The following is a 144179-nucleotide window of genomic DNA, read 5'->3' on the forward strand; positions in this document are numbered from 1 at the left end:
ATTTTGAAAATGCATAGCTACATGACGTAGCTTAGAGGACTCCGTGAAGCCCTCATCTCCAAACGCCACATTGAATTGTTGGATGAAGGCCAAGACTTTGTCCAAAGCAACAAAGGTGCCATCTTAGGTAAGGAAAGAGATGTTCTTTCCTCCCTTTTTGAACTTTCTGAGCTTGAACAACCTCTTCCACGTGGCATAGGATTTCCTATGGCCTCTTCTTTTAGGTGGTTCAAGAGTTGCACCATCACTTCCTTCAGAAGAGGAAGAGTATGAGGAGGATGGAGAAGAGGGTGACCTCTTTCTCGCCTTTTTCTTACCTTGTTCCTCTTTGTCTGCACCATCACTTTCTTCAGAAGAGGAAGAGGATGAAGAAGATGGAGAAGAGGGTGACCTCTTTCTCGCCTTTTTCTTCTCTTGTTTTCTCTCGTCCCTGTTTGAATTATGGTGTAGAGAAGCGTGCAATGGTCTTCTTTGTTTAGGGGGTGTTGGAGAGCATTTTGCCCGCCGTTTTCATGGAGCCATCTCCACCAAGGTGGCAGGAGAGTCACTTCTTTCTTGTTCTTTTGGTGGGGGCTCTATCGTTGAAACTTGAGTTATCCTTTGGGAAGGAGATGCATCGTCAATAGATCCCCTTCCCTTATCGGAGAGAGCCCTCTTTTGGAAGTTTTACAAGGAGGCTTCCTAGGTACTCTTTCTTCTTGCTGGGGAGTTTGGAGAATCCCATGAGCACGTAGCTATCGTTGCACTTCACCTTGGAGGGATGGATTGCCCATGGCTTGTTGAAGCCTAGTAACAAGGTAATTAACAAGTATAGGGGCATCATTAGTAGCCTGTTCATTAGCAAAATCAAATCTATCAACATTAATTTCACTCTCTTTACTATTGTCACCCATTCTAACAAATTTTAGGTGTAAAAATTTTAAGTGTACTTTGGCACTTCAAGCCCTAGTTGCTACTCCTCTTAACCCTTTAGAAAAGCACTCAAGCCCCTATACCCGTGGATCGAATATCATTTATTGCAAGGAATAAAAGAGAGGCTCTTTCACCACCAAAACAACATCGGCTCCTGTCAAGCTTCTAATAGCTCAATAGTAGTTAAGCCATCGGCAAGCCCCATAGGACTCCACTATTAAGACCATAGCTCTCGATGATGATGCCCTGTTATCTGCACGAAGCAGGTGCACTGCAAGGTTGAAAAATCTCTATTCTACTTACTCAATTGCAATTAATAATACCAACCATTTATAGTCATCTTGAGGACCTCTCTTCTTGAGCAAGAAAAGAGAAACCTTGTGCTCGGATACCAATGTACCATTTAATGGTCTAGTAACTTGTGTGTAGCAGAAAATAACATAGACATAGTGAGCATTTCATTAAGAATAGATTCCTAATGAGCATAGCAAGAGTGCTTGGATGGAGAGAGAAACAAAAGCATAACACCTAGTTAGATAGGCATGAACAATACTTCGATAAGAGAGAGAAATTAAGTTATTAACAATAGTTGAGGATCGGATTTACATGTAACCGGTCCCACCTCCAAAAGGCTTTGTATGATAGGTTTCCCCCATCAAGGGAGACATTTTACAATACAATACTTTGTGTTCCTTCAATAACTTGCTGGTGCGATGAAGATGGAAGCTTCAAGCACCAAGCTTACACTTGAAAAGCACAACATCAATTCCCTCACATCTCAGACCCAAGACCTCACACACCTTCAAAGATGGTGAGAGCTAGCGGGGTATGAGAGTAGATCTAGAGGAAGAAGAAGTATTCTTACGAGAAAGAAGTATTTCTACTAACATAATCACTCTTAATAGCTTAGCATAGCTTAGTAATTAGCATGGTAGAGGAGATGAGCATGCATTGGAGCTTGGCTCTTGGTTGGATTTGCATCACAAAGCCAAGAGTTGTTGGTGTAGGCCTCCCTTCTCACAAGCTTAGAGTAGATGATGAGCTTTCCATTAAAGCTTGAGAAGGAGATAGTGTTCTTTACTTCACACATGAGCTTGTGTGAGTGTGTATGTGATAATGCCTTGCAAAAATCAGCCCCCCCCCCCCCCCCCCCCCCCCCCCCCCCCCCCCCCCCCCCCTCTCTCTCTCTCTCTCTCTCTCTCTCTCTCTCTCTCTCTCTCTCTCTCTCTCTCTCTCTCTCTCTCTCTCTCTCTCTCTCTCTCTCTCTCTCTCTCTCTCTCTCGGTCGACCCCTCTTGCTATTTCCTCATGTTGGCATCCCATTGGCCCCTGTAAAGCTTAGCCCATCATAAATTAGAAGCATAATTGCTAGCCTTGTGACATGTGTCACCCTTTCCCCTTTTGTGAGAGCTTTAGGTATTTAAATAGTTCAATTAATCTCTCATTAGACCTCTTATCTTCTAGCCAATAGGAATTAGGCAAGCCATTGGGCTGTTGAATGCTCATTGGACCCCTTGGGAGACTGTCCAATAGTCTTCTAAAGAGCTTAATTTCTAATGGTTCTTTTATCAAGGGGTTTTAAATGAATTAAACTAAATTTACTCTAGCCTAATTCTCATTGGTCCACCTCTATGGCCATCGAATAGGATTTGAGTGCACTTTGGGGGCATTGGGGCTACGAACTTGACATGTGTCCAGTATGCCCTTTGTGTAAAGGGAAGCCTTGAGTGTGTGTGTGTGTGTGTGTGTGTGTGTGTGTGATCTCTATCTTCTCTCTCTTCCCCTACATTTAGGGCTCGCCCCCTCCCATCTAAGGATATGTGAAGACTTTATGGTCTTCACAAAAGCATCCAATTCTGTTAAGCTTGACCATTTGGACTTTACCTTTGAATTTTGGAACCTTAGCATTTTGGAAGTCTTGATGGGCTAAACCCTAAGGTCTTTGAAGCACCATTCATGCACATTGCTCTTTTGCAAATGCCCCCCCCTTTGGATCCCTATTTTCCCTCCTTTGGATCCTGGTATGTCAACCTTACCAATATTCTAGCTTTTTCTCCCCTAGTACTTCCCCATATTAAATGATCAGTTTAACATGAGAAAATCATTTAGGAGAATTAGATATTAGGTATTATGACATCCCTGTTCATTTAATGATGATCAAAACATTTCTTTTGCCTATCCTTATCCACAAATGCATTTTGCACAGCCAATTGCCTCTCTTCACCTAACCGCTGAAGGATATATAAACATTCAACTAAAGGGTTACCATCCCAACCTTGCTGTGAAGCTACTCAAAGACTAGGAATGACAAACTCCCATGGCATAACTGCTTCTTGGCCATGTACCATCTTGAATGGTGTACAATTAATAGTCACTTTGTACATAGTATGATAAGCCCATAGAGCTGATGTTAGCTTCAAATCCCAATATGTGCAATGAGCCTCTACTGTCTTTGTCGAGATAGAAATTAAAATCTTTTTAGTACTCTTAGCTTGGCCATTTTCTTGTGGTGTGGATAATAAGGTAACAACTTATGGTGGGATATCATAAGGCTTGTTGTGAGTTCCTTTATCACTTCACATACGAAATGAGTGCCATTATCATTCACAATTTCAAAGGGACAACCAAATCGCGTAATAATGTTCTCAAAGAGAAACTTAGCAGTTGACCTTGCATCAGCCTTGCATGTTTCCTTAGCTTCTGCCCACTTTGTCACATAATCAATTGCAACAATAATGTATCGGGATTGGTTGTACGGACTACTGCACTAATTTGGTCTACAAAGTCTAAATGTAATGTAAATGGCCTATGAACTTTGAGAGTAGCGGAATTAGGAAATTAGATAAAGCACTTTTGTGAAATTACTTTGTGAGCATAGAGAGTGAACTTAATTGATGGTAGCAACATAAACATGGTACTTAGTTAACTTGGCATGAACAATACTTTTGCAAGAGAGAGAGTTTAGTGAACATGACAACAGTTGAGGACCGGATTTATGTGGAGTCGGTCCCCCCTCCAATAGGCATTTGTATTATAGTTTCTCCCATCAAGAGAGGCTTGGAACAATACAATCTTTGTGTTCCTTGTGACCTAAGTGATGCAATGAAGATGGAAAGCTTTGTGCATCACGAGTATAACATAAACTTTGCAAAAAGAATTAACTATCCCAAGGCCTCAAACACCTTCAAAGATGGAGAGAGCAAGTGGGGAATAAGGGTAGGGTAGAGGAAGAAGAAACATTCCATAGGAGAAAGAAGTAGTTCCTCACTTGTCATCACTCTTCTTGCTAGCATACATAATAGCATAGTAATGAAGATGGAGAAGATGGCAATCTTAAGCATTGAAGCATGGCTCTTGGTTGTATTTGCATTCCATAGCCAAGAGTGTTGGTGTAGGCTCTCAACCTCTCTACTTTCTTGGAGAAGGAGATGGAGTTCTTTCACTTTGCACTTTACAAAATGCGAGTGTGTGTGAGTGTGTGTAGGAGAGTATATCCCCCAAGCTGGCCCCCTTCTTGCTTTGGTGGACCCCCCCTTGTAGCTCATGATTGAAGCTCATTAGACCCCTCGAAACCTGGCCAATCACATGCAGGGTGCATTACAAACAACAAGGGTAGTCTTGGGACAAGTGTCCCACTTTCCCCTTTGAGAGAGAGGACTTGATAAATGAAAATAAAAATTAATTGAATCTACTTAATTATCATTGGACCCCTTGGGAGGCAAACCAATAGGCTTTTGACACTTCTTGAGGGTAACCTAGCTAGGGGCTTGACATGTGTCCTACTTGCCTCTTGAGCAAGGTGTGCCCTTTGGGATAGAGAGAGAATGGTGAAGAAACCACCCCCCCTACTTGCATGGCTCGCCCCCTCCTTGTAGGGATATGTATTGACTTTTGTGACACCTCAAGCCCCTCAACCTTGGGCCCAGTTCTCACCACAAGCTTGGCCCTTAAGTTCCCATTGCAAGTACAACCCTAGCATCTCAAGCATGAAAAGCACCTCAAGCATCCCAATCATCAAGCACTTCAAGCATCTCAAGCATCTCAGTCATCAGGCAGGACAAGCACCTCAATCTTGGGCCGGGTTCCCACCTCAAGCACAACCCTAGCTTACCTAAGGTCATAGGAATTTTAACACTAACTATTGGAGGTCTTCAATGAAGCTAACCCTAAGGTCTTTAATCTCCATTGGTTAGCCTTTCTCTTTGACAGAAAATCTTTCATCTGGGCCCCTTTACCATTGGCCCCGTGTTGAGATAGATCTATAAGCACATGTCTATATCCTAAACCTTGTTCTTGTTTATTCTCCACATTAAATGATCAGTTTAATATGAGAAAATAATTTGGTTAGATATTAGATTTTATGACATTACCTCTCTCTTGAAATCATAGTCATCCTCTGAGTATAAGGTAGAAGAGATAAAGCCTCAGTCATTAGTCAATGTTGCTTAGCGGGTAGAAGATCCCTTTTTACCCTACGACATCTTTCCAAGATGGATGACTAATCCATTTGGTGCTTGGGAGACATAGTTGTCACAAGCATGTCTGCTCTTTAGTCCATTTCATTCTCCCAAGTAGAGTGACAAATTCTATGTGGTGTCCGAGAGACATCGTCATCACAAACATGATTCTAAGCAAGCATACTATTTAAATATGTGCGCAATAAAAAGAGAACTAGTCTTATAAGACAAAAACATTGGTCATTCAAAAGAAATTTATACATTTGCTTACTCTAATGTAGCATTGTAAGCATTGACAAGGTTCATACTATCCTTAAGTTGTATTCCTTGCATCCATCTAGCATCTTCAATAGGACAATTTTTGAACTTAATAAGATTCGTCGGATAATCTTATCATGTCGTAGGACCTGGTCTTCGATTTGGGGAGGGTCTTCAATAATTGGTTCACTTGGTGGATCTGCTTTGTAGGGCTTAAGTAGGCTCACATGAAAAGCATTATGTATGAGTCAATGGTTGGTCAACCTGAATTAATAAGCCATCTCATTGATGGGCTTTAAAATTTGGAAAGGACCATAGTATCTTTTTTCTAGTTTAGCATAATACTTTTGAAGGCCTGTAGGAATTTTGCCTGTCATTTGCCTCAATTGAGCCTTGGGAAACTTTATTACAACCAAATCATTTTCTTTGAACGTTAAGGCCCTTCTGTGCTTGTCAGCAGCAGCTTTTTGCCTTTGTTGAGATATGGATATAGCGTCCTTAATCTTTTGAGATTCTTGTAGGTCACGGCTTTACTCATCGACAGCGAAGATCTTCCCATGTACCTTAAGTAGCAAGAGACTTTTAGGTCTTCCCTCAATGATTTCAAAAGGTGCTTTACCCGTAGAAGTATGTGCAATATTATTGTAAACATACTCTACAAGAGGTAAGTATTTTTTTCATTGTGAGCGTTAATCTACTTTGGTAACATAGATCTTTAGTAGATCGAGTATCGTAAGATTGGCTATCTCACTTTGGCCATCCGTTTGTGGGTGATAGGCCAAAGAGAAATTCAATCTTGTTCCTAGATTTTCAAAGAGACCTTTCCAAAAATTACTGGTCATCCTAGGATCTCTATCTGAGACAATGGATGTTGGCAATCCATGGTGTTTGAAAATTTGTGATATGAAGAGAGTTTCCATTTGGTGTGCCTTAATAATCCTTATGACAGGAACAAAGTGTACTTGCTTGCTAAACCTGTCGTCTATTGTCCATATTCTTGTATTCCCATGGATAGACTTGGGTAATCCATGGATAGACTTGGGTAATCCATGGATATACTCTCCATGGTGAATTTGGGATAGGCAATGGCTGGAGTAATCCAAGTTGCTTCCCTCTATCATGCTTCGTCTTTTGGCAGACTACACATTTTGAAACATACTCTTGTATATCCACTTTCATGGTAGGCCAATAGAAGTACGTTTCTACTCCTCAGAGAGAAGTTCAAATGCCTCTATTGCCCTCATAGGGAGGAGCATGGGATTCATGCATGAGTTTCTCACGAAGGGAGTGGGTAACACTTAGCCTATTGCCGTGGAGAAGATAACCATCCTGCAAGGTGAATGGTTTCTCTTTCTTCCCCAAAGTAAGGGATGACATTATGTCTTTAAAGTCAGGATCAATAGCATACTCATCCATTATAGAAGATAGATCATTGTGAGTAGCTATAGACACCGCATTAACTTTTGATCGTCGTGAAAGTGCATCGGCCACTTGATTGTGCTTACCAGAAATGTGAGCAATATGAAAATTAAATTGCAAAAGAAAATTCACCCACATTTTTGTTTGTTTAAAAGCTTTGTTTGCGTCATGAAGTACTTGAACTTTCACTGTCTATTCGTAAAATGAATGCAGTCCCCAATAAATAGTGCTTCCATGTGTCTAGGACATGTAGAATAGCTAAAAGCTCTTTCTCATAAATGCCTAAGACCCATTCATCCGTATTGAGCCTTCGGCTCTCATATGCTATGGCATGCCCTTCTTGAAGCAACACTGCTCCAAGGCAATCAGCACAAGCATCACATTGGACCTCAAATGGCTTTGAGAGATCCGGAAGCATGAGGACTGGTTGGGAGGTAAGATTCTCTTTGAGCTTGTCAAAAGCATTTTGCTCCTTAGCAGTCCATAAATACTTAACGTTCTTCTTTGTTAAGTCATGTAATGGTCCTGTTATTTGAGAAAATTTTGCTATGAAGCGTCGATAGTATGCACAAATACCAATAAATCTTCTTAGCTCATGTAGATTCCTTTGATTAGGCCATGCTTTTATTACCTCTAACATTGAAAGATCCATATGGATACCATCTTGAGAGATAGTATGACCTAAGTATTGGATCTCTTGAAGTATAAACTTGCTTTTGTTTTGGTTGAGAAAAAGCTTGTTCTCCCTCAATGCTTGAAAAATCACTTGGAGATGTTCCTTGTGTTCCTCCAAGGACCTTGGAGTAGATGATGATATCATCAAAGAACATTCCAGTGAATTTGTGGTAATGTCTAAAGATTTTCTCCATTAGACGATTGAATGTGGCTGGTACATTAGTCAAGCCAAAAGGCATGACTAGATATTCATAGAGGCCAAACGTTGTACAAAACGTGGTCTTTAGGATATCTTCATCCACTATCCTTATTTGATGATAGCCACTTTTAAGGTCAATCCTACTGAAGTAGGTAGTGCCTTGTAGCTTATCAAACAGAAGTTCTACCGGAGGTATAGGAAATTTTTTTTTGATAGTGATATGCTTTAGTGCTTGATAGTCCACACACATACGGTATGTACCACCTTTCTTTTGCACTAAAGGACTGGAGAACAAAAGGGAGAGGATCTAGGCCTCACCATCCCTTTGTCTACCAATTCTTGTCCTTCCTCATGGTTTCCTCTTGTTGAGCTTGGGAAACTCAATAAGGAGGCTTGCTAGGCGGTGAGCTTCCTAGTAGGAGCTTAATTCAATGGTCATCATTCCCTCGTTTTGGAGGTAATTCCATAGGGATATCATCGATGAACACATCTTGGAATCCTTTTAGAAAATTAGACAAGTCTAACTCTTCTTGATTCTTACCATTTACATTTGATGAAACATTAGGACTTTTTAAGGACTCTTTTAAACAAAAATCATGTATGCAGAAACTAAGCTCTTCATTGATTTATCAAAAGCAGGAGGATGTACAAGTGGTATAATACGACTAGACTCCCTAGCATCTATATACATGTTCTTTTCCCTGTAGATGAAGCAAATTCTCCTTTCAAGGAATTTCATGTTGGTAGCCATGCGGTTGAACCATGGTGCCCCTAGGGTAGCATCTTGATATTGGAGAGGGGAGATAAAGAATTCTTCTTTCTCGACATAGCTTTGGACATGAATCCTCAACTTACCAACTAAGGGATTAACGGAGTCTTGCTATCCCTTCAAAGCAGTGTCGATAGTTACAACATCTCCCATTTTGAAAGCTTGAATGCCCAACTTGGTGGCCAACTCCATTGATATGAAGTTGTGAGTAGAGCCAGGGTAAAAAAAGCATGAAGGCATCATGACCCCTTACCTTTTCCCAAGAATAGGAGAGAGGTGAACCTTTGCAATGAGCATCCTCTTTGGAGCTTCCATGGTGGAAGCTCTAGAGTGTCATTGCGAGCATTTCTATTGGGGCAAGAACTATAGCCATGTCCTTGCTCCCCACACTTAAAACACTTATGGTCCTTGCGAAAAGCTTCAAGCTCTTCAGGAGAGAGTTTTTTTTTACCTTTGTAAAATACCTTCTCCTTGGACCAAATGTTGTTGTTGTTGTTGTTGTTGGAATTGCCTTGGGAAGAATTTTGGGCATTGCTTTTCCCATTTGCATCATTTTTGTCTTTGTTTTCCATGGGCTTGACATTGTGTCTAGCCCCTTGTTGGAAATTGATGTGCACAACAACCATGGTGTGGTGGATAACTTCGTTGATAGAACCTGGCCGTTGAGAGTTGGCATACTTGGCCATCTCTTCAGGTAATCCCGCACAAAAATTGTTGCTTTTGCTTGGCAAAGTCAGTAGACTTGAGATGTAACTCCCAAAACTTGTCTATGTATTTGTGAATAGACTCATGAGAGAGAAGCTTCAAAATGCACCATTCACTAAGCAATTTGTCCTTTGCATCACTTGCAAGGAATTGCTTCATGATGGAAACACGTAGACTATTCCATGTCTTTAAGGCTTTGTCATTGCCACCACGACGGCTAGCCCACCATTGACGAGCCGATTTCTAGAAGTGCATAGCTACATGGTGTAGCTTGGAGGACTTCGTGAAGCCCTCGTCTCCATGGCCGCATCAAATTGTTGGATGAAGGCCAATACTTTATGGTAGCACCAAAGATGCCATCATAGGTGAGAAAAGATATACTCTTTCCTCCCTCTTTGAACTTCTTGAGCTTTTCTGACCTTTGCCATGCAGGGTAAGATTTAGGATGTCCTCCCCTCTTGTATTCTCTAGAAAAATAGCCATAGCTTTCTTTGAAAGAGGATGAAGGTGAAGAAGAAGGAGAAGAGGGTGACCTCTTTCTTTCCCTTTTCTTCCTTTGTTTCCTCTCTTCCCTTTCAGGGTGACAAGGAGAAGGACTATGGGTTGAAAGTTTCCTCTTGGGAGGAGTTGGCGATCGTCTAGAGTGTCTTCTTCGTGGAGCCACATCTTCAGAGGAACTTAAAGTTTCATGACCTTCTTGCTCTTTAAATTCCTCCTATCGTCATATGGGAGAGAGTCTTCTTTTGGGGGTCTCTTCAAGAGGCCTCCTAAGCTCTCTCTCCTCTTGGAGAGGAAGGGAATTCCCATAAGCATGAAGCTGTTGAGTAACTTCGGTTTGCAAAGCAAGGTTGCCCATAGCTTGCTGCAATCTAGTAACAAGATAATTGACAAACATGGGGGCATCATCATTAGCACCTTCATGTGCAAAATCAAAGTTATCAATGTTCATTCTACTCTCTTGGTTATTGTTAGCCATGTTAACAAAATTGTGCGTACTTACTTAGTGTATGCTTTGACAATTCAAAACCTTAGTTGCTACTCTTTCAAAATAGGCACTTAAGTATCTACATCCTCGGCTCGAATTGGTTAATTATAGAGAGTAATGGAGTGGGTCTAATATTGCAAAGTTACCGAGGGCCAGCTTCTTTTGGACTTATTATGGCTTAATAATGGTAAAGCTGTAGGCAAGTCAAAAAAGACTCCATTATTAAGACCAAAGCTCCCGAGGTGTGCACCATATCTTAGATAGTGGGCTCAACAAATCGATAATAGATCCCAGTCCCACTTACCCTAATATAATCAACAAAATCAACCATTAATAGGCTACTTAAGGACCTATCTTCCTAAGCAAGAAAAAAGAAACCAAATGCTCTAATACTAATGTAATGTAAATGGCCTATAAAATTTGAGAGTAGTGGAATCAGGAAATTAGAAAAAATACTTTTGTGAGATTACTTTGTGAGCATAGAGTCTCAACTTACTTGATGGTAGCAAAGGTACTTAGTTAACTTGGCATGAACAATACTTTTGCAAGAGAGAGAGTTTAGAGAACATGACAACAGTTGAGGACCGGATTTATGTGGAGCCGGTCCCCCCTCCAATAGGCATTTGTATTATAGCTTTTCCCATCAAGAGAGACTTAGTACTATACAATCTTTGTTTCCCTTGTGACCTAAGTGATGCAATGAAGATGGAACGCTTCGTACATCACGAGCATAACATAAACTTTTCAAAAAGCATTAACTATCCCAAGGCCTCAAACACCTTCAAAGATGGAGAGAGCTAGTGGGGAATGAGGGTAGGGTAGAGGAAGATGAAACATTCCATTGGAGAAAGAAGTAGTTCCTCACTTGTCATCACTCTTCTTGCTAGCATACATAATAGCATAGTAATGAAGATGGAGAAGATGGCAAGCTTAAGCATTGAAGCATGGCTCTTGGTTGGATTTGCATTCCATAGCCAAGAGTGTTGGTGTAGGCTCTCAACCTCTCGACTTGCTTGGAGAAGGAGATGGAGCTCTTGCACTTTGCACTTTACACAATGAGAGTGTGTGTGAGTGTGTGTGGGAGAGTATAGCCCCCAAGCTATCCCCAAATTTCTTTGGTGGACCCCCCCTTGTAGCTCATGTTGTTAAGTATGGAGCCTGATTTACCCCTTGTAATTTTTGTGGTAAAAACGCACATTTGTAAGGGACCCCCCATTATGGGGAGAAGCCATCGTGGAAAAAATCACTCGCCGAAAACCCAAATTTTCACGGCCACTTGCCAAAATATTCCTTTTTTGCTGGAATATTATGGCCGGACGACGGCCGAAAAGTGCTCGAAAAACAACCGGTCGGTTGGCCGATTGGCCAATGGCCGATAGTCAATGGCCGGTGATTGGAATTCAATGGCCGGTGGGGCTGGTGGCCGAATTCAAAAGTGGACTTGTCTTCTCAAGGGCGGCCACATATGGGCGGATTGGAGGGTCCGATTTGGACTTATCTACACAAGGGCAGCTACATATGGCTGTCTCTCATGAGAGAGAGCACTCATTTTGTCCTATAAAAGGAGGCCATTTCTACACACATTTCATTGTGTGAAGTTGATGCAACAAGGTGGGTGTGAGGTGGTGAGAGTGAAGCAAGGCAGGATCTCTATTAAGGGTATAATCCATTTGTAACCTACTTCTTGTTTGAAGTACTAAAGTCATTAAGTGGCTTCTTTCCCGTGGATGTAGCCCACCTTGGGTGAATTACGTATATCGTGTGTACTCTCTCTCTCTCTCTCTCTCTCTCTCTCTCTCTCTACTCTATAATCTCTTGTGTGTGAAAATTATCTCTCTCTATTAAGTAATCTATTCAATTATCTACTTAGCTATGTCATATTTCCTAACAATTGGTATTAGAGCAAGGTTTGCTCGTAGCTAAATTATCTCAGGGAAAGGTTTCCTTGAATTGAGTGGGAGTAATGGCAGAGGAAGGGAAGCTCAAGATCGAGAAGTTCAACGGTAAAAAACTACCAACATTGGAAGACGCAAATTGAAGACTATCTCTACCAGAAGGACCTTTATTTGCCACTAGACGATCTTGCAAAGAAGCCCTCAACGATGGCAGATGAAGCATGGATTTTCCTTGACCAAAAGGCATTAGGAACAATCCGGTTAAGCTTGGCGTCAACGGTGGCCTTCAATGTTTTGAAGATGAAGACCACGGAGGACTTGATGAAGTCACTTGATGACTTCTACAAGAAACCATCGACATCCAATAAGGTATTTCTCATTAAGAGCTTATTCAATCTAAAGATGGCAGAGAATGGTTTAGTTGCAGAACACCTAAATGACTTTAACACAAACATAAGTCAGCTTCAATTGGTGAAAATCAATTTGGATGGCAAAGTGCGAGCTCTCCTTGTACTATCATCTCTATCGGATAGTTGGGACAGCCTTGTGATGGCTATAAGTAATTCTATCTCTAGCACAGATACTCTTAAGTTTGATGATGTTGTGGGTATTCTCCTAAGCGAGGAAATGCGAAGGAGAAGCACATGAGAATCATCAAGTGCTGCACTGTTAGTGGAAACAAGAGGAAGGCCTAAGGAGAGGTTCAAAAACCAAAAGTGTCGTGATCGCTCAAGACGGAGCAAGTCACACACAAAGTCAGTTCTTGAATGTTGGAACTACGGCAAGAAGGGCCCACACCAAGAAGGATTGTTGGTCCAAGAGAAGAAGGAGTCGGAGTCTCAAGCCAACAAGCCAACATCAATGGCCAATGTGGCAGGTAAAGTAGAGCAAGATGCTCTAATTCTTTCATTAGACAATGTGTCTAATTCATGGATAGTAGATTCTAGGGCTTCATTCCATGCGACACCACACAAGCAACATTTCCAAGATTACATTAAAGGTAATGTTGGGTATGTATACTTGCGAGATGATGAAGCTTGTGAAATTGTTAGCAAAGGTAAAATTTGTGTCAAAACTGCCAACGAAAATGGATGGAAGCTTAAAGATGTTAGGCATTTTCCTTCTCTTTGCAAAAATTTTATCTCTAAGGACAATTGGACGATGAAGGTCACAACATTGCATTCAGAAGCAAACGGTGGAAGATCTCAAAGGGAACTTTGGTGGTTGCCAAGGGAGAAAAGTTCAGTACACTTCACTTGTGTACTGTTAGCACACAATCTTCAACTTGTGCAATAGCTACGGAAGTTGACAATGCGGTGTGGCACTATCGGCTTGGGCATATGAGTGCCAAAGGAATGCAAATCCTTCAAACAAAGAAGCTTCTACCAGGTTTGAAAGAAGTGGACTGAGAGTCCTGTGAAGATCGTGTTTATGGTAAACAAAAGAGGGTAAAGTTTCAAAAATCTAGACATGCCCTAAAAAATAAAAAACTTGAGTTGGTTCATTCTGACGTTTGGGGTCCTGCGAGTACACCATCACTTGGTGGCTCATTGTACTATGTAACATTCATAGACAATGCGACTATGTAATGAAGAATAAATCCGATGTGTTTTCCATATTTCAAAGTTGAAAAGCCTTTGTAGAGAATGAAACAGGTACTAAGATTAAATGCCTTAGATCTGACAATGGAGGCAAATATTGCAGCCAAGCTTTTGAAAACTTTTGTGCTAGCAATGGCATTCAGAGGCAAAGAACAGCCCCAAGGATACGTCAACAAAATGGCATTTCCGAAAGGATGAACAGAAGAATCATGGAGCAAGCACGAAGCATGCGGCTACATACAAGCCTACCGCTTGAGCTTTGGGTGAAAGCTGTAAGTACGTCTGTGTAGTTAATTAATCGGTCACCCTCAACGACATTGGATGGGGGAGTTCCAGAAGAGGCATGGACAAAATAAACCAGTGAATTATGCATTTCTCAAAGTGTTGGACGTGAGGCTTTCATGCACATAGATAGAAGCCTAAGATCAAAGCTAGATGCAAAAGTCCAAAAAGTGTTTCTTCATTGGCTATGGAGAAGGTGACTTTGGGTATCGCCTATGGAATCGTGAAGATGGTGAAATCTTAAGGAGTAGAGATGTAATTTTTAACGAACAAAATATGTACAAAGATTACTTGGAAAGAAAACAAACAAAAGAAACATGTGATGGGTACATGGAGCTTGAGGACGGTGAAGACTCAAGGACTGCAAACGATGACAATGTGCAACAACGTCAACCAAATGAGGAGCCTCAACCTATTCCCCGAACATCTACAAGAGCAAGTAGACCTCCAGAAAGGTTCGTTCCTTCCTTGAACCATCTCTTGATCTCAGATTCTGGATATCCGGAATCATACAAAGAAGCTATGCAACACAAATCCAAAGAAGAATGGATGAAGAGCATGCAAGTGGAGATAGACTCGTTACATCACAACCAAACAAGGGAGTTGGCTGAGTTGCCTAAAGGTAAGTGGGACTTCAAAACAAATGGGTTTATAAGCTGAAGGAAGAAGAAGGTGGGAAGAAAAGGTACAAGTCTAGGCTTGTGGTAAAAGGGTTTTCTCAAAAGGAAGATATTGACTTCAATGAAATATTTTCTCCTATTATAAAATTGAACTCAATTAGGCTTGTCTTAAGCCTTGTGGCTTCTCATGATCTAAATCTTGAGCAAATGGCTGTAAATACGGCATTCCCTCACGGTGACTTAGAGGAGGAAATTTACATGCTTCAACCAAAGGGGTATGAAGTAAAAGGTAAGGAGAAAATGGTTTGCAGATTGAAGATCTTGTATGGTTTAAAGCAAGCATCAAGACAATGGTACTTGAAGTTCGATCGATGGATGTTAGATCATGGATTCAAAAGATGCAACTTAGATCATTGCATCTACATGAAGAATTTGGGAGATGGGACGTTCATCATCCTAATGTTGTATGTTGATGACATGCTAATTGCAAGTGCTAACATGCAGGACATCAAAGACCTAAAAGAAGAACTATCTAAATCTTTTTCAATGAAAGATTTGGGTGCTACAAAGAGGATACTTGGTATGAAGATATCAAGGGAAAGGACGAAGAAGACAATAAAGCTATCTCAAGAGGATTACATCAAGAAGGTACTAGAAAGGTTTGCAATGCAAAATGCAAAAACGATTTCCACACCTTTGGATGGTCATTTTAAACTAACCAAGGATATGTGTCCAAAGACACAAGAGGAGATAGCCTATATGTCTAAAGTTCCATATGTTGCAGTGATAGGTTCTTTTATGTATGCTATGGTCTAGAGAAGGCCAGACATTGCACATGCAGTGGGAGGTGTAAGTAGGTTCATGGACAACCCAAGTAAAGAGCACTAGCAAGCTGTGAAGTGGATACTTAGGTATCTAAAAGGGACAACAACAAATGCTTTGTATTTTGGAGGAACTCTAGAAGGGTATGTTGATGCAGATATGGTGGGTGACAAAGATAGTCAAAGGAGCACTACTGGCTATGTCTTCACGGTTGGAGGCACAGCAGTACACTGCACTTCAAAGCTGCAGAAAGTGGTCTCACTTTCTAACACGGAAGCAGAGTATATAGCAATGACAGAGCCAAGCAAAGAAATTCTGTGGCTTCACAAATTCTTAGAAGAGCTTGGATTCAAACAAGACAATTGTGTCTTGTACAGCGATAGCCAAAGCGCTATCCATCTTGCAAAGAACTCAGCCTTTCATTCAAGGACAATGCACATTGAGATGAGATATCAATTCATACACACTCTTTTGGAAGAGGGACAGCTAAAGCTAGAAAAGGTGCATACAAGTAAAAATACTGCAGACATGTTTACAAAGGTGGCAACAAGGAGAAGTTGAGCTTTTGCTCATCTTCAATCGGCATTCAAGGATAAGAAGCAAGGAAGGAAAGCAGTCACAGGTTTGTTTTGGAGATCAATCTCCAAGTGGGAGATTGTTAAATATAGAGCCTGATTTACCCCTTGTACTTTTTGTGGTAAAAACGCACATTTGTAAGGCCCCCATTATGAGGAGAAGCCATCGTGCGTGAAGAAAAAATCACTCATCGGAAACAAAAATCAACAATTAATTAAATCTACTTAATTATCATTGGACCCCTTGGGAGGCCAACCAATAGGCTTTGGACACTCCTTGAGGGTAGCCTAGCTAGGGGCTTGACATGTGTCCCTTTGGGAGAGAGAGAGAGAGAGAGAGAGAGAGAGAGAGAGAGAGAGAGAGAGAGAGAGAGAGAGAGAGAGAGAGAGAGAGAGTGGTCAAGCAATCACCCCCCCCCCCCCCCCACTTGCATGGCTCGCCCCCTCCTTGTAGGGATATGTATTGACTTTTGTGACACCTCAAGCCCCTCAACCTTGGGCCCAGTTCTCACCACAAGCTCGGCCCTTAAGTTTCCATTTCAAGTACAACCCTAGCATCTGAACCATGACAAGCACCTCAAGCATCTCAATCATCAAGCATCTCAAGCATATCAGACATCAAGCACGACAAGCACCTCAAGCTTGGGTTGGTTTCCCACCTCAAGCACATCCCTAGCTTACCTAAGGTCAAAGGACTTTTAACACCAACTATTGGAGGTCTTCAATGAAGCTAACCCTAAGGTCTTTAAGCTCCATTGGTTAGCCTTGCTCTTTGATAGAACATCTTTCATTTGGGCCCCTTTACCATTGGCCCCGTGTTGAGATAGATCTATAAGCACATGTCTATATCCTAACCCTTGTTCTTGTTTATTCTCCCACATTGAATGATCAGTTTAATATGAGAAAATCATTTGGGTTGGTTAGATATTAGATTTTATGGCAGTACCTCTGTCTTGAAATCATAGTCGTTCTCAACTATGAGGTAGAAGAGATAAAACCTTTGTCATTCGTCAATGTTTCTTAGCGGGTAGAGGATCCCTTTTCACCCTACGAAAATTTTCTAAGATGGATGACTAATCCATTTAGTGCTTGGGAGATATAGCCGCCGCCGCAAGCATGTCTGCTCTTTAATCCATTTCATTCTCCCTAGTAGAGTGACAAATTCTGCGTGGTGTTTGAGAGACATCGTCATCACAAACATGATTCTAACCATGCATACTATTTAAATTTCTGCACAATAAAAAGAGAACTAGTCTTATAAGACAAAAACGTTGGTCATTCAAAAGAAATTTATACATTTTCTTACTCTAATGTAGCATTGTAAGCATTGACAAGGTTCATACTATCCTTAATCTATATTCCTTGCATCCATCTAGCATCTTCAAAAGGATAATTTTTCAACTTAATAAGATACCGTCGGATAATCTTACCATGTTGTAGGACCTTGTCTTCATGCCAAAGAATAGCTTCGGGTTGTAGCACCTCTTCTTGGTCTTTGATTTTGGGAGGGTCTTCAATAGTTGGTTCACTTGGTGGCTCTCCTTTGTAGGGTCCACTATCCTTATTTGATGATAGCCACTTTTAAGGTCAATCCTACTGAAGTAGGTAGAGCCTTGTAGCTTATCAAACAGATCTTCCATCCGAGGTACGGGAAATCCGTTTTTGATAGTGACGGCCGGTTTTCCAAACCATGGCCGTGAGAACCAACCCCACTCACAGGGGGAGCCTAATAATAAGCAACAAAGAAAAAAAAAGTCTTTTTTAGCCTGCCACCCCGCCACCCTTTTCCCTCCCATTCATGCTCCCACAGCAGGCCACCTCTTAGCTTGGCCACACTCTCTCCGTTTCTCCTCCATTATCACCAAAGAACAAGTTCTATCTCTCCTGCTTGGCTTCACCAACCATCTGTCTCTCTCTCTTTCTCCTCGTTCCTGTGTGACCAAGCCCATAGGGTGCAAGATAGTATCTCTCAACCAAGGCGAGCCGCCATGCTTGGGACAAAAGTCTCTCTGTCTCTCTTTCATTATTCACACTCACACACCTTCCTCCCCCATCTCTCTCCTCTCGTCCATACTCTCCCTTTCTCCCTCTTGTTTGTCAACCAAGGCGGGCCGCCATCCATATTTTATTCTCTCACACCACACTCCCTCTCCTTCTTGGCTCCGCCAACTCTCTCTCTCTCTCTCTCTCTCTCTCTCTCTCTCTCTCTCTCTCTCTCTCTCTCTCTCTCTCTCTCTCTCTCTCTCTCTCTCTCTCTCTCTCTCTCTCTCTCTCTCTCTCTCTCTCTTCCAAAACCTCTCTCTCTCTCCCTCGTTCAGCCTGCCACCCTTTCTTTCTCTCCCTCTCATCCATTATTGGTGGAATTCTCTCTCTCTCTCTCTCTCTCTCTCTCTCTCTCTCTCTCTCTCTCTCTCTCTCTCTCTCTCTCTCTCTCTCTCTCTCTCTCTCTCTCTCTCTCTCTCTCTCTCTCTCGTCAAACCCACCCACACACTCCCTCCCCGACTCCTCTCACCCCTTCCCTCCCTCTCTGTCTCTCACTCGCCATCATCTCTCTCTCTCGCTCCCGGTGAAACAGCCCGCAGGTGCAACAGTTTTTCTCTCTCTCTCTCTCTCTCTCTCTATACACACACACATCTACACAGACACACACCCACAGACTCACCCCAACCCCTCTCCCCATCACCCACCCTCTCCTCACTCTCGCCCTTGTTCTCTGTGTCACCATCTCGCAAGCAGCACGTAAGAACATTATAAAAATATATAATAAATATATGTTTTTTCTCTCTTGTTCCCACACACACACACTACCTACTCTTGCCAACACACACACACACACGCACACACACACACACACACACACACAACCCCATAGCACATACACACTCGCACACTTACAAGCACACACAAACGATAACATACACACTCATGCGCACGAAGCACATGCCTACGTGCACGCACACATTCAATGGAACACACGCACTCTGTACGCACACACAAGAAAGGAAAAAGCAAGAAGAATCTCAACATCAACGAAGAAGGAGGGCCAAAGCATGTAGTGGCAACACCAAATCAAGAAGTGACGCTGAAGGCATGCTGTGGCCGGCCCCAAAACTGGCGAACGCCCTACACTGATGCACCAGCGAGGCTCGCCATTCACCGGCATCTCGTCCACGACGCATCTTTGCAGTAACATCCGTAGGGTATTATTATTTTCCAATTTGAAGCCAAAAATATTGTATAAAAACCCATTGTATATTGCCACCTCTCTCTAGGTGATGGTCACAAAGGCCCACCTGGGAGATATCATTTTAAACATTCTCCTAAGACAAAGAAAGGGTCAACCATCTGGGACTCAACTCCTTGCTTTGTCTCTCCTAATTAGGGCCCTAACCTAATCAGATTAACCTAAACTAATGCAGCCTGCACCTATAAAAGGGCACTGAGAGGTCACTATCAAGGGGGGATTTTGGGAGAGCACTGTGGGAGATTGGTGTAGCATTTTGGGGGGCGGCACTTGAGCACTGGGGCTTCGGAAGTTAGCACTATGAGAAGGAAGGTATGCACACGCCCTGACTCCAAGGGTCGCCACACACAAAGAGTAGAACCTCTTTGTATATAGTGTGTTTTCTTCTAGAAAACACTCTATAGGCTCTCTATCTCTCTCTATCACCACGGTCGCCATCTCTCCATAGCTAAGGTTTCTGTAAATATTGCTTTGAATCAAGTTGTGTGTCCCTCACATCCCGAGGGGTTTTCATCACCTACATGTGTGTGTGTGTGTGTGTGTGTGTGTGCGCAGTATTTGCTACTATTTTAAATTACCATTGTCTACATCTTAGCCGCTCAAAGCTAGGTGGTGTCTCCTTTTTATTTCTCGTGACGAGCTTGACGTGCACAGTCCTAGAGTAGAGGCCGTCGGGGTCCGTTTTGCGCTTTGCGTCTGTCATTTGGTGCTCCCACTAAGGAGGGCTTCTCAGAAACCTCCAATTTACAATGTTGAAAACAACGCACATCATCGACCATGGATGAATGGCTGCAAGGATTCTCCAATTGAAGAACGGAGGAGGAGGAGATTGAAGAAACACTGATCGCCTTCATTGAAATACTACTGCCAGGCTATAGCGTCATCAATATCCAAGAGGTAAGCTCCCCATCTTGCATTGCTCGTGCTAACCGCAAATCAAGAGCATCAAGTGGGAGGGCTACAAAATGCCATCACTGTTGTCGACCAAAGCACACAATCAATGAATGCCAGCAACGAAGGTAACGGAGAGGCAGAAATCATCTACATCGACGTCCACCTCAAGGAGGTCATCCATAGAAAGGGAGGAAAAAGATTGGTAAGGCCTCTCTTTCCTAAGGAATCTGCAAGTAAAGGTGTAGCCTCTCCTCCTAAGTGGCCAAAAGGGGTTGCTCGAGCCAAAGGAAAGGAAGGGCTAGGCCAGTCCTGAAACACATGACCCCAAGGGAAGAAGCACCTGGCCACACGAGTGCTTCAAGTTTGGGAAGCAGAATCATGCCTAGTTTGCCAAAAAGAAGGTGATTTAAGGCAAAGCGGCGGAAGGTCGCCTATCGATTCGTGCGGCGCATGCGAGTGCTGCCAATCCACTTCGACAACCCCGAAGCAAAAGTGGTAAGAAGGTTCCCATGCCCTAAAAATGAGTGGTTTGGCTACTGTCCTCGCTGCTTTGGAGGGCGAGTATATGGTCTTCCTCCTCTCCCCATATAGCTCATCCTAAAGAAACTGTCCACCACGGGTGAAACCCAGTGGGTTGGAGACGAGTTACAGCTAAATGGAGTGGAGTTCATGCAACGAGCCAACTACGATAATTACTTGTAGCTGCTGCTAGCTAAAAGGCTAGGAGTGGTCAAGCGTGTTCCCATCACTCCATACATGTTGAGCGATGAAGGGAAGGTGGAGCCTATGAAGGGCAATGACCTCCTGTGGATGTGCCGACTTGTCAACACCGGCATGGTAAGAGTGTAAGTAAGTGCTCTACACTCTATGCATCATGGATAACGGACCAACTACCTTTCTGTTTAGGTTGCTACAACACATGCATGTGAATATATACGTAGATAGAAAAATCTTCTATCAACAGAAGATTGTGTATCTGTTTGGTGCTGTGGTGCTAGGAGCAATCCTTAGATCCCCAAACCCTATTATCCTCCCCATGTTGGATTACCACCACTCTTTCAATGTGTCCATTTTTATCATGTTTTAAATCTCTCCACCCAACCCTGTAAGAAAGCCACTATGAGCCGCTGATTCATTTGTGATATTAAAAAAAAAAGGTTCGTAATTTCCTGCTCATTGATTTACCACCATGGCAAGTGTCTCTTTTCCCACATTCAGTGGAAAAAAGGGAAAAGACATCACCACCGATTTTCCGGATGACTTTGAAATCGCTCGTGTGGTTTCCAACAAGGATGACGATGCCTCACGGCTACGAATATTTCCTCTACTGATGAAAGTAGAGGCCAAGTTTTGGTACAATGCTTTGCCCCAAGCTACCAAGAATGCATGGGATGTATGACGTGCTGCCTTTGTGAAGAGGTTTGGTGGAGGCACAATCTCAGAAAATTTATGGCAGCTGTGCTGACAAAGTTAAAGCAGGGAGGTCTGCTAGAGTATGCCACTTACGAATCCAATTTTGTGTATTTATGGGAGCGATGGGTTGCCTCACTGGAGGAAGGTGAAGGAGCGCCTAATTTCTTGAAGAAGGACCGTTTCATTGCTGGCATGTGGTTGCCGCTTAAAGAGAAGGTGAAATGGAGATTCCCTGCAACGTATGAGTTGGCAGTGGAAGTAGCCCGACTTAAAGACAAGAAGTTGTGCATTCAAGCAAGAGTCAACGAGTCATAAGAATTGAGCTTAGTCTGACTAACCCCAGTGACTACAACAGCCACTCAAAGAACCCAACCACAAGAGGCATTAGAAGAGCAGCAAGACCTGTTGAGTCGCATCACTACTCAGCTTGAAAGTATATCCGTGCATCTGGTGCAGCAAGGGCATGCACCTGTCAGAAATCCAGAGCAAGGGAGAGGACAATGAAGGCAAAACCAAGAATATTATTGATACAATTGTGGGGAGGACGTCCATGGCATGTATTACTGCCCACATCCAAGAAGGTAGAACTTCAATAGAGGAGGAAGACAGAATCAGATCTCTCCACCAAGGGCAAGACCACCACCGCCCAGGCAACTAGGTCCCATTCTACCGGTCCAAATCCTTCGACCACCTGTACAACCTCTCATTCCATCACTACCTCCACCACTTGTTGGAAACCAAGCAGTGAGTGTCATTAGCCTGGAAGCTAAAGGGAAGGCAAAGGTAGAAGAGCCGGTCCAAGAGAATAACTAAGGAAAAGGAAAGGTAGAAGAAGTGGATGCCATGGGAGTGAAGCGTGCTAGGCACAAAGAAGCCTCTCAAAGGGAGGAGAAGATGAAAGGAAAAGGCGAGTGTAGCGAGCAAGCATCTAAGCCTCGGTGGAAGATCGACATTGTGGATTTTTCACTGGGTGAGTATGCTAAACCATATGACCTAGTTCAGGATGTATTGATGCAGGGTCCAAAGATAACCTGGCCCCAATTACTCCATCTTGCACCAAGGATGAGGAGACAATGGACAAAGATGGTAAGTACTAGAAAGTCAAGACCAAGGATAGTTGGAGCTATCTCTGGGAGGAATCTTGACGACATCCTACCTATCATGGATGCCCACATCAAGGGGCAACGTATCTCAAACGTGTACATAGATGGTGGCACACAGATATGCATCATGAGTGAGAAAATGATGCACCATCTAGGCCTAGAGGTAAGTAGGCCGGCACCCTATCCAGCTAAAATGGCAAGTAACGTCAGAGTGAAGTGCATAGGCATTGTGAATGCAGTCAAAGTGAAGGCATTCAACACAGAAGTGGAGGTAGGAATTTTTGTCATGCCACACAAAGGGGAGGGCTACCCTATCATTCTTGGAAGACCATGGCTCATGGCTATGGAGGCCAAGCAAGACTGGAGTACCGGAATGATCCAAATGAAGGATGCAAAAGGGAAGTCCATATTCTATGACATGAAGATTGGAAAGCAACACAACATGATCTTGGAGGCATCGGAAGATGAGTTCACTAGTGACTCTTTGACCACCTCAAGAGAAGAGACGACAACAACTCAAGAGAGCGACATTAGCATTGAAGTGATGGGAATCATCCTCAAAGACCCAAAAAGATTGACACAATTTGAAACACCACCAGAGAACCAAGGGGACCATAAGGTACGCAACCCTTGGTAGATACAAGGAGGTTACATCGGATTCTCTCCAATGACTTAACTGGTGAAGAGAGAAAATAACATGTCTTTATACTAGGTAACTTCACCAAATTGTTCATTGATGGTTATGACAAGATCACAGGCATCACAATGGTACAACATCGCATAAGACTCAAGGAAGGAAGTAAGCCTGTAGTGCAAAAGCTCAGAATGCTTGGGGTAATTCAACAAGAGGCATTGCTCAAAGAGGTAAGGAATTTGCTACAGGCAGGTTTCATTTACCCCATCGAGGACTCATGGTAGGTCTCTCCAGTGGTAGTCACACCGAAGAAGAATGGTAAGTGGAGGGTTTATGTAGAGTACAAACATCTCAATGCAGCAACAAAGAGGGATCATTTTCCCCTCCCATTCCAAGATGAAATTCTCAATGAGGTAGCAGGTCATGAGCACTACACAATATGTGATGGCTACTCATGCTACTTTCAGATTAGCATTGCAGAAGAAGACCAAAAAAAGACAACTTTCATAACACCATGGGGATGTTTTGCTTACAGGGTGATGCCTTTTGGCCTCACCAACGCTCCGGCCACATTCCAATGCTATGTAACTTTTGTCTTCCAGCCATACTTCGGTAAGTCAATATGAGTTTTCATAGATGATTTTTGCATCTATAGTTCTCGCTCCCTCCATTTGAGCAAGGTCTATGATGGCCTAGCTAGGTTGCAAACCTTGGGGGCCAGCTTAACGTAGATAAATGTCACATTGGTGAAAGCAAGGTCACTCTTCTTGGCCATGTAATTTCAGCAAAAGGAATTGAGGCTGACCCTAGCAAGCTTCAAGCTTTAGTATCTATGTCATCACCCACCACAATTAAGCAATTGGTCTCTTTCCTTCAGAAGGTAAGGTATTTGAGTAGGTTCATTCACTTGCTCTCTCAAGTGGTTCTCCCTCTACAACAAATTACCCAGAAAGATGTCTTCCTATGGAGTGAAGAAAATGAGCAACAGTTTACCGAAGTGAAACAGATCCTGACTACACTTCCCACCATTGCACCCCTAGATGGGACGAGCCATTTTATGTTAATCCCAGTGTAGGAAGTGATACACTTGGAGCCGTACTAATGCAAAAGGACCCTCAAACCTCTTTTATGCGTCCTATCTACTTCTCTAGTCACGTCATGACCCCATCAAAAAAAGGATTCACCACGGTAGAGCACATGGTACTAGCATTGATGTTTGCCACTACAAAGTTTTGTTCTTATCTATTGCCTAGACCCTTTGTAATTCTGACAATGGAAGAGGTCCTTCCGTATGTGATGCAACACATGGATGTCTCATCTAGAATCTCTAAGTGGCTTGTTAGATTACAAGAGTTTGATTACACCATGCGGATAGAAAACTCCACCATGGCTAGTTTAGCAGGTATTCTTACTCATCGTCACTATGAGAAGAAGCTAAGGGCCAACATAGAAGGTAAAGAAGTGACACCAATGGTAGAAATTCCTAAGCTAGAAAGATCTCATTCTCTTTTCTTTGATGGAGCATACAAAAGAACAGTGGACCAGTCTGCAGCTGACGTCATCATTTTCAATGAGCAAAAGAAAAAGGTATTCTCTATTGGGCGGCTACTACACTCCCACTCCAACAACAAAGAAGAGTACGCGGATTTAATTCTTGGACTAGAACAATGTGTTTTGCAAGGGGTTCAATGCCTAAATGTGTTTGGCAATGTCATGCTTTTGATAAAGCAGAGAAATGGCACTTGGATTTGTAAATATCAGGTTTTTCTTGGCCAATTATGCCAAGTTAAGAATCTTTTAAGAAAGTTTGAAGCGGTGCAATTATTTCATGTCCCTAGGGTAGAAAATCAAAAGGCAGATACTCTAGCAAGGAAAGAATACAAGATGTTCCCATAGGAGCAATCAAACTGAAACTACCCCTCTTTTAAGGTAGCAATGTTATGCCTGATATCATCAGCTTATTAGATACAAGAGAATGTCCTGAAGAGTACACCAAGGGCCAAACAATGGCTTGTCCGAAAGGCAACAAGCTACCCCCTTGTAAATAGAAACTTATATTGCATGGTCAAAGACCAGATTCTCAGGCGAGTACCAATCTCCAGTGAAATCACGAAGGTAATCTCAAGTTGCCATCATGGTGTCTGTGGCGGCCATTTTGCTCTAGATATTACCATTAGGAAGATTCTACAAGCAGGATTCTCGTGGCCTAGTCTGAACAGGAATGTGCATCATTGGTGTAAAACATGCAAAGCTTGTTGCAATTGGCCCTTTACCAAGCCCAATCAGGTAAACTTTACATTCTAGTTGGTGTAGACTACATGACCCGATGGGCGGAAGCAGCATCCACCACGCGCATTACAGTCCAAGAAGTGGCGAAGTTCATATTTGAGCACATTTGTTGCCGTTTTGGCACACCGCTGGAGATAATATCTGATAGAGGGCCAAGTTTTAGAGGCGATTTGGTGGGAGAAATGATAAAGAAGTTAGGCATTACATGCCGACACTCCACCCCATACTATCCACAGTGCAACGGTCTAGTGGAAAAGGTAAACGGCATGATCTATAAGATCATCATAAAGCAGGTGAATAACCACACAAGTGATTGGGATAAGCATCTCATGGACGCTCTTTGGGCCTACCGCACGACATTCCGAACATCACTAGGTTTCACCCCTTTCCATCTGGTATATGGAAAGGAGGCTATTCTACCCATCGAGGTATAGATAGCCAGCTTGTGAGTCATGGCTAGTCAGTTACAGCACCCAATTGCCCATCTCTGCAACCATATCTTGGATCTAAAAAGGCTTCAGCTAGAGACGGAAGATGCAATCAACCACTATGTAGCGCAAGCAAAGCGATGCTGACTCACATTCAATCAAGGGCTTAAGGAAAAGGGTCTAGAAAAAGGCATGTTAGTGTCGAGATACGACAACAGATTTGACACTAGGAAAGATAAGAAGTTTCAGCCCAGATGGGAAGGGCCATTCGTTGTCAAAAATTGATACGCCAATGGCAACTACAAATTGATGGAAGCAGATGGTCAAATTCACAAGACCAGAGTCAATGGATGGAGGCTCAAAAGGTACTTCTTAAGATTTGATCCAGAGTTCATGCTAGATATTCCAGAGGAGGGAGAACCCTCCAACTCCACTGCTAGAGAATCAAAAGCAGAGCTAGAAGCATAAATGCCTCTAGCTAGAAGGGAGGGCTAATGACGGCCGGTTTTCGAAACCATGGCTGTGAAAAACGTTTTTTTAGCCTGCCACCCCACCACCTTTTTCCCTCCCATGCATGCGCCCAAAGCGGGCCACCTCTTAGCTTGGCCACACTCTCTCCATTTCTCCACCATTATCACCAAAGGACAAGCTCTATCTCTCCTGCTTGGCTCCGCCAACCATCTCTCTCTCTCTCTCTCTCTCCCCTTCTCCTCGTTCCTGTGTCACCAAGCCCATGGGGTGCAAGATAGTATCTGTCAACCAAGGCGGGCCGCCATGCTTGGGACAAGAGTCTCTCTCTCTCTCTCTCTCTCTCTCTCTCTCTCTCTCTCTCTCTCTCTCTCTCTCTCTCTTTCATTATTCACACACACACACCCACACACCTTCCTCCCTCATCTCTCCCCTCTCGTCCATACTCTCCCTTTCTCCCTCTTGTTTGTCAACCAAGGTGGGCTGCCATGCATACTTAGTCTCTCACACCACACTCCCTTTCCTGCTTGGCTCCGCCAACCCTCTCTCTCTCTCTCTCTCTCTCTCTCTCTCTCTCTCTCTCTCTCTCTCTCTCATCCAAAACCTCTCTCTCTCCCTCGTTCAGCCCACCATCCTTTCTTTCTCTCCCTTTCATCCATTATTGGTGGAATTCTCTCTCTCTCTCTCTCTCTCTCTCTCTCTCTCTCTCTCTCTCTCTCTCTCTCTCTCTCTCTCTCTCTCTCTCTCTCTCTCTCTCTCTCTCTCGTCACACCCACCCATACACCCACACACTCCCTCCCCGACTCCTCTCACCCCTTCCCTCCCTCTCTGTCTCTCACTCGCCATCATCTCTCTCTCTCGCTCCCGGCGAAACAGCCCGTAGGCGTAGCAGTTTTCCTCTCTCTCTCTCTCTCTATACACACACACACACACACACATTCACCCCAACCCCTCTCCCCATCACCCGCCCTCTCCTCACTCACGCTCTCATTCTCTGTGTCGCCATCTCGCAAACAGCATGTAAGAACATTATAAAAATATATAATAAATATATGTTTTTTCTCTCTCGTTCCTACACACATACACTACCTACTCTTGCCGACACACACACACACAATTACACACACACACAACCCCATAGCACATACACACTCGCACACTTACAAGCACACACAAACGATAACATACGCACTCACGAGCACGGAACACACACCTACGCGCACACACACATTCAACGCACACGCCTACGTGCACGCACACATTCAACGGAACACACACAACACCATACGCACACACAAGAAACAGAAAAGAAAGAAGAAGCTCGACATCAATGAAGAAGGACGGCCAAAGCACGCAGTGGCAACACCAAATCAAGAAGTGACGTTGAAGGCATACACCGGACGGCCCCGAAACTGCTGGCGAACGTGCTACATCGACACACCAGCGAGGCCCGCCATTCATCGGTATCTCGTCCACGACGCATCTCTGCAGTAACATCCGTAGGGTATTATTATTTTCCGGTTTCAAGCCAAAAATCTTGTATAAAAACCCATTGTATATTGCCACCTCTCTCTAGGTGATGGTCACAAAGGCCCACCTAGGAGATATCATTTTTAAAAATTCTCCTAAGACAAAGCAAGGGTCAACCATCTGGGACCCAACTCCTTGATTTGTCTCTCCTGATTAGGGCCCTAACCTAATCAGATCAACATAAACTAATGCAACTTGCACCTATAAAAGGGCACTAAGAGGTCACTATCAAGGGGGGGATTTTGGGAGAGCACTCTGGGAGAGTGGTGTAGCATTTTGGGGGGCGGCACTTGAGCACTGGGGCTTGGGAAGTTAGCACTATGAAAAGGAAGCTATGCACACACCCTAACCCAAGGGTCGCCACACACAAAGAGTAGAACCTTCATATATATGGAATTTTCTCTAGAGAACGCACTATAGGCTCTCTATCTCTCACTATCTCTCTCTATCACCACAGTCCCCATCTCGCCGTATCTAGGGTTTTTGTAAATATCGCTTTGAATCAAGTTTCCCTCACATACCAAGGGGTTTTCATCACCTACATCTGTGTGTGTGTGTGTGTGTGTGTGTGTGTGTGTGTGTGTGTGTGCAGTATTTCTTGATATTTTAAATTACCGTTGTCCGCATCCTAGCCGCTTAAATCTAGGTGGTGCCCCCTTTTCATTTCCTGTGTGACGAGCTCGGCGTGCACGGTCCTCGCATAGAGGCCATCGGGGTCCGTTTTGCACTTTGCACCTGTCAATAGTGATATGGTTTAGTGCTCGATAGGCCACACACATACGGTTTGTACCATCTTTCTTTTGCACTAAAAGGACTGGAGAACAAAGGGAGAGAAGCTAGGCCTTCCCATCCCTTTGTCTACCAATTCTTGTACTTGGCTCATGATCTCCTCTTATTCACCTTGGGAAACTTGACAAGGAGGCTGGTTAGGCGGTGAGCTTCCTGGTAGGAGCTCAATTTGATGGTCATCATTCCCTCGTTTTGAAGGTAACTCCATACGGATATCATCGATGAACACATCTTGGAATCCTTTTAGAAAATTAGAGAGGTATAACTCTTCTTGATTCCTACCATTTACATTTGATGAAACATTAGGACTTTTTAAGGACTCTTTGAAAAAAATCATGTACGCAAAAACTAAGTTCTTCGTTGATTTATCAAAAGCAGGAGGATTTATAAGTGGTATAGTACGACCAGACTCCCTAGCATCTATATACACATTCTTTTCCCTGTGGATGAAGTAAATTCTCCTTTCAAGGAATTTCATGTTGGCAGCCATGCGGTTGAACAAGGGTGCCCCTAGGATAGCATCCTAATGTTGGAGAGGAGAGATAAATAAGTCTTCTTTGTCGACATAGATTTGGACATGAAGCCTCAACTTACCAACTAACGAAGGCTTGCTATCCCTTGAAAGCAGTTTCGGTAGTTACAGCATCTCCCATTTCGAAAGCTTGAATGCCCAACTTGGTGGCCAACTCCGTTGATATGAGTTGAGTAGAGCCAGGTTCAAAAAAACATGAAGGCATCATGCTCTCTTACCTTTCCCTAAGCATAGGAGAGAGCTAAACCTTTGCAATGAGCATCCTCTTTGGAGCTTCCATGGTGGAGGCTCTAGGAGTCTCATTGCGAGCATTTCTATTGGGGCAAGAACTATAGCCATGTCCTTGCTCCCCACACTTAAAACACTTATGGTCCTTGCGAAAAGCTTCAAGAACTTCAGGAGAGAGTTTTTTAACCTTTGTAAACTCCCTTCTCCTTGGACCGATTGTTGTTGTGTTCGTTGTTGCAACTGCCTTGGGCAGAGTTTTGGGCATTGGTTTTCCCATGTGCGTCATTTTTGTCTTTGTTTTCAATTGGCTTGACATTGCGTCTAACCCCTTGTTGGAAATTGATGCACAAAGGAACCATGGTGTGGTGGATTACTTTGGTGATAGAACCTGGCCGTTGAGAGTTGACACACTCAGCCATCTCTTCAGATAATCCCGCACAAAACTATTGCTTTTGCTCGGCAAAGTCAGTAGACTTGAGATGTAAGTCCCAAAACTTGTCTATGTATTTGTGGATAGACTCATGAGAGAGAAGCTTCAAACTGTGCCATTTGGTAATCACTTTGTCCTTTGCATCACTTGCAAGTAATTGCTTCATAATGAAAACTCATAGAGTTTTCCATGTCTTTGGGGCTTCGCCGTTGCCATGAAGGCTAGCCCACCATTGACGAGCCAATTTTTGGAAGTACATAGCTACGTGGTGTAGCTTGGAGGACTCCGTAAATTTGGATTACAATGAGAATTCAAATGCTTCCAAGCGACTAATAAAGTTTCTCGAACTGACTCCCCTTCCTCTCATTGGGCTTTCTAGAGCTGAGATGCTACACCCCAAAGCACTCCTTCTCATATATACTCCTTTAGGAACAATCTTCAAAGAGTAGGGTAAATTGTTTTCTCTTCCATCCTTAAGGTCATATACCAATCCCCAGCCTTCCCACTCAAAGTCAGGCTTAAAACATTGTTCTTATGTAGTTCGTTGTGTTCTCCTAGGAAATCACATATTTGTTCAAATACTTCGATATGATTTCTAGCATCCTCGTCTCCACTGTATTTTTGTGTGAGCTTGGCCACTTGTAATGCCTTACTTCTAGGCTCTCTATCAGGCATGTTACGCATATTTTCAAGAATAGATCGATCTGTAGCTTGGACAAATGTTGCCAAGTCACCCAAGTGAGTAGGTATAGAGGGGACATGCGCTCTCGGGAATGCAAGTGGAATGGGAGTTGGCATCGGGTTAGGCATGCGGGTGATCCTCGGGTCCCAATCTGGGTACGATGTTGTTCCATGTGGTGGCCCAAAGTTCATATGTGTGGCCCTAGGCATAGCGGACATAGGATATGACATGTTAATACTAGCTAGTATGGCCCCACTAGAATGAGTACTTGGATAGGGTGGTTGTGGAGTGTAGGCTGTCAAGACAATCGGGGGTGTAGGAGCTACATGGGTATGAGGGCCCATAGGTACATATGATTGAGGTACACTTGTAGGTATTTTTGTGGGCATTGTGCTACTATGTAGCGGTGCTTTACTCACGAGTGAGGTCCAAGGTGTACTTTTTGGTGGGACATGCATAGTAGCCGTAGATTCTTCGAGGGAAATATGAGCTAAATTTGGGAATGTAAAACTATTTCTTGTGGGTTCAGAGGGTATTGAGACTCCAGGCGAAACAACATATGAAGGATAAATGGCACTCACTGAGGGAGTCTCCATTTGTATAGGGTTGGTCATTTGGCCTTTCCCATATCCAAGAATCTCATAGGGCCCATTGAAGGAATGTTAAATCCGTGGTTTTGTCTCCCTAATTGGATGGCACCATGGTTGACATAACAGATCATCCGTTTGCTGCTCCTTTAAACTTGTGGCCCCAAATGTGGATTGTACCACCTCTAACCACCCCACAGGGTATGTGCAACCTATGTACAGGTCGGTCAATGTCTCAATTTGTAGGTCATACTCCCAATTTTTTGTAAGAAATATACCCTATAAGCTTGGCATGTTGGAGGTTTCCCTTGAAGTGGAAGCATTATGGCTCCCCATCACATGACCCTCCGTGACTGCTATCTTCGGAGCACTGGGTTGCTTGACTCACATGGTTGTTGTCATAGGGGTCTTTGCTTTCATGGCTTGCCTTTGTTCTAGCATTCGTAGGTTCTCAATTTTCCTCTCCCTTGTTGTGTGCATATATCGTTCACTCTCTTGCACTTTGGCAAGACTCTTACCATCGGGTAGTAGAACCTCAGGGGGTGATGAGTCGGTAGGGTCTTTAATGAGCGGAGTGGGTAGGATGTCAACATGGGAACCCTCGGGGAGTACAAGGTCTACATGAGAAGTGAAAGGAAAATCTCCCTCCCCATTGCCCTTGTTCACTTCACTAGTTGTGGGCTCCAAATGGGTGGCTTGACTAAAGGTCTTAATTAAGCGGCTAAACATGCTGGACCCGTGCTATGGGGCAAAGACATGCATGTTTTGACTTGACATTTCAGCAGGATATCCCTCCATTATGTCGTAGTCAGAGGAAGAGTCACAAGATGCGATGTGAGGGTCTTGAGTTGCACTACCTTTGGTTCTAGTCGAAGGCCCAGAACCTGACGTGGGTGGATAATGGATTCCTGTGCAATTCGCGGCACTCTCTAATAGATCCGTACTCTATCACTCGTCCAGAGCGCAAATACATGTGAAGCGCGTATCCCAAAAGTGTTGAGTGACAAGTACTCTAAGAGGTCTCGCCACTAGACATTTTGGTCCTTTTACTTGGTTTTTTGTAATTTTTTTATTTAATTTGTTTTAAACCCCTTTTTATGTGCGTGAGACGGAATAGGTCATGTGATAGCTTGAAACAAGCGTATCATTCAGAGGAATTTGTCGTGCTTTATAGCACACAAGTCGGCTACCAAAAACTCTCGTGACCCCCAAAATGGTCGCATTCTAGTTGGGCGTGTAGGAGAAAAGGGAAAAGTCCAATGAAGCTGGTGGAAGGAAAGGGTGAAGCCTAAATCCCACGTGCATCCTTTTGACCTTTAGACTTGGGGTATATATATAGTATGAGGTACTCTATTCCTTTGTGGAGCTTGGCAGGGAAACGGACAGAGTCGCGTATAGACATGGCGAAGAGAGAGAGAGAGAGAGAGAGAGAGAGAGAGAGAGAGAGAGAGAGAGAGAGACAAAACTGTACAATGTAAAGAGAGTTTTCATTATATTTTGATGAGCCTTATAAAGGCATTTACAAGAGTTCACACCCAAGTGACCGCCCAAGTTGGGCTGACCCCAACAATCGCCCCCTTCAACCAACCTTTGACATAAGCTTATTCACAACATCCCCTAGAACTAGACTCGCCACTCTCATGACACATAGAGTTTTAGGTTTACTCTCAACCAAGGGTTTTAGGTGTACCCATAACCGGACGCTACCAAGAGAGCCTCCCCGTCTCCTAGGTGGAGGTAGTCGTAGCCGTCAAAACACGGAGTTTTTTATTTACTCCCAAACCCTAGAGTTTTTGGATAACTCTAGCTAACCTTGGGTTTAGGTTTACCCAGTAATCTCATGAGAGCGTGGTTTTACAAAATGGGGCTAGACAAGGGAAGGTCTTACCGCCACTGACACATACGTGGCAGTGTTTAATCTCGTTAGTAAAGAATCTAAGTGATATACGTCTTGAGAAAAAAATATCATCATACTCATGAATACGGATATAGGGTTCAATGCCAGGGGTTCAATTGACATATACATCAATATGGTTTGGAATACATCGCTTCATCATTTGTGCTTCAGCATTGTGGTCGTTAAATGTTGCTTTGTGTAAACAATCTCTTAAATAAAAGGTCATTTTGATGAAAAATAATAGTAATATAAAAAAGTTTTGTGATAATGCGTGAGAAATATAATTCGCTGGCAAAGCAACAATTTGTCAATGCCTTCGTCATCACTGATGTGTGTATGTGCCTCATCGCTACCGTCTGCACGCATGCCGCAGTTTCTACCTGTTGCTGTCGTGGCTCTTGCACCACATCAACATCCTGTGCATCTGCTCACCGCTTAGCTCCCTCATCGATGCCATCTGCCGATGGGTCCAGCTTTAACTTCTTTAACAAGTGTTTGTGTGTGGGCACAGGGCATCGCTGCCGTCTGCAGCTCGTAGCTTGTAGGCTCCATCTCCTTGCCCTTGGAGGGCTCAGTGACCCTAGCACGACTCTTTTTGCCCAAGCACGGAGCCCCCCTTCTGACACCATGCGAGCTCACTGTAGAGCTCCCTCTTGCCTGTCGGTCGGCCACCACCTCTCAGTTGGTTACCCGAGGTGGGACGCCTGCGAGCTCGGTTCCTGCAGAGCTCCTTTGAGGCTTAAGTGACTGCCGGTCTGGTTCAAACCCCCGTGAAGCTCACCAGCAAGGCGACCCGTGTTGGCCACTACTCGCCCCTCTGCAGTGCTCTCAAAGCCCTCACTCATCGCGTGCTGCTGCTGTCCCTCTCTATCACTGGATCCGGGCCTGAGCCTCATGCCTCCAATTCGCCATCTCTGGTTTTGCCTGCTCAGCCCCCGGGCTGTTTCCCTCGTCTGCCACTACCTGCTCGTTTCTCTGCTATAGCCAAGGTTGATTATGCGCCCCCGCCCCCGCGCCCCGCCCCCCCGTATTCTCACGGGCCTTTGGCCGATCGAGCTCCCGACTGAGGCTACGTTGCTGGCTGCCTCTACACCAAGCTTTGCACCGACTCTCGCCTTCTGCAAGCATCTCTTCAAACCTTTACAACCATTTCTCTATTGCAATCTCCTTGGGATGAGGCCTTTGCTCTGATACCACTTGTGGAGCTTGGGACGGAAGCAGACAGAGTTGCATATAGACATGGCGAGAGAGAGAGAGAGAGAGAGAGAGAGAGAGAGAGAAAACTGTACTATGTAAAGAGAGTTTTCATTAGATTTTGATGAGCCTTATAAAAGCATTAACAAGAGTTTACACCCTGACCGCCCAAGTTGGGCTGACCCCAACATCCTTCACTTGAAAAGAAGCTATGGAGGTCTCCTCTTCCTATATATATATATATATCAAAGACCGAGATCGAGGCCGAGGCCGGGGTCGAGAGAATGATCCCGATCATTCTTTTAGTGAACGGTTTATCTCTATAGATATATATATTAACTTCAAAAACTATCTGAAGAAGAAGCCGCCGTGCCGCCACTCATCCTTCTTTGTGTCGTCATGCTTGCCGATGCTCGGTCTCTCTCTCTCTCTCTCTCTCTCTCTCTCTCTCTCTCTCACACACACACACACACACACACACACACACACACACACACACACAAGAAGAGGTGAAGCAAGAGCAAAGCCTACACGTTGAGAATGTTTGAAAACCCTAGTTTACAGCCTTATCTAGGGCTTGCCGTCTTTTTCACATATGAACACCCATATTTTGTCAATCACTTCTAAATGGGTCTAGTGTGTCTTTCATCGATGATCACTAGCCTTTTACTATAAAGCTCTTAGACTGACAAGCCAAGCCCATGACTAAACATATGCACTAAAGAATGATGGTGGCATCATGGGTTAACAGAAGTGAAGCAAACTTTCATAAGAGTTGATCAGTGTTCAAGGAATCTCTACTACTTAATGTTTGGAACCAAGTCAACGCCGTTCCTTCCAATGTTAAACCAAATCCCTCGTATTGTGTTAAAAAATCCGCTACTTGTTTAGCACCTATTAAGACTTGCTTAAAAATGGAAACATGTGGGTATGGATCTCCCAATCCACTGTACTTCTTTGGCAGGCACTTAGCCACTTGAGAAGGTTGCATTCTTCAAGTCTTTGCTAGGTTCTCCTACCATTATATGTCTCGTCTCGTATCCACTAACACATGCTCTGGAAGGAGTGTGGTCAATCGCTCTTCCTTCGGGTATTATGTCTCTACTTTTGGTTCTGATATCCGGCACCCCCTTGTTGAAAGTTGTGTCTAGGATATGACTACCACAATATGTAGACATAGGAACCCAAGAATCTAGGGATCCCATTGGTTTCAGCTCAAAACAATGTGGTCTACTAAATGAATCTTTCACATGATATTTCAGAGGACTCACTCTTAACACCATATCAGATAGTTTGAGACTTTAGAGCCACTTTGGGAATCACCAATGTCTTAAAAGTTTGGCCATTTGGATAAATCTCAAACTATTTTTTTAAGACCAAAGCCTTCAAGGTAGTACTTGAAAAAATCTTTCGAGCCATTCTCTCAAAACTTTGGCTGAGATTTGACCGTGGTCAAATCTTAAGCTCTTTCTAAAAGTAGGAATTGGCGAATTCATAAATTTACTATTATGGTGTTTCTTATAGTTTTTGGTCGTGTTGTTTCTGTGACTGTAGGTTTGTGCATGCTAGGGGTAACATAGTACTGATGGAGTGGTCTCCCAAAGTAAGTATATCCCTCAAGCTCATTACCTCTCAGTAATGAATACTTCCAACCATACTTGTCTAGCATGATTATGTGTGTATATCTCTCAACTTCAAACGTAAATACGTACAAGCATTCCTGCTCCGTTAGCTCCCTCACATTGGGCTCCTCACACCTGTATTATCATACTCATATAAGCCCACATGCGTGTTTTCAATGTTGACACATGTAGCCACATTTACTTGTCTAAGCTTGGCATTAGGAATGTGTAGCTTCGGTGGCTTCTCCTTAGGCTCTACATCAGCCTTTTCTTTCATGCATGTTAATCCCTACTTGTCTACAATAAAAGGATTAAGCACAACTATATACATGTTATCCTCTTTATCAAAATATTGATCGCCGCTGTAATCTACGGGCACTACGAGTTTAAGCTCACTAGGCCTCTCATCAATTTTAACACAGTAACAATCCATACCGTCTTTATAGATTTGAGCACCATGCTCATTTTCAAACTGATATTGCATGTGCAAAAGTTTTAGGTTTGGTGTAGGTTGAGATGATCTCGCTCCCATTTTGGTTTCTTCTTTGAAACTCACACTTTTGAATCCAACTTTTGACACAAACTCCTATCTTGCTTTCAAAATCACAATCCAACTCCAAATTGAATTTTGAAAACACCATTATGCTCGCAAGGACTAGTGCTAACCCTGGTATCAATCTGGGTAGTTTCTGTGACCCATGTACACCAGTGTCAGAATCACTTGCTTGCCTGTCTTTGAGAGGTGGGACTTCTTCCCGTTGGTTGCTAGATGAGGATGCAATTTTCCACTTCAGGTGCAGGAGATGTTTTCTTGTCATTACCCAGTGATGGATCATATACCTATAACATGTGCAATATGTTCCTTAGCTAAGACAAAGTTTGATCTTAGTGAGATAGTTAGCAGATTGTGAATGTCAAATACTGCTTACAGAGTGGTCTTTCCAGATGCATTGCAGATCACTAGTGATTGCCAAGGGATCTCAGAGTGGCTTGATATATTCTATGCATGTATCAGAGGCACAAGATGGCATAGCCTTGATTTTATTGTTGGCATGTGATAAGCGAGAGATGAGACGTGTCTGCTTTGCTAGTGAGCTCCACCATGCTCATGAGATGGAGCATGTAGTTGTGGGAAACATGTCAAAAGATTCTATAGAGACAAAGGTAGTATGACAATGCTCTTGTGAGACATAGTACGTGTCATTGGAGTCTATGCAGATAGAGGTAGAGCGGGTCTACTCCTAGAGACAAAGGTAGAGATGATAGACATGGATTTCTTTTATATGCTCATGCTAGAGGCTGATGAGTTGATGCAAGACACCTATGGATGAGAGGGATGCAGCCATCCCAGTGTCAATAAAGACACATCCATACGTGGTGAGTAGTCTTGATGATGTAAGGAAGGCAGATAGCATTGAGGAGGCTAGAACAACCAATTTTGTGCATCTTTCAGTAGCATTTGCGAATCTCATGTATGACCTACTAGTGTTGAAGCCCAACCTAGCGGCTATAGTTGGAGAATTTGCAGCAGTGATTGTCAATCACATGATGATTAACACTAGCATGATGCAATGTGGAGCTATGTAGACCATACATAGATTTTTGCAAGATTTTCACTCAGGATCTAGCATGGATATGCACGCTTGTCTATCACTAGAGTCAATACAATATCATGTAGATCGAGTGAGCGATCCAGTGGGCATAGATTGACAGTCTCTCACCTATTTTCTTGTACATACTAGTAGTTTATCTAATAGGACCCACTTGCCAGCACATTGGAAGCATGTGTCTTGCCTTAGGGCAGACGTCCACCAATGTTCGCCGCCCACTGACCTCACTAACCCACTCACTTATTCTTTATGTACATAGAAGAAAGGAGTAAGTACTACTTTAGGCCACTCTACTCCACCCCACTCTGTGCTCTCTCTCTCTCTCTCTCTCTCTCTCTCTCTCTCTCTCTCTCATCCACTCAATTATTATTTATGTACATAGAAGCATAAGGATTGAGTGTTGCTTTAGGCCACTCTACTCCACCCCACTCTGTGTTCTCTCTCTCTCTCTCTCTCTCTCTCTCTCTCTCTCTCTCTCTCTCTCTCTCTCTCTCTCTCTCTCTCTCTCTCTGCAAACACATTGCATTCGCGCATGCCTTGACCTACACATGGGATTTATAGAGTCTTAGTTGGAAGGTGGCTGGTGCTATGCTACTTGGCATCATGGAATTTGCATTCAATGTGATAAAATTGTTCAAGAAACCAATAAAATCGTATGAGGATCTCATTCAAGATAGTCATGACTACCGTTTCAAAAAACTGGTTAAAATACAAAACCAATTGTTGTTGATTTACTTAGAAATTCCACATAACACAAAAGGACCTTAGCTTCAAGTGTATCTTGATGCAAGAGCAACAACCTTGCCCCATATGTCTATAGCATCTCAGTGTTTCTAATGCATAGATGAATTTGGCAAGCCCATAACCTTGGATCTCAATTCTTATCATCGTATTCTTCCCATCTCATTCTTACTTCCCTCTACTTTGAGTTAGAAATAGGGGAAATCAAGAAGAGATAAATAGTGGTTACTTGCACCTACCTTGACTATTCTCAACCCCCTTTTTTAGAAGGTTTGGTGGACATTGGGTATCCCTTTTTGATATCTTGAGTAGTGTTGGAATTAAGGTTGCAAGGACGCACACATAGCTTGGAGAAGATGAAGAAGCTCAAGGCACACAACAGAGAGTGTATTGCTTAGTGCACAAATAGAAAGATGATTTAGCCATAGAGTGATGGGGTATATACAATGCATTGGGGGAAAAACCTTTTAGTGAGGGAAAAAATGCCTCAACATTCCTAAGTGTGCTCACACACATCACTACCACGTATATGATAACGAAATCCCCCTTGGAGTGATGCGGTAAATGAGAGCTGTCACATAGTGTATAGGGAAGTGACATCCCTAAGGACATGATCAATCCACAAAGGGAAGCAAGCCCAAATCTTTGCACAATGCTTCAAACTTCTCATGAGGCAATGCCTTTGTGAGCAAATCTACAAGGTTGCCTCGTGTTGGCACATAAGCCTAGCTGATCTCTCATGTTAAGAGTCTCTCCCTGACATAGGGATAATGAACCTCAATGTGCTTTGTGTGAGCATGCAATTTTGGGTTCCTCGCAACCGATAATGCGCTATGATTGTTAGTGTAGATGATGTTGGCCAGTGTCTTGTCAAACACCCAAATCATCCATTAGGCATCTAAGCAATACACACTCAACCATAACTATGAAGACTGCCCTATACTCAGCCTCACAACTAGAAGTGGCCAAAGTAGGTTGCTTCTTGCTCAACCATGATATGCATGAAGTGCCAAGTATGAAACAAAAACCACTTGTGGACACTCATGTGTCATAACAACCAGCCAAATTTGAATAAGAAAGAGCATGCAAATCTAGTAGCAATGATCCCCACTTAGGATAAAACGACCCAAGATGTAAAGTTCCACTCAAGTCATGAAAGATCCTTTTAATAGCATGCTAGGCTATGCATTCATCTGATGACTTGTGAGACTACAAATAGAACATCCCGTCTTGTATTGCATAAATAAATAAGGCATCTAACAGAATTCTGGAAGTCTGATAAAGAATGACATCCGCAAGATCTTCAGCATCATGAAGACTCAATTTCAAACCTATTCCATCGATTTACATAGTAGCATCTTTATGTATCTTGCTTAACACAAAGGAATACCTCCACCATATTACTTAAATTGTATGCCCAAGTAACAATGCAAAAGCCCGAAGTCTTTCATCTTAAATGTAGCATTCAATTCAACAATGTATGTCTCATTTGGGCTAGTAGTTAGCAAATCATCTACATACAAAATGACACTGAGATATAGATCACCCTCAAGTCTAGCATACAAAATGCTTTTAGTTGGATTGTTATGAAAGTCTTGTTTAACCAAATGAGTGTTACTTTCTCATACCAAGCATGAGGAGAATGCTGCAACCCATATAAAGCTTTCTTGCATTTGCACACTTTCTTCTCTTGTCCTTTCTTGACAAAGCTGTGAGATTGTGTTACATATAATTCCTCAAATATATCACCATTCAAGAAAGCTATAACAACTTTTGATTGATGCACATTCCATTCAAAGTGAACTACCAATGCACATAGAAAATGAACAGTAGTCATATGACAAGTGGGAGCAAAAGTCTCTTCAAAGTCAATGCCTCTTTGTTGTGCATAACCTTTTGCAACAAGTCTAGCCTTGTAGGCGATCAAACTCACCATTCACCTTACAATCCTTTTTTCCAACTCCTCACATATACATGTTGCCCATGACATCAAAAGGCTTGTATGATAATTTTTTAAACAATGGACTTGAAAGGCTCAGGCTATGAAGACTAATAAAAGGGTATCTACAAATTACCACTTAGAAATTTAATGATGTTCCATTTGTATTAACTTTACTCAATAGTGGGCACTAGCTCCCTGAGGGGGACTAGTGCCCCCTCAGAGCCACCTATATTACACCTAGGGGGCCTAGGGCCCCCTCAGAGCCACCTAGTGCTCCATAAGGGGGCCTAGTACCCCTCAAGAGACACCTATATTACACCTAGTGTAGGAAGGATGGAGGGCAATATCACACACATAATGACTGTATGAGAGATGCCTAGCTAAGAAAATGGATTAACCCTCTCACTAGCCTTAGGATCTCACACCTAGGGATACATCTTGGGGGGGGGGGGGGGGAATTGTAAGCGTGGATTATGCTAAATGGCTCATCATGAATAAAGATGTTTTTTTGAGGCAATTATGCATATGTAAGGGACTAAGCTAAAATTTTGTCCAAACCTCACAACGACATGGCATGTCACATGGATAAAAATGTCCCACCACTTGTATAGGAATATGGTGGGTTCTTTTTACACATCACTACGAGTGAATCACCCCCACAACCCCCACTCCTCTAACAAAAACAGTCGCCTACCTCCCCATACCTAGCTTGCACGATTTGGACCCACCCATAATATACTGCTTAAAGGTGTGTGTGTGTGTGTGTGTGGAATACATAGAGCCTACAAGTAGAAGATTTGCTACTTGACTCTTACTTCTCCAACATGAGCAATCCAAATATGGCTAATCAGGTTCCTCTATTCCCATAATCTAAGCTATGTTGACATCGATGACAACAAGTTTTACGAAACCCTGAGCAAACTTTTTTGAGCAAACAAAATACTGAGTGATCCATACATCTAATTAAGGAAAAAAATGAGTTAAAAACATGACTTTCCCACATTTTTACAAAAGGAAGATGGTGTATAGAACACAATTTCAATTAATGCTCATATTGCCATTGAAGAGATGTTGCAGGTTCATGACATGAAACCTAATTATCTAGCACCATGACATGACACAGAGCTCATGCACCATGGCTACACAATGAGAACTTCCCCTCTCTCTCGGCACTCTCCCTCTCGCCGCCGCTCGCCACACACTCTCGCTCTCTCTCCTCTCACCCGCCTTGCGTGCCTGTCGATGCCCTTGTGTTGCTGATCCACTGCTATAACACGCCCCTCACTACAGTCTACTACCATGGCACCCAACTCCATCTCTCCCTCTCTACCAGTTGTTGTCACCGTCGACTACCACCAACGTCACCAATTATAGCGATGCCAACGATCGTCGTTCGTCGCCTGCTAGATGTCGCTGCCAACACTGCCACTACTTGCCACCGCCACCGTCATCGCCACCTTTGCCAATACTTCCCTCTCTCTTCTGTGTATCCATAGAGAACTAATTAATGCAAAAGCTTCAAAGTGCTAAGCTAAACTAAGGGTTCTTCATGTGTGTGCGCAACAAGGAGTTTTTCCAAGGAGATTTATCCACAAGCAAAGTTCGGCTATGAAATACACAACGACATAGCAATACAAAGAAGAAGCTCTTGGCAGGCCGAATCCCACACTGGATACTACGACACATCGTCGCTCTAAAAAAAGGAGGGTGACTATTTTCCCCATTGCTCATTACTTAGCGTTTCTTTGCAAATCTCCATTGTTTTGTTTTTCTCCCACACTTAATTTGCTATAAAATAAAATAAAAAAATGTATGCCCATCGTAATGTATCCCTACCACCCTCTAGTTCTATGGGTTGCGGGCTTAACCTTGACCGAGTTGTCATGCCATCGATGCTAGGTTCTCTCTCGTTTAGAAGTGTGCTCGCTAGTGACCCACAAATGCCCTCCAATGTTCATAGGCCCCGCCCTTGGACTCGGCGCGCCTATAGAGGCCGCCAACCCGAATGAGCCTCCTCTGTGGACGATGACCCACACTTTATGGAGATCGACATCGCTCAGGGGGATGATGATGATGAGAACTATGACCTAGCTGACCCCAACATCCTGATAGAGGCAGAGTTCTCTAGTGGGATGTTAATTTTAACACAAAATTGACCACCTAGAGAAGGTCCACCTAGAGAAGGTCCACCTAGAGAAGGTCTACACTGATGTAGTCATGTTGTTACACAGCATATCCATGCGCCTAGATGCATTGATAACTGCTTTGGTAGGCTCTCCTATTCCTCATAGTAGGAGGACTCTCGTGGCGTGAGTGAGGGTAGACTTGTCCATAGTCACGGGAGTCTAGAGGCCGACTTGCCTACGGGGCCGTCCACAGAGACATCCTCGTTCATACTCAAGGACTTCAAATTGCTTAGCTTTGGAGGTGATGAAAGAGAGCGGAACAAAGATTTAGCGAATATGTTCCTAGGGAATGATCGGACATTCATGCGCTACAAAAACAAGTAGGGGCTAGCCTCTTGTTGACTAGAAAGGCATACAAGTTGTGGATGAATTTGACTACTCATCCTACCACTTGGGCGGAGTTCAAAATGATGTTTTGAAAGGAATTCTTCCGAGGCAACAAAGAAGAGAGAAATTGTGAGTATGGGATAAGTTCTCAATGGAGAACAAGTCCCTAACTCAGCACATCTCAGACTATAGAGAGATAATACTCAAGTTGAAAGGGATCGATGCATTCTAGATGCTGCGAGGCTTCAAAAGAGGCCTCACAAATGTTTAAATTGAGTACTTTGAGCCTCTTCAGCTGAAAGACTTATCCAAGGCAATCAAATATGTACAAATTTATGATGACATAAAGTGCCGTGGTGCGCAAGATGGGTAGGTAGGGCTAGAGATAAAGAGAAAAAGGGATTGAGGTTTAAAGTAAAGGGTTCCGTCGTGAGAGGCAAGGAGAGAGGATGGACTGAGGGATTCAGGGTGGTCGTTGGACTAAAAAACCACAACCATTTAAAAAGAAAAGAGAGTCTGAAATCCATAAAAAAGAGAACTATGTTAAAGCGAGAAAGGAAAACCGTTCCTTTAGCTATTATGAGGTAGGGCACACCAAGAGTGAGTGTCTTAAACTTAAAGCTAGTACTAGTGACAATGAGCCCAAGAGAGATGGCATATCCTCTAGGAAATTTCATATGGTGCAGAGACTTCCTCTCAGTTTTGAATAGTTCATGGAGGTGACTGTGTGCCATTGTCATGAGCGTCATGCTTTCTCGGTGACACCAGCTAAGCAGCAGCTTAGTGTGGGCTCTCATGACATGGTGCACATGTATGGCACCGTAGGTGGTAGTAGAGTCACTATTTTCATAGACAATGGAGTTAGCCATTTAAAAAGAAAAGAGAGTCTGAAATCCATAAAAAAGATAATTATGTTAAAGCGAGAAAGAAAAATCATTGCTTTAGCTGCAATGAGGTAGGGCACACCAAGAATGAGTATCCAATACTTTGAGCTACTACTAGTGGCAATGAGCCCAAGAGAGATGGTACATCCTATAGGCAATTGCATATGGTGCAGAGGCTTCCTCACAGTTTTGACTAGTTCATGGAGATGACTATGTGCCACTGTCATGAGTGTCATGCTTGTTCGGTGGCATTAGCTTATGCAGAGCCTAACGTAGGCTCTCATGCATGGTGTGCATGTATGGCACTGTAGGTGGTAGTAGAGTCATTATTTTCGTAGACGATGGAGTTAGCCATAACTTCTTGAATTACTTGTTAGTTAAGAAGTTAAGGTTGATTGAGACCGTGAGCGATCATGAGTATATCATTGGGTTGGCCAATGGTTATGATAAGACGGTATGGTATACCGTAGTCTTGGGAGTTCCATTAGCCATGCAGGATTATGAGGCTTCGCTCGACTTTCTCGTCATGCACTTGGCTAGAGAAAATGTATACCTATGTAGGGAGTGACTGTACAGCCTAGGTCCCAATCTAGTTTGGAGTTATTTGTGGAACATGCTATAGTTTGAATAGGATGGTAGGGTCATCACCCTAGAGGGTGACCGTAGTGTCCCCTCTACCTCTCTCACTTCTTTCGTGGAGCCACATAGAGCAGTCCGCAGAGGCCATCTAGCAAAGATATTTTCTTGTTACCTTCTTTTAACTTCTGCTATTGAAAATAAAAGTAATAAATTTTGTAGTTAAAACTTTAGGTAATGTTTGTATAGACAAGCACAGTAAAAAAGATAGGCTTGAACGAAACCCAATGTTTGAGAACCTTGTGTGGCATGCGTGCGATTCTAAGACGAAAAAATCCAAGGCAAAAGAGACCCTTAAGAAAAAGTATGTAGATGCTTTAATGAATTTATTAGAGGGGTCTCAAGATGTATTTCCTGGTGATTTACTGAATGACTTGCCGCCATCTCAGAAAGCATACCATGGCGTCGATTTTATGCCAAGTATGAAACCTATAAGTAAACTTGCTTATAGATTATGCCACTCCAAGGCACCAGAAGCGGAAAAACATTTAATGGAATACTTGAACAATGGCTTTATGAGGCCTAGTTCTAGTTTGTGGGCATCATCTATTCTTCTGGTAAAGAAGAAGGATGGATCTATGCGAATGTGCGTAGATTATAGAGCTCTTAATCAAATAACAATTAAGAACAAATATCCAATGCCGTGTATGGATAAGTTGTCTGATCAACTCTTTGGGCCAAATTATTTTTCAAAGATAGACATGAGATCCAATTATCATCACCTTAAATTAGACTAGAAGATGTTGCGAAGGCAACATTCAAGACACGTTTTGGACAATTTGCATTTTTTATTGTGCCATTTGGGCTAACCAATGCACCAAGCATTTATGATGATTATGGACAGTATTTTGCGTCCATACTTATAAAAATTTGTAGTAGTTTTCCTAGATAACATACTAGTCTACATCAAATCTCAAAAAGAACACTTAGATCATTTAGTGTTTGAATTATTGAGAAAAAATAAACTATTTCAAAGGAAGGCAAATGTGATTTTTTTGAGAATGAGATTCATTATCTTGGTCACATTATATCTGCTGTAGAGAGAACGCGGGATGGAGCTTGAAAGAGTAGAAGCTATTCTGAGGTCGCCAGCACCAAGAAATCTCGAAGAACTGCAAATTTTTCTTGTATTTTGGGGTTCTATGGACATTATGTGAAGGAGTACATGAAGATTGTAGCCCTGTTGACGGACTAGTTGAGATAAAAAAGTCCCGAGGGATTCATTCTATATACAAAACGGGACGCCACCTGCGAGCGGACAAATTTGATAAAACCCCTATATACGAATCATTTTAGGGAATATGACCCCCCTTTCTACGCTTATACGACAATCAATTAAGAAAACTATCATACCCCTATCTTACATATAAAATTTAGGTCTCACATTATCTAACTGAGTAAAAATAGTCAAAGAGTGTATAGCATAGTGACTGGAAACGTACTAAGGAACCACTTCTATTGATAACTAGATGTACCCTCAATGTGTCTTAGTTTAAATTTCAAACTATGTGCAATTAGCCTACACTCTGGCTACTCATCCAATTTTGACTCATGCAAAGCTAGTGTAAATCAATGCTTGAACTGCTCCAAATCAGCCCTTATCTATGACCGGATTGATGCAAAATTTGATGTGTGTCCTGATAAAAACACTTTCCCAAAATTTCTCCGAGTTCTATTTTACACCGGTGACCAATCATTACAAGTAATCAACTCGGGTCAGGCCCCCCCCCCCCCCCCCCCCCCCCCCCCCCCCCCAACCCCCCCATAAATATGATACCCCCTCCCTTATTTTTAAGCTTGGGAGATAAATTATTAGGGGCCTATCCCTAACTTATACGCTTATGCAACTTGTAAATAAACCCCCCTCCCCTGCACTTACGTGGTGCGGTAAGTTTTCCATGGTGAATCCCGCGAGAAAAAAGTAAAACTATAAGTTGTGGGAAGCCCAATAGAAAATCTTTGAGAAGCTTTATGTGGCTATAGCAGTTGCACCTACACTGACTATAGTTGATTTGAATGAGGCGTTTGTCTTGGAGACAGACACAAGTAATGAAGACATTGGATTTGCACTTCTGCAAAGGGGACACAAGTAATGAAGCCATTGGATCCGTACTTAAAAAGTGAAGACACTATTTAGATGGTGCCACTTTTGAGGTCCGGACAGACAATGAAAGTTTGAAATGGATTTCAAGTTAGAAATTGAATGAACGAAAAGCTCGGTGCATTATAAGAGAGGTAAATATAACATAGTGGTGAATGCACTTAGTCACATGCCACAAATTAATGAATTAATCTTCACAGTCTTCAAAAACGAATTCTTCAAGTCATTATGTGGCTTATGTGAGCACGATCCATATTTTACAAGGGTCTGATGCAATGTATGTGATCACACCATCTCACAGACGCGACCACCTTCCTCGTGGGCATGGAGTGCTAGTCTGAAGCAATTGGCCGCAGTTGTGACAAGTAGCGGAGTGAGAGCTAGTCCGAAGAGACTAACCAAGTCTCGGGGTATATTTTGGAGTCGGAGAGCTCTGACATAGGCCCTTTATCGCCTTTGATGGTTACGGCTTCAAGGGGGTTGATAAACTTCGTTAGGGAGAGAAGTATGCTAACTACTCCATTGACAACGTGTACTTACTCTACTCCATCGACAACGGGTACTTACTCTACTCCATTGACAACGCGTACTTGCAAGAAAAAATCATTGGCCTAGTTTATTTAGGGGCGTCCAAACTTATGCGCTACAAATGTATTAATTGTCAGGTAAAAACACATGAGCATCTCAAGGTTGGGGGCCTATTCCATCCTTTGGAGATTCCTAAAGGGAAATGGGAAAGCATTTCCATGGACTTCATTACCAGTTTTCCCAAGACTAGTTGAGGTAATGACTCAATGTAGGTGGTAGTGGAAAGGTTAACCAACATGGCAAAGTTTTTTGCCATGAAGGAAGTTCAATCGTCACTTTTTTCAAAAATCTTCAAAAAGCTAGATACTACTTTGAGTATAAGTACAACAGATCATCTACAGTCTCATGGTCAAACGGAAAGAGTTAGAGGACATGTTGTGTTCTTATATAAGGAAGAGTTAACCAAACCTAGAGGACAAGTTGAGTTCTTATGTAAGTAAGAAGCAATCTAATTGGGAAGATTTGGTAGTTTTCTTACAACAATTCCAAATATTCAGCAGGATTTACACCATTCATGTTGATGTATGGTTTTAGGCCGAGATCTCCTATGGTTGTAGGCTTAGACAGGGAGAAGATTCAATCTATCAAGGACTTCCTTGAAGATATGAATGATATGCTGAAGGAAGCAAAGGAAAGCATGTGTAGTGCACAAGATCATGTAAAGACGTATGATGACAAAGAACGAAGAAAGTTACCTTTGTAGAAGGTGACTTTGTATTCTTGAAGGTTCTTGTGAAGTCAAAAACCATGAAAATGTGAAAGTGCGATAAAATTTCTCTTAGATACTGTGGTCCCTTTAAAGTCCGTAAGAAGATTGAGAATGTTGCCTACACGCTTGAGTTACTCCAGAGTTCTCAAGTTCACCCTATCTTCCATGTTAGGAAACTAAAGAATTCAGTTTATGGATTGGAGAACGTAGTTTCTCCAGATTTTCATCAACTTAATAGAGCCATCAAAGATACCACATGATTTGGAAAGGATTTTACGGTATCGAGATCGACAAATCCATCAGAAAGTGTACTAGGAGATACTAGTTAAGTGGATAGATTTAGACGAAGAAGCGACAATTTGGGAACGTCGTAGTGCGATTGCTAAGAGATTTTCCCATGTTGTTTTTGAGGATGAAAACTCTTTATAAGGGGGGGGGGGGGGGGGGGGTAATGTCACATATACCTTGTGACGGATGGCCGATCGGATGACGGTCGGAACTGTGGCCGGAGCACCACGGCACGGTGCCATCTGAGGTTTAGTGGTGAGGATGCCCGTGTCGAAGTGCATGGGCGACGGGGCAAGTGTGGACGGCAAGCCACACACTATAAAGCCTGGGAATGGGAAGGCTTCCCTATTCTCCTCTAAGACTGGGTGGTGAGCTAGGTCGTCATCCTCCTAGGAGCATTGCCGAGCTATGGGTTTATAACAAAATACATATTACCTCTTAGATCCCCCTCCACCCAAAATCTCCTAACATCTTGTGTACGACCATAGGCCTTGAGCAAATTCTTGGAGACAATGGGTAGATGGAGCTGTAGATCTCCTCACCTTGGGCTAGTGCTTGTCAAGATCGTGTTGAAGAGCTTGGTGGTGTCTAGGTCTTAATAGTGCAACGATGGGATTTTTTTTGTTGGGAGCACTGGAAACAACAACTTAGTGTTGTCTTAAACATCTTAAGCAGAGCTTACAACTAGTGTGTGCCCTTCTGTTCGCATTTGGTGAAAACAAGACAAAGCTCTGCTGGCCAGTTTATGTAGAGCCAACAAGACTCCTTCGAGACTCTAATTTTAGAAAGAGACTAGTTCGCTAATAATAGATTGCTGAGAGGCTCTGTGTGTGTGTGTGTGTGTGTGTGTGTGTGTGTGAGAGAGAGAGAGAGAGAGAGAGAGAGAGAGAGAGAGAGAGAGAGAGAGAGAGAGAGAGAATCTCTTAGAATCTTAATTAAAAAAAGTATAAAATCGGATGGGGTTGTGACGCCCCAGAATCTGGGCGCGTCGCGGAGGGGGTGTTTTGTCTTCAAGGGCATGGCTCGGACGGGACCGGCTCAGGTCGGGGTGTTTCTTCAAGGGATCCTGGCGCGGACAGCATCGGCTTAGGAGGGCCCGGCTCGGACGGGACCGGCTCGGGTCGAGGTGTTGCTTCAAGGGGTCCTGGCGCGGACGGCACCGGCTCAGGAGGGCCCGGCTCGGACGGGACCGGCTCGGGTCGAATTGCCTTCACGGGGGCCCGGCTCGGACGGGGCCGGCTCGGGCGTGGTTACGTTCCATGGTTCGACGGCCGTTTGCGTTTCGCGGGTCTTGCGTTCCGGGTCCCTAGCCCCACGTAGCCTCAAGCTCCGCCGCACTCACGGAGGGTCATAGCGTGCCCCGGGGAACCTCGCGTGGAGTCTCCACGGTGCGCGAGTGCGTGGAGTGAGGCTAGCGTGTCTAGGTGGGGGGTCCCCTCCCGTGGCCGTTCTCGGGAGGCTCATACCCCTTATAGGGGTCCTACCTCGAATGGAGTTTGTGTACTGGCCTGGCCCTCCTGGCCGCCTGTTGGACGACCCAACCGTTCAGCAACCCGCTCTCTCGACTCTTCACGTTTGACCCTGTTGATGTGCCGTCGGCTATGGCGCCCAATTCGCCCACGCACAAGAGCCCACTTCGCTGGAAGCTTCCTGTTCTGGAAACTCCCGAGCTGGGCCGACTTGGTCCCGGCTTTGGCTATGGCATCGGTTGTGGGGTTGGCGCTGGCATCGGGCTTGTTGGAGGTTCTCTCTCTCTCTCTCTCTCTCTCTCTCTCTCTCTCTCTCTCTCTCTCTGCCTGTTCTTGAGTGTGACGGTCAATGAGGAGGTGTGTGTGAATTTGTAAGCGCAAGCGAGTGTCGAGGAAACCTTTGATCTCTGCAACACTCTCTCAGGGATTGCCAGCAATCGGAGAAATTGATATCTGACATTTTGATTATGGATGACTGCATTTAAAATAATGATCCTACACAAGAAAATTGTGTAAGAAGGGCCAGAGTGGTTGGGTCATGCCCCCCCGCCCCCCCCCCCCCCCCCCCCCCCCCCCCCCCCCCCCCCCCCCCCCCCACACCGGGCCCTCTTTCCCCTCAAAGAAGAGTAATTGCCCTCTATTACGCTGCAAAACAGTAAGAAAACCAGGAGTCAGTAGACATTGACTCCAGGCATACATGCCCTAACCATCACATACAAGACAAAATAATCTTGAAGCATGCACTAGCACGAATTACAATCAACAATTGACTATCTAATTCACACCTATCTCCATTGAGACCTCATACATAAATTGTGCACGAATCATATAGCCATGACATCCACGTCTTGTTGACCTCTCATAGATGTCTTGTTGACTAAATTCGTCATTATAACCATTGATATCACCTCTCGCATTAAACAGAGAAGAAATCAGCAGACATTCCACCTTGCATATGCTCAAACAATCATACAATTTGAGAGAGTAAACATCGAACAATCCAATCACACCGTAGTTCTAACCATAGAGGAGGAGAGAGAAAAACACAAGGAAAAAGCAGATGGAGAGAGAAGAAGAAGAAGAAGAAGAAGAAGAAGAAGAAGAAGAAGAGAATTTTAAACACAAGGAAAAGCAAATGGAGAGAGAAGAAAAAAAAGAAGAAGAAGAAGAAGAAGAAGGAGAGAATTTTAATGTCGTTGGAAACTATTCCAAGAGACCTTAAAGATCTATCCGACGAGGAGAGTTGAACTCAAGACTTGTTATTCAAGAGGGAAATGGCATAACCAATCTACCACACTTGGGTGATAGAAAGGTTATACCATTTTCCTTTTCTTATTAGCACACACCCACGCACCCACACACACACACCTGAGAAGAAGAGGATTTTAACGTCGTAGGAAACTATGCGAAGAGACCTTAAAGATCTATCCGACGAGGAGAGTTGAACTCAAGATTTGAGAGAGAGAGAGAGAGAGAGAGAGAGAGAGAGAGAGAGAGAGAGAGAGAGAGTGTATGGACCTTAAATACATAAGTGAAAAGAAATTGTTGTGGCTCGCTGACTGAAAAAGCGAAAAACGTGGGTAGCATGATGACGTGGCACTCTGGCCGCAAAAGCGAAAAGCGTTGACGTGGCAGTTGTGTACGGTTTGCCACCCTTTTGGAGTCGGTAGCTTTTGGGAGCAAGTGCTTTTGAAACTCGATGCTTTTGGGGTTTTGCTTTTAGGCAACTCATGTACTGTTCATAAGGATCCCTTGGGGCCACTCTCTGGAAGAGCACCTGGAGGCAGAGTCACAGAGAGTTGGACCCTCGGGAGTTGTACCTTTGTGATCGTTAATCAAGAAAGAAATATTGAAAGGGGTGCCAGTCTTTGGGGCCCGTGCTTATGGAAGCGGAACTTTGCCTCTTTGTGTCGACTCCTCTCTCTCTCTCTCTCTCTCTCTCTCTCTTTTCAAGTTCAGTTGTTTGCAGTTTTTGTTCACGTGTTGCTATTGATTACTCGCTCGGAGCATCCAAACGAGTAATAGTGGTATCGGAGCCTGGACAATTCTTCTTCAATTCTTCTTCTACGGAGGATCCGATCCTTTTTAGCAGCGCACATGGGTTGTACCCGTGAAGTGACAGAGACGACACCCGCCCAATGACTTGTCTACGACGAGATGAAAACCCCAATCCCAATAGGGGAACAAAAGGAAGCAACGGAGATTCTGGAGATCGTGGCAAATTTCCGGTAGGGGGTCTAGACAAGTCGGAGTACAGTCGTTAACTCCAAGTTGACACGTGTGTGAAAAGAATGATCAAGTACTCCAAGGACCTAAAGTATGTGAAGAACTTGAAGAATCATCCACTTGACGAGGTTCACTCACGATGGCGAGACACTGTCCATTCACCTCTCAAGTCGGCAATGAAGCCGAAAGCAAAGCCAAGTGCAGAAAAGCGAAAACTGTACTTGCAAGAAGAGTTTGACAGAGCTCTTGATAAGAAGATCAGTTAGTCGATGAAAGCACAAAGCACTCTCGGAACAAAAGCAAACCAGCGGATTACCCTGGTTATTTGGGTTGGAAATCGACTTTTGAGGTGACTAGTAAATCTAAGAGCTCCTCTTTCTCTAGTTTTAGTGAGGATGAGAAAAAGCGGAAGAAGTGGAGAAAGACCAAGAAAAGTAGATCCAAGAAAAAGTCTAGAAAGCAACTTAGCAGTTTAGAGGAGGCGACCTTGTCCTCTTTTGGCAGTGGAGAAGAAAAAGAGTAAGAAGACCAAGGAGTTCAAGGATGGGGGTCAACCAGTTCAGTTTGACACATTTGCAGGCTTCAAGGATACCCATCGAGCTCTTGCATTTATACAGAAGTTTGACATTGCTTTCTCGGGAGGTCATTTCTCGACAGCCTCCAAGGTACGAAAGGCGGCGTCTTTTCTGAAAGGTAACGCACAAACATGGTGGTCTACTTTGTTGTGGCACAAAGAAGCACCTAAGAAGTGGATCAAATTCAACAGAATCTTCACTTCGGCATTGTTAATGGATGAGTATGAAGAGGATGTCATCACGGCTTGGCATCATCTCAAGATGACGAAGGAAGACTCTTTGGTTGATTATTGCCAGAGGTTTTGGGATATCTTTTTGCCCGTAGCTTTTTTCTGGAAGATCACCTTCAAGGAGCAAGTAGAGCGGTTTTGTTGTGGACTTCCAAAGGAGATTTGGCCGTATTGCTTGAAGCAAAAGTTAGAATCTATCCAGAGGCTTATGGGACATGCCAAGGAAGGCTGTGGTATGCATCCGGCTCTTTGACCTATCCGACGAATAGGCTAGGGTCCAAGTCAACTGGAAGAGAGTCTTCCAAGGAAAAGAAGAAGGTCAAGAATTAGAAGAAGAAATTCAAAGGGCCCAAATTGGCAAGAAGAGCAGCGTGCTGAATACTTCAAAGATGGCAAGTGTCGTGGTTGTGGTGAAGTCTTCGCGAAGTGTCCAAAGAAAGAACTAAGGGAATCAAACGATAGTTCATTAGAGAGTTCTAAAGATTCAGAATGATGTGCCAATGAACGCGAAAGGGGGGGGGGGGGGGGGGACGAGCAGCAACCAACAGAGGTGCGGTGTGTGTTGCACAAGAGGGGAGCCACTCCACTTCTTTGTCACAGATTGCCTAGATTGAATAAAGTCACTAATTTCTCCATGAGATTTTAGGGATACTAACGCTCTTCAGTGGAATGACTTTATGAACAGATGTACGTTGAATTGAAAATTTTCTAGATTGAACTTGAGTCTTGTTTACATGTGCTCTTTCATGTGTGTTGTTAGAGTATGTGTTGAAAAGATGAAATGTTTACAACATTTTGTTTGATGATTGATTTGATGAGTTTAGTGTATCTGGACTTCTGTTAGAGATCGGTGAGATCTGGACGTGATGGCTAACTGAATGTGATTCTAGTGCGTAAAGATTGCTATCTCGGTGAGATGATTGGATACTATTGTGAGTGCATGAAGGTTTCCGGAAGGATGAGATGACTACATAGAGATCTATGTGCATCAAGAGTTCTCGACTAGTGTCACAAACTGTTGACGTGGCAACCACTGAAGACTCAGAGGGATAGGACTCCGTGAGCCTAACCCTGGCCAAGAGATGAGATGATTGGATACTATTGTGAGTGCATGAAGGTTTCCGGAAGGATGAGATGACTACATAGAGATCTATGTGCATCAAGAGTTCTCGACTAGTGTCACAAACTGTCGACGTGTCAACCACTGAAGACTCAGAGGGATAGGACTCCGTGAGCCTAACCCTGGCCAACCTGCAGATCTCGGCCAAGGGGCCTAAAACCAAGCAGGAGAAGGAGAAGCACAAAGGGTTTCCCAACTTACGGATCTTCGTCGAGTGGCCAAATAACAAATGGGGTAAGATTAAAAATCCTAACCCTTGACAACTTATAAGACCTAACCGAGGGGCATAAACCCTTAAAACAAAGTAGAACCCACACGCGCTGTCACGTGCACACCTAACCCTATGTGTACGTGGACAAGCTACTTCATGGCAAGGGTTCAATTCAATTCAATCAGCCTAGCTTAGGAAGTGTTCTGGCACTTTGTGAGTCTGTTCACAGACCGTTCATGTCCAGACACTTAGAGTAGATGCATATCCTCTGGTTGCACACAACATGATCATCAGATTACCATCATAACCCATCAGGAGCATTTTACAGTAGAGAAAACCTATTTTCCCTATTTTAGCCATTTTTCACTTATTATTAATAAGTGACTTTGTTGGGAAATTGGGTAGGGCAATTTAGCAAGCCAGTATATAAGAAACCCTAGCGCTAGCACTTTTTGGCAGAAGAGGCAGCAGGAACACCTTGTTCAACATGCACCTTCTGAGCAAGACCTTCCCGGCAGCAAGCCTGGCGTTTTTCATCAGGAAGGCCCAGCGTTTTTAGCCATCACCAAGCCCTGGTGTTTTTGCATTGCAGATCAGCCCGGCGGTAGCAGAACCAGCAGAAGCCTAGCGTTTTTGCAGCAGACCCCCATTCAGCCCTAGCGTTTTTGATTTGTAGATCAGCCTCGGCATTTTGCAGATATACCGCGACAGATTCAGCCATAGCCTCAGCGTTTTCAGTATTCAGCTCCTAGACCCCGCAGTAGAAGTCCTAAACCTCGCAGATCTCACCTTCCCGTAGCAGATCCTTGCCGCACGGTCAGATCAATGAGCGTTTGCAGTTTCAGGCCGGAAAACGCAGATTTCAGCATCTGCATTTTCAGCGCGTCGTCGTCACATCATCGTCATCAACATCGTCACCGACATAGAGTCAGAATTCAGCAGATAAAGATTTGCAGATTTCAGCCATTAGCGTTTTCAGATTTCAGCCCGTTTCATTGTCGTCCTCATCGTCGTCGACATCGTCGGCAAGTCCAAGCATTATAGAGATATTTGTGCAATCAATAGTAGACCGCTCTCGCCATAGAGAGTGGGGCCTTCGTAGGAGGGTTTGAAAACATTCTAGTGTCGTATTCTTCTCTCTCTCTCTCTCTCTCTCTCTCTCAATCTCAGCACCTTCATTCACAGTGTTTATCCACTTTGTTTGTGATCACTTGCACTCTCTCATTAAAGGACGTAAGGCTCTCCCTTCCTTAAGTAAAAGGAACCTTGAGCACAGTTCGGAGCACTCATCTTGAGCAAAGTTCAACATTCTCATCCGTCACACCTTACATTGGTATCAGAGCTTTGACAGTGTTCTGTATCACTCAAGGAAAGAACCACAAGAACCACATAATTTTTCTTTGCTTGTTGCGGTTGCACGTAACCCAAGACCTCTTGGTCTTGTCGATTCCTAATCGTGTTTTTGAAGAGTGACAGGAAACCCAAGAAAGAAGGGCTTGACCGGCCTCCCCTTGTGCCTCTTTTCACTCATTGAGAGTGGACCGTGCACTTAGCGGCCGGCCAATCAACGTGAGGTGGGAAAAAGCAACCTTGGTGTGAGTGCAAGGCCGCCAAGGGGTGCGCTCGCAGGGAAGAGTATCGCTCGGGTGAAGAGAAGATCCTTCTCTAACACAGATTGCAAGCGAAAGAAGAACCTCAAGACCCGCAAGAACCCAAGAACCAAGACCCTCAAGAACCCAAGAACCAAGATCCACAAGAACCCAAGTTCCTCGTGAACTTAAGAACCCAAGACTTCAGTGGATGGTCATCACCTGAAGCGGAATGGATACTTCACATGAAGGTGATGAGCATGAGGGTGGTGAAGAAGAGTTTTCCCCACGAGGAGGTTTTTCCGACCCTCCCCCTTCCCCATCTACGCCAAGGATTGCACTAACTCCTATGGAGGCTTTCGACAAGACGATGATGGACAGGAAGTTAGAGCGCGAAGCAAGAAAAGCAGAAAGAAGGGCAGAACACAACGAAAGGATGGTAGCCATAAAGCATGAAAACCAAGAGCAGGCACAAATGGCAAAGGATTAGGAAACTCTCAGTCTTTTCTTCTTTAAAGCACGACACACAGGATTTGCATGATCAAGATGTGATTATTCACGAGCATGATGATTTGCATGATCAAGATGTAATTATTCACGAGCAAGATGATTTGCAGGAAGAAATTGTGATTGTTCACGAGGATGATGGTTTAGTTGATACTTTTTCTAGTGAAGCTAACCTTATTGCAGATTCGATCAATCACAAAGAACCGATCTTGGCTCTCTAGTCGAGATCCAAAGAACCCTCTCAGGAAGTTTCAATCAATCACGAAGAACCGATCTTGGCTCTTGAGTCGAGGTCCAAAGAACTCCCACAGGAAGTATTATGTGTACGAGTGATTAGTTAGCACGCATTGTCACGTGACACATCCAACCCTGTGTCCGTGGACAAGCTACAGCATGATCAGGGTTCAGTCAGTCTAGATTTAGAAGTGATCTGGCACTTTTGTGAGTCTATTCGTAGACCGTACATGCCCAGTCACTTAGTGTAGATGCATATCCTCTGGTTGCACACAGCATGATCATCAGTATTCCAGAATCCATCAGATTCCATTAGGGGAATTTTCTAGTGCATTTAGCCTATTTTTCCTATTTTTGGTATTTTTTACTTATTGTTTTTAAGTGACTTTCCAACAAAAGTAGGTGGCAATTTTGCTAAGTTAATATATAAGCAAACCCAAGTTAGCACTAAATGGTTGAAGAGGCAGCAGGAGCTTCCCGCTCAACAGGCACCTTCTCAGCAAGAACCCTCGCAGAACCTTGGCGTTTGCAGATTTCCTCTTCATCGCCATAAACAGTCAGCCTAGCGTTTTGGGATTTCCTCAGCACTTCCCCAATAGCTAGCGTTTGCAGATTTGCTCGATCGCCATCAGCACTTAGCCCTAGCGTTTTCCAGATCATCGCAAGCAGTACCAGAATTTCAGCGTTTTCACTAACGCAAGCAGGCAGCCCCAACGTTTTTGGTTTTCAGCCTCAATCGCAACAGATGCACACAGCATGATCATCGGTATTCCCTTCAGAATCCATCAGATTTCATCAGGGGAATTTTCTAGTGCATTTAGCCTATTTTTCCTATTTTTGGTATTTTTCACTTATTGTTTTTAAGCGACTTTCCAACAAAAGTAGGTAGGGCAATTTTGCTAAGTTAATATATAAGCAAATCCAAGTTAGCACTAAATGGTTGCAGAGGCAGCAGGATCTTTCCGCTCAACAGGCACCTTCTCAGCAAGAACCCCCGCAGAACCCTGGCGTTTGCAGATTTCCTCTTCATCGCCATAAACAGTCAGCCTAGCGTTTTGGGATTTCCTCAGCACCTCCCCAAAACCTAGCGTTTGCAGATTTGCTTGATCGCCATCAGCACTTAGCCCTAGCGTTTTCCAGATCATCGCCAGCAGTACCAGAATTTCAGCGTTTTCACTAACGCCAGCAGGCAGCCCCTGCGTTTTTGGTTTTCAGCCTCAATCGCATCAGATGCAGCAGCGTTTTCAGCTTTGAAGACGGTAGCAAATTCAGCCCTAGTTGGTTGCAGAGGATCTCTAAATTCAGCCCTCGAAAACGCAGCCAAAACAGGCCACCGAAACAGCCCCGAAATTCAGTAGTTAGAAGACTACAGATTTCAGCCTTAAAGTCGTCATCGTCGTCACCGGCATAGTCCCAGGTTGTATCAGTCCATTGCATCGTCATTGTACCACTTTGTGCAATCAATAAGTAGACCACTCTCGCCGACGAGAGTGGGGCCTTCGGAGGAGGGTTTTACAATGTCTCTGGTGTCGTATTCTCTTCTCTCTCTATCTCTCAGTCTCATACACTCGCACGCACAGTGTCCATTCACTTTGTTTGTGATCATAGCATTCTCTCATTAAGAACGGAAGGGTCTACCTTCCATAAGAACAAAAGGAACCTTGAGCACAGTTCGGAGCACTCATCTTGAGCAAAGCGCAAACAATCATTCCGCTGCACCTTACATTGGTATCAGAGCTTTGGCAGTGTTCTGTATCACTCAAGAAAAGAACCACAAGAATTCTTTTTGCTTGTTGAGGTCACACGAACCCAAGTTCGCTTGGGCGTGTCGATTCCTAATCGTGTTTTTGAAGAGTGACAGGAATCCCAAGAAAGAAGGGCTTGTCTAGCCTCCCCTTGTGTCTCTTTTCACTCATTGAGAGCGGATTGTGCACTTAGCGGCCGGCCAATCGACGCGAGGTGGGAAAAAGCAACCTTGGTGTGAGCGCAAGGCCGCCAAGGGGTGCGCCCGCGGAAAAGAGCAGAACTCGGGTGAAGAGAAGATCCTTCTCTAACACAGATTGCAAGCGAAAGAAAACCTCAAGAACCTCAAGAACCTCAAGAAACCAAGACCCCCAAGAACCCAAGTTCCTCGAGAACTTAAGAACCCAAGACCATAAGAACCCACAAGAACCAACGACTTCAGAATGGTCATCACTCGAAGCGGATTGGATACTTCGCTTGGAGGTGATGAGCATGAGAGAGGCGAAGAAGAATTTTCCCCACCAGGAGGTTTTTCCGACCCTTCCCCATCTACGTCAAGGATTGCACTAACTTCTATGGAGGAGTTGAAGCAGTTGTTTAAGGAAAGACAGTTCGAACGCGAAGAAAGAAAGGCAGAAAGAAAGGCCTACGAAGAACAAAGGGCAGCCATAGATCGTGAATACAAAGAAGGAATGGCAGCTATACACCGTCAGTACGACTTGGAAGAAAAAGAAAGTGAAGCCAAATTTGCTCGCGAAAACAAAGCAAGACAAGCAGAATTTGATCGCGAGAACAAAGGCCTCAAAGAAAAGAGCGACCAACACATGAAAGAGTTCTTACGACTCTTTTCTCAAGTTCAGACACAGATGCAAGAGATTCGGGAAAAGGAGACTCTCTCCGTCTCTTCTTCTCCAAAGCATGACACACAGGATTTGCATGATTATGAGAAGCATGATGAATTAAATGATAATGATTTGCATGATGATTTGAAGGACAATGATAAGCATGATGATTTGGATGCCAATGATTTGTATGATGATTTGAATGTTAATGATAAGCATGATAATTTGCATGATCAAGATGTGATTTCTCACAAGCATGATGAGTTGCATGAAAAGGATGTGATTGTTCACAAGAAGGATGATGTGTTAGTTGATGCTTTTTCTAGCGAAGCTAACCTCGTTGTAGATTCGATCAATCACGAAGATCCGATCTTGGCTTTCGAGTCGAGGTCCAAAGAACCCCCACAAGACGATTCGATCATTTTGGAAGCACCGATCTTGGCTCTCGAGCCTAGGTCCAAAGAACCCTTACAGGAAGTATTATGTGTTCGCATGATTGATACACACGCATTGTACAAGTGTTTCATTCGTGATCGTTTCCTGTATTTTAGTCAGCATCGTTATGTGATCCCTTTTCCTAGGCATGACATATTGTATGTTGAACACGTTTCTCTCATGGATAAGCACGAATGTATGCGGATTTTTCATGAAAAGTTGAAAAGTACGTATGTAAGGAAATCACATTCCATGTCTCTTCCTTGGCATGACACAGTTTCCGAAAGAGCACATGAAAGTATGAGCACCAAGCGTGGGCACTTCCATTGTGAATTGCCACAGTTGATTGCTCTAGATCAAAAGAGAAAGATTCGATCTCATTGTTTGCATGTATTTGATGAACGGGTTGTCACTCCGTCTCTTTGTTCATCTACATTGCATGCACAGTCTTTGAGGAAGACAAGATTTTTTTCCTTCACTTTACATGGAATGGGTATGTTCATGTTTTTGTGTTGGAAGTGGTTTCAGGAATTTTCAGCTAAGGAAATTCTTGAAGAAGAAAGAAGCATGACTCTCGACGAAGTTGAAGCATTGAAGGAGCCACAGAAGACTTTGTGTCACTTTCGGTGCGGCCCAAAGAAGCAAGCGTTGTAGACCTTTATGAAGTTCAAGTACCGTACGACCCACACATCGGAGTGGGCCGGCGAAGAGTCCCTTCTAGGATTCCGGATGCTATTGGTGATCTCCCTCGACACCATGCAGTCCGGTACCAGTACCTCACTTTGAAAAGGAGGGGATGTCACGTCCAACCCTATGTGTCCGTGGACAAGCTACAACATGATCAGGGTTCAGTCAGTCTAGTCAGTCTAGATTTAGAAGTGATCTGGCACTTTTGTGAGTCTATTCGTAGACCGTGCATGCCCAGTCACTTAGTGTAGATGCATATCCTCTGGTTGCACACAGCATGATTATCAGTATTCCCTTCAGAATCCATCAGGGGAATTTTCCAGTGCATTTAGCCTTATTTTCCTATTTTTGGTATTTTTCACTTATTGTTTTTAAGCGACTTTCCAACAAAAGTAGGTAGGGCAATTTTGCTAAGTTAATATATAAGCAAACCCAAGTTAGCACTAAATGGTTGAAGAGGCAGCAGGAGCTTCCCCCTCAACAGGCACCTTCTCAGCAAGAACCCCCGCAGAACCCTGGCGTTTGCAGATTTCCTCTTCATCGCCATAAACAGTCAGCCTAGCGTTTTGGGATTTCCTCAGCACCTCCCCAAAACCTAGCGTTTGCAGATTTGCTTGATCGCCATCAACACTTAGCCCTAGCGTTTTCCAGATCATCGCCAGCAGTACCAGAATTTCAGCGTTTTCACTAACGCCAGCAAGCAGCCCCAGCGTTTTTGGTTTTCAGCCTCAATCGCATCAGATGCAGCAGCGTTTTCAGCTTTGAAGACGGTAGCAGATTCAGTCCTAGTTGGTTGCAGAGGATCCCTAAATTCAGCCCTCGAAAACACAGCCAAAACAGTCATTTTCAGCCACCGAAACAGCCCCGAAATTCAGCAGTTAGAAGACTACAGATTTCAGCCTTAAAGTCGTTGTCGTCACTGGCATAGTCCCATGTTGCGTCAGTCCATTGCATCGTCATTGTACCACTTTGTGCAATCAATAAGTAGACCACTCTCGCCGACCTTTGGAGGAGGGTTTTACAACGTCTTTGGTGTCGTATTCTCTTCTCTCTCTATCTCTCAGTCTCATACACTCGCACGCGCAGTGTCTATTCACTTTGTTTGTGATCATAGCATTCTCTCATTAAGAACGGAAGGCTCTACCTTCCATAAGAACAAAAGGAACCTTGAGCACAGTTCGGAGCACTCATCTTGAGCAAAGCGCAAACAATCATTCCGCTGCACCTAACAACAAGCTACAGCATGACCAGGGTTGGTTCAGTCAAGTCAGTCTAGAATAGGAAGTGATCTGGTACTTTTGTGAGTTTGTTCGCAAACCGTGCATGTCTAGACACTTAGATGCATATGCTCTGGTTGCACACAACATGATCATCAGCATTCCCATCAGATTCCATCATGATCATTTTACAGAGCAGAAAACCTATTTTCCCTATTTTTGACATTTTTCGCTTATTTATTAAGTGACTTTTGTTGGGAAACTGGGTAGGGCAAAATGAGTAAGATAATATATAAGGAAACCAGGGCTAGCATTCCACAGCAAAAGAGGCAGCAGGAGCATTGCTCAACAAGCAACTTCTCAACAAGAACCATCAAAGCCCAGCGTTTTGAAAGCCCCGCACTTCAGCGTTTTTCAAGCAAGAAAGCCAGCGTTTTCAGCCCCTTGAAGACCTGGCAATTTCAGCCCACAGATCAGCGTTTTCATCCTACATGCTAGCGTTTTTGGACACCAGCAGCCAGCGTTTTTCATGACCATGACCAGCGTTTTTAGAGACAGAAGAGACGGTGTTTGTAACCAGCCCATCAGCGTTTTCAAAGGCCTCTCAGATCAGCGTTTTACACGCAATAAATCAGCGTTGGAGCCTAGCATACCAGCGTTTATCTCAGCAGTAAAGACGGCAGCACTTCAGCGTTTGCAACAACAGAATTCAACAGATAAGGAGCAGCCTAGAAGATAGAGTTTAGCGCGTCGTCGCCATCGTCTTCATATTTAGATCGACATAGCCTCACTTAGTTTTGCATCAGCATCTTGTACTAGATTGTGCAATCAATAGCATAGACCTCTCTGGCCATCGAGAGAGGGGCCCTTGGATGTCACGTGACACATCCAACCCTATGTGTCCGTGGACAAACTACAGCATGACCAGGGTTCAGTTCAGTCAAGTCAGTCTAGAATAGGAAGTGATCTGGCACTTTTGTGAGTCTGCTCGCAGAGCGTGCATGTCCAGACACTTAGATTAGATGCATATCCTCCGGTTACACACAGCATGACCATCAGATTCCAGTCAGATCCCATCAATAGCATTTTTACAGTGCATAGACCTATTTTCTCTATTTTTGACATTTTTTACTTATTATTTTTAAGTGACTTTTGTTGGGAACTGGGTAGGGCAGTTTTGCTAAGATAATATATAAGCAAACCATAGCTAGCACTTTTTGGCAGAAGAGGCAGGACGAGCATTGCTCAACAGGCACCTTCTCAAGCAAGACTACCCCAAGAGCACGAGCATTGCTCAACAGGCACCTTCTCAAGCAAGACTACCCCAAGAACTTGGCGTTTCCAACCCAGAAGCCTAGCGTTTTCAGCATGGGAAGCCAGCGACTTTAGCCATCCTCTGCAGCGTTTCCCAAAGCAGTGTCATATCAGCGTTTTGCTCCAGCCTTTCAGCGCCATAAAGACAATGCTTATGGACAGCCAGATCCAGCGTTAGAAGGACAACAACCTTGGCGTTTTTAGGCAGCAAATTCAGCAGATAGGAAGCAGCGTTTTTGCGGCCATCAAGCTAGCAGATCAACCCCGACTTGGTGCAACAGTTACCGATTCGAAGCCCTCAGTTTTCAGCATTAGCCTCGTCCTCGTCGTCCACACCGTCAACATCGACATCACAACATTTAGACTCATTGCATCAGCCTTGTATCAGATTGTGCAATCATTAGTAGACCATTCTCGCCATCGAGAGTGGGGCCCTTGGAGGAGGGTTTTACAACGTCTCTGGTGTCATATTCTCTTCTCTCTCTATCTCTCAATCTCATGCACCTTCATTCACAGTGTCCATTCACTTTGTTTGTGTCCATTGCACTCTCTCACTAAAGGAACGGAAGGCTCTCCCTTCCGTAAGTAAAAGGAATCCTTGAGCACAGTTCGGAGCACTCATCTTGAGCAAAGTTCAACATTCATTCCGCTGCACCTAACATTGGTATCAGAGCTTTGGCAGTGTTCTGTATCACTCAAGGAAAGAACCACATAATTTTTTTTTGCTTGTTGAGGTCGCACATAACCCAAGCCCACTTGGGTATGTCGATTCCCAATCGTGTTTTTGAAGAGTGACAGGAAACCCAAAAAAGAAGGGCTTGTCTAGCCTCCCCTTGTTTCTCTTTTCACTCATTGAGAGCGGACCGTGCACTTAGCGGCCGGCCAATTGACGTGAGGTGGGAAAAGAAACCTTGGTGTGATCGCAAGGCCGCCAAGGGGTGTGCCCGCGGAAAAGAGTAGAACTCGGGTGAAGAGAAGATCCTTCTCTAACACAGATTGCAAGCAAAAGAAGAACCCAAGAACCTCAGGTCCTCAAGAACCTGAAGACCCGCAAGAACCTCAAGAACTCAAGAACCCCAAGAACCAAGGCCCCCAAGAACCCAAGTTCCTTTTGAACTTAAGAACCCAAGACCACAAGAACCCACGACTTCAGTGGATGGTCACCACTCAAAGCGGAATGGATACTTTGCTCGGAGGTGATGAGTATGAGAGAGGCGAAGAAGAATTTTCTTACCAGGAGGTTTTTCCGACCCTCCCTCTTCCACATCTACGCCAAGGATTGCACTAACTCCTATGGAGGAGTTAAAGCAGTTGTTTATAGACAAGAAGTTAGAACGCAAAGAAAGCAGAGCAGAAAGAAAAGCAGAAATGGATCACAAGCACAAAGAAAGAAGAGCCGAAATGGAGCGCGAACACCAAGAAAGAAATGCAGAAATAGCCCGTGACCACGAAGAAAGAATGGCAGCCATAGCCCGTGAAAACGAAGAAAGAATGGCAGCCATAGAGCGCGAGCACAACGAAAGGAAAGCCGCCTTGTTGCGACTCTTTTCTCAAGTGCAGGCATAAATGCAAGAGATTCGGGAAAAGGAGACTCTCTCCGTCTCTTCTTCTCCCAAGAATGACACACATGATTTGAATGACAATGATAAGCATGATGATTTGAATGATAATGCCAAGCATGATGATTTGCATGATCAAGATGTGATTTCTCACGAGCATGATGGTTTGCATGAAGATGATGTGATTGTTCACAAGGATGATGTGTTAGTTGATACTTTCTCTAGTGAAGCTAACCTCATTGTAGAGAGAATAGATCACGAAGACCGATCTTGGCTCTCGAGACTAGGTCTCAAGAATGCCCACAGGAAGTATTATGTGTTCGAATGATTAGTCAGCACGCATTGTACGAGTGTTTCATTCTTGATCGTTTCTTGTATTTGTGCCTCTTTTCACTCATTGAGAGTGGACCGTGCACTTAGCGGCCGGCCAATCGACGTGAGGTGGGAGACATTACCAGCCTCAGCGGACGCCACCTGTGAGCCGACGCCCTTCCAAGCGGGTATGACATTTCCTAGGGGAAAACCATCGGGTTTCAAAGGCAGTTTAGTGAGGTGAGCGATAAGTTACCTAGAGGAGGCAACTCCGAAGGGAAGACCGAAGCAAGTCCCGCAGTACCTGGGCCTCTGAACAGAGGTACTTGGTCGCTGTCACGCCCACCGAAATGGGTCTCTCAAGGGAAAAGTCATCGCCCTAAGAGTGTATATAATTCTGGCCTCCCGAGTCGAGAGGAAACTAGTGACAAAAGCGTTTGCCTTCGGTTTCTTGGGGCATAGTCCCGGTCGTTCTTCTTGTCCACTTTTATGGTGGTTAAGGGGAGCGGCCGGGCTTGCCCCGCCCGACTCCGAAAACAAAACAAAACAGGGTGAGCGCAAGGCCGCCAAGGGGTGCGCCCGCAGGGAAGAGTAGAACTTGGGTGAAGAGAAGATCCTTCTCTAACACAGATTGCAAGCTAAAGAACCTCAAGAACCTCAAGACTCAAGAACCCAAGAACCCAAGACACTCAAGACCCCAAGACACCAAGAACCACAAGTACCCAAGTTCCTCGTGAACTTAAGAACCAAAGACTTCAGTGGATGGTCATCACCCGAAGTGGAATGGATACTTCGCATGGAGGTGGTGAGCATGGAGTGGCGAAGAAGAGTTTTCCCCACAAGGAGGTTTTTCCAACCCTCCCCCTTCCCCATCTACGCCAAGGATTGCACTAACTCCTATGGAGGCTTTCGACAAGATGATGATGGACAGGAAGTTAGAACGCAAAGCAAGAAAAGCAGAAAGAATGGCCGACTTTGAGCATGAGCGCGAGCAAGCACGCTTGGAGGCCGCTAAGAAAGAAAAGCAGAAATACAGCGCGAACACGAAGAAAGAATGGCAGCCATAGAGCATGAGCACAACGGAAGGAAAGCCGCCTTGTTCCGATTCTTTTCTCAAGTGCAGGCACAGATGCAAGAGATTCGGGAAAAGGAGACTCTTCTTCTCCAACGCATGACACACATGATAAGCATGATGAATTGCATGATAATGACAAACATGATGATTTCCATGATCAAGATGTGATTTCTCACAAGCATGATGATTTGCATGATCAAGATGTGATTACTCACGAGCATGATGATTTGCAGGATAAAGATGTGATTGTTCACAAGGATGATGGTTTAGTTGATGCTTTTTCTAGCGAAGCTAACCTCGTTGCAGATTCGATCAATCACGAAGAACCGATCTTGGCTTTCGAGTCGAGGTCCACAGAACCCCCACAGGAAGATTCAATCAATCACGAAGAACCGATCTTGGCTCTCGAGTCGAGGTCCAAGGAACCCCCGCAGGAAGTATTATGTGTTTGAATGATTAGTCAGCACGCACTGTTCAAGTGTTACATGCGTGATGCTTTTCTGTATTTTAGTCACCGTCCTTATGTGATCCCTTTTCATAGGCATGACATATTGTACGATGAGCACGATTCACTCATGAATGAGCACGGATGTATGCAAACAATTCATGAAAAGATGAAATGTTTGCATTCAAGGAATTTACATTCTATGTCTCTTCCTTGGCATGACACAATATCCGAAAGAGCACAAGAAGGATTGAGCACCAAGTATGGGCATTTCCATTGTGTTTTGCCACAATTGATTGATTTAGATCAAAAAGACAAGTTTCAACCCCATTGTTTGTGTGTGTTTGCTGAATGGTTTGGCACTCCGTCACTTTGTTCATCTGCATTGCATGCACAGTTTTTTCGAAGGAATAGTATTTTTCTAGTCACTTTACATGGAATGGGCATGTTCATGTTTTTGTGTTGGACGTGGTTTCTGGACTTTTCATCCTCGGAGATTCTTGAAGATGCTAGACGCATGACTATAGACGAAGTTGAAGCATTGAAGGAGCTACAGATGACTTTGTGTCGCTTCGGCGCGGCCCAAAAAAGCAAGCGTTGCAGACCTTTATGAAGTTCAAGTATAGCATGACCCACGCATCAGAGTGGGACGGCGAAGAGTCCTTTCCAGGATTCTGGATGTATTGGCAATCTCCCTTGACGCCTTACAGTTTGGTACCAGAACCTCACTTTGAAAAGGAGGGGATGTCACGTGACACATCCAACCCTATGTGTCCGTGGACAAGCTACAGCATGACAAGGGTTTAGTTCAATCAAGTCAATCTAGAATAGGAAGTGATCTGGCACTTTTGTGAGTCTGTTCGCAGACCGTGCATGTCCAGACACTTAGATGCATATCCTCTGGTTGCGCACAGCATGATCATCAACATTCCCATCAAATTCCATCAGGATCATTTTACAGAGCAGAAAACCTATTTTCCCTATTTTTGACATTTTTCGCTTATTTATTAAGTGACTTTTGTTGGCAAACTGGGTAGGGAAAAATGAGTAAGATAATATATAAGGAAATCAAGGCTAGCATTCCACAACAGAAGAGGTAGCAAGAGCATTGCTCAACATGCAACTTCTCAACAAGAACCATCAAAGCCCAGCGTTTTGAAGGCCCCCCACTTCAGCGTTTTTCAAGCAAGAAAGCCAGCGTTTTCAGCCTCTTGAAGACCTGGCGATTTCAACCCCTTGAAGACTTGGCGATTTCAGCCCACAGATCAGCATTTCATCCTACACGCTAGCGTTTATGGACACTAGCAGCCAACGTTTTTCATGACCATGACCAGCGTTTTTAGAGACAGCGTTTGTAACCAGGCCATGAGCATTTTCAAAGGCCTCTCAGATCAGCGTTTTACACGCAGTAAATCAGCGTTGGAAGCCTAGCATACCAGCGTTTATCTCAACAGTAAAGATAGTAGCACTTCAGCGTTTGCAAGAGCAGAATTCAACAGATAAGGAGCAGCCTAAAAGATAGAGTTCAGCGCGTCCTCGTCGCCATCGTCTTCAGATTTAGATCGACATAGCCTCACTTAGTTTTGCATCAGCATCTTGTACCAGATTGTGCAATCAGTAGCATACACCTCTCTCGATGGCGAGAGAGGGGCCCTTGGAGGAGGGTTTGACAACTTCCCGGTGTCGTATTCTCTTCTCTCTCTATCTCTCAGTCTCAGCACCTTCACGCACAGTGTCTATTCACTTTGTTTGTGATCACTTGAATGCCGACTGCGAAGCAGAAGGGACAACAACAACAGTCCCAAAAGGGGGCCACCACGTCTTCGGCGACTACAGCCACTTCCACTTCTGCGACTACGTCAGCATCTACCAACGCAACATCCAACAATTATGCCCTCACTCAGTTTGCTGAGGAGAAGAAGTTGGATTTACACAACTATTGGAGGACATGAGTCCGCATAATCATTGCCTACCATCGACTTTGGGAATGGTTGAATGATTTCACCCATTTGGCTACACAGCCTTCCCTTCCCACCGCCACTCAAGCCCTGATCGACGAGTGGGTGGATCGGGACATACGAGTCTTCACCTTTCTTATGATGAATCTCTTGGACCGCATCACGAAGGAAGTTTCCAAAGAGGAGCATGCACATCCATTTTTCAGATGGATTCTTGACCAATTTGAGGAGACCTCGTTTGCCAGACAGATCACACTCGAACGGGAGTTGTACAACCTCCAGTTCAAGGATTTCAACTCACTCGATGGGTTGACCCGCCGCATGCGGGAACTCTGGGATGACCTTGTCTCTGCCAGAGGCGACATCACCTCGGCACGCATGGCTGGCCTCTTACTATTCAAGCTTCCCCCACGCTTTGATCCCTACTTTCAGAGTTTGCTCACATCTGGACGTACCTCTTTTCCCATCTGGGACGAGATTCTCCCTTCCCTCAGACAGATTGAGGCATTCAGAGCCGGAGGTGGTGTTGATGTAGAAGGAGCTTTAATAGTGGAAGGAAGCAACAAGAAAGGTAAAGTTAAGAAGGAGGAGAAGAACAAGGACATCGAATGTTACCATTGCCACAAGAAAGGGCACAGAGAATCAGAATGCAGAAAGAAGCGAGACGAGGCCAACAGGGAGAAACAGACAGCCTCGATTGCAGTTGTAGCCTCTCACGAGACGGCGGGGACCGCTCTTGTCGCGACGATGGACCACGCTCTTGCTACATCGGAGTCAGGTACTTGGGTTGTTGACAATGGAGCCACCATTCACATGACTCCCCAACAGTCTTGGTTTAGCTCTCTCAGGGAGACTAAGGGGCAGACCGTCACTATGGGTGACAACCATGAGATTCTAGTGTGTGGCACAAGCTAGATTACCCTCGTTCGTTCTACCTCAGACCCGAAGTTCAGTTCAATGGAGGCGCTTTACGTTTTGGACATGGCCTTCAACCTCCTCTCTGTGTCGAGTTTGGACTCTCAGGGAGCTGACATACACTTTGGGAGTGGCACAGTGACCATTTTTGATTCTACGACAGGTACTATCCTTGCATGCGGTGAGCACGATGGTTCTTTATACCGCGTCGCTGCTCTTTTGTCTAGGACCACGAAGTCTTCTTCTCTATGGCATGCACGATTTGGACATCTATGCTATCAGTAGCTTCAACAGGCTACTAGGACCTCTATGGTGGAGGGTTTACCAGCGATACGCTCCTCATCAGGCGTATGCGAGGCTTGCTAGATGGGCAAGCAACACAGGGTTGCCTTTCCAAAGCAGGCATCCAACAGAGCTTCGGCACAACTCGCACTTGTTCACATTGATCTGTGTGGCCCGATGAGTACTCCTTCATTTTCTGGCTCATAGTTTTTGCTTGTGCTTGTGGATGAGTTCAGCAGGTGCACTTGGGCTTTGTTCTTAAAGCTCAAGTCGGAGGCTTTCAGTTTCATTCAAAATTGGAAGATTATGGTTGAAAAGGACTTGCACCTCAAATGTATTCCCTTAGACAGAGGGGGTGAGTTCAACTCGAAGGACTTTGCACAGTGGTGCAAGTCGGAGGGTCAGCGCCAACTGACTACTCCTTACACTCCTTCCCAGAACGGAGTTGTTGAGCGGAAGAATTAGACTATCATGGAGATGGCTCGTGTGATGCTTGTGCATGCTTCTTTGCCCCAGGTTTATTGGGCAGAGGCGTGCAACATAGCGGTTTACATCCAGAACTGTTCTCCTACCCATACTTTGCAAGACATTGACTCCTTATCAGGCTTACTACGGGTGCAAGCCCTCGGTCTCACACTTTCGAGTTTTTGGGTGTCCGGCCTTTGTCCATGTGCCAGAGGAGAAGCGACAGAATTTAGACTTCAAGGCGAATAAGCTCATCGACCTGGGCTATCCACGAGAGTTTGATGGATACCGGCTTTATGATCCTGACACCAAGACCACCACAATTAGCCGTGAGGTGACTTTCATGGAGTTTCAGCACACTTGCAGAGGGGGCAACATCCAAGCCTATACCTTCCCTACCTCCTCCTCGTCCACCTCCTACACCTGATCCTACCCCTATCCATGTTCCTGTTCCTGTACCCTCTACACCGCAGCCAGTTACTTCACCCGATCATGCCATGTTAGATTCTGATTTTGATGTGGATGATGGTTCTGATTTTGTTGTGGATGATGGTTCTCCTTCGGTGGAGGCGATCCCACCTTGCAAGGAGAAGTTAGTACCTCGTTGGCTCTACTCTACGGTTTCTTCCTCTGGAGTCGCGAAGTTACCAGACTCGCCAAAACCTGGATAGTCTCGACGTTCTGCACGCCTCAAGGAGAGGCAAGTTTATGACGGCGCAGAGTTCGTGAACTTTGCACTCATGTCTTAGATTCAGGCTTCACCAGTTGAGCCTTCCTCGGTGGAGGAAGCACTCCATCATGATTGCTGGAAGGGTGCCATGTAGACAGAGATGGACGCTATCGAGCGGAATAAAACATGGACTTTGGTTCCCAGGCCCAACAAGCGGAAGGCGGTTTCTACGAAATGGATTTTCAAGACAAAGTACAAGGCCAATGGTTCCCTCGACAAACACAAGGCGAGACTTGTTGCTCGGGGTTTCACACAACGACCAGGCGTCGACTTTGACGAGACCTTTGCTCCCACCGCTCGCATGACTACCATATGCACAATGTTTGCTTTTGCAGCCAACTTTGGTTGGCCTATCTTCCAGATGGATGTCAAAAGTGCGTTTTTGAATGGAGATTTGGATAAAGAAGTTTATGTGGAGCAACCTCTTGGGTTTCGTATACCAGGCAAAGAGGATTGGGTCTATCAGTTGTGGAAAGCATTATATGGGCTGAAGCAGGTTTGGACGACAATGGTACCTCACTCTTGACCAATCTCTCGTGAAGTTGGGGTTACGACGTACCTCATCAGATTCCAACTGTTATGTTGTCTCTGATGACTCTTTGGTTGCGATAGTGATTGTCTATGTGGACGATCTCATTTTCACTGGCTCATGGACCTACAAGATCAAGTCGATTATGAAAGCTATGGAGACACTTTTAGAGATGACTGATCTTGGGCTTCTTCACTATTTTCTTGGATTCGAGATCTTTTAGACACTAGACGACATCTTCTTTTCTCAACGGAAGTATGCGAAGGCTATCCTAGATGACAGGATGTAGACCGATTGACACTCCTCCTGAGCCGGAGAGAACATATCGCTTCACGATCCTTCCCCACGGATTGACTTGGAGCAGTACAGGAATGTTGTTGGCTGCCTTATTCTCGACCAGACGTCTGTTACACAGTTTTTGTCCTCAGTTTCTTCAACACCCGACCTCATCAACGACATTGGCAGTGGCCAAGCGTACATTAGCGGCACCTTGGACCATGGCGTGTATCTATGGTCGTTCCAAGGGTTGCACCTTACTTGGTTGGTGCGATTCAGATTGGGTAGGAAATCCAGATACTCGGCGCTCTACTACAGGAGTAGTTTTCACACTCGGCTCGGGACCCATTTCATGGAGCAATAAGCGGCAACCCACCGTTGCGCTATCTTCCATAGCGGTGGAGTACAGAGTAGCTTGCTATGCTGCTTGTGAGGCCATATGGCTACGGAGATCACTGGGAGAGTTATGTTTTCCCCATATTGCTACGACTCAAGGTGGTTTAGAACGTACTGTACTTGGCGTATATGTACGTCCTGTATGTTGTTCCGTACATGAAAAAATTTTATGTATGTAAAAATACGAACTCTTGTAAAAAAAACTCAATTTACCAAAATTTCTAGGACATTTTTGATAAAAAAACAAGAGAGGGTGCTATTGGATGGGCCTAGGGCCTTTAAATATATGTTGTGGGTTCTCTCTGTGCCATTCTATCGAGTGGGAGAAGAGCAGAGCCACAAAGTTGTACGTTGTTGAAGCAATATAAAGAAATACTGAAAGGGGCACCATCATTTGGGGCCATTGCAGTTTGGGAGTGGACCACTCTGTGTCTTGTGTGGATTCTTTCTTTCAATCTGTTCAGTTGTTTGAAGTGCTAAACGGCTCTCTTAGTCTGTTTTTTCAGTTGGCACGTGGTGCTTGTTTCGTTACAACTAGATAAGATGACTAAATTGATTGTTTGCATCTCGGTATTAAATTTGAACTAAGTGTTTGATTTGTGAACTGCGTGCGCGATGGATGTACTCTCGTGTGTGGGATGGTCATTGGCATGTTTGCTTGAAATGTAAGAAAGGATATGATCTAATAGTGACAAGATTTAGTTGATCAAGACATTCGTAAAAAGTTCGGCACGATCTGGATGTGATTGGTAAATATGTTACGGTGATTGTAACAGACTTGGACACTCCAAGTCAAGAATCAATCACGACAGCACCAAATAACCACTTCAAAACAATTCACAGATCACAATAGATTTGCACTGGCCTGACGGATTTTTCCGTGCCTAGAGATATTGGCCCCAAAGACTGGCGCCCCTTTCGGTATTTCTTTATGTATTAATCAATGTCAAAGTACAAGAGAGCAGTTAGGGTTTCACTCTCAGACTCTGCGTCCAGATGCTATGAAGAATGAGCCCTTAACCACTTATTTAAAGTTTACAAGGGATGCCCAAAAGCAGAGCCCCAAAAGCTTCAAAAGAAAAGCAGAATCTGTTTCTCTCTCAAACCCTCTTTAGGTTTTTCATCAAAAATAAAGCAATGGACTCTCTCTCTCTCTCTCTCTTCCATGCCCAAATTGTGTCGCCTAAGCTGCTTTTTTTCAGCGCCGTAAAATCCGGAAGTCCGTACTGTTGCCACGTGGCATTTCTGCCGCCTGATTTAGGGTTTCAGCCAGCAGTTAGGGTTAGGGTTTTCAGAAATTAGGGTTTCTGCAGATTAGGGTTTCTGGTAGAAATTAGGGTTTGCAGGTTTTAGGGTTTTGGCAGAAATTAGGGTTTCTTCTCTCGGTAGCCACGTCATCACTTTGTGACATACCCCCCTCTTGAAAGCATTGTAATCGCCCTCGATTACGTTGCAAAACAAACAGAAGCCATAAACCGTCTTAGCAGACACTGACTGTTAGTACCTAGGTACTAGGAACACACATCTAGCACATGTACCAATCGACAGTCACATCACCCGACATCACAGGACATCACATGACATTCAACATTCATTCGGATCTGAGAGCATGATTTATTGGCAATGTAGCTAGCAATCGCATCTAGATCCAATCGGGACCTCATCGATGTCCGATTGACTAACCCCTATTGCAACCATGTCTATTTGAGATCAATTAGACCAAAAATGCTGCAATCATTTCGTCTATCAGTTCCTGCACTTAAAAAGAAGTGAAGAACAAATCAGTATCATAATCAGGAATTCCATTTCATAGAGTCATACAGCAGAATACTGTCAGCTTTCAGTATCCCTGAAGCTCAAAGAGACATCAGTAACTCTAGTATCTAAATCAAGGCATCTGTTGACAAAGGAGCAGAGTGACTCCCCTCTTGTGCATCCCACTGCACCAGATTTCCGGCCAAGCTTCTGGGTTCCATTTGGAGTAGACTATGCTAAGCCAAAAGCATCGAGGTAAAGTTTCGCAATCTGAGGAGTATCTGCTAGGTCCTCCTCTTCCATCCACTTCGCATCCAATGCAGGATAGGTCTTGAACTTAACCAAGAACCGCCTTCGGACTTTACCTTTATTCTTTGTATCCTTATGTGCCAAAATCTGTTCAAGAACAAGGATCTCCTCGTTTTCTTCCACTTCGGGTTGCTCATCAGGCTCCCCATCATCAGGCACATCACCCTTAAAAGGTTTCAAGAGACTCACATGAAATGCATTGTGAATCCTCCAAGTATCTGGCAGTTTCAGTCAGAAGGAGACATCATTTATCTTTTCAGTGATCTGGAAAGGTCCGTAGTATCGCATAGTAAGCTTTGGAAAAAGCCTCTCCTTTCCCTTTTTCTTTCTCAGGCGTGCCTTTCTCAAAACGTAAGAGCACCCAATCATCCTCCTTCAATTTCAAGTCGCGATGATGGCAATTTGCTGCCTTTTTCTGTCGTTCTTGAGACTTCTGCAAAGTCTCGCGAACCTTGGCAAAAGCCGTATCTAAGTCTCGCGTATATTCATCCGCTTCAAAAATCTTATCTTTCGTGCTCAGGAAGGGTGGAACCTTCGTAGCACCTTCAACAATCTCAAATGGCGCCTCCCCGTTGAAGAGTGTATCGTGTTGTTGTAGGCAAATTCCACCAAAGGTAGGTACTTTTCCCATTGAGTCTTCTGATCCGAGATATAAGACTTCAATAAATCTAGAACCACTGAATTTGCAATCTCAGATTGCCCATCAGTCTGCGGGTGGAACGACGACGAGAACTGCAACCGCGTGCCAATGTTTTCCCAAATTGCCTTCCAAAACAAACTCGTAAATCTGGGGTCCCTGTTGGAGACAATCGTCTCAGGCATGGCATGTAATCTGAAGATCTGGGCCTCAAACAATCTCCTCAGTGATCCGGCTTGACTGTTTTCTTTACTGGAATGAAATGAGCGTGCTTGCTAAATCTGTCAATAACAGTCTAGATACCATCGTGACCACTCTATGTTTTCGGGAGATCAAAAATGAAATCCATTGCAATACTTTCCCAGGGGCGGGAGGGTATGGAAAAGGCTGTAACAGTCCCCGTGCTTTATGCCTGTCAAACTTGACCTTCTGGCATACTAAGCAACTGCGCACAAACTCTTCCACAACCTTTTCTCTCTACCTCTTTCATAGTGGTAGCAATGCCGCAGTGACCTGTAAAAGGTGGACAGTGGCATTCAGTCATAACCTTTTCCCTCAACGGCTGTGTAACGCACAACATGGTTTTTCTCATCAAGTAGCCTTCCCGAATGGAGTATAGGCTACTGTCTCGCCATCCCGTACCCGTGTGAAAACATCTACAAAATCTGTATCTGTGGCATACTGGTCGACCATATCCTCGAAGCTCCTATGATGTATCGCGGAAATAGCCACAACCAACGGCTTCCCAGACAAAGCATCTGCCACCACATTCTTCTGTCCCTGCACACGGACAATCTGGAAGTGAAACTGTGACAAGATGTTCGCCCACCCCATCTGCTTTTCCGAAAGCTGCTTCTGTGACAAGAAGTAGCGCAAACTCTGATGGTCTGTAAAGACAGTAAAATCCGCTCCGAGTAGGTAATGCCGCCACTGAGCAAGAGCATGGATAACCGCCAAAAGCTCTCTCATAAATTTATGCTGTCATCTCCGGCCTTGAGAACAATCGGCTCTCGTAAGCAATGACATGGCCTTCTTGCATTAAGACCGCACCCAGACTACGACCACAAGCATCACAATATACTTCAAATGACTTCTGCAAGTCCAGCAAAGCCAAAACTGGTCCCGTAGTCAATTTCTCTTTCAATGTCTGAAAGGCAGTCACCTTTGTGGATCCCCACGAGAAAGGGACTCCTTTCTGTGTCAAGATATGCAAAGGGGAAGCAACCTCTGCAAACTTTCGAATGAACCGCCTGTAGTACGAACACAATCCCAAGAAGCTTCTAACTTCATGGACATTCTTCAAATCGGGCCAATCACAGATAGTCTCTATCTTGGCCGGATCCATTTGCACTCCTGCTGCTGAGACAATGTGTCCCAAAAAGTGTATCTCTGGTAGGAAAATTTCACTTTTCTTTGCATTAATCACTAACTTGTGATCTCGTAATGAGTGAAAGACCTGAAGCAGATGATCTTTGTGTTCTGCCTCATTCTTGGAGAAAACAATGATGTCGTCAAAGAAAGTGCCAACAAATAGCCTGTAATCTCGAAAAATCCTGTCCATCATCCGGTTAAATGTCGTAGGAGCATTGGTTAAGCCAAAAGGCATCACCAAAAACTCAAATAACCCAAAAGTCGTCCGAAAAGCTGTCTTGTAGACGTCTCCCGACGCGATCCTGATCTGATGATATCCACTCTTCAGGTCAATCCTGCTAAAGCACGAGGATCCCTGTAACCTGTCGAGTATATCATCGATCCTAGGAATCGGAAATCTGTTCTTGATGGTGATTTTGTTGAGAGCTCTATAATCGATGCAGATTCTCCAAGATCCGTCTTTCTTCAAAACCAAAAACACTGGAGAGTAATACGGTGAAGTACTAGGCTGGACAAGACCCTTTTCCAAGAGGTCTTTCACTTGGTTCATAATCTCTTCATTCTGTGCTCGGCTCACACGGTAAGGTGGCCGGTTCGGTGGTGTGCTTCCATGTATTAGATCAATGGTATGATCTTCAGGACGAGTAGGTGGTACCTCGCCCGGTAGGCCTTCTGAGAAGCAATCGGCGTGAGAGTGGAGAAAATCTTGGCGTTCTTTGTTAAGTTTAGACATATTTGTCCTATCCTTATCGCTCAATTCTTTCATAAAGATCGAGTAAACAAACAGACTGGATTTCATTAATTTTGAAATGGCCGAAGCCGATACAATAGGAACAGACTCGCCCTACAGTTTAATATCAAGTACAATGGTTCTGCCCTTCTCTGTAGTCAAAGTCGCTTTCCTCGCCCGATAATCGACCACGACTTTGTTCTTGTGGTACCAGGGAATCCCTAAGAGAACATCACAACCCTCCAAAGGCATTATGAAGAAGTCCTCATGCCCCAAATACCCCTGACAATGCAACCGAAGTTTGCCAATGACAGATGTAATGGCTACGTCCCTGTCGGGGGCCGCTAGAACTGCCTCCGCAAGTGGTCCCATCCGATCGGGAGTGATCTCGAGCCGCGCCACCAATTCCGGTGAAATGAAGTTGGCCTTGGCTCCTCCATCAAAGAAGATCAGGGCCTCTTGATCTTTCACTTTGCCCCAAGCTCGGCAAAGTTCTGTACTCTTGTCCATGGTGTTGGGATCGGTACCCACACAATCTGGAACCAAGCCTGTTTTGATCTTGCCTTTTCGTCCACGTTCCTCAGCTGCTCTCGAACTCTCAGGCCTGTTGTCGTCCTTATCATTCTGTTCTTTTTGTGCCTTTTTAGGGCACTTGGCGGAGATATGTCCATGTTCCCCGCATCCAAAGCACTTCCCCTCGATGAAGCGAGCTCGCTCCTGAGGAGTAAGCTTGGGTCGTGCATCCTTCTTCTCTGGGTTGCTCTTTCTCTTTCTACTTCCGTTCCCAGAAGTCTGTTCGGCTCGTTGTGTCATGGCCTCATCCGTGGGGTAGGTAAGACTGCCAGAGTGAATGGCAAAGCCCCCCTTCGCATGACTCATCAATTCCTGAATAGAAGTTGACTTCTGCTCCAAGAAGTGATCTCGGATCTCTGTAGGTCGACCCAAGGTGAACCGCTCAATCTGTTCTCTGAACGAGATCTTCTTGAATGAAGAGGCGGGTAGAAAAGAGCTCCAGAATCTCTCATAGTAAGCATTTATTGTATCTTTCTTGGTCATCCGAAGATGGTTCCAAGTAGCTCGTATATCGCGTTCATACTCTTGCGTCAACCAAGAAGAAATAAAAAGCTTCTTAAATTTCAGCCATTTAACTGGCGCAGTCTTGTTTAAAAGAAGCGTGGACCACCAAGTGCGAGCATTCCCCTTAAAGTAAGAGGCAGCTCTCCGAATCTTGGAGTGCTCCGAGTAGCGTCCTCCCGTGAAAGTTATGTCAAACTACTGTATAAAAGACAAAGCCTTCGAAGAATCTGAGTAACCTGAAAAAGTGTCAACTTTGATCGACTGTCCACCTTCCTTCAACTCTCGGACTTTCTTGCTTTTATCTTCCAGAAAGTTATACTGGTTGGCTTATAAAAATTCTTCTTGTTCACATAAAAGTTTCCGTCATCGGAGTCTGAACTGTCTGTAGACGAGTCCTCAGTAGAACTGTCAGTCACTGGGCGAGATTTAGGCTTCTTTGCCTTTTTCTTGCCCTTTCCGAAGCGTTGTTTCTTGCTTCGCTTTTTGCCTTTTCTGTCTTCTTCGCTCGAATCTGAAGAGCTAGAAGAACTGTCAGAAGAAGAAGAAGAATGAACTGGGTACTCCTTCAAAGTGAACACGCTTCTTCGGTTTCTTTGCTTTGTCAAAAGTCGACTGACGACCCAAATAACCCGGGAAGTCAGTGCCTTTCTTCAGCTTTTTGCCGTGCTTTTTGGCTTTCTTCTGCGCGTCAAAAAGTTGAGCAATCCGTGCATCAACCACCTCTTCTAATTCCTTCCCTGAATATTGCTTGTGATCAGAAGGTTTCTTGAGAGCGGGTTTCGGGGTGTAGTGGTTTTCTGCCAATGCGCATGCACTTCTTGAAAAGAAGTCTCACTCATATATTTTGCCAATTTCGTAATCTGCAAAACTGAGCATCATCTTTGTTGCATCGCCGATCAATTGACGACGCTTCGTCTCCCGTTGCTCCGCCTGAGTAGGCCGAGGCAGGCCATACTCTCTACCTGAATCTTCGTTGTAATCCCTGTCCGCATCTCCAGATGCAGAGGGAGTCGACTGATCCTTGCGTGAAGCCATAGGTGCTGCGGAAAAAAAATTGGGGATCGGATTTCCCATAGAAGAGACGTTCATTGGTAGCTCATTTTGGTTGGGATGTACATCAATCAGACATTGTTACTACTTTCTTGAATGGTGACATATTTGAGGAAGTTTATGTAATGCAGCCTCGTGGTTTTGTCATAAAAGGACAAGAGGACAAAGTGTCCAGATGTAAGAAGGCTTTGTATGGGTTGAAGCAATCTCCTCGTGCTTGGTATGAGAAAGCTGACACTCATTTTGTCAAACGAGGCTTTCGTAATAGTCCAACAGAAAGCACATTGTATGTAAGTGTGAGGGTGATGTACTTCTCATTGTGGTTCTTTATGTCGATGATTTGCTGATCACTAGACCAAATGAGAGACATACGTGCTCTGATACCATTGTAACAGACTTGGACACTCCAAGTCAAGAATCAATCACGACAGCACCAAATAACCACTTCAAAACAATTCACAGATCACAATAGATTTGCACTGGCCCGGCCGATTTCCGTGCCTAGAGATATTGGCCCCAAAGACCGGCGCCCCTTTCGGTATTTCTTTATGTATTAATCAATGTCAAAGTACAAGAGAGCAGTTAGGGTTTCACTCTCAGACTTTGCGTCCAGATGCTCTGAAGAGTGAGCCCTAAACCACTTATTTAAAGCTTACAAGGGTTGCCCAAAAGCAGAGCCCCAAAAGCTTCAAAAATAAAGCAGAATCTGTTTCTCTCTCAAACCCTCTTTAGGTTTTTCATAAAAAATAAAGCAATGGACTCTCTCTCTCTCTACCATGACCAAATTGCGTCGCCCAAGCTGCACTTTTTCAGCGTCGTAAAATCCGGAAGTCCGTACTGCTGCCACGTGGCATTTCTGTCGCCTGATTTAGGGTTTCAGCCACATTTAGGGTTTCAGCCAGTAGTTAGGGTTAGGGTTTCAGGATTTCTGCAGATTAGGGTTTCTGGCAGAAATTAGGGTTTGCAGGTTTTAGGGTTTCTGGCAGAAATTAGGGTTTCTGCTCTCGGTAGCCACGTCATCACTTTGTGACAGTGATCATGATTTGTGTTTGGACCTTCGACTGAAATGTGATCTGATCGTTCAGTAATCGTCGTCTGTGTGCAAGTGTTGGATATGAGCAATTTAATGCATGAGTACTTAGAGGCAGTGTCTATTGAGCTAGTTTTTGTTCTTTGTCGTTTTTGCAAGCGTAATCAGGGCGATTATGTCCTCGATTACAATTCTTTCAAGAGGGGTGTATGCCACAAGAGGTGTAATCGAGGGTGATTACAATTCTTTCAAGAGGGGTGTCTGTCACAAGTCTGTTACGTGGCAGACAAGGAGTTTTCAAAACTCTAACCTGACCAACCTAGACATCCTAGCCGAGAGGCCTATGACATTCCCCCTCTTGAAAGAATTGTAATCGCCCTCGATTATGCCTACAAAAACAGCCAAAGGACAGAAACTTAGCAAAAAAGAAGTTGATGTGGTTGACTAGATGAAGAAGCGAAAAATGTGGGCCGCATGATTATGTGGCACCTTGGTCGCAAAACGCAGAAAGTGCTGACATGGAATCTGTGTACAGATGGATTGATTTGATGCCATCTTTTGGAGTTTGTAGCTTTTCGGAGAAAGTGTTTTTGAAACATGATGCTTTTAGGCATCCCATGTATTGTTAATAAGGATCCCTTGGGGCCACTCTCTGGCAGAGCATTTGGACACAGTCGTGGAGAGCTGGACCCTCGGGAGATCTACCTTTGTGATCGGCAATCAAGAAAGAGATACCGAAAGGGGCGCCAGTCTTTGGGGCCAGTGCATTTGAAAGTGGAACTCTGCCGCTTCGTGTCGACCCCCCCTCTGTGTGTGTGTGTGTGTGTGTGTGTGTGTGTGTGTGTGTGTGTGTGTGTGTGTGTGTGTGTGTGTGTGTGTGTGCAAGGAAGCAAGGCAAGTGGGCGGTCTATAGAGGAGGAAAAGCTATCATTAGAGATTTCAAGGGTCCACCCTCTTTTTCAAAGACATGAACTTGATACTTATGCACATCTAGTCTCTACCATTGTAACATGTAACTCTCATGAGTCATGAGAGCTTTGAAGTTAGTTTCTTTTTCCACATGCACTTTTTCTTCAAATGATACCCGGAAGTGGATTGTAACCAAAGATGCTTTTTTATCTGTTCTATAGGTCAGTTTTGGCCTCGCTCTCGCGTTTGAAGTTCAGTTATTTGCATTTTTTGTTCGTGTTGCTATTGATTTCTCGCTTGGAGTGGCCAAGCTTGCAACATGGGGTAAACCCGCCTTCCCCTCCCCCGCCTGTTAACATAGGGAAGTAATAAAAATGCCTGATCCACATCTCAATAACTCATGTCAAATAAATGGGAATATGAAGGGTCAAAAAGCATAAAAATAGGGCAAGCATTGAAAAGGCCACAACTGACACACTCGACAAAATCTGGGAAAAATTCCCCACAACTCTAGACTCTCTAGTAAAAGCCTCACAAGGCCGGGCACAGCCACAAAGAAGCCGTGACTCACAAGATCTAGACGGGAAATTCCCAGGAGATGACCTTCAAAACTCTAACAATTACATATCATGGCATAACATATGTACATATCATATACGACTCAGTGTAACATGAAACATTTTGTGGTTTGGTCTGTTTCAGGCTTCGAGATTTTGAAGCGTTTTGCGGAGTAGTGCAATGAGAGAGAGGTGTGTTGGGAGCTCGTCTGTGGCCTGACACTCTGGTTCATCTGGAGGGCCCTCTGCTTCCGCATCTTTGAGGCTCACCTTGTGCCAGCAGCAGAGATTGTTCGAGATTTTTGGTTGGAGCTGATCCATACTCTCAGAGGACAGTTCGAGAGACTTCAGGGCAGCTCTGACCGCATGCGGGAGCGTAGAGAGGCGTTCCTTTGACTCTGGCGCCTTGGGCCTTTCTTCACCATGGTCTGGGGTGAGCTCAGATGGCTCTACCGTCCACCTGTGTGGCTTTTCCCTCCTCCCATCTCCTGATTTAGCCCTCATTGTACATATGCTGTTTTTTCATCGGGAGTGTCTCCCCTTATGATTGTTGTAGCCCTCTCTAGTAGAGGTGGTTGTAGCCCCACGAGCAGTTTTATTAACTAATAGAAGGATCTTTTTCTCGGAAAAAAAAAATGTTCCAAGGGTTTAAAAGTGCAGAACATGTGGCCCATTACAAATTTCATGTTTCGGCTTTTTTGAGGAAATGTTATGCACGTTTTAAAGGTTTCAGGGTTTCAAAGCTGCAAAACGTGTTTTTATGTCACACTGGACTCACAAGGCAGAGTACCATTAGCGAGCGCTTTAGTACCTCCAAAATGTGAGATAGAATGGATGACTCTATTCTTAATCTATGTTGTTCTTTGACAAAGTAGCATAGTGACTCCTCTCTTTTGCAACATGCACTACACCAAACTCAATTGCTGATTCGACGTGCACTTTTGGAATGGTTGTTGTAACCGTAGTGAGCACCACATGCCAAGTAAATGAAAAGAACAATTGTACTTCAAACTTCAACACAACTTGAAATAGAGAGGGAGAATCCACACAATAGACACAGTGGCATAGTTCCACTCCTAGATACAATGTCACAAAGTGATGATGTGGGCCTAAAGGATAGAGCCCGGACAGAAGGGGCCAAAACCCTAGTGAAAGAGGTAGAAGAAGTTTTACCAATTTGCAGATTATTGCGGATTGGCCTAGAAAGGGTTAGGTTTAAAAACCTAACCTATTCCAACGTATGGAACGTGGCCGAGGAGTCTAAAACCCTTTAAAATTAAAGCAGGGCCCAAAATTGCGTAGAACTGATGACGTGGCATGCTATATGGATGGGCCCATGCTTTGCGGCGCGAATGGGGGACGAGTATGCTGATGTGGCAGCATGTACGGGCAGCCCATTGGGCGCTTGCTTTTGGAGACTGATGCTTTGAGAACAACAGCTTTTCATGTTGAGTTTGGCCAAGGGCCTTTATAAGTCTTCCCAGAGCCTCACTTCTGCTCAGTTTTTGCGTGGGAGCACTACTTTGAGAAGCATAAGAATAAAGAAATACTGAGAAGGAGCGCTGGTCTTTTGGGCCAGTGCTTCTTTGTGCAGAACTCCGCCGCCCCGTGTCATCTCTCCTCTTCTCTCTCCCTCTATTTTCAATTCTGTTCAGTTGTTTCTAGTTTCTATCACCTGTGTTGCTGTAGATCTTCGGCTTGGAGTGTCCATGTCTATTACAACGGTATCATAGCTCAAATGATTCTTCTTCTATGGAGGATCCGATCCCTTTTTCTTGCAACACACATGGATTCTGGGAGTGTATGTGGTAAGGAGAAGATAGTTATACCTACTTGCTTGAGTGAGGAAACCAACTGAGGATCTAGCGGGGTCGGACTTCTTCCGAGGACTTGGGAGAAGACTCAAGAGTACGGCCCTCTGCCGCCGAACGACCTCTAAAAGATGGAAGCCCAAAGACAGCTTCAATTCGACATTTTCGCCAACCAGATGCTCAAATACACCAAGGATCCGTAGTATGCGAAATTTCTGAAGAATTGTCCACTTGACGAGATTCATTTGGGATGGCAAGCGGCCATTCACTCACCTCTCAAGTCGGCAACGAAGCAAGAATCCAAGCCGACTGTAGATAAGCGAAGATTGTACTCGTAGGACGAGTTTGATAGTGCAGTGGAGCAGCAGGTCAACCAAGTCATTAAGTCTTTGAACGGCTCTCGAATGAAAAGTCGCGGAGCAGATTATGCCGGCTACCTAGGTCGGCAATCTACATTTGGAGCAGTTAGCAGATCCAAAGAGGTATGTACGCTTTGAGGATGATCCCAATTCATCTGCGTCTTCAAACAGCTTTGAGAGTTTCTCTTCCTCCGACTCTAGCGGGGAGAACGGGAAGCACCAGAAGCGGAGAAAGACTCGAAAGAGCAAGAAGAGCAGTAGGGACAAACGATCCAAGAACAGATCCGGTAAAGGATCTCAAAAACATAGAAAACATTCTGACAATTTTTACGAGGATACGTCGTCCTCAGACAACTCTGGTTTGGACGAGTCATTGTTTTAAAGAAGGCGGAGACGAGGTTACAAATTGAATCAGCTGGATCATTTTGAATGGCAGCGTGGGAAGACCAAGAATTTTAAAGAGGGTGGGAAAGCACTTAAATTCGACACCTTTTTTCGATACAAAGACACCACAGGAAAACGGCCCTTAGGGGGACAGAATTTAGCTTTCACCCGAATCTTCTCTTGAAAAACTTTACTTGAACTGCACTACACAGACAAACTTTACGAATAAACCTGTGACTGGAATTAACACTGAAAACAAACCACGGCTTTGGCAGCTAGAGTGCTTCCAAGCAGACAATGACACCCTGTAGGCCCCAAAGACTCGCGCCCCTTTCGGTATTTCTTTATTCTTATAAAACTTGGAGAAAACTTGCAAGTTTCTACGAGCTGTCCTGCTTTTACCGGGCTGAAAAGGACCTACTCTAGCTGGATTTCGGCAGCATACCACAGCAAGAGGCTTCACAGACAAAATCCCCATGTAAAAGGTGACTTCCCCGGCGCATACGAGCACGTCCCAAACTTGGCGAGAATCTGCAGCACGCTGCATTCTCTGTTTTCTGCCCTGAAAATGCACCAGATCACTTGTTTAGTGATCCCATTGCTTCCTCGAAGCTCCTGGGGGTATTAGAATCAATTAGGGTCAAAACCCTAAACCTGCAAAAATACACAGCAGGCTGTAATTCACTATTTCGGGCTCCGTTTTGCATGCCGGTCGCATTCGTAGCAAGCCCTTAAGCTCCCACACCTATAGGGCTACTTGCCCTTTGAATCGGACGAGATTTCTTGCGTGAAATCTCTCGGAATTCACCTGTACCTGCGGGGGATTAGCAATTAGCCAATCGAGTACCTGTGCAAGAGGCAATCGCGCATGAACTCACACAATTGTACATACAGATGAAAAGCCCTCGAGCGGGGCATCACGATTGTGTATGCAAAGGGGGGGAGAGATGCACGAGAGCGGAATCATCGTGCTACATAAGACAAGGGGAAAAGGCAAGCTTTCCATTAAAGCTATGATCATCTGCACCCACTACTCACACACACTTGAGTTCACTTATGAAGTCAAATCAGCCTCCTCTCTCAATTTGGGCGCCCCCTCTTCATGCAAGAGTGGCAAATCCATTTGGTGCCGCCATGTGTCCACTGCCTCTTTTGAGTTAATTTCCTAGTACCTACCAACTTATAAGTGTCGCGTGGGGCCTAATGACGTTGAACAAAGCCTAGACACAATTTTATTGCTCGGATTTCAATGCCGACTAATCTTGTGGCGACCTGCTCTTCTCGACTGCGGATGAAACTCTCGGCCGTCGACGATTTCACACTGGCCACACAATGTCCGGCCATTTGTGACTTCAAAAAGAGGGTCCCAAAAATTAAATAAAAATCAGGGGAAAGAAACCAACAACTAAGATTAGTGGTTGCCACAGCCTCGTGACATACCCCCCCTCTTGAAATCGCAAATGTTCTCAATTTCATGCCAGATATACATGCCATATACGAATTTAGTGTGGTTAGCACTCTTTTATCATCACATGTATCAGTAGGAAAGGTCATGAAACATAGATACAAATGACTGAATGAAACCTTCGTACTTTTGTCATTTCATCTATACGATAGAAGTGAGCATAATACCTTTAGCATTTGTAGAGCAGTGTCCGCTTCTATTGCACTACTTCTATTGCATTGAATCCGTATGTACATTTGATGTGCTAGCTCCATCATTACCCCTCTTTCGAACACGTTGGATTGGGACATAGGTAGGTTGTAACCCAAAGGACTGGAGGTAAAGCTGCAATACATTCGGTGACTCTAGCAGTTCACACTTTGCCATCCACTTTGCATCCATAGGTGGATAGTTCCTGAACTTCACCAATTACCGTCGTGCAACTTTTTCCTCAACTTTTCGTTCCTTATGTGCCAAAACCTGCTCAGGTATTAAGATCTTGTTAAGTTCCTCAACGTTTGGTTGATCCTCATCTGGCTATCTTGTGACACATCTCCCACGAAGCGTCTTACTAAACTCACGTGAAATGCATTATGAATCTTCCAAGTATTAGGCAATTCCAACCTAGAAGCAACATTGCTAATCTTCTCAAGTACTTGAAAAGGCCCATAGTAACGCATGCTGAGCTTTGGAAACAACCGTTCCTTGCCCTTCATCTTCTTTAACCTTGCCTTTTCAAACCGTAAGAGTACCCAATCACCAGGTGAAAACAACAATTCATGACGGTGACGATTAGCAACCCTTTTCTGTTTTGCCTGAGTCTTGTCCAAGGCAAGCTTAATCTTCTTATACATTTTATCCATGTTCTCTACATATTAATGTGTTTCAAAAAATTTGTCCTTTGTGTGCAAAATAGGAGGAACCTATTTGCCACTCTCAACAATCTCAAAAGGTGCCTTGCTTGTTGACGAATGCACCTATTGTTGTATGCATACTCAAGCATGGGTAGATATTGTTCCCACTTATTATTTGACACAACATTTCGGCGGATCTAAGACAATAGAATTAGCCTCTTCTAACTGTCCATCAGTTTGTGGATGAAACGAGGATGAAAACTTGAGCGTAGTGCCCATGTTTTCAAACAAGCCTCTCCAATATAGGCTGGTCATATGAGGATCACGATCACTGACAATAGACTGTGGCATACCATGGTACTTGAACACATTGTACATAAACAACTGTGCCATCTGGTCAGATTTTTTCTTCTTTTTGACAACAATAAAATGGGCATGTTTGCTGAACTTGCAGATAATGGTCCATATACCATCATTTCCTGTCGGCGTTCTTGGAAGATCAAAGATAAAATCCATAGCAATGCTTTCCCATGGCTTATTTGGAATAGGCAGTGGGTGTAACAATCTTGGTGCCTTTTGCTTGTCAAATTTGACCTTTTGGCAAATCACGCATGCTCGTACAAAGGCATCCACATCTCTCCTCAAAGTTGGCCAATAAAAGAATGTCTCAGCCGCTTTTACTGTCGCATCTATACCACGATGCCCTGCATACGGTGGGACATGGCTTTCTACCATAACCTTATGTCGCAATGGCCTAGTGACACATAGTTTGCCCTGCATCATCATAAAACTATCCTTGAGGAGGTAGTGCTCGTGGCGTTGCCCATCTTGCAACTGTTCAAAGATCCTTGCAAAATCTTCATCAGTAGCACATACTGTTTCTTCATGTCATCAAGCTCATGATGATAAGGAATTAACACAGCTGAAATTTGTGGCTTTCTAGATTACGCATCAGCCACAACATTCTTCTTGCCTTCCACATGCAAAATTTGGAAGTGGAACAAAGAGAGAATGTTTGCCCATTGCATATGCGTTTCGGATAACTTTGACTGTGTCAAGAAGTATCGCAAGGTCTGATGGTCTGTCTGGACAACAAAGTCAGCACCTAGCAGGTAGTGCTTCCAACTAGAAAGCGCATGAATCACAGCCAGTAGCTCTTTCTCATAGATGTGCATAGTCTTTTTTGGCCCCTGCAAGATTCCGCTCTTGTAAGCTACTACCCGACCATCTTGCATTAACACTGCCCCAATACTATTGCCACATGCATCACACTGGACCACGAATGACTCCTTGAGATCTGGTAAAACAATTACTAGATCCGAAGTCATCTGTTTCTTTAAGAGATTAAAAGCTGAAATCTCTTTTTGTGTCCACTTGAAAGTGACCTCTTTCTTTGTAGAGCATGAAGGGGTGAAGCAATCTCGACAAAGTTCGTGATAAACCTTCAGTAGTAAGAGCATAAGCCCAAGAAGCTACGGACATCATGCACAGTCTTCAAATCTGGCCATGTCTTGATTGCTTCAACCTTGGCAAGATCCATTCAGACACCATCCTTTGACACTAAGTGGCCAAGAAAATGGATCTCTTCTAGGAAGAATTCACTTTTCTTAGGATTGACAAGCAACTTGTGACTACGTAGCTCTTCAAACACAATGGTCAAGTGACGCCTATGCTCCTCTTCATTCTTCGAATAGACTATCATGTCATCAAAGAATGTGCCAACAAACTTTTGATGTGGGCGGAAGATTCGATCCATCATCCTATTGAACGTTGCAGGAGCATTTGTAAAACCGAATGGCATCACTAAGAACTCATAAAGACCACATGTCGTCCTAAAGGCAGTCTTATGCACATCCTCTGGCTTGATACGAATCTGATGGTACCCACTCTTAAGGTCTATTGTTCAGAATATTGCAGCACCCTCTAGTAGGTCAAGAATATCATCAATCCTTGGAATAGGAAACCTGTTCTTGATGGTATTCTTATTTAAGGCACGGTAATCAATACACATGTGCCAAGAGCCATCCTTCTTCTGCACTAAAAGCACTGGGGAGCAGAGAAGGGTGAAGAACTAGGTGGAATCAACCCTTCTTCTAACAGCTCCTCTACTTGGCCCATAATCTCTTTGTGTTGAGCCGCACTAACCCTATAGGGAGGCCTATTTGGTGGACTACAACCTGGCACCAAGTCTATCGCATGCTCCTCAGGCCTCTCTGGCGGCAGTCGAGACGGTAATGAATAAAAAAAACAGTCACTAAACTCTCGCAAAAATGCTCACCTTTCTTTATCTTACACATATGAATTTGACTGACAATTATCTGAAACATCACATGCAGAAATCAAGTATGCAGAAAGATGATTCTTAATTACAAAAGTGATAGCCGAAGCAGACACACTACGGACAGGCTCCCCTTTAAGTTTTACATTTAAGCTTTACATCAAGTATGTGAGTTTTGTCCCTATGCTGAAGGGATCGCGATCTTCTTGTTGAAGACATCCAACACTCCATGTATATGGAACATCCACGGGACTCCCAACAACACATCGCACCCTTCCAGTGGCATGATATAAAATTCTTTGTGTCCACATATGACTGAATATGCAGAGGCAGCTTTCCAATGATAGGAGTAACTTTGAGTGGCCAGGACATGCCAAACCTGCCTCTGCCGTGTACTCCATCTCTTTAGCTTTGATGCCCAACTTGATGGCCAATTTTTTTTTTTCCGAGAAAAAGATCCTTCTATTAGTTAATGAAACTGCCCATAGGGCTACAACCTCCTCTACAAGAGAGGACTACAACAATCATGATGAGGAGACTCTCCTAATGAAAAAACAACATATGTACACTGAGGCTAGATCAGGGGATGGGAGGAGGGAAGAGCCACACAGGTGGACGGTAGTGCCATCGGAGCACAGGGGATGGGAGGAGGGAAGAGCCACACAGGTGGACGGTAGTGCCATCGGAGCACACCCTGGACCATGGTGAAAAATGGCCCAGGACGCCAAAGTCGAAGAAAAGCCTCTCTGCGCTCCCGCATGCGGTCGGAATTGCCCTGGAGTCTCTCAAACTGTCCTCTGAGAGTATGAACCAGCTCAAGCCAAAGATCCCAAACGGTCTCTGCTGGTGGTACAGGGCGAGCCTCGAAGATGTGGAAGCAACGGGCCCGCCAGATTAACGAGAGTGTCAGGCCACTGGTGAGCTCCCAACACACCTCTCTCTCACTGCACCACTCCTGTGGAGTAAGCTCTGTGGCAGGCTGGAGTGTAGGTCGCCCCCCCTGCATCACTATCATCCTGCTGGTGGATGATAGCTCAAACTGAAGTGTCGGGCCCGTGAGAGTGGACCAAGCAACTACCCCCCAAGTGTACTGCCGAGCCGTGGAGAGAGCGGGCATCAACCGAAGAACACGAAGCCACACCTGCTGTGCCAAGGGACAGTTCCAAAGACAATGACGCTGACTCTCCACAAGATGGACACAAGCTGTGCATGCAGACGAGAGGCCACTATGCACCAGCCAGCTCCCAACTACTGTAGCTCTGTGTGCGACCAACCACTGAAACAAAGTGACTCGCCTCGGCAGTCGGGAGTCCCACAACCTGCCAAGAACTCTGCTGTGTGACCCTCCTCCTGCCAATGAGGTGTTGCATTTGGGCGAGCCTCTCTCTGTGCTGCCAGTATGTGACGTCCCAGTCGAATAGTGTACTGAAAGAAAGGGACACCTGGGTGGTCTGCAGAAGAGAAGGGGTCCCTCCAGAGCCACTCTCCAGGATCCCACTGTACTCGTGCCAGTGGAAAACACTCCCAAGCCCACAATCTCCAGTGTCCAATCGCAAGAGCATTTGGGTCAGGATCGATGACACAAGTCCTCCCACAGATGCCCACCACTCGGATCCTCTGAAAACAGCACTTTGCCACCTGCGGGGCCTCTACTGCAACTCGCTGTAAGCGTCCCTCACCTTGTAGCTCGAAAAACAGGGAGGGAACAGTCTTTGAGCAAGCCCTAACAGAGATGAGAACCTCCAGTTGCGTGAAGGCTCCCATCCATTTAGGCGCTGCTGACTCGAGAGGCATGAACCACTCAGCTAGTACTGCCTCTGAGATGTCCTGGCACATGCTCTGCACCCCTCTCATGCCCTGTAGCCGAAAGCCCGGTAGCTCCTCTGACAAGCTTGAAAACTGTAACCAATCACCTAAAGAGCATGCTGGACCCGCATCCATGGAACCCCAGGAAACATGAGGCCGACTACCAACTAGGTGACCTCTCTGAGTGCTTACCATGGGGTTCCAGACAAGGGGCTGTCGTAGGCGCTCCTCCATGTAAGTAGGCTGATTGAAGGAGTACGAGCGGAAGTGCGACGCGAGAGAGAGTGCGAGAAGAAGAGCACGACGATATGGTGAACTCGCTCTACTGTAATGTGTAGAGCATAGTGAGTTCTTATTAGGTTTTTACAAAAGAATATGTGTACATACTTGGCGGCCCGCCCACTTACCTGGGCGACCACATTGGGTTTTATACCCCAACAACATTGGGCTTTATACCCCAACAACCTCCCACTTAAAGTCCAATGTGGTACTTTAAGTGTGAGAGAAGCTACTATACAAGCTAATATACAAGAGATGTAGAGAAGTGATGTACTACCCTACACCTAACTGCTTGCGAAAATGCGCAAAGCTCTCTGAGGGAAGTCCTTTTGTAAGTAGATCAGCAGGATTTTCTGTGGTGTGAACTTTGACAAGCTGAAGTTGCTTATCCTCGAGCATTTCCCTGATGAAATGATACTTCACATCCACATGCTTTGTCTTTGAGTGATAAACTGGATTGCGAGCCAATTGTATAGCACTTTGACTATCACAATATAACACAGGCATCTCTTCTTTGATTCCCAAATCTGTTACTAGTCGATTAAGCCAAATTGATTCTTTGCATGCCTCTGATGCTGCAACATATTCAGCCTCTGTAGTAGACTGAGTAACACAATCTTGTAATCTAGAACGCCATGATATTGCTCCACCAGCCAATGTAAAGACATACCCTGACGTAGACCTTCGGTTGTCTAAGTCACCTGCATAATCTGAGTCTGTAAAACCCTTTACACTTAGCTCCTGACTCCCATAGCATATACGCATACTCTTTGTAGCTTTCAGGTATCTCAATATTCCTTTCACTGTCTCCCAATGTTTCTTGCCTGGGTTTGACATGTATCGACTTACTACTCCCACTGCAAATGCAATGTCTGGGCGAGTAGCAATCATTGCATACATCAAACTACCCACTGGAGACACATATGGAATCTTATCCATTTCAGCCTGTTCTTCCTCAGACACACGACAATCTTGTTTGCTAAGTTTCACATATGGTGGCAATGGAACACTCAATGCCTTTCCCTTCTCCATATTGAAACGTTGCAAAACCTTGTCAATATACTCTGTTTGAGATAAGCAAATCAACTTCTTTGATTTGTCTCTCTCAATGCGCATACCAAGTATATGACTTGCCTCACCCATGTCTTTCATGTCAAACGATTTTGCCATCTTTGACTTCAAAGCTGAAATTTCTTCCAAGTGCTTGCCAGCAATCAACATGTCATCCACATACAAAATAAGGATCAGCCAACTACCATCCTTAGCCTTCTTTGTATATAGACAGTGATCGAACTCACTACGTTTGTAGCCTTGAGAAAGCATAAACTTGTGGAATTTATGGTACCATACCCTCGGTGATTGTTTTAAGCCATAAAGACTCTTTAACAACCGGCATACCCAATCTTCCTTGCCTTTCTCAACAAACCCTTCTGGCTGCTGCATGTAAATTTCCACATCTAAATCACCATGCAAGAACGCTGTCTTGACATCCATTTGGTGCAACACCAAATCTAATATGGCAACCAATGCAAGAAAGCATCTCAATGTAGTCATCTTGACCACCGGAGAGAAGACTTCATCAAAGTCAATGCCTTGTTCTTGCTTAAAGCCCTTGGCAACAAGCCTTGCTTTGTACTTTGGCTGACTATCATGAGCGGTGATCTTATACCTGTAAACCCATTTACAAGGTAGAGCCTTTTTGCCCTATGGTAATTTAACTAGCTTCCATGTCTTGTTTTTATGCAGAGCTGTCATCTTTGACTGCATGGCCAATTGCCAATTCCCGGAGTCCTTCATTTGCACTGCTTCCTTGTAACATGAAGGCTCATTGCCGTCAGTCAACATGACATAGTTCATAGATGGAACAAACCTATCAGGAGGTCGCGTGACACGTCCAGATCTACGCACAATAGGTGGCTCAGGCTCAGCCACAACCTGTGGTTCCACTCTATCCTGTCCTTGCTCCTCTTGAGCCCTGACATTTTGTCTTGCACGTGCAAGTCCATCTTCTTGGAAGACAACTCTTCTAATCTCCTCAACCCTCTCTGGTTTAGAATGATATTTGGATTCATTAAAGTGAACATCATTGCTACGAACAACCTTTTTGGATTCGGGATCCCAAAGTCTGTACCCCATCTCACCAGAATTACCATAGCCTAGAAAGATGCACTTTCTACTCTTTGGCTCAAGTTTGTTCCTAAATTCCTTTGGAACGTAAGTATATGCCTCACAGCCAAAGACTCTGAGATGCTTGTATGAGGGCATTTTGCCTGACCATACCATCTCTGGCACTGAATCCTTCTGCAAAACCTTGCTAGGAGATCTATTTACAAAATGAACAGCTGTTGATACAGCTTCAACCCAAAACCCATTTGGCAGCTGTGCATTAGACAACATACTTCTGACCTTCTCTTGTATGCTCCTATTCATCCTCTCAGCAACACCATTTTGAGGAGGATTGTAAGGAGCAGTAAGTTCACGTTTTATACCTTTGGACTCACAAAAGTCCTGAAAGGCCTTTGAAACATACTCTCCACCATTGTCAGTGCGTAAGCATTTAAGCTTCTTGCCACTCTGATTCTCCACAAGTGTCACAAACGTTTTGAAAACACTAAACGGTTCATCCTTATGCTTGAGAAAGTAAACCCATACTTTCCTCGAGTAATCATCTATAAATGTCATAAAGTAAGAAGCTCCCCCTAGAGATAGGTTAGGCATAGGTCCACACAAATCACTATGAACAAGTGCCAACTGTGTATCTCTTCTACTGCTTCTATGCTTATGTGGCTGATGTGTTTGCTTACCATACAGACAATGTTCACAGAATTCAAAATCATTAAATGAAAAGCCAGGCAAATAACCAGAACGAGACAAGATTTCCATTCCCTTCTTGGACATATGTCCTAACCGGCTATGCCACAAAGAAACGTTCGGCTGCTCAGTTACATTGATTACATTTTTAGAGACATTTGATACATAAATCATGTAAAGTCGTCCAGACTTTACTCCATGTGCTACTGTCATAGAACCCTTGGATATCTTCCACATGTTCTGTCCAAAAGTGGTGACATAGCCAGTATCATCAAGTAAGCCTGTGCTGATCAAGCTCTTTGTAATTGCGGGAACATGTCTCACATTCTTCAGCGTGAAAGAAGAGCCATTCTGAAACTTCAATTGAACATCTCCAACACCTAAGATCTCACATGTCTGCCCATTGCCTAGCCGAACATGATCTTTAGTGGTCACATAAGAGGTAAACCACTCCTTGTTTGGAGACACATGAAGTGATGCCCCTGAGTCTATAATCCAGTCACTCAGTGCATTTCCATCAGATGCTGTAAGAAGAGCCGAGTCCATTGTATTCTTCAAGAAGTAGATGTCTCTTGACACTAGACTGTCATCCTCTGCAGCAGTGTTTGTCACATGTATTTCTTGAATCTTCACTGAGGACTTGTTCTTCTCACCATGGTCTTTAGCTTTCTCTTTGCCTTTTTCTGCTTTCCATTCTCTGCAGTCTCTTTTCATGTGACCCTTCTTGCCACAATGGTAGCATTCTATGTCACTCTTGCCTTTAGCATTGCGGGACTTGCTACGAGACTGATTCCTCTTTCCACCTTTGTACTTTTCTTTGGTCCTTCCCCTGACAACTAAGGCTGTTCCTTTGCCTTTGTCCATTGTCTTTCTATTGGTTTCTTCAGTAAGGAGACTTCCTTCTACACCTGCTATGTTCAAACCATTTGGAGGTGCAGAATTACTCAAAGCTGTGCGAAAAGTGTCCAAACTTTCCGGCAATGTGATCAACAGGAACATAGCTCTAATAGGTTCATCAAACTTGACACCTTGAGCTGACAACTGACTATAGATTGTGTTGAATTCATTCAGATGATTGGACATAGGTGTCCCTTCTTTCATCTTCAAGTCAACAAGCTTCTTAAGCCAGTATACCTGTGAAGCTGCACTCTGCTTCTCATAAAGATCACTCAGCTTTAACCATGCTTGATAAGCCGACATCTCGTCTGCTACATTGAAGTAAACGCTTTTTGCCAAAGTCAGCATAATGGTAGAAAGTGCCAATTCATCCATTTCGCTCCATTCATCTTCGTCCATATCTTCTGGTTTTATCCCCTTGAGCTTTATAGGTTTTATCTGCTTCTTTTGTACCAACACGTGTCAAATCTGCTTCTTCCACAATGGGAAATTGGTTCCATCCAGCTTCTTGATATTGTAAAGAGCAGTGTCCTGTGATCCAGCCATAGCTACGCTTCACAGTAGTTTACTTTCCTGGGAAAAATTCGGCAGAGTTTCCCCTGTAAACTGACCTCTGAACCAATATCAACCTGTCAAATGAACCATGAAAGCTTCAGATTTTGCAGAAATTTTGGCAGAGTCTCCTTTGTAAAATGGCTCTGGTGTACTAGAAACAGACCAAAAAACAGCTCAAACAACCACTGTCTCTCTAACACTGTAAGCTGTGGGTAAACTTGTCCTGCACCTGTACTGTCTCTGACTGTCCTGTCACTGTCCTGTAAGCATAGACTGCGACAATGCCTCAACGGCAGTAAAGCAAAGATGCAATCCCAACTGTCTAACTCACAGTCAATACATCCTAGCTGCCTATCTAAGGGTGCTCGAGGGATCGCTCCAAGACCTGTATCACCGAAAGGATCTCAACATTCGAGAATCCCCCAGCTCAATAAAACCTCACTCGACCCTCAACAAAGGCTGCAGTAAATCTGACAGTACATAGACTTCCCACAAAGTCATACATCCACAAATTTCCCACTGTATGCTGTAACCGCTGCGGCGGTTGTTTGCTGCGTGACTCACAGCCAGCAAATCCTCAACAGACATACATCATCTTTGACAATACATTCCATGTGGAAGTACCTGCAATGTCAGGATGAAATCTGGAATATCAAGCAGCAAACACAAGCTACTTGATGAACTAGTGGATGTCGCCTACAGTCTGTGTGTAGATGCGCCTGTGTCGTATGTGACACGTCTCCAAGAACTGTGAGCCGTCCTTCGATGTGTAGATAGCCACAAATCAACACTCTGGGAGTGTCGATATCCTCAGCACCTGCAGTCGTAGGCCGAAAACCCCAAATTTGCAGAGTCGGATCTGCACCCGCTGAGACCACGTAGTCGAAAATGGCCTGCGCAGAACTTTGTTGAAGCTGAACGGTGACCGAGATGACCTCAGAATGAAATTCTAAGCAACTACCCAGCCCTATGGGCTGTCCCACAAGATTTGGGGCCGTGTCTTTGCCTGTCGAATTTCACTCCAATCTGAGCTGGTGACTCTAGCCTCCTGCAATGCTGCCCCGAGCCTCGATTTGAGCTCTAATACCAATTGAAGGAGTACGAGCGGAAGTGCGACGCGAGAGAGAGTGCGAGAAGAAGAGCACGACGATATGGTGAACTCTCTCTACTATAATGTGTAGAGCATAGTGAGTTCTTATTAGGTTTTTACAAAAGAATGTGTACATACCTGGCAGCCCGCCCACTTACCTGGGCGACCACATTGGGCTTTATACCCCAACAACATTGGGCTTTATACCCCAACACTGACGCTGCTCCAGGCCTCGCCGCAAGTGTCACAAAGTGATGACGTGGCGGACAGCAAAAACCCTAATTTCTGCCAGAAACCCTAAAATTCCTGCAAACCCTAATTTTTGCCAAAAACCCTAAATTTCGGAAATCGCGGAGGCGGATTATTAAAAAAAAAAAAAAGATTTTTTTTTTTTGGAAAATGATGAGCGACGCGAATTTTGCTTTTGTTTTTTTTTTATAAAAAAAAGAAAAGAGTCTCTAAGAGAGAGAGAGAACCGATGCTTTTGATTTTAAAAGCTTTTGGGGCTCTGCTTTTGGGCATCCCTTGTAACCTTTAAATTAGTGGTGAGGGCCTCACTTCTCAGGGCATCTGGACGCAGAGTCTGAGAGTGAAACCCTAACCGCTCTCTTGTACTTTGATGATTGATTAATACAAAAAGAAATACCGAAAGGGGCGCCAGTCTTTGGGGCCAATATCTCTAGGCACGGAACTCCGCCGGGCCAGTGCAAATCTATTGTGATCTGTGAATTGTTTTGAAGTGGTTATTTGGTGCTGTCGCGGTTGATTCTTGACTTGGAGTGTCCAAGTCTGTTACAGTGGTATCAGAGCACGGCCGATTTCTCTTCTACGGGAAATCCGATCCCCGAATTTTTTTTCCGCGGCACCTATGGCTTCAGGCAATGATCAGTCGACTCCCTCTGCATCTGGAGATGCGGGCTGGGATCACAACGAAGATTCATACAGAGAGTATGGCCCGCCTCGGCCTACTCAGGCGGAGCAAACAGAGATGGAGCGTCGTCAATTGATTGGCGATGCAACAAAGATGATGCTCAATTTTGCCAAGGACCCGAAGATGGCAAAATATATGAACCAGACCTCTTTGAAAGAGGTACAGATGGAGTGGCAGAGAACCACAACACCACTCCCGAAACCCGCTCTCAAGAAACCTTCTGCCTCCAAGAAATATACGGAGAAGGAACTGGAGAACGTGGTTGATGCACGGATTGCTCAGCTTTTTGACACGCAAAAGAAAGCCAAAAAGCACGGCAAAAAGCAGAAGAAAGGCACTGACTTCCCGGGATATTTGGGTCGTCAGTCGACATTCGACAAAGCAAAGAAACGGAAGAAGCGTGTTCGATTTGAAGGAGTACCCAGTTCTTCTTCTTCTTCTTCTGACAGTTCTTCTAGCTCCTCGGATTAGAGCGAAGAAGACAGAAAAAAGCAAAAAGCGAAGCAAGACACAAAGCTTCGGAACGGGTAAGAAAAAGGCAAAGAAGGCTACATCTCGCCCAGAGACTGACAGTTCTACTGAGGACTCGTCTACAGACAGCTCAGTTTCCGATGACGGAAAGTTTTATGCGAACAAGAAGAATTTTTACAAAGCCAACCAGTATGACTTTCTCGAAGATAAAAGCAAGAAAGTCCGAGAGTTTAAGGAAGGTGGCCACTCGATCAAGTTTGATACTTTTTAGGAGACTCAGATGCTTCGAAGGCTTTGTCTTTTATTCAGCAGTTTGACATCGCTTTCGCGGGAGGACGCTATTCAGAGCACTCCAAGATTCGGAGAGCTGCCTCTTACTTTAAGGGGAATGCTCGTACTTGGTGGTCCACGCTTCTATTAAGCAAGACTGTGCCAGTTACATGGCTGAAATTCAAGAGGCTTTTTATTTCTTCTTGGTTGACTCAAGAGTTTGAGCGAGATATACGAGCTGCTTGGAACCATCTCCGGATGATCAAGAGCGATACAGTGAATTCTTATTGTGAAAGATTCTGGAGCTCTTTTCTACCCGCCTCTTCAGTCAAGAAGATCTCGTTCAGAGAACAGATTGAGCGGTTTACCTTGGGTTTACCTACAGAGATCCGAAACACTGCTTGGAACAGAAGTCGGCTTCTATTCAGGAGTTGATGAGAAGCGGGGCTTTGCCATTCACTCTGGCAGTCTGACCTACCCCACAGATGAGGCCATGACACAACGAGCCGAACAGACTTCTGGGAATGAAAGTAGAATGAAAAAGAGCAACCTAGAGGAAAAAAAAGGATGCACGACCCAAGCTTACTCCTGAGGAGAGAGCTCGCTTCATGAGAGAGGGGAAGTGCTTTGGATGCGCGGAACATGGACATATTTCCGCGAAGTGCCCTGATAAGGCATAGAAAGAACAGAATGATAAAGACGACGACAGGTCTGAGAGTTCGAGAGCAGCTGAGGAATGTGGCAGAAAAGGCAGATAGAAAAGCAGAACTGGTACCACATGGTGTGGGACCTGCACCGAATCTAATGAATGAAAGTACAAACTTTGCCGTTTTCGGGGCAAAGTGAAGGATCAGGAAGCTCTTTTGAAGGAGCCAAGGCCAACTTCTTTTCACTTGGAATTGGCGGCTCGATTTGGAACTACGCCCGACAGACAGACGCCACAGGCGGAGGTAGTTTGACTGGCACCCGGATGGGATGTTGCCATTACACCGAGCATTGGCAAACTTCGTTTGCAATGACAGGGGTGTTCAGGGCACGCGAGTGACGTTCTACTCGGGATCCCTTGGTACCACAAGAACTACACCGTGGTTGACTACCGGGCCGAGAAAGCGACTTTGATAAATGAAGGGCTTAGAGATTGTACTTGATGAACTTCAGTTTTCTTACTCATTCTTTTGGGAGAACTGAACGATGGATAAAGGTTGAATATGTTTTGACCTGAAGAAAAGAACGCCAAGATTTTTTTTCTCCACGCTCATGCCGATTGCTTTTGAGAGGGCTTGAAGATCATACCATTGATCTGATATCTAGAAGCACGCCACCGAATCGGCCACCTTATCGTGTGAGCCGAGTACAGAATGAAAAGATTATGAACCCAATGAAAGACCTCTTGGAAAAGGGTCTTGTCCAGCCTAGTACTTCACCGTATTGCTCTCCTGTGTTATTGGTTTTGAAGAAAGACGGATCTTGGAGAATGTGCATCGATTATAGCACTCTCAATGAAATCACCATCAAGAACAGATTTCCGATTCCTAGGATCGATGATATACTCGACAGGTTACAGGGATCCTCGTGCTTTAACAGGATTGACTTGAAGAGTGGATATCATCAGATCAGGATAGCGCTAGGAGATGTCTACAAGACAGTTTTTCGGACGACTTTTGGGTTATTTGAGTTTTTGGTGATGCCTTTTTAACCAATGCTCCTGTGACATTTAACCGGATGTTGGACAGGATTTTTCGAGAGAACAGGCTATTTGTTGGCACTTTCTTTGACGACATCATTGTTTTCTCCAAGAATGAGGGAGAACACAGAGATCATCTGCTTCCAATCTTTCAGGCATTACGAGATCACACGCTAGTGATTAATGCAAAGAAAAGTGAATTTTTCCTACCAGAGATACACTTTTTGGGACACATTGTGTCAGCAGCAGGAGTGCAAATGGACCCGGCCAAGATAGAGACTATCCGTGATTGGCCCAATTTGAGGAATGTCCATGAAGTTAGAAGCTTCTTGGGACTGTGTTCGTACTACAGGCGGTTTATATGAAAGTTTGCAGAGGTTGCTTCCCCTTTGCATACCTTGACACAGAAAGGAGTACCTTTTTTCGCGGGGACCCACAGAGGTGACTACCTTTCGGACATTGAAAGAGAAATTGACTACGGGACCTATTTTGACTTTGCCGGACTTGCAGAAGTCATTTGAAGTATATTGTAATGCTTGTGGTCGTAGTCTGGGTGCGGTCTTGATACAAGAAGGCCATGTCATAGCTTACGAGAGCCGTTTCTTCTCTAGGCCAGAGATGACAGCACAGATCTATGGGAAAGAGCTTTTGGCGGTTATCCACGCTCTTGCTCAGTGGCGGCATTACCTACTCGGAGCGGATTTCACTGTCTTTACAGACCATCAGAGTTGGTGCATCTACTTCTTGTCATAGAAGCATCTTTCGGAAAAGCAGATGCGGTGGACGAACATCTTGTCATAGTTCCACTTCTAGATTGTCCATGTGCAGGGACAGAAGAATGTGGTGGCAGATGCTTTGTCTCGAAAACCGTTGGTTTTGGCTATTTCCGCGATACATCATAGGAGCTTCGAGGATATGGTCGATCAGTGTGCCACAGATACAGATTTTGCAGATATTTTCACACGGATACGAGATGGGGAGACAGTAGCGGGATACTCCCTTCGGGAAGGCTACTTGATGAGAAAGACTATGTTGTGCGTTACACAGCCGTTGAGGGATAAGGTTATCACTGAATGCCACTGTCCACCTTTTACGGGTCACCGCGGCATTGCTACCACCATGAAAGGGGTAGAGAGATACTTCTTTTGGCCGTGACCCAAGAAGGATGTGGAAGAGTTTGTGCGCAGTTGCTTGGTATGCTAGACGGTCAAGTTTGACAGGCATAAGGCACAGGGATTGTTACAGCCTTATTGCAATGGATTTCATTTTTGATCTCCCAAGAAAACAGAATGATCACGATGATTTTCCGATTACATGGCACGCCTGAGACGATTGTCTCCACCAGAGACCCCAGATTTATGAGTTTGTTTTGGAAGGCAATTTGGGAGAACATTGGCACGCGGTTGCAGTTCTCGTCATCATTCCACTTGCAGACTGACGGGCAATTTGAGATTGCCAATTCAGTGATTTTAGATTTATTGAAGTCTTGTATCTCGCATCAGAAGACTCAATGGGAAAAGAACTTACCTTTGGTGGAATTTGCCTACAATAACACGATACACTCTTCGACGGGGAAGACGCCATGTGAGATTGTTGAAACTGCTGCGAAGGTTCCATCCTTCCTGAGCACGAAAGATTAGAAATTTGAAGCGGATGAATATTCGCGAGATTTGGATACGGCTTTTGCCAAGGTTCGCGAGACTTTGCAAGAGTCTCAAGAACGACAGAAAAAGGCAGTGGATCGCCATCGTCGCGACTTGGAACTGAAGGAGGATGATTGGGTGCTCTTCCTTTTGAGAAGGCACGCCTACGAAAGAAAAAGGGAAAGGAGAGGCTTTTTCCCAAAGCTTAGTATGCGATACTACGGACCTTTCTAGATTACTGAAAAGATAAATGAAGTCTCCTTCCGACTGAAACTGCCAGATACTTGGAGGATTCACAATGCATTTCATGTGAATCTCTTGAAACCTTTTAAAGGTGATGTGCCTGATGATGGGGAGCCTGATGAGCAACCCAAAGTGGAAGAAAACGAGGAGATCCTTGTTCGTGAACAGATTTTGGCACATAATGATACGAAGAAAGGTAAAGTCCGAAGGCAGTTCTTGGTTAAGTTCAAGAACTTTCCTGCATTTGATGCGAAGTGGATGGAGCACCTAGCAGATACTCCTCGGATTGTGAAACTTTACCTCGATGTTTTGGTTTAGCATAGTCTACTCCAAACGGAACCCAGAAACTTAGCTTGGCCGAAGATCTGGTGCAGTGGGATGCACAAGAGGGGAGTTACTCCACTCCTTTGTCAACAGATGCCTCGATTTTGATACTAAAGTCACTGATGTCTCTTTGAGCTTTAGGGATACTGAGAGCTGACAGTATTCTGCTGGATGACTTTATGAAATGGAATTCCTGATTATGATACTGATTTGTTCTTGACTTCTTGTGAGTGCAGGAACTGATAGCCGAAATGACTGCAGCATTTTGGTCTGATTGATCTCGAATAGACATGGTTGCAGTAGGGGTTAGTCAATCGGACATTGATGAGGTCCCGATTGGACCTAGATGTGATTGCTAGCTACATTGCCGATAAATCATGGTCTAAGATCCGAATGAATGTTGAATGTCATGTGATGTCCTGTGATGTCGTGTGATGTGACTGTCGATTTTGTACATGTGCTAGATGTGTGTTCCTAGTACGTAGGTACTAACAGTCAGTGTCTGCTAAGACGGTTTATGGCTTTTGTCGGTTTTGCAGGCGTAATCGCGGTCGATTACAATGCTTTCAAGAGGGGGGTATGTCACAAAGTGATGACGTGGCGGACAGCAGAAACCCTAATTTCTGCCAGAAACCCTAAAATTCCTGCAAACCCTAATTTTTGCCAAAAACCCTAAATTCCGGAAATCGCGGAGGCGGATTATTAAAATAAAAAAAAAAGTTTTTTTTTTTGGAAAATGATGAGCGACGCGAATTTTGCTTTTGTTTTTAAAAAAAAAAGAAAAAAGAAAAGAGTCTCTAAGAGAGAGAAAGAACTGATGCTTTTGATTTTAAAAGCTTTTGGGGCTCTGCTTTTGGGCATCCCTTGTAACCTTTAAATTAGTGATGAGGGCCTCACTTCTCAGGGCATCTGGACGCAGAGTCTGAGAGTGAAACCCTAACCGCTCTCTTGTACTTTGATGATTGATTAATACAAAAAGAAATACCGAAAGGGGCGCCAGTCTTTGGGGCCAATATCTCTAGGCACGGAACTCCGCCGGGCCAGTGCAAATCTATTGTGATCTATGAATTGTTTTGAAGTGGTTATTTGGTGCTGTCGCGGTTGATTCTTGACTTGGAGTGTCCAAGTTTGTTACAGCAAGTGCTCCCAAGATCGTAGCAACCCCACAGCGAAGCGATCCTCCAGTCTCCTGCTCAAACCAACTCTACGCATCTCTGTGAAGATCCATTTGGTCGAAGGCTACCAGGGGCCTCCTGCTTGAGGCACCCTAGCACGAAGCCGCTGTAACAAGAATTCATTCCAGGGCTTCTCACCTCCTCGGACGATGAACTTCCCAAGAGGGGCTCTGCTCTGCTGTGCTGGGTCTATGATCCCAAGCCCTCCCTGGGAACAAGGAAGAATGATGACCTACCAAGCCACTTTGTCCCGGGCTGTCGGAGTGTCTCGCCCTGACCAAAGGAAATTCCTGATCAGCCGCTCAACCTGGCTGTTACAAGAACTCGAGAAGATCCAGCAAGAAGTGATGTACCACATAGTAGTCAACAGCACCTGGTTGGCCACTACAAGTCTGCCAGCCAAAGAAAGTCGTGCGAACTTGATGGCCAATTCTGGTGAGATAAGCGGATAAGTGCTTTCTGGTCCCTAACTTTACCCCATGCTCTGCATAACTCACTGGCATCTAAACTTGGCCTATCACCCACCATATCTGGCACTAAACCTGCCGTGGGTTTGGGCTTCTTGCTTTCTTGTCCTCTTTATCTGCCGAATCAGCTGGTCTTCTTCTCTGTGGACAATCCGTAGCAAAGTGACCAGGCTGCTCGCATATAAAACATTTGTTCTCAGCCATTAGAACTTTCTTTTCCTCGAATGACTTGTGCACAAAAGGCTTCCTTTTCTGTTTCTTAGCGTGTGCTCCAGACGTTTCAGGTGAATCCTTGCCTTTGTTGGCCTTTTCTAACCCTTGTGACACTTCAAGAGCCACTTTTGCCATGGGCTTCTTTGCTGAATTTTTCTTGGACTGGCCCCCTTTCACGTTGCCCTGGAATCCACCGTCTTCTCCTTTCAACAAAGCATTTCCAGTGTTGGCAACCTCCATAAGTTGAGTAAGGGTGGCCACTCTGTTCTTTGTGCAGTAGCTTTGAAGCCCTTTAGGCAGCCACAAGAATACTTCTCAATCTGCTTTGTCAGTGGTACAAACGTGTAGGATGTTACTGAGAGCAACACTTTACAGAACATCCTATTGTACTTCTGCAGGCTCTTGCAAGTAGCTGCAGTGAGTTGGTGCCAATCCATCATGACATCGGCTTTAAATTCATTTGACAGCATGCAGATGCAAACATTTTCTTGAAGTATATCCATGTGGCGGGTCCCTGTCTTTACATCAACAGTGTTGTCCACCATGAACGCGCGTTTCCTTTCAAAAAGGTGGCAGCTTTCCTGATCTTGGAGGCCTCTGTAAAATCCCCCCCCTGCATAAACTGTATCAAACTGCTAGAGGAATGTAAGAGCTTGTGCCTTATCCTCGAAACCAGTGAAGGTATCAGCTGCACCACCTTTCTTGTATGGTTTTGACTTTTCGAGTGCTCCCAAATTATCATAGGGAATTTTCTGCAACACGGGCATTGTAATAGGGATCTTCGGTGGCCCTTGGCTGGCTGAACTGGTAAAGCCTGTGGAATAGGCGTCCTAACCACCTGTTCGTGGACAAAAGAAACTTGTCTTGGAGCCCCAACTGACTCTGCAACATGAGAGTGCTCCCTCCCTTGCTGAGACGCACAAGGGACCTGGGCTTGAGCCTCAACAGGCTCTACTGCATGAGACAATTGCCTTGTCTACTGTGACATTGGTGGCGCTTGCAAAAATTCCATAAACCTAGGATTCTGTACCAACCGAGAAAACACATTCACAGCACCAACTAACTGTATCCTGAATGCATCCTAGTCTAGTTACCCAGTCATATGGCCTTGACCTTGTGGAGCATTCAAATCAACGAAAGGTACAGACAGGGGCGGCCGTGAACTCTCGCCACGCTCAAACACTGGAGGAAGAACAACCTGTCTGTCTTGTGAAGAGGAACCCTCGTCCTTGGCATCGTTTTTCCTATCAGCCATAGTATAATTTCGAGTTCCTATGCTATGTGTCTTCGCCACAAACCAACCAAGGCTCACTCTTTAAGGAAAAAGTGATTCTGTCCTGGCGACGGATCCATGAAAACGGCCCTAGGGCGGTAGACTTTAGCTTTCACCCGAATCTTCTCTTGAAAAAGTTTACTTGAACTTCACGACACATAGAAACTTTACGAATAAACCTGTGACTGGAATTAACACTTCAAACAAACCACTAGTTAGAGTGCTTCCAAGCAGACATCGACCCCCTGTAGGCCCCAAAGACTCGTGCCCCTTTTGGTATTTCTTTATTCTTATAAAACTCGGGAGAAAACCTGCAAGTTCCTACGAGCTGTCTTGCTTTTACCAGGCTAAAAATGACCTACTCTAGCCAGCACTTTCCCAAACTTGGCGAGAATCTGCAGCACGTTGTGTAAGGTGCAGCGGAAGTGAATGTTGAACTTTGCTCAAGATGAGTGCTCCGAACTGTGCTCAAGGGTTCCTTTTACTTACGGAAGGGAGAGCCTTCCGTTCCTTTAGTGAGAGAGTGCAATGGAAGTGGTGAACACTGAATGAAGGTGCATGAGACCGAGAGATAGAGAGAGAAGAATACGATACCAGAATGTTGTCAAAACGCTCCTTCGAAGGCCCCACTTTCTATGGCGAGAGCGGTCTACTATTGATTGCACAAATTTCTACAATGCTTTGGACTTGCCGACGATGTCGACGACGAGACGGGCTGAAATCTGAAAACACTAATCGCTGAAATCTGCAAATCTTTATCTACTGAATTTTGACTCTATGTCGATGGTGACGCGCTAAAAACACAGATGCTGAAATTTGCGTTCAGCATCTGCGTTTTCCGGGCTGAAACTGCAAACTGTGGCTGATTTGACCATGCGGCGAGGATCTGTTGCGGGAAGGTGAGATCTGCAAGGTTCGGGACTTGTACCGCGATGTCTTGATGCTGAAATCTGAAAACGCTGATGCTCATGACGATCTTGTCGCGATGAATCTACATAACGCTAGGCTGCTGTGCAGATCCAAAAACGCTGAATTGGGGACTTATTACAAAAACGCTAGAGGGTCTGTGGTCCTGCTGTCACCAGGTTGTCCTGCAAATGCAAAACACTAGGGCTGATCTGCAATGGAAAAATGCCAGGGCTTGGTGATGGCTGAAAACTCTGGGCTTTTGCTGATGAAAAACGCCAGGCTTGCTGCCGGGAAGGTCTTGCTGAGAAGGTGCCTGTTGAACAAGATGTTCCTGCTGCCTCTTCTGCCAGAAAGTGCTAGCGCTAGGTTTCTTATGTACTTGGCTTGCTAAATTGCCCTACCCACTTTTCCAACAAAAGTCACTTAAAAATAATAAGTGAAAATTGGCTAAAATAGAGAAAATAGGTCTATGTACTGTAAAAATGCTCCTGATGGGTTGTGATGGAAATCTGATGATCATGCTGTGTGCAACCAGAGGATATGCATCTACTCTAAGTGTCTGGACATGCACGGTCTGCGAACAGACTCACAAAAGTGTCAGAACACTTCCTAATCTAAGTGAACCGAACCCATGTCATGAAGTAGCTTGTCCACGTACACATAGGGTTAGATGTGCACATGACATCCCCTCCTTTTCAAAGTGAGGTACTGGTACCAAACTGTATGGCGTCGAGAGAGATCCTGTGAAGGACTCTTCACCGGCCCACTTTGATGCGTGGGTCATGCGATACTTGAACTTCATAAAGGTCAGCAACGCTTGCTTCTTTGGGCCGCGCCGAAAGCGAGACAAAGTCATCTGTGGCTCCTTCAACGCTTCAACTTCGTCTACGGTCATGCGTTTACCTTCTTCAAGAATCTCCGAGGATGAAAATTCGTGAAACCACTTCCAACACAAAAATATGAACATATCCATTCCATGTAAAGTGACTGGAAAAATACTATTCCTTCGAAAAAACTGTGCATGTAATGCAGATGAACAAAGTGACGGAGTGCCAAACCGTTCATCAAACACACGGACACAATGGAATCGAATCTTGACTTTGTGATCTAAATCAATCAACTGTGACAAATCACAATGGAAATGCCCATGCTTGATGCTCAATCCTTCTTGTGCTCTTTCTGATACTGTGTCATGCCAAGGAAGAGACATGGAATGTGAATTCCTTGAATGCAAACATTTCATCTTTTCATGAGTTATTTGCATACATCTGTGCTCATTCATGAGTGAATCGTGTTCATCGTACAATATGGCATGCCTATGAAAAGGGATCACATAAGGACGGTGACTAAAATACAGGAAAGCATCACGAATGGAACACTCGAACAATGCGTGCTGACTAATCATTCGAACACATAATACTTCCTGTGGGGGTTCTTGTGACCTCGACTCGAGAGCCAAGATTGGTTCTTCGTGATGGATCGAATCTTCCTGTGGGGGTTCTTCATAGGATTTGGTACAATCCTTGGCGTAGATGGGGAAGGGGGAGGGTCAGAAAAACCTCCTAGTTGGGAAAATTCTTCTTCGCCACTGCCATGCTCATCACCTCCATGTGAAGTATCCATTCCGCTTCAGATAATGACTGTACACTGAAGTCTTGGGTTCTTAAGTTCACGAGGAACTTGGGTTCTTGTGGTTCTTGAATTCTTGAGGGTCTTGAGGGTCTCGAGTTCTTGAGTGCTTGAGGGTCTTGAGTCTTGAGGTTCTTCTTTCGCTTGTAATCTGTGTTAGACAAGGATCTTCTCTTACCCGAGCTCTACTCTTTTCCACGGGCGCACCCCTTGGCCACACCAAGGTTGCTTTTTCCCACCTCACGTCGATTTTGCCGGCCGCTAAGTGCACGGTCCGCTCTCAATGAGAAACAAGGGGAGGCTGGACAAGCCCTTCTTTCTTGGGTTTCTTGTCACTCTTCAAAAACACGATTAGGAATCGACACGCCCAAGTGAACTTGGGTTACGTGCGACCTCAACAAACAAACAAAATATGCGGTTCTTTCCTTGAGTGATACAGAACACTGCCAAAGCTTTGATACCAATGTAAGGTGCAGCGGATGTGAATGTTGAACTTTGCTCAAGATGAGTGCTCCGGTTGCATCCACCGTGGAGGGGGGGCTTTAAAATGAATACTTGGAGTTTAAAGAGATGAGGGTTGTCATTTGTGTGTTATAGATGTTTTTCAAGCGCAAAATTTATATGTTTGGATCGTGCGTTTGTTAACAATATATTGGCTGGCTTTTACAGGTGCAGGTCTAGGTGTTGGTTTTCCTGGTCTACAGTTTGGAGCAGGGGTAGGGGCAGGTTGTGGGATTGGGATAGGATTTGGCTATGGATTGGGTCGTGGGAGGGCACATGATGAAAATGGCAGGCACAGCAATCTTGGAAAGAAAGGGGATATTTCAGCGGGGTAAGATTTCCATTTTTTGAAGTGCTGCTTTTGCACGAAATTTAAACCACTATCTCACATTTTGTCGCTGGTGGGTTTATTTCAGGGCAGAGATAGGAGCAATTGTTGATAATTTATTCTCAGGATTGAAGCATGCTTTTGAAAGTTTTGACAAAGAGTTAGCAAAGAGGAGAAGATGATTAAAAACCAATGGTATCGTGTGTGCTACAATCTATGTGATATATCTATGCATAGTGCTGTATATAAAACATTCACATGATATAAAGCTCAAGTGTGATAAAAATTGGTCTTTACACTTATCTTCAGCTTCATTGTGACTGCCAGCTTAGCCTTTTAGAAGTTGTTACCATGTAGAGTGTTTAAACTAACTTTTGGGTGTCGGATGAATCGTCAGCAGAGGCATCCTCATGCGGTTTTTATGCAAAACGTTTTATTTGCAGGATAGATCTAAGCAAGGTTAATTTTTTATAGCAGGTGCTTTGCAGGATAACCCTAAAACGGGTGCCAATATGTCTGAAACGCACATTTTTCCTTGCCAGATATGCTTTTCAAATGGTTGAGTTTGCTGATGCTGCAATACCCAGCTTTTTGAATTTTTGAAAGTTGTAACTTGTGGCAAGACCTGGGTAGCAGATAGCACCTTCGCGGCATGCAGATCTTTGTACGGATGTATGCTCGTGTGTGTGGGTGTGTGGGAGCATGCAAGAATCAGTTGAAGGCAGCCAGCCGAAGTTAGGACTAAAAACAGGACTCCTTTGTTCTGAGCGGTTGGCAAATACTAGATAGAACACTATTAGGCACTGACAATGACGTTAGTGAGGAGGAGCTGATGGTTATATTGTCTTGGGGATGACTACATGAGACAATAGCTTGCACTTTCCTTCTAATGTGAATCTGGGCTTATCCTGGTTTGTTTTATGGAATCTCCTAGGATTCTTTGCGCTTCAATTGGTGGAGTTGGCCCGAGGTATCGAACCTACACCGAATGGCTGCAACGGGTGGGTGTTGGAAGCATTTAAATGTAAGGTCAGGGAACCCGCCCTGCAGCCTGCCTTGCTTTGTGTCGTCCAAGCCAGTTTCCTGGTCCTGCCCCCTGCTGCCCCTTTCTGTCATTTGCCCTTTCCTCCCCATGGTCTCCCAGCTTGGGCTGCCACGGGCTTCCACTACCTTCAACCTTTCCTTCCACTTTGAAAACAAAAAGGATCTTAGTGGGGTTTCTATGCTAGATACTCCTCAATAAAACCCAAATCCAGCGTCGTTGCTACATGCTGGATTCATCCAGGTGTATACCTTTAGTTTCTGTCAAATCAGTGCACTGAATTTATGTCATCTTTTATGTTTACTGCAACTTGAGAGTTGTATGCAGCTTGTGGTTGAAAGGACCCCCTTGAATCTTCTTGCCAACAACACTATCCAAGCTTATCAGTCACATTGTCTCTAGAACAGTCTAATTGATGGCCGCAATTGTATTAGAGGCAGATTTACGTTAGTTGAGAGGCATGAGCACAGTACACAAAATTATATGGAGATATCGTCTGTATGGACAATACGTTCTTGCATTACAAGACATTTGACTCGTCAGAATTTGACCAAGATCCCACTATCAAAGCCAAATCAGTGGAAGGCAGAGATGGCAGAGCTCTTGAGAGACCGCGCACAATGGAAAGGAAAGGCGAAAAGTACCCCAGTGGTTGACATGAAGAGCCCTCCACTTCAGCTCATACTTTATGCCATCATGGGCACTTAATGTCTGACAAAGACAACAGTCCTCCAAAATATTGCATCTGTTAGTAATGAATCGTGATCGCGCCAAATAGAAGCTGAGCTGTAAAGATTAAGGGTTAAAATAAGACCCCAAAAGCAGGGTTGTCCTCTTATCCTCGTTCGGTGTACGGAATGGTTTCCTTCTAAAAATATATGAATGGTTTAGATTCATATGGTGTGCTTTTCTCAAAATTCAAGAATGTGGGTAAAATTCATCAGAGCTATGTAACATAATTGAGTGTGCCAAAACAGAGCTTTGAAAGCTATCAAGACACCTCTAAGATCTATCCAAGGGGAGAGAGAGAGAGAGAGAGAGAGAGAAGAAGAAGAAGAAGAGAAATTTTCATGTCGTAGGAACATTCCCAAGAGACCCCACATATCTATGTCACAACTCTTAATTGCATAGCTGTGAGAGAGAGAGAGAGAGAGAGAGAGAGAGAGAGAGAGGACTTTATATCAAAGTACGTATAAAAAGAAGGCAAAAAGGGATGATCCAAAGATGTGAGAATCTCTCTTTTTATTTGTGGTCGTACAAGATACTTCCATGCAGTTCTACAAGGTAGACACTCACAATGTCCCCACATCCAAGCCTCTTCTTCAATTGGACTACTGTAAGGGTGCTCACCAAACTTGTCGAGCACCAAACTTGTCTTAATTAGCCAAGGAAAAACACTGATCTTAGAGAACACAATAGACTTATGCAGATGCTATTGTATTTGCGCTACAACATATCAAGAGTGATATGCTCCTCCTTCGCCTTTGTCAATGATGTGTTGGATATTCAATCACAACCATTTGACAAAGAAAAACTAATAATTGATGTAAGCCTTGTTGGAATATACTAGCCTTCTTTGGTATTTTTCTCCTCTTTCTCATGAAAAGCAACATGAAAATGAGAATTAGACCAACAAGCACAACAACAAAGATTCCCATCACAACCACTAGACACTCCTTTCCTCTTTCAATAAATAATCATAAGACAAAGCTCATAGCATTCAATATATGATCAAAACAGCTTGAAGTAACCTATGCTGACAAGACATAGCATGTAGGAGAACTCATGTTTGTATATATACCACAAGCTTGTCCTTTTGTGTTGCCAACGTAGGCCCCTCCACAATGTGGTACAAGGTCTTGAAGACCATGTCTTGCAAAAAAAAAGTTGATTTGGAATCGAATATGAACAATTAAAACAAATTTAGATAGCAACTACACCCTTAAAGAGCAACAACCGACCATAAAACTGCTAGGAAGACACACCATGCATGACAATGCTTTTGAATATGGTATCATGCAAGGTAGCTAGCTCAAAATGAGATTACATGCCTGTACTTTGACGAATAGACTTTTTTTACTGGCTTATTCAGTCTCTTCCTTCTTTTGCTACTCTTTCTCTACATCAAATTTAACATTCCACTTCATCTCTCTGTATTTTGCGACAAGGTTTTCATTGCATGTGATTAGCACATTGTCAAAAGAGAATGGGTCAAATTCAATAGAGCTATGTAACATAATTGAGTGTGCCAAATGTTGGGAAAGGAGATGGGGAGCATTAGGAGAAATATGAACCTTGCATGGGCCTTATAAGGAATCCTAATTTTTAGGGATTAAGGCTAATTTTGTGTGGGGTTAAGAGAGCAAGGGCATTGAAGAAGGTAGTTTTGAGTAGGCTTTTCTAGCCTTTTGTTTAGACAAATGTAGGATGTGGACCTAAGGGGTTACTCTCTCTTTAGTTTTTTTAGAAGTGAAGGAAGCATAGGGGTGTGCCCACATCAGCAAAAACGTGGGTCACTAAGAGTCAAAATTTGACTTTAAAAAAAAAATTCATTTTTATTTAGTTTTTACTTAAAACTCCCTCCCAACATATATACATATCCAAAACAAAAAAAATCAATTTTATTTAGTTTTTACTTAAAACTCCCTCCCAACATATATACATTTCTTTAATTTCTTGCGAGGGGAGAAGCAGGCTTGTTAGGCTATTGCAAGCGGTTGTGTATGGGTGCATGTGCTTCTTTGCATATTTGGATGCACGAATGTCAAGCTCTTCACCTCAAGATGACGGCATTATAAGAGAGTGTTGTCTCTTCGGAGAGGGTGGTTAAAACTCTTGAACAACAAATGCAAGAAAAGGAGTCCCACATTAAGAAGCTTGCCAACACCATCACATACTTGAAAGAAACACCCCTTGGTGCAAGGCAACGCAAACACACGTATTCATCCATTGAAACTCTTGTACATTCGGGAGGAGCACGCAAACGACGAGTGACAGCCGCAAGGTGATTTGGCCTTTACTTGCATGATGCATTTTTACTTCACACTATTTTCTAACATTTATTTTTATTTGTTGCTAGAAACTTCATCGAAGAGGCATGCGGTGGAACAAACCAAGATGATCGAGTCAACCTTCTCACTGGTTGTCTCAATACCCAGGATGTGATTTCTATCTTACAATCACTTGGTGGTAAGCACATTAAGGATGCAGTCACCAAGAATCTTATGCGTAAATTGAGAAATGTGGTTAGTGATGATGACGTGCAACAAGCTTGTGATGAGGCTGGAATCAACACCAAAGCCTATCGAGCTATTTTCCAACTCCTAAAGGATGCCCTCAAAGAGCATAGAATTGTGGAAAACCTATTTCTCGTTCCTCACAAGGTCAACCTCGCAAAGAAGGCCAAAAACAAAGATGTGTTCTCCCGGATTGGAACATACCTACACATTGACGACACGATGCCAACTTCCCTTTATGCTTCGTGCGCAACAAAGACAAGGGAAAAAGGTAAGAAACAATCCAAAAGACCTTCGAAGAAGGGCTTTCCTTACACAATGTGGAACAATATATTTGTGGATCTTAGAAGGCTTCAACAAGCCATGTTTAGATTTTACGAGTTACCTGAAGAAGGTGACACACTTTAGTTTTTTCTTTGGATTGTTCTTATCATAGACTTTGAAGTTTAAAGTCTTGGCACTATTTATTTTGTAGTGCTTGGCACAAAGGTCGCTTTTGTGCTGAAACTCGATGAGTGTCAAATAGTGAAAGGCCGAAGTAGAGAGGCTAAGTGTCACTCTAATGAACGAGGCTCTTTTGCAAACCAAGCGAAAGGATTCAGTCGAGCCATCTCCCACCCCATCTTTTAGCGTGCAATCAGAGAAAGACATTTGGTGGTTGGGTGCTATTGAGGTGCCCAAAGAGACCAATGGAGTACTTTCATGGATTTTTGAGAGAACTCCATGGATCACAGAAGTAATACACTCCCAAATTGCAAGTCAGAAGTTGGAGATTGAGGGTTTTGGTAGTTCTGATGTGGAGTGGCACTTAGGTGGAGATTTGAAGACCATAAAGTGTTTGCTTGGCTGCAAACAAGGGGCTTCTTCTCTCATGCCTTGTCCATTTTGCACTCGAGGGTACAAAACTAATGGACAAAAATCACATAAGAGCAATACAAAGGTCGGTTCCATGCTTCCATGGCAAGGGCATGGAGAACAAGGGTTAGATTGTCGTGATGCCAGAGATGAAGGTAGAGAATGGGAAGCGTCTATTCTGAGATGTCCCATGCTCAATGTCCCAGACCGTGATCAAAAGGACCACGCTTGAAATCCAATCTTTCCATTTTCTCTATCGAATGTACATTTTTGTACATTACACGCATTCATGCGCATTTTTTATAGGCTATTGAAGCTCCACATTGACTATGCTTTCACAATGAAACCATTGGAAAAGTCCCAGGAAGCGATCGAAAGAGTGGAGGTACTCTTGAATTCCATTGGCTGTCACGGTGGAAATGTGTCTATCATTGCTGCAAAGAACACAGGGGAGGCCCATAAAATTGCTCAACAAGTGTCAATGAGTGGACAAAAAGCTAGACACTTTTTGAAGAAAGTTTCCCAAGGAAAGCCAAGTCGATATAATGCTGTAAACAGCTCCAACCAGTAGGCAGGTAACCTTTGGGAGCTTTGGAAGGAGTTATGCAAAGCTACTACTGACAATGATTCAAATGGCGAGCTTGCAAACAAGCACAAGCAAGTTTGGGCACATTTTGATAAAATAGTCAAGCTTATGGGCCTTAACAGCACAACAGAAGAACAACGCCAATCATTTCAAGAAGCCTTTGCAGATTTTACCAAGGTCTTCACCGTTTCTTGGGGTGAAAATAACATCACACATTACATGGTAAGCCATGTTACGTGGTGTATTTATTACAAGGGATTTTTTTTATTAAATAATGTGGATCGTTTACTCATGTGAATAGCATATCTTGTTACATGGTGTATTTATTACAAGGGATTGTTTTTATTAAATAATGTGGATCGTTTACTCATGTGAACAGCATATCTTATTTGCGCATGGTGCATTTTTTATGCACAAGTATGGATCGCTTGAAATTTTTAGCACTCAAGACATGGAGTCCCATTATCGAGCAAGGGGAGTGTACTTCAAAAATACTCGACATGGTGGTGGAATGGTGCAATCCAATTATTTGGAGGAGATGTTCAACTGGTTTTTTCACACAACATTTGCTCGTAAGTCACAATGGAGCATGCGTGACAATACACGATTGCTATTGAAGTGCGGAAATGGATTCGTCAAGAGCATAGCAACAAGTGGCAAATGTCGCAAGGTCCCGCCAAGCATGCTGCATGGCGGCAATGCAGAGTGCAACAAGGATCAAAGTGGATTCTACGCGAGTCACTACACATGAATGTAGGGTCCAACTTTTAGCGACATGTTTATTTAAAAAATAATAGTTTCTTTTTCAAAATTAGTGTTGAACATGGCCCTTTTTAAATGGGCCCTTATAAATACAGCATGCTCTCATAAACCACTCATTTCTTAAGAACAGGTGAGCTCTTACCATACGAAATGGCGCGCATCAAACAAACTGCGAAAGAGCATCCGCCTGCCAACAAAAACACCCTCCAAGGATGTGAGAAGCCGGCATGGCTTAAAGGCACAAGAAAATGGCCACGAACACCTGACCGTTCCAGGAACTCTTATGGCAGTGGGCATGGTAGTAGAGCACAGAGTCATCAAGGGCTGTTGAATCTCCACGTCCTTAAGACATAACACCTAGAAAAAGAATGAAGCAACATGCCCAACGCTTGAGAGAAGAAGCGGGCCAGCAAACAACAGAGTCCAACAGGGAAGAGCCGTTGCGCCACCAATCACAAGCAGGACCATCCAAGACTCCGGTGGTCCATACAGACACTAAATCAGAGAGTGAGCCACCATGGCTGAGAGCTAATGTACCGCGTACACACCGGGTGCCCGTTGGGGGGAAGACACGGCCTCGAGGCCAGGGAGCTCTCCCCACAGCACAAGATCGGGAGCCAAGGGAAGAGGATGAATCAGAAGAGGCTGCAGATCCAGTCCCTAAGCATGTAAACAGGTGCAATTCTAAGTTTTTTAAGAAGCCTAAACGCCGCCAACCAGCAAATGTGCAAGTGCCCCCAAGACAACCGCAGCGGCGTCAAAAAATAGCAAGGGCATTTGCAAAAATCCGCCACTACCAGAAGACTACAAAGCTTTTGATTCGACGCGCCCCCTTTGCTCGCACAGTGAAGGAGGTGCTTCAAAGCTATGGAAATCAGTATAGAATGCAAGCAATAGCTCTAGAGGCTATTCAGGAAGCTGCAGAGGTCCACATCATTTCGGTGTTGGAAGATACCAACCTATGTGCCATTCATGCAAAGCGAGAGAAAATACAGCCAAAAGATATGCAGTTTGCACGTCGATTGCGACGAGACTTCGAGCATTAGCCGAAGTTACCCCTCTTTTTGTATTGCACACCCTTATCTTTGTAAGGTTTTGACTTTGCAATAACAATATGATCAACAATTGTGTCTACTGTGTCTATTATCTTTGTAATGAGATAACTTTGCAATTTCAAATTCTGTTTACCCATAAGATATCAAAAAAGTTAACATATTGTGAAACCAGGTGTCTATGCAACAATAAATTAGGTCTTTCAAATGTCCAATGTAATTGGGTCTTTTGGTGCAGTTAATGAATTTCTTTCAGTTAATTTATGTATTTTAAGTATCCTAGGGGGTAGTGAGGCCTACCAGGTGCAAAAAAAAGGGTGGCCACAAGGGCGCGCAAATGGCCCATCCACCTATGGACTCCTAGGGGGTAGAGAAGCCTACCAGGTGCAAAAAAAGGGTGGCCAAAACAGGTGGATGGGCCATTTGCGCGCCCTTGTGGCCACCCCTTTTTTGGCACCTGGTAGGCTTCTCTACCCCCTAGGATACTTAAAATACATAAATTAACTCAAAATAATTGGTTTTGCATCATTACTTTAGAGAAACCACTTCTCACTCAAATGTGTTTTATACTTTCCCCAATATCATGTGCATCCAACTTCCGTTGTGTTGTTACTTCAAGCAAAAAAGACAGCTTATTGAAACATACATCAATTTACAAGATAGAGAGACAATTCCGAATATTTTTTATTACTTCCAAAACGGTGATTTTACATTTCCTTGACCATTTCCTGGCGCCTATCTTGCGCGTAAGGCAACTCCCCAGTCAAGAGTGTTACCATATACATGTGGAAGTGATGTGTGTGAACACACTAGGACCGCCGGGGCATTTTTTCCCTCTTTAGGAGGTTTTTCCCCCCGTGCATTGTATATACGCCCATCACTCTAGGGCTATCTATCTTTCCATTGCACACTAAGTTATACACTCTCTATTGTGTGCCTTGAGCTTCCTTCGTCTTCTCCAAGCTGTGTGTGTTTCTTTGCAACCCTAATTCCAACAATTGGTATCAGAGCAGGTCACGTCCTCCCGGGCTTAGTCGCCAGCTGCTCCAGCACACGCCTGCTCACTTTCTCCGATTTCAGTGAGCTTTGGCGAGCGTTCGCAGGTCGACAAAAATTTTGGTAGAGCTCGAAGACCTCGGTCTGCTCAGAATTTTGATTTGGGCTCATTTCGGCATCCGTTTCCACTACAGGCAGTACTGCACAGGCTATTTCGTCATTTTGTGCAGAATTTCTATCAGTGCCGTTTCCTGCATTACAGGTGCCTTATAGTCTTCTACGGTTTGTGCTATATAACACAAGTTGTTCCCGCTCCGTTTCTCCTATTTTCGGGCAGTTTTCACATCAGGTGCAACATTTACCATGGCTGACAACAACAACACAGATGTGTTCAAGATGTTTGCTGCTGAGGACAGGTTGGATGGGGACAACTACCCTATGTGGTCTTATATGATGCAACATGTTCTTGTGTCAAAGGGTGTCTGGAACATTGTGCAGGGCATTGATGTACGTCCTGGTTCTGAGGATGTAGGCGATGTTGAGGATGTTGCACGTCTTGCTGCAAGGATTGCAGCTGTTAGAGTTGTTTTTCCTACGGCAAAACAAGCTCGTTGGGATGTTAAGGATGCGCAGGCTCATGTATTGATTGCGTTGTCTGTGAAGCGCACCATTGTTCCTCACATCCGTTCAACAAAATCTGCAAAACAGGCTTGGGATATTTTAGCAGGTCTTTATGCAAGCCGCAATGAGGCTAAAATTGCTTTGCTGCGTAAAGACCTAGAGTCGAAGATTATGCATGAGGAAGATGATATGGACACTTTCCTTGCTAGTGTCAAGGAGATCAATGAGCAGCTTATTTCTGCAGGTGAAGTCATTTCAGACAGTTCCCTTGTGTAGACTGTTCTTGATGCCTTACCAGATTCCTACCAGACTTTTGCTAGTACTTGGAGACTGATGATCCAAGGAAATCCTGAAGTTGTCAAGTTTGATGCATTATGCACATTGCTGTTGCAAGAGTCACTTTCTAGAAAAAACAGGACTAGGTAGCGTGCAGTTGAACAGGATTTTATTGCTTCTCAAAGAAAGGGTGGTAACAGTAATGCAGCCACTTCTTATGGTTCTACTGCGAGTGGCAAAAATTTTGTTCCTAATGCTTCTGCTGGCAGTACTTCGTCTGGCAATTCTGGTGATAAGGGAAAAAAGAAGATGCGTTGCCATTATTGTAAAGCCAATGATCACTTGATCAAATCGTGTCCTAAGTTAAAGGCCAAAGAGGCTAAGAAGAAAGAGGGTGGTTCCACTGCAAATGCTGGTTCCACTACAAATGCAGCCATTGTTGAGTCTTCTGTGAAAGGAGACTGTGTTGCTGATGTTGATGCAGAATGGGCTTTTAGCGCAGAGTGCACTTACAATCCTGTTGTCCATGATGCATGCTTGTCAATTGCTACAGTTTCACATGTGTGGTATTTCGACAGTGGTGCTACAAAGCACATTACCTCACATCATGAATTGTTTACCTCTCTCGAGTCTGTCCCTCATAGGAATTCAGTCACTTGTGCCAACAACGCCTCTTATCCAGTTCAGGGAGTTGGAAAGATTGTGCTCACTGCTGCTAATGGCAGTCCCTTCACACTTGTTGATGCACTTTATGTACCTGGGATCAAGAAGAATCTCTTGTCTATATTTGCACTTGCTAGACTTGGACTTGTAGTCAAATTTGTGGATGACAGATGTACAGTTCATGATCTCAGTTTCTGTGATGAAATTGTTGCATCTGGGCTTTTGTGCCGTGGGCTGTATAAGCTCACTTTGTATGACAAGTGTGGACAAAATTTTGCAAATGCTGTTGCAGATTCAAGGGCTATTTTAGATGCAAAACTTTGGCATGCACGTTTTGGTCATCTGAATTTTGCCAGTTTGCTGCGTTTGCAAAAATCTGATATGGTTGCTTCTTTGCCACCTCTTGAAGCACATGTCAAACATGTTTGTGAAGGCTGTATTTTGGGTAAGATGCAGCGTTCTAAGTTTCCAAAGGATGGCTCAATTCGGGCCACATGCAGGTTGCAGCTTGTGCATATTGATGTTTGTGGGCCCATGCATACTCCGTCCTTGGGAAATTACCTGTACTTCGTGACTTTAATTGATGATTACTCCAGGCATGCATGGGTATTTCCGCTTAAAGCGAAGTCCAAAGTTTTTATTTGCTTCAAACAATTTCTGGCTATGGCTGAAAATGTCTCGAAATGTACTATGGGCACCCTCCGTTCTGATCGAGGGGGGGAGTATATGTCTCATGAATTTAATGCATTTCTGGCTAGTCTTGGGATAAAACACCAATGTACAGTGCCTTATACACCTCAGCAAAATGGTATTGCTGAGAGGAAAAACAGGTCACTGACGGAAATGACACGATGTATGGTCAAAAGTCAAGCTTTGCCGCATTCTTTTTGGCTTGAGGCCATTATGTGTGCCACTTATGTACTTAACATGTGTCCTACGAAAGCTTTGCAGTCTATTAGTCCATATGAAGCATGGCATGATAGAAAGCCTTCTATTGAGCACATGCGTGTTTTTGGCTGTTTGGCATATGCTTTGGTGCCACAAGTGCAGCACAGAAAATTGGATGATAAGGCTGTCAAATGTATTTTTGTTGGTTACAGTGCTGAAAGCAACGGTTACAGGTTGTATCATCCGCAAACAAAACGTATTCTGGTTTCACGGGATGTAGTGTTTGTGGAAGATTCTGTTCAGCCCTTGCTGTCATGTACTAGAGACAGTAATGTAAGATCATAGGACATTTATGACACTTTGTTGCCTCTTTTCAGTGGTGGAAATACGAATGTAAGTTCCAATGAGGCAAATGTACAGTCTATGGGGGTTTCTGAAAATGTTCTAGATCAGCCTATTACTGATGTAGATGTACATGATGTACTTGATGAGGAAAGGGCTGAAAATGAGCAGGCTAGAGGTATGCCAAAATGGCTGGTGCACACTTTACGTGACAGTAAATTGGATGCACCTTTGTCTAGTCGTACTCGTTCAGGCTCTCGCCATGCATCTTATGCATCAGATTGTTATGCTTTGGCTGTGTCTAGCTTACATGATGTTGAGGAGCCTCTGACTTTTGATGAAGCACAGAATTCAGAAAATTGGATGGCTGCCATGCAATCAGAATATGATGCACTTATAGAAAATGACACATGGACTTTATGTGATTTGCCTCCTGAAAAAAAGGCCATTGGTACGAAGTGGGTTTACAAGTTGAAACGCAAGCCGGATGGTGAGATCGATCGCCATAAGGTTCGACTTGTTGCAAAGGGTTATGCACAGCAAAAAGGCATAGATTATGAAGAGACTTTTGCTCCCACTTGTCGTATGACTACTGTGCGTTTTCTATGTGCATTGGAAGCTCATTTTGGTTGGGATGTACATATATCAGACATTGTTACTACTTTCTTGAATGGTGACATATTTGAGGAAGTTTATGTAACGCAACCTCGAGGTTTTGTCATGAAAGGACAAGAGGACAAAGTGTGCAAATGTAACAAGGCTTTGTATGGGTTGAAGCAATCTCCTCGTGCTTGGTATGAGAAAGCTGACACTCATTTGGTCAAACAAGGCTTTCGTAACAGTCCAACAGAAAGCACATTGTATGTAAAGCGTGAGGGTGATGTACTTCTCATTGTGGTTCTTTATGTTGATGATTTGCTGATCACTGGACCAAATGAGAGACATATTGCTGAATTTAAGGCTGATTTGAATGCTAATTTCAAGATGAAAGATTTGGGGCTGTTGCATCATTATTTGGGTATACAGTTTAAGCAGTGTGATGGTGGTATTGCCTTGTGTCAGAAAAGTTACATAGAGACATTGCTATGTAAGTTTGGACTTGAGGATTGCAAACCTATTGCCACTCCCATGGAAACAGGTTTGAAGTTGAGTCTACATGATGCTGGTGATCCTGCTGATGTCACTCTTTCCCAAACTGCTGTTGACTGCCTCATTTATGTATGCAACACGAGGCTAGATATTCAGTTTGCAATCTCACAGGTCAGCAGATTTATGCATAGCCCAGGGTCTAAGCATTGGCAGGCTGTCAAGAGGATTTTCCGCTACCTTAGTGGCACTTTACATCTTGGCTTGTTTTATCCCAAGGGGGGATCATTGCCGCCAGACTTACTGCTTTTTCGGACTCATATTGGGCTGGTTGTTTTGACACGCGAGTGTCCATAAGTGGTTTTTGTTTCATGCTTGGCAGTTCATGTATATCATGGTTGAGCAAGAAGCAACCTATTGTGGCCACTTCGAGTTGTGAGACTGAGTACAGGGCAGTCTTCACAGCTATGGTTGAGTGTGTATGGCTCAGACGCCTTATGGCTGATTTGGGTGTTGGACAGGACCCTGCCAACACTATCTACACTGACAGTCAGAGCGCATTGGCAGTTGTGAGGAACCCAGTTTTTCATGCTCGCACAAAGCACATTGAGGTGCATTATCACTATGTCAGGGAGAGGCTCTCAGCAGGAGAGATCACCTTGGCTTATGTGCCAACACAGGACAACCTTGTAGATCTTTTCACAAAGGCATTGTCTCGTGAGAAGCTTGAAGCTTTCCACAAAGCTTTGGGCTTACTCCCCTTTGTGGACTGATCCTGTCCTCAGGGCATGGCACTTCCCTTTACTCATGTGCCAGCTCTCGTTCACCGCATCACTCCAGGGGGATTTGTTACCATATACATGTGGTAGTGATGTGTGTGAACACACTAGGACCACCGGGGCATTTTTTCCCTCTTTAGGAGGTTTTTTTCCCCGTGCATTGTACATACGCCCATCACTCTAGGGCTATCTATCTTTCCATTGCACACTAAGTTATACACTCTCTATTGTGTGCCTTGAGCTTCCTTCGTCTTCTCCAAGCTGTGTGTGTTTCTCTGCAACCCTAATTCCAACAAAGAGGGACTGGCTATGGCCTTTGGGTCAGTTGAGCCAATGGAAGCATGTATCCCTATCTGGGCAAGCACTTTACCACGGAAGCCAGTGCCAAACGCTGTGCATACAAGGGATCTACGCACTAGGAACACAAGATGCGCAGTTTGAGCAATGGTGCTCAAACACAAAAACTTGCTCAAAGCTTTCAATGACCAAGTCATAAAATGGGCTTGGGGAGTAAATTCATTATGGATAATGGCGATATCGCCAGGGGGGAGTTGTCCTAGGTAATGCGCAAGGGAAGCTTGAAGTCCAAAGCCCGTCCGTCCTTGCAGCAAAATCATCAAGCTCCACGACGTCCTGTCATAAACCGATGAAGGTTGAGAAAAAAGACAATGAAGGATAAAATAATAACATGAAAATTAGGATACAGTTTACCTCTTTCTCCTTGTCGCCCTCCTCCTTGTTGCCCTTTGCATCCAAGTCAATGCTCCCATGCACTGCAGCTATGAGCTTTGGATCATTAGATGGGAGGTTGCATAATGGCATAGGCATCCTAGTGGCCTCAACCTTGGCTTGCGTGGCTTGGAATTCTTCCTCAGCCACGTGTAACTGCTCTACTGCCAGGACCTCCGCACATACAACTGCAATAGTGTCAGAAACAGAGTCCCCAACTAGCAAGAGCTTGCTTTCTAGAGCATCTGGCGTATTGTCTAAGGGACATTTGGTGCTGTTGCATAGCACGCTCAAGCATTCATCCATGTGCAGGCCAAATGCTTTCTCCAAATCATGCATAAACACATACTCCTCCCCATCCACTACCACTGGGAAGAAGCGACTGATTTCTATCTCTGGGATAACCACATCCATCAATGGTAGTGGCACTGGAGTGTCACTAGGGCCAGCCACAACTATGGATTTCTCAACCACTTCCTCGAGCCCCCTGGGGTACTCGAGCTGGAGTGTCTTTCCTTCCGCTGCAAGGTTCATGGGGATAACCTCCTGCTCCTTAGTGTCCTTGATAAAGGACCCAACCTGAAGGTGTGGTAAGCCGAGCTCCTCCAAATCAGGTTCCTCACTCACCAAGAAGATAAATGTTGAGAGCCGAGAAAGGTACTCCACCCCCAACTTGCGCTTCTTGAGCGCTGACACCCCTGGGGCTTACTCATCCAATAAATGGCCTGCATCGGTGGCAATTTCTTGGAATCGTCGCAACCGCTTGGAGAATGGGCGATCACCTTGGTGTATATAGCGCAAAAGATCGCAAGGCACCCAGATCCCTACATGTGGGGAGATAGATACATAATATTTTATGTGTGCTCCTCCATGAACGCAAAAATCTCGGCAAATGCATCCATGTGAAGGGCAATTGTGGCGTCAAGGTCAGGGAGACAAGTAAAAAAGGTGTGGAGGTCCAACTTCCCTTTGTATTTGGTGTCCTCGAGGAAGAGGATGAAGCGTGACAAAGGGGTGGATGTGGGTGCAGATGCAGAGGCTGTGGAAGCATCCATGTCTAGCCTGGGGTATAGATAGAGAGTGGAGGAGCGCAAGAGTTGCAAAAGTGAAAATGGTGAATGAGTTATGCAGCCCCCCTTTTATAATGGTCCCTTTTTTAAAGACATTAAAAAAAAGGCACTTTCACCAAAAAATGATCTCGCATCTCAATGCGAAAAATTATATTTAAAGACATGATTTGCCGAAGCAAATCATGTTGATTACATCGGGGATCGTTTCAAAATTGCAAGAGTTACAAAGTTATAAGATCGATAGCATAGTTCCATCCATCCCCCAGTCCTCCTCGACCTTCAATTTGTCTTCCATTCTCTTCCCAATCTGTGGACATTCATTACAATAAGCATCCAATGATCGACAAACTATGATGTATTGAAAATGTGGTGGAAGGATTCTCACTTTGTGACCTTATAAACAAAATTGTGCTTGTTGAAGGGCCTCAAAACCCATAATAACCAAATGTTCTCGCACATTACTGAGAGTCCAATGCTTGTGCACTTGGACTGCCTCCAAAGCATCGTTGGGCATCTTCACTGCAATGTCAAATCTTGCAATAACAGTATCTACAGTCTGTAAGGGAGTCCACACTCCAATCTTGCACATCCAACGATCATAGTAAAATCGTATGTACAAGGAGGTGCAGGATTTCAAATAGCGCATTCCAATACCTGAAGCTCCAACCTTACAACGGTACCGGTCCCCGTTGTGCATGCCCTCCACAAAACCCCAATCCTCTTCTAAAAACCTTCCTAATTCCTCATAATGCACATCTTTACATACAAGCATTGTGGTAGTCTCCACAAATCCAAACTCTTTAAAAATGTGTACAAAACAATGAATAGGCAAACACCAACTCAAACCCACAGACCTAGAAGCTTTAGAGTATTTCAAAGAGTTTTGGACATCTATTATCATCTTTTTCTTGAAAGATGCTACCGACCACAAATCTGGCACCGGCCACTCCATACTTAATAAGGAAGTTACTTTGATGGGTTCAAGCGTTCCAAACGCTTGTGTAGAAGTAGGCACAATATAGGAGTGAGAATAGAAGAAAATCCTTCTTTGAACCAGTTTGGTTAGGCAAAGATGTGGGAACATTGTTGCTCCAATATCCGTATGTATGGCATTGAATGTGCCGGAGAGACTATGTAGTGGCTGCTCCTCCACCAACGTGGATGGAAATATGACTATAAATGCATGGCAAATCTTAAGTATGAATCCATAATAACATTACACTGTGATTTCACACCTAGCTTTGTATTCTCAAAACATGGACTTACAATGTGTTGAAAATCGAGGTGGTTGTTGCAATTGCATGGTTGACATTGAGAAAACATGTTGCACAATGGCTACGGTCCCCTTATCTTTGCGGTTCTTGAAGCCAAGGAGCTTTCCTTTCCAATGAAGATCCAAGTTTGCACGATTCCGCACACGATGAGGGCCAATAGCCGATGGTTGCATGTATACCCAAGCACCTTTGGTGAACTCTTGTGGCACCCACTCATCATCTATACCTCTAGTGTTGTGGCATGCAAGTGATGTGACCTAATCCTTTGGCCGCCTTTGCGAAGTAGAGTTGGCCATGGTTGAGCAAAGAAAATTAGGAGGAGGAGCAAGACCTTGCTTGTTGCTACAATGTAGGTGGGATAAAGTGATAGGAGAAGGTGGTTAACCCTTGTGGCAATGGGAGGAGAAGGTGGATAACCCTTGTTTGGTGAAGGAGAAGGTGGATAACCCTTGCTTGGTGTGGCAATGGAAGGTGGTAGGGGAGGAGAGAGGAGCTTCCTTGCTGCAACAATGGAGATGGTGTAGAGAGAGAGAGTGTTGGAGTTGAGGATGAGTGTGATGGTTGCAACCAAGGAGGGGTTGGAAAAGGGGTTCTAGAGAGAGAAAATAACTTTTTGCCTAAGGACTACTTTTGGGGGAGCTTTGGATAGTTTTTAAAAAAAATTCGAAAGTTTTTTAAAAACTTTGAATTTTAGGGTTTTTGGGTGCACATTTGACTTTTTGAGGTCAAAAATTGTTTTTTTGATCATAAAATAGATTTAGCGGGATTTTAAGAAGATAAAATTTGAGTTTTGAAAATTTTGAAAAATTTCAAATTTTTGGGATTTTTTCAAAACCGGATAAAAAAGGAGGGAAGTTGGAGGTTCCATATGGCCCACCCCCCCACCCCACCTTCTCACTAGGTAAGAGCCCATTTAAGAAGTGTAAGACTACTTTGTCCCCCTACATTTTTGAGGGCATAGAGTGTGTCCACCACCCTCTTCTCATTGGCTGGCCTCTAATTAACCTTAATCCCAAAGGGCCCCTAGAGGGTTCATATTTTTCCTAATGGAACGGTTGCTTCCAATTTGAATCTTGCTTGCACACTTCACTTCTGTCAACCTCTCACCGTCTCTCCCAATTTCCAAGTACACACACACACACACACACACACACACACACTGTGTTACTAAGAGTGCCTGGCCTTTTTGGACACACAAAATACACTCGGTTGAGTCTTCACTATGGGACTTAGCACTTCTATAAAAAAGTTACCACCCCTTTTCATTGGGTAAATCGGATAGGTTCTTTATTACTGTAGTATAGGCGCTGTTTTAGGAAAAACTCTCATTACTTGATTGGGCGTGAAGGCGGCCCTGCTTCACAGATGGCGATCTCCTCACTCATGGATCCCGCTCATGACACAGGACTGGCAGTCCCTCGTCCTTCCCCCATATAAACAGGTGAAGCTGCATCTCTGCCCCTCACTTTGCTCGGGTTGTTCTGTCTTCTTTAAACTAAATAACCTACTGCTTTCTTCAACACGGAATTATGGAGCTCACTACTCATGTTTCTCAGGTTTTTTCCTTTCCCATGCTTACTTTTTTACTGGTATTTGATTTTTGATAAGGTTGTACATTAAACTTACATCAGGTTCTGGCCGTTATAGCAAGGTAAGTCTAATGGATGTCGGATTTTGGCATGATAATGGTATAAACATTGCTTTGAACCTTGCCTCTGGTATCGATTGCCTGGTAGTTTTGAGGTATGAGGGTTGGCTTTTCGATGTTTGCTTGTAACTACTGCTGTCGTAAAAAATTGGTTTTTAAAAAAAACATCCTACAGTAAAATTTTTATGGCCGCTATGCGCAGTAGGACATAAGTCTATTCCAACAATTGGTCTATAGTCTTGTGATTACCAATAAACTTGGGGATTTTTTTTAATACTATCGTCTCTGCAGTTTAATGCCGTTTGCAGGCTTTTCATAAAGCATTGGTTTATTGGCAAAAACATCTTGACAGACTGCGATTTTTAATAAATAATGGGGATTATTTTCTGGCTTTTTAGCACCGGAAGCCTGTGGGACTATGTGATACTGGGTATACTGAATTTTTGAGTGGGAACTAACAATTAAAGCTTGGAATCCAGACCGCAATAGCTTTAAGCATGGTAAAGCCCACCACTTTGGGTTGACTAAAGTCCAAAAAAAAGGTTTTTTACACACTGATGTTGAAGGTAAGTATATGGTAACTGCCGCTTGGCCTGACATTGGTATGGTAAGTATCCTATCGATACATGATGGAGCTTTGGGATGGAGGGTATACCCCGGATGAGTATTGATTCTTACACTTGGTACTGTCGCTGCTGTAACTTGGTATCATGATGTCTGTCGCTTATAAGATATGGTAAAACCCTCCGTATGGGGTGGCTTAGTGAATTTTTGAGCCGTGTATTTTGCCCATGAACATGCTGATGTTGCATATTTTTATGGTGACCTTGGGGGGAATATGGCCCGATTGCATTCTATGTATGGACTTGTTCGATATTAGTTTGATTGTTTGAGATAATGCAATACACTATTTGCATTCACAGCTTGCCCTTGTTTTCTTTTGTTTTGACAGTTGGACGGGCTAGGATACCACAAAAGGTCTCTACCACTTGGTTTGCTATGAGATTGTGACTTATAAAATTAGGAAGGACTGGACTCCATTGAAACATAAACATTATCAGTTCTAAATATAGAAGAACAAGCTCAAACTAGTTAACAATATTTAGGCTTCTTTACTAACGGAACCTCATTAATTTGGTAGTTAAAAACTCAAGTAGTTTGTTTTTTGGGGGAGCATACCACTTGGAGTAGAAGGAAATATGGCCCTCTAGTAAAGAACAAAGTACTAAATAAACTTTGGGATAGTAAAACCTTTTTAGAAAAACTGCATAAGTACTTTGGACTAAGCTTGTAATTTTAAAAAAAGTTAAGAGATGGACATGGATAACAACTGGTATAGTCCATTAATACATGTAAAACACATCCAAGGCTAACATATGTGTTGTCTTGTTTGGATGGATGCAGGTAAGGACTCTCTCTTATCTTGGAGGTTTTTTTTTACTTTGCAAGCTGACCTACACTGGATTGCACACTCACTTATGATTTGGGAAGTTTTTTCTACTTTTTGTATACTCGCATGGGACCTCATTCCTACAAACATTGTGCATAAATGATTATAATACTGAGTTGTTTTTGTACTTATATGTTCTCTGATCCATTGTCAGCTGTCTTTTGAATGTAAAAGTTCAATTATGTCTTATTATCTAAGGTTAAACAGCTACACACACACACACACACACACACACACACACACACACACACACACACACACACACTAGCTTGATAATGAAAGAGTATAAGAGAATAAGAGAGGAGAGGTAGACTTGATGAGGGAGTACACAACATAGCATAACATAATATAAGAGAGAGGAAGAGGAGAATTGAAAGCATCTACACAAGAAAGGCCTAAATATTGTAGCCTAAAGAAAGGTCTAAGCATGAGCTGAGGGCTCGAAGAATGGACAAAATTTTAATAGTCATCTTGCCCAGTATATCCTATAGTAGAATCCATAGAAAGTGATGCATAGAGTGGCCACGAGTGTAAATATCTGAAAAGAAAAACTTCACCCAAAAATTTACTACGTCATGGGGATAGTAGCCCAGTGTTACAATGTAAAGAATTGAAAAATATGTAGCACCCTATTTCTTGTTGAGTTGCACTTCATAGGGAAATACTTAAATAATTCAATTAGTGGTGTATTGCATTAGGCACACATGTTTTTGTCTCTCTTCTCAAATTGAGTTAGCATAGTAATAGTAAATAAATTAGTGATGCAAATCTAGTAGCAATTGAATGACATGGCATTTGACTTTTTCTCCATTAAGAGTTCAAAAAATTGGAAATTGGATGTTTATCTTGAGTTTATTGATTTGGAAGTTTAGAATGCTTGGCTAATCTGCACTAGAGAGAGATTGCTTTTGGGTCTTTCAATGCACTTTTTCTCCATTAAGAGTTCAAAAAATTGGAAATTGGATGCTTATCTTGAGTTTATTGATTTGGAAGTTTAGAATGCTTGACTAATCTGCACTAGAGAGAGATTGCTTTTGGGTCTATATGCATTGAAATTAAAAGTGGCCTGTGTGCCTTGATTAGTAGTACAAAGATTGAAAAACATATAACATTCAATTACCAATGATAAACTACAATTGTCAAGTAATTATCCATAATTAATAACAAAAAAATTGAATGTACCATGAGTGAATTTCAACACATTTCGTGCTAAAGATATATAAGGGAGAGAAACTTACAAATCATATTCACATGCATACACTCGACATTGTCTTATCCCAATCAGCTGTCTTATCCCTTCTCTTGAATAACTGTTCAAAATTGGCATCAAAACTAGAAATAGAATAATTCATGTTATCTCAAGCGCTTCATTCATGAATTGACTTCAATACAGAGATTTGATTGTCGATGGTGAGCTTGTCAAAATGGTTTCAAATACAGGCATGTGCTAAGATGATACTTCCAATGTGTTCTCGATGCCATCTATGCAATTCATAAATATAGAAAACTCCATTGCTTTATGGAGAGTTAGTAGTATAAAAGTTATTTGATATACATGGCAAAAACTTGTGTATAATCGTGGATAGAAGCACCGTCCGATTAGCAAGGGAGCGGAGTGTAAGTTGGACTTCAAAATGTGCTCAAAGGTTCTATATATTTGCAAAATTAATTTATCCTATTGTCGAACCCAATGGGCTTCGTGTGTTCATGTTGTGGGCCCTTTTGCTATGATTATGGCCATACAAAAGTAAAATAGTTGAAAGTTGATACAAATAAACTAGATTTTGATGGTTTTTGGTTCTAATTGTTTGTTCACTTGAATCTAGGATGTGAAACTGAACCCAAGCTCTTGCGACTCGAGATGCATTGACTTGGGGGGCTAGCTTCAAAGGCCTTGGTGGAAATAGGCTCGAAAATCAAAGTTTAAGGCCATAAGGTCTTTTAAAAAAAATTAATAAATAGTGTGAGATTATCATGGGAGACCAGTATGCAGGAGGTAGATGGCAAAGAATTGCCTCTTAAATGACCAGGCATGCAACGAGCAGTCAAAAGTCTAAGGGCGGACAAAAATTAACAGATGTTAGGCGGCCAAAATAAGGCGTAAGTTTGGTGGTCGAAAGAAATTTAATTAGATGGCCTTAGAGTTTGGTCAAGTGCAACCAAGATTGGGCAATCGATCAAATAAATTCTTAAGTGAGTTTGGAAGGCTGTGTGAAAGTGTAACATAGTCGATAGGCCTTGGAGAGTTTGACACTTGAGTACCACATGGGGCAGCCGACCAAGAGGCGGAGCCAATGGGTGAATGGCATATTAAATGGAGGGGATGAACATGCATTGGGCAGCCCAACAAAGTGGTTGTTTTTGTATGGATAAACCACTCCTTTTAAGTAAAAAAAAAGTGAAGGTTTGGATGGTCGACGACGTGCTGCAAGGAATGCCAACCGCGTGTTAGAGAAGAGGGTCAATGGAGACTTTGGGAGGGCTTTTCCGCTCGTGATGGGGAAGAAGAAAACCCTCAAAAGCCTTGGGTGCACCTTTTGATGTAGTCTCTGCACAATTCAGCTGAGGTCAACAGTGCTGAGCTTTTCTTGCAAGGGGAATTCCCACGAGTAGTGGGCATCACTTGGCCAAAGAATGTAATCTTTTTCTTGGTGTGAGAGATGTTGAGCTCGATTTTTCACAACGCTCCCCAAGCTTCTAGAAGGTTGATCAATTGTCCGCTGCCGCTTTCATTCTTGAGCCAACGTAATTCAAATTCCTTCATGATAAAGCTTTGAAGGCTCTTGAAATTAATCTTAGCTTGTCGATTGAAAGCCTTTGGACGTCTTGAACTATAGAAATTAAATAGTTGATGCTTCAAAATCTCTGAGTAGATTCGGTTGGCATGCCGATGCCTCACTAATACAAATGTTGGGTTCTTTTCCAATATAATTAAACACTCTTCTCTCTTCTTTCCCATCCTAAGCCAAAATCCGCCTTCTTGAGCTCCATCAAGATCTGCTTTTTTTTTCTCACTTTCTTGTTCCTATCTTCACAGATCCATCATATTTAGCAATTATCTTGAATTAAATGGTGCACATACCTGAGTTGCGACTGTCGATTGACAAAATTATTGAATAATTTTGCAGATTAATTCTCTGATTAAGCTTTACTTTGTCGTCAAGGAGCTCCGATGCCAAATTCATAATTAGCACTTCTTCAATTCTTGCTATTTCATCTTCACAATCCACGAGATTTTAGCCATTAAATTGAATTTAAATCTTGACATACCAAATCGTGATGGTTGTTAAGAGGAAAAAAATTGGCCGATTTGCTCATTAGGTAAGCTCTGATTTTGAAAACTCGGTGTTGTTGATTCACAATAATTTTCTCCTTCAAATTTGAATTCGGTTGCCGATTTTCCTCAAACTAGCAGTTATGATACCACTGTTGGGAAAGGAGATGGGGAGAACAACTAATTCCAATTTGAATCGTGCTTACACGCTTCACTGTAAAACTCTCACCATCTCTCCCAATTTTTAAGTACACACACACACCTAGAGTATGACAACACACACACACACACACACACACACACAAGCTTGATAATGAAAGAGTGTAAGAGAACAAGAGAGGAGATGTAGACTTGATGAGGGAGTACACATCACAACATAACATAGTATAAGAGAGAGGAAGTGGGAAATTGAGAGTATCCACACAAGAAAGGCCTAAAGATTGTAGCCCCAAACTCCACTGCACCTCTTGTGGAATTTGGTATTTAATATATGTTATTACTAGTTGGTGCCAGTAATTAGAGGCCCCTCTTTTACACATAGTCCACTTTAGTTATGAGTGGAGCATATCACTTATCGCATGACCCTCTTAGGGTGAGTTCTCACTATCCTATTTACAAAGAATCCATAGTGACTTATTGATAAAAGATGTAAAAACACTGTGAAAATATAAAATGGTCGATGAATTTATTTATTTCTGATGCCTTCTCAACTCCCAAGACTCTAATCTACAAGTCATGAACTCACCGCCATTAACAAAATAGAAAGACAACACAATAATTACCCATTACGCTCTAGCTATCCCAATTGTAGCTAACCACATTCAATAGGAGGATGCCCAATCTTGTAACAAAAAAAAAGAGCTTTGAAATTTATTGGGACACCTCTAAGATTTATCCAAGGGGAGGGAGAGAGAGAGAGAGAGAGAGAGAGAGAGAGAGAGAGAGAGAGAGAGAGAGAGAGAGAGAGAGAGAGAGAGAGATTCATTATCGTCCTCGAAGGTCAAACATGACCCATGGGATCAAAAAACGGGCATACAAAAGCACTCTTCTAACAAAGAGGGTGTCAAATTTACAATGGCCAAGGCAAGTGTGGCAAGAAAGAAAATTGACGGGGAAGAAAAATTATTGGGGGGTGTTTACAACAAAATTGCAACACATGTCGCTTATGCAATAAAGTGGCTATGGAAAAAAAAGGGGGGAGAGTATCCAAATGGATGCTATGGTGCTTTTTGTGCCTGAAACTCCTCAATGATGGCCGTTTACCACCACGGTAAACGGCCTATTTACCTGCAGCCCATGCTTCTCTTACGTTTTACAACTCCTGTTTCTTCATCTTGAGTTGCATGGGCGTTAGAGCTTCACTAATCCAGATGGTTGTACCCTTTAGAAGGTGAGTTTTTTTTAGGATGCTATCCTCTTTGGTTTTGAAGACAAGGCTCCCTTGGTTGGTACGGTGGTCATGATGTACGCGCTCGATGGTCGAGGTATCGAACTTGATGGGTTGGATGGCCTCATTGAGCTTGACTAGTGTGTCAGGATAGTTGTCGCCCTCTTCCCACGAAGTGGAGGGCAAGCCACCAATGCGAACGGTCAATGCAAGACCATCTTCGCGAACGACGGCACTCTTGCAAGCACTCTTCCACTTTGAAGGAGACAGCGGTAGAATCCTCTTGGATTTGAGTGGCTAATGAGGCCACATTTAGGGTAAATGTGTGCTCTACCTCCTTGGCCTTGGCTGTTTTTGAGATTCGAGAGATTGGAGTTGGGCTTTGAGGACGGTGAGGTGCATTTTGAGCTCAACATTCTCTACCTTCAACTCCTTGAGCTCGGATTGGATGCAGTCCAACACATCCACCCGAGGGGGGACCACAAAGGATCGAGTACGTCTTGGTGTCGAGGGTGCTCCTTTGAGTTCTGCCATGAAATCTACAACATTGCATATTTGTTGTATTGGAATGTGTGCGCCCTTCACTATGCAGGAAACATCCCTTGTGATGCAAACCTGGCTGGCAGGATCTGCCGATTGCAGGAGCACAGAGGGGATCGGGATCTGCTGACACTACAGAGCACAGAGGGGATGAGAGAGAGAGAGAGAGAGAGAAGAAGAAGAAGAAGAAGAAGAAGAAGAAGAAGAAGAAGAAGAAGAAGAAGAGAATATTTCATGTTGTAGGAACATTCCAAGACACTCCATAGATCTATGTGACAACTCTTAATTGCATAGCTGTGTGTGTGTGTGTGTGTGTGTGTGTGTGTGTGTGTGAGAGAGAGAGAGAGAGAGAGAGAGAGAGAGAGAGAGAGAGAGAGAGGACTCCATCATCAAACAAAACTTTATATTAAAGTGTGTATAAAAAGAAGGAAAAAAGGGACGATCCAAAGATGTGAGAATCTCTCAATTTATGGTCATACAAGATACTTCCATGCAGTTCTATAAGGTAGACACTTGCAATGTCCCCACATCCAAGCCTCTTCTTTAGATGGACTACCATAAGGGTGGTCACCAAACCTGTCTAAATTTTTCTTCGAAGCCAAGGTAAAATAAAAATAAATACTTGATCTCGGAGAACACAATACAATTATGCAAATGCTACTATATTGATAGTATAATACATCAACAGTGATATCCTCCTCCTTTGCCTTTGTCAATGATGTGTTATATACTCAATCACAACCATTTTACAAAGAGAAACTAATAATTGATGTAAGCCTTGTTGGAATATACTAACCATCATTGGTATTTTTCTCCTCTTTCTCATGAAAATCAACATGAAAGTGAGAATTAGACCAACAAGCACAACAACTCCAAAGATTCCCATCACAACCACTAGATACTCCTCTTCTCTTTCAATAGATTATCATAGCCAAAGCTCATAGAATTCAATATATGATCAAAACAGCTTGAAGGAACCTATGGTGACAAGACATAGCATGCATGAGAACTTATGGGTGTATATATACCACAAGCTTGTCCTTTTGTGTTGCCAACATAAGCAGGTCCACAATGTGGTACAAGATCTTGAAGACCATGTCTTGCAAAAGAAATAGCTGATTTGGAATCAATTATGAAAAATTTAAAACAATTAGATAGAAACTACACCTTTAAAGAGCAACAATTGACCATAAAACCACCCCCGGGGGATTCACTCTATATACAAAACGGGGCGCCACCTACGAGCGGACAACTTTGTTAAAACCCCTATATACGACTCATATTAGGGAATATGACCCCCCTTTCTACACTTATACGACTATCAATGAAGAAAACTATCATACCCCTATCTTACATATAAAATTTAGGTTTGACATGATCTAACTGAGTAAAACTAGTCAAATTAGCATAGTGACTGGCAACGTACTAAGGAACACTTCTGTTGATAACTAGATGTATCCTCAATGTGTTTTAGTTTGACTTTGAAACTATGTGCCCGATCAGTTTGTACTCTTGCTATTTGTCCAATTTTGACCCATCCAAAGCTGGTGTAAATTAACCCTTGAACTTCTCCAAATCAGCCCTTATCTCTATGACCGGCTTGATGATGTGTGACCTAATGAAAAACTTCCCCTAAATTCATTCAATTTCTAGTGCATATTGGTGACCAATCGTTACAAGTAATCAACTGGGTCAGGTCCCCAACCCCCCCATAAATATGATACCCCCCTCCCTTATTTTTTAGCTTGGGAGATAAATTATTGGGGGCCTACCCCTAACTTATATACTTATGTAACTTATTAAAAACCCCCCCCCTCCCCTACACTTACATGGTGCATTAAGGTTTCCATGGTGAATCCCTCGGGAAAACCACCAGCAAGAAACAACATGCATGACAATGCTTCTGAATATCGTACCATGCAAGGTAGGTAGGTAGCTCAAAATGAGATTACATACCTGTACTTTGACCAATAGACTTTTTTTATTGGCTTCTTTAGTCTCTTCCTTCTTTTGCTACGCTTTCTCTACATCAAATTTAACTTTCCACTCCATCTCTTCGTAATTTGCGACAAGGTTTTCATTGCATGTGATTAGCACATTGTCAAAAGAGAATGGGTAAAATTCATTAGAGCTATGTAACATAATTGAATGTGTGAAATGTGGGGAAAGGAGATGAGGAGAACGGCTACTTCCAATTTGAATCTTGCTTGCACACTTCACTGTCAACCTCTCACCATCTCTCCCAATTTCCAAGTACGCGCGCGTGCACACACACACACACACAAGCCTGATAATTTAAGAGTGTGAAAGAATAAGAGAGGAGATGTAGACTTGATGAGGGGGTACACAGCACAACATAACATAGTATAAGAGAGAGGAAGGGGAAAATTGAGAGCATCTACACAAGGAAGGCCTAAAGATTGTAGCCTCAAACTCCAGTCGTCGATGCCATAGCACCATTGATCATCTTGTCACTCTTCGTGTTCTCATAGAGGAAAGTCGGTTGAAAGGCAAGCGATTGTATTGTTGTTTTGTGGACTTTAAGAAAGCCTTTGATATGATTCCACGTAACAATTTGTGGAGAAGGATGGAAGAACTCCAAGTGCCAAGTGAGTTTATGCTTGCGGTTTCTCGAATCTATGAGAAGGTGATTTGTCAATTGCGCATGGGAAGAGAAATTTCAGAAATTTTTGTAAGCACTATTGGGGTTAAACAAGGATGTCCATTGAAACCAACTCTCTTTGGTCTATGCATCGATCAATTGGAACAAATGGTACTTGACTTTATGCAAGAAGAAGGCATTGAAGAGGTCACTATTTGCAATGCGGTAATCATGCTTTTGTTGTATGCGGATGATGTAGTGCTTCTAGCACACACTTTAGAAGATGCACAAAAGCTTATGGTTGTCCTTGAGAACTTTTGCTTGCATAGTGGGCTGATTGTAAATGAATCCAAAACAAAGGTTATGCTTGTGAAAACCAACCATAAGGAGAAGCCATGCATTGTGTACAACAACGAGACACTTGAAGTTGTTGAGAGCTTTAAGTACCTTGGCCTTGAGGTTCCATCCAATCACAAGTGGCATGAATGTGCTATGCGTCGTTTGGAAGCGGGAAAGAGAGCATATTATGCATTTGAGAACATGTGTAATGCGGGAAACATCAAGTGTTGGGTTCTCAAGAAGTATCTTTTTGATGCATTGGTGACACCGGTTCTTCTTTATGGAGTTGAAGTGTGGGGAGGGAGCATCTCAAAGTCTACTTGGAAAGAGTTTGAGAATGTCCAAAAGCATTTTCTTACAAACTTTCTCCAAGTTAAGACACAAACACCATATATGCTCCTACTTCTTGAGTCGGGATCTCTTCCAATTGAGGTTATGGGCATGGAAAGGGTTGTGGAGTACATGATAAAGATGCATCAAAACCCCTCACATCGACTTCCTACAATTGCATGGGAAGCAAGAAAAAAAGTTCAAAAGACGCATAAAAGCAAGATCTTGAGCACGGGATGGATGCAAGACATAAAGAAGTGGTTTGGGAGATGGGATGCATTACACTTGCTACATGATGCTTCAATTGACTCTCAAGTGAATGAAGCTTTTCTACAACGCCAATGTATTACGGCTTGGGAGAAATCCGGTGGGTCACGCTTCATACATTACACCACCTATATTGCCCCCAACTACAAAACCATGTTCTTCGCTGAGAGAGGAAACCGTACTCACACTTACATGCTTGAGCCTATTCCCTTGTCCGCGATACGCACTATCGCAGCAATTCGGCTTAGCTCCCATTTCCTTCGATGCGAGATAGGGCGTTGGGGCAATGGAGAAGAGTCAAATCGATTGTGCACATTATGCTCACTGCAAGTTCGAGAGTCTGAGTACCACACACTACTAGAGTGCTCAGATTTTGATCACATCCGAACTTGCTTCTCTCACATTTTCAGCCATAACTTAGACCTACACACTTTCCTCTCCCAGCCAAAGTGTGGGGTCTCCATTGCGACTCTCATCACTACAATTTTGGAGCATCGAGAGTCACTCATCAACCATACACATACTACATCACATGTAACTTTGGTCCCATAGGTCATATTTGACCTCCGAGGACGATAATAAAATCTATCTATCTATCTATATATATCTCTCTCTCTCTCTCTCTCTCTCTCTCTCTCTCTCTCTCTCTCTCTCGCACACACACACACACACACATACACACACACAGCCACCTCCAGGCTGCGCCAGTTCAAGGTTGCGGACTTTGAGGCTTGCCTCTCTCTCTCTCTCTCTCTCTCTCTCTCTCTCTCTCTCTCTCTCTCTCTCTCTCTCTCTCTCTCTCTCTCTCTCTCTCTCTCTCTCTCTCTCTCTCTCTCTCTCTCTCTCTCTCTCTCTCTCTCTCTCTCTCTCTCTCCGCAAGGAAGTCCAGGCTGTTAATCACCGTGCGTGCAAGTCTAGGCTGCTGCGCCAGTTTGAGTTTTGAGGCTGGGAAAATTAAAGCTACAGACTTTGAGGCTTGCGCCATTCTTTTTCCTCGCTTAGGCCTTGTGCGACGAAATCCAGGTAGTCTCTCTCTCTCTCTCTCACTCACTCTCACTCACAGTGTCGCTCAGAGTACACTGCCTGAAGGCACCGGAATGTGGAGCTGTGCACACGTGTCCGAGGGAGGGCGCCGGAATGTGTCTCAGCTTAATATCGTGTCGTTTCCAATTTCAAAAATGCCGATTGTAGACGGCTAGATAGTCACTATGTGGGAACGTGTTCTTAGAAGATGGGCAACGAATCACTTAGTAATTACTAGAGTAATTACTATAGTAAACCCGAAGTATATAAATAGGGCCCATTACATTGATATCGGGTTGGCAATTGTAATCACTTGTATTAGCGCTTTGGGCTATAATTGCACTTGAGCATCAGTGGAAATATTATTGGCTATACTTTTTCTCTGTAATCATATTCGTTGTAATCTCATCATGGTATATATTTCAGTGATACTTACTTCTCAACAGTCTTCTGAATCTGAATCTGAATCTGAACTTTATTCCAGTCTACAAGTCTGATACTTATTTCAGTATCCACTTTTCAGTCTAGTCTCTGATTTCTGTCTAGTCCGCTGTCTGAAATCTTTCCACACTAGTAGCTGAAATCCTTCAACACTGGAATTAGTTGTCTCAAGAGATCATCTCCAATTCCATTTTGGCGATCACGGTGGCTCGAGCTGAAGCTCGTTGACTGAAAGACTCTTCTCCCAGGTGAAGTTTTCAGCAATGGCACCAAAATCCAATCGTGGCCGGAAATGTACCAATCGTGTGAAGGAGTACGAGCGGAAGTGCGATGCGAGAGAGAGTGCGAGAAGAAGAGCACGATGATATGGTGAACTCGCTCTACTGTAATGTGTAGAGCATAGTGAGTTCTTATTAGGTTTTTACAAAAGAATATGTGTACATACCTGGCGGCCCGCCCACTTACCTGGGCGACCACATTGGGCTTTATACCCCAACAACCTCCCACTTAAAGTCCAATGTGGTACTTTAAGTGTGAGAGAAGCTACTATACAAGCTAATATACAAGAGATGTAGAGAAGTGATGTACTACCCCACACCTAACTGCTTGCGAAAATGCGCAAACCTCTCTGAGGGAAGTCCTTTTGTAAGTAGATCAGCAGGATTTTCTGTGGTGTGAACTTTGACAAGCTGAAGTTGCTTATCCTCGAGCATTTCCCTGATGAAATGATACTTCACATCCACATGCTTTGTCTTTGAGTGATAAACTGGATTGCGAGCCAATTGTATAGCACTTTGACTATCACAATATAACACAGGCATCTCTTCTTTGATTCCCAAATCTGTTACTAGTCGATTAAGCCAAATTGATTCTTTGCATGCCTCTGATGCTGCAACATATTCAGCCTCTGTAGTAGACTGAGTAACACAATCTTGTAATCTAGAACGCCATGATACTGCTCCACCAGCCAATGTAAAGACATACCCTGACGTAGACCTTCGGTTGTCTAAGTCACTTGCATAATCTGAGTCTGTAAAACCCTTTACACTTAGCTCCTGACTCACATAGCATATACGCATACTCTTTGTAGCTTTCAGGTATCTCAATATTCCTTTCACTGCCTCCCAATGTTTCTTGCCTGAGTTTGACATGTATCGACTTACTACTCCCACTGCAAATGCAATGTCTGGGCGAGTAGCAATCATTGCATACATCAAACTACCCACTGCAGACGCATATGGAATCTTATCTATTTCAGCCTGTTCTTCCTCAGACACAGGACAATCTTGTTTGCTAAGTTTCACATATGGTGGCAATGGAACACTCAATGCCTTTCCCTTCTCCATATTGAAACGTTGCAAAACCTTGTCAATATACTATGTTTGAGATAACCAAATCAACTTCTTTGATCTGTCTCTCTCAATGCGCATACCAAGTATATGACTTGCCTCACCCATGTCTTTCATGTCAAACGATTTTTCCATCTTTGACTTCAAAGCTGAAATTTCTTCCAAGTGCTTGCCAGCAATCAACATGTCATCCACATACAAAATAAGGATCGGCCAACTACCATCCTTAGCCTTCTTTGTATATCCTTAGCAACCAATGCAAGAAAGCATCTCAATGTAGTCATCTTGACCACCGGAGAGAAGACTTCATCAAAGTCAATGCCTTGTTCTTGCTTAAAGCCCTTGGCAACAAGCCTTGCTTTGTACTTTGGCTGACTATCATGAGCGGTGATCTTATACTTGTAAACCCATTTACAAGGTAGAGCCTTTTTGCCCTGTGGTAATTTAACTAGCTTCCATGTCTTGTTTTTATGCAGAGCTGTCATCTCTGACTGCATGGCCAATTGCCAATTCCCGGAGTCCTTCATTTGCACTGCTTCCTTGTAACATGAAGGCTCATTGCAATCAGTCAACATGACATAGTTCATAGATGGAACAAACCTATCAGGAGGTCGCGTGACACGTCCATATCTACGCACAATAGGTGGCTCAGGCTCAGCCACAACCTGTGGTTCCACTCTATCCTGTCCTTGCTCCTCTTGAGCCCTGACATTTTGTCTTGCACGTGCAGGTCCATCTTCTTGGAAGACAACTCTTCTAATCTCCTCAACCCTCTCTGGTTTAGAATGATATTTGGATTCATTAAAGTGAACATCATTGCTGCGGACAACCTTTCTGGATTCGGGATCCCAAAGTCTGTACCCCATCTCACCAGAATTACCATAGCCTAGAAAGATGCACTTTCTACTCTTTGGCTCAAGTTTGTTCCTAAATTCCTTTGGAACGTAAGTATATGTCTCACAGCCAAAAACTCTGAGATGCTTGTATGAGGGCATTTTTCCTGACCATACCATCTCTGGCACTGAATCCTTCTGCAAAACCTTGCTAGGAGATCTATTTACAAGATGAACAGCTGTTGATACAGCTTCAGCCCAAAACCCATTTGGCAGCTGTGCATTAGACAACATACTTCTGACCTTCTCTTGTATGGTCCTATTCATCCTCTAGTGCACCATTTTGAGGAGGATTGTAAGGAGCAGTAAGTTCACGTTTTATACCTTTTGACTCACAAAAGTCCTGAAAGGCCTTTGAAATATACTCTCCACCATTGTCAGTGCGTAAGCATTTAAGCTTCTTGCCACTCTGATTCTCCACAAGTGTCACAAACGTTTTGAAAAAACTAAACGCTTGATCCTTGTGCTTGAGAAAGTAAACCCATACTTTCCTCGAGTAATCATCTATAAATGTCATAAAGTAAGAAGCTCCCCCTAGAGATAGGTTAGGCATAGGTCCACACAAATCACTATGAACAAGTGCCAACTGTGTATCTCTTCTACTGGTTCTATGCTTATGTGGCTGATGTGTTTGCTTACCATACAGACAATGTTCACAGAATTCAAAATCATTAAATGAAAAGCCAGGCAAATAACCAGAACGAGACAAGATTTCCATTCCCTTCTTGGACATATGTCCTAACCGGCTATGCCACAAAGAAACGTTCGGCTGCTCAGTTACATTGATTACATTTTTAGAGACATTTGATACATAAATCATGTAAAGTCGTCCAGACTTTACTCCATGTGCTACTGTCATAGAACCCTTGGATATCTTCCACATGTTCTGTCCAAAAGTGGTGACGTAGCCAGCATCATCAAGTAAACCTGTGTTGATCAAGCTCTTTGTAATTGCGGGAACATGTCTCACATTCTTCAGCGTGAAAGAAGAGCCATTCTGAAACTTCAATTGAACATCTCCAACACCTAAGATCTCACATGTATGCCCATTGCCTAGCCGAACACGATCTTTAGTGGTCACATAAGAAGTAAACCACTCCTTGTTTGGAGACACATGAAGTGATGCCCCTGAGTCTATAATCTAGTCACTTAGTGCATTTCCATCAGATGTTGTAAGAAGAGATGAGTCCATTGTATTCTTCAAGAAGTAGATGTCTCCTGACACTAGACTGTCATCCTCTGCAACAGTGTTTGTCACATTTATTTCTTGAATCTTCATTGAGGACTTGTTCTTCTCACCATGGTCTTCAGCTTTCTCTTTGCCTTTTTCTACTTTCCATTCTCTGCAGTCTCTTTTCATGTGACCCTTCTTGCCACAATGGTAGCATTCTATGTCACTCTTGCCTTTAGCACTGTGGGACTTGCTACGAGACTGATTCCTCTTTCTACCTTTGTACCTTTCTTTGGTCCTTCCCCTGACAACTAAGGCTGTTCCTTTGCCTTTGTCCATTGTCTTTCTATTGGTTTCTTCAGTAAGCAGACTTCCTTCTACACCTGCTATGTTCAAACCATCTGGAGGTGCAGAATTACTCAAAGCTGTGCGAAAAGTGTCCCAACTTTCCGGCAATGTGATCAACAGGAACATAGCTCTAACAGGTTCATCAAACTTGACACCTTGAGCTGACAACTGACTATAGATTGTGTTGAATTCATTCAGATGATTGGACATAGGTGTCCCTTCTTTCATCTTCAAGTCAACAAGCTTCTTAAGCCAGTATACCTGTGAAGCTGCACTCTGCTTCTCATAAAGATCACTCAGCTTTAACCATGCTTGATAAGCCGACATCTCGTCTGCTACATTGAAGTAAACGCTTTTTGCCAAAGTCAGCATAATGGTAGAAAGTGCCAATTCATCCATTTCGCTCCATTCATCTTCGTCCATATCTTCTGGTTTTATCCCCTTGAGCTTTATAGGTTTTATCTGCTTCTTTTGTACCAACACGTGTCAAATCTGCTTCCTACACAATGGGAAATTGGTTCCATCCAGCTTCTTGATATTGTAAAGAGCAGTGTCCTATGATCCAGCCATAGCTACGCTTCACAGTAGTTTACTTTCCTGGGAAAAATTCGGCAGAGTTTCCTCTGTAAACTGACCTCTGAACCAATATCAACCTGTCAAATGAACCAAGAAAGCTTCAGATTTTGCAGAAATTTTGGCAGAGTCTCCTTTGTAAAATGGCTCTGGTGTACTAAAAACAGACCAAAAAACAACTCAAAAAACCAATGTCTCTCTAACACTGTAAGCTGTGGGTAAACCTGTCCTGCACCTGTACTGTCTCTGACTGTCCTGTCACTGTCCTGTAAGCATAGGCTGCGACAATGCCTCAACGGCAGTAAAGCAAAGATGCAATCCCAACTGTCTAACTCACAGTCAATACATCCTAGCTGCCTATCTAAGGGTGCTCGAGGGATCGCTCCAAGACCTGTATCACCGAAAGGATCTCAACATTCGAGAATCCCCCAGCTCAATAAAACCTCACTCGACCCTCAACAAAGGCTGCAGTAAATCTGACAGTACATAGACTTCCCACAAAGTCATACATCCACAAATTTCCCACTGTATGCTGTAACCGCTGCGGCGGTTGTTTGCTGCGTGACTCACAGCCAGCAAACCCTCAACAGACATACATCATCTCTGACAATACATCCCATGTGGAAGTACCTGCAATGTCAGGAAGAAATCTGGAATATCAAGCAGCAAACACAAGCTACCTGATGAACTAGTGGATGTCGCCTACAGTCTGTGTGTAGATGCGCCCGTGTCGTATGTGACACGCCTCCAAGAATTGTGAGCCGTCCTTCGATGTGTAGACAACCACAAATCAGCACTCTGGGAGTGTCGATATCCTTAACACATGTAGTCGTAGGCCGAAAACCCCAAATTTGCAGAGTCGGATCTGCACCCGTCGAGACCATGTAGTCGAAAATGGCCTGCGCAGACCTTTGTCGAAGCCAAACGGTGGCCGAGATGACCTCAGAATGAAATTCTGACAACACCTAGTCCTTCGGGCTTTCCAACAAGATTTGGGGCCATGTCTTCGCCTGTCGAATTTCACTCCAATCTGAGATGGTGACTCTAGCCTCCTGCAGTGCTGCCCCGAGCCTCGATCTGAGCTCTGATACCAGTTGAAGGAGTACGAGCGGAAGTGCGACGCGAGAGAGAGTGCGAGAAGAAGAGCACGACGATATGGTGAACTCGCTCTACTGTAATGTGTAGAGCATAGTGAGTTCTTATTAGGTTTTTACAAAAGAATATGTGTACATACCTGGCAGCCCGCCCACTTACCTGGGCGACCACATTGGGCTTTATACCCCAACATCGTGTGGACCCCATTCCTGAGGAGTCAGGAAGAGAGTCTGACCCCAAGCAAGAGAAAATGGCTGACACTGAGGCTTAGGAGGAGCATAGTTAGGCTGATGAGGCACAGGACTCACAGCACTCCAGTCATTCTCAACGCAGACGGGCAGAACGAGAGGCACGAAAGGCAAATAATTCCAAGAGTTCTCAGTCTTGCCAAAAAGATGAGCATATCAAAGGCAGAAAGGGAAGTCACCATACTTCTAGCAGACAAAACAGAGAAGATAATGATACTGAGATAGAGACAGAGATTGATTGGGATGCTGACACTGACAATTGCAAGAAGGCTCCCAAGCGTCATTCTGTAGCCAAGAAGAGAACTGGCGGGATCAGCAGTAATCGAAATGATTACACCGCTTCCCTGAAGATTTCCTTTCCCATATTCAAAGGAGGGAAAAAGGATGATCCTGATGTTCACATACAAGCGTTCGAGCAGTATGCTGAACTAAAAAACATTGATGAAGATGATTGGGGGGAATACTTAGCAAGGAAATGGTATTACCATTACCCTGCATGCCAGCTGAGATCATATAATAAATTACTTAAGGCCTTCAGGTTGGAATATTCCGACAATCGAGGAGATGAGGATATTCTCTGTGAATTGGATCAGATCAAACAGAGGAATTTGTCAGTCCGCAGCTATGTCGAAAAGATCAAAGAACTGACCAGGCAGTTGCAAGAACCACCGTCTGAGAAGAGATTGAGGGCATGGTTTCTGAATGGGTTCAGAAGCAAAAAGCTGAGAGAACAAGAAGTACCAGCCCCTACAAAGAAATTCAATGATTTGGTCCAGCGAGCATTAAAACTGGAACAGCAGGCTAAGAAAGAAAAGAGCCACAAGAAGCGAAGGACCAGTAGCAGTAGTTCGGCTACTGAAGCTTCTGATTCTAGTGCAACGTCCAGCAGCTTCGAGAGCAGCTCCAATGAATGGACAAAGGAAAAATCAAAGAAAGGATCATGGACCAAGAAAATTGAAGAAATGGCTAGGCAGATTGCAGAGATTAGCCACACAAGACAGCCGGTCCGGAAGATGGAGACTTGGTGTTCAAGATGTAAATCGAAGGACCACATCTCCACGGAATGCCCACAATGTACCTACTGCAAGGCTTTTGGTCACCTATGGAATAATTGTGGCATCAGAATTCACCATTTAAGAAAGGAAAGGATCTATCAGTGGTTGCCTACACTAAACCAGTAAAGGCAGAGCCAATCAAAGTAGCCCAAGAAGAGGGACCAGGTACTGGTCAAGGACGTGGCAGATACTAACAAGGAATGGGTAGAGGAAGAGGAAGAGGAAACTTCCAGACCAGGAGCATGAATTGCTACACCTGTGGGAAGTATGGTCATTTTGCAGCCCAATGTCCAGATGCACCAGTAACGACTTCTACTGAGGCTAAGGCACCAGAGCCAGTCCTAG

At 43.9% G+C, this 144179-nt stretch overlaps 1 protein-coding gene across 1 annotated transcript; it reads left to right on the top strand.

Annotated features, from left to right (window-relative positions):
• Positions 1 to 49626: 49626 nt before the first annotated feature.
• On the top strand, positions 49627 to 107846 carry LOC147465039 (uncharacterized). The gene is made up of 3 exons (XM_086517631.1): positions 49627 to 49892; positions 107385 to 107547; positions 107633 to 107846. Exons 1-3 carry the CDS (start codon positions 49751 to 49753, stop codon positions 107724 to 107726), a joined length of 399 nt encoding a protein of 132 aa, XP_086373757.1. The 5' UTR covers positions 49627 to 49750; the 3' UTR covers positions 107727 to 107846.
• Positions 107847 to 144179: the final 36333 nt, after the last annotated feature.

This window comes from Adiantum capillus-veneris, chromosome 1 (assembly GCF_014529385.1).
Source record: "Adiantum capillus-veneris isolate H3 chromosome 1, ASM1452938v2, whole genome shotgun sequence".
NCBI classification, from domain to species: Eukaryota; Viridiplantae; Streptophyta; class Polypodiopsida; order Polypodiales; family Pteridaceae; genus Adiantum; species Adiantum capillus-veneris.

What these genes read in the sequence shown, in the direction of transcription:
- LOC147465039 (XM_086517631.1), top strand. Translation starts at nt 49,751, where the DNA reads ATGGCGCCCAATTCGCCCACGCACAAGAGCCCACTTCGCTGGAAGCTT. An exon ending in TGGCATCGGGCTTGTTGGAG is followed by an intron (nt 49,893 to 107,384) that starts GTTCTCTCTCTC and finishes TGGCTTTTACAG; the next exon opens with GTGCAGGTCTAGGTGTTGGT. An exon ending in AAAGGGGATATTTCAGCGGG is followed by an intron (nt 107,548 to 107,632) that starts GTAAGATTTCCA and finishes GGTTTATTTCAG; the next exon opens with GGCAGAGATAGGAGCAATTG.